The sequence below is a fragment of the Hakea prostrata genome, chromosome 1 (assembly GCF_041222555.1).
Source record: "Hakea prostrata isolate BN-2017 chromosome 1, UWA_Hpros_2, whole genome shotgun sequence".
NCBI lineage: Eukaryota > Viridiplantae > Streptophyta > Magnoliopsida > Proteales > Proteaceae > Hakea > Hakea prostrata.
In genome coordinates, this window is record NC_142600.1 from 79,802,725 (window position 1) to 79,920,749 (window position 118,025).

General features: G+C 37.7%; 10 protein-coding genes and 1 pseudogene across 14 annotated transcripts; 7 read left to right on the top strand and 4 right to left on the bottom strand.

Annotated features, from left to right (window-relative positions):
* The first annotated feature begins 3,682 nt into the window (after positions 1–3,682).
* LOC149030371 (ARM repeat superfamily protein) lies at positions 3,683–8,602 on the top strand. The gene is made up of 3 exons (XM_089142666.1): positions 3,683–3,987; positions 4,989–7,415; positions 7,521–8,602. Exons 2-3 carry the CDS (start codon positions 4,996–4,998, stop codon positions 7,717–7,719), a joined length of 2,619 nt encoding a protein of 872 aa, XP_088998792.1. The 5' UTR covers positions 3,683–3,987; positions 4,989–4,995; the 3' UTR covers positions 7,720–8,602.
* A 4,663-nt stretch (positions 8,603–13,265) lies between these two features.
* LOC149030372 (beta-amylase 3, chloroplastic-like) lies at positions 13,266–18,418 on the top strand. Its single transcript, XM_089145075.1, has 6 exons — positions 13,266–13,786; positions 16,457–16,463; positions 16,679–16,774; positions 17,148–17,393; positions 17,481–17,597; positions 17,702–18,418. The coding sequence occupies exons 1-6, from the start codon at positions 13,266–13,268 to the stop codon at positions 18,416–18,418; spliced, it is 1,704 nt and encodes a 567-aa protein (XP_089001201.1).
* Positions 18,419–36,728: 18,310 nt separating this feature from the next.
* Positions 36,729–45,163, bottom strand: TAP38 (thylakoid-associated phosphatase 38). Its single transcript, XM_089142667.1, has 11 exons — positions 44,744–45,163; positions 44,485–44,613; positions 44,226–44,328; positions 43,965–44,075; positions 42,487–42,566; positions 42,291–42,344; positions 41,350–41,466; positions 40,734–40,788; positions 40,618–40,650; positions 40,274–40,320; positions 36,729–39,623 (listed from the first exon to the last, which is right to left on the bottom strand). The coding sequence occupies exons 1-11, from the start codon at positions 45,034–45,036 to the stop codon at positions 39,500–39,502; spliced, it is 1,146 nt and encodes a 381-aa protein (XP_088998793.1). The 5' UTR covers positions 45,037–45,163; the 3' UTR covers positions 36,729–39,499.
* A 4,157-nt stretch (positions 45,164–49,320) lies between these two features.
* On the top strand, positions 49,321–57,349 carry LOC149030374 (protein KINESIN LIGHT CHAIN-RELATED 1-like). The gene is made up of 3 exons (XM_089142668.1): positions 49,321–50,289; positions 51,790–52,698; positions 56,756–57,349. Exons 1-3 carry the CDS (start codon positions 49,628–49,630, stop codon positions 56,988–56,990), a joined length of 1,806 nt encoding a protein of 601 aa, XP_088998794.1. The 5' UTR covers positions 49,321–49,627; the 3' UTR covers positions 56,991–57,349.
* A 1,868-nt stretch (positions 57,350–59,217) lies between these two features.
* Positions 59,218–74,594, top strand: RCF3 (RNA-binding KH domain-containing protein). The gene is made up of 8 exons (XM_089142669.1): positions 59,218–60,409; positions 70,955–71,443; positions 71,925–72,173; positions 72,555–72,812; positions 72,971–73,050; positions 73,192–73,300; positions 73,392–73,518; positions 73,640–74,594. The coding sequence occupies exons 1-8, from the start codon at positions 59,702–59,704 to the stop codon at positions 73,663–73,665; spliced, it is 2,046 nt and encodes a 681-aa protein (XP_088998795.1). The 5' UTR covers positions 59,218–59,701; the 3' UTR covers positions 73,666–74,594.
* Positions 74,595–76,684: 2,090 nt separating this feature from the next.
* Positions 76,685–77,914, top strand: LOC149030376 (bidirectional sugar transporter SWEET4-like; annotated as a pseudogene).
* A 4,723-nt stretch (positions 77,915–82,637) lies between these two features.
* Positions 82,638–88,584, top strand: LOC149030377 (Tetratricopeptide repeat (TPR)-like superfamily protein). Its single transcript, XM_089142672.1, has 9 exons — positions 82,638–82,844; positions 83,506–83,745; positions 84,193–84,466; positions 85,265–85,415; positions 86,408–86,630; positions 86,710–86,801; positions 86,928–87,063; positions 87,808–88,139; positions 88,233–88,584. Exons 1-9 carry the CDS (start codon positions 82,798–82,800, stop codon positions 88,481–88,483), a joined length of 1,746 nt encoding a protein of 581 aa, XP_088998798.1. The 5' UTR covers positions 82,638–82,797; the 3' UTR covers positions 88,484–88,584.
* A 69-nt stretch (positions 88,585–88,653) lies between these two features.
* Positions 88,654–89,431, bottom strand: LOC149030378 (LOB domain-containing protein 1-like). Its single transcript, XM_089142673.1, has 2 exons — positions 89,225–89,431; positions 88,654–89,001 (listed from the first exon to the last, which is right to left on the bottom strand). The coding sequence occupies exons 1-2, from the start codon at positions 89,408–89,410 to the stop codon at positions 88,657–88,659; spliced, it is 531 nt and encodes a 176-aa protein (XP_088998799.1). The 5' UTR covers positions 89,411–89,431; the 3' UTR covers positions 88,654–88,656.
* Positions 89,432–90,528: 1,097 nt separating this feature from the next.
* Positions 90,529–97,327, bottom strand: LOC149030379 (protein NLP6-like). Of its 2 annotated transcripts, XM_089142670.1 has the most exons (5): positions 96,811–97,327; positions 95,909–96,444; positions 93,980–94,027; positions 92,963–93,890; positions 90,529–91,964 (listed from the first exon to the last, which is right to left on the bottom strand). In XM_089142670.1, exons 1-5 carry the CDS (start codon positions 97,118–97,120, stop codon positions 90,853–90,855), a joined length of 2,934 nt encoding a protein of 977 aa, XP_088998796.1. In that variant the 5' UTR covers positions 97,121–97,327; the 3' UTR covers positions 90,529–90,852. The 2 variants fall into 2 exon arrangements, with proteins under 2 accessions (XP_088998796.1, XP_088998797.1); XM_089142671.1 differs by lacking the exon at positions 93,980–94,027 and having other exon boundaries at positions 90,530–91,964; positions 96,811–97,326.
* Positions 97,328–97,964: 637 nt separating this feature from the next.
* LOC149030380 (uncharacterized) lies at positions 97,965–106,316 on the bottom strand. Of its 2 annotated transcripts, none has more exons than XM_089142675.1 (5): positions 106,152–106,316; positions 105,973–106,053; positions 105,752–105,858; positions 100,872–100,906; positions 97,965–99,375 (listed from the first exon to the last, which is right to left on the bottom strand). In XM_089142675.1, exons 2-5 carry the CDS (start codon positions 105,973–105,975, stop codon positions 99,308–99,310), a joined length of 213 nt encoding a protein of 70 aa, XP_088998801.1. In that variant the 5' UTR covers positions 105,976–106,053; positions 106,152–106,316; the 3' UTR covers positions 97,965–99,307. The 2 variants fall into 2 exon arrangements, with proteins under 2 accessions (XP_088998801.1, XP_088998800.1); XM_089142674.1 differs by having other exon boundaries at positions 105,973–106,060.
* A 2,904-nt stretch (positions 106,317–109,220) lies between these two features.
* Positions 109,221–117,638, top strand: LOC149030381 (uncharacterized). Of its 3 annotated transcripts, none has more exons than XM_089142677.1 (4): positions 109,221–109,489; positions 110,724–110,926; positions 113,729–114,723; positions 116,796–117,638. In XM_089142677.1, exons 3-4 carry the CDS (start codon positions 113,756–113,758, stop codon positions 117,283–117,285), a joined length of 1,458 nt encoding a protein of 485 aa, XP_088998803.1. In that variant the 5' UTR covers positions 109,221–109,489; positions 110,724–110,926; positions 113,729–113,755; the 3' UTR covers positions 117,286–117,638. The 3 variants fall into 3 exon arrangements, with proteins under 3 accessions (XP_088998803.1, XP_088998804.1, XP_088998802.1); XM_089142678.1 differs by lacking the exon at positions 110,724–110,926 and adding an exon at positions 112,285–112,353; XM_089142676.1 differs by lacking the exon at positions 110,724–110,926.
* The last annotated feature ends 387 nt before the right edge of the window (positions 117,639–118,025 follow it).

Genomic DNA, 118,025 nt, shown 5'->3' on the forward strand with positions numbered 1-118,025 from the left:
AAGATCAGTCAGCCCAAATCTTTAAGGTTGCACCCCATAAAGGTTTTCTCAAGGTATAATCAGGTTGTGTTCACTGCTTAACAGAATAACAGGGAGGGAGAGGGAGAGAGAGAGAGAGAGAAAGAGGAGGAGGAATTATGTGTCTCAAGAATGAGCACGAAATGGAGTTTATATAGAGCCCCAAAGGCTGTGGGTGAAAGAATTAATAATGGATACAAGTTTGATCCCGATCCAAGATTTTTATGTCAGTCGTAGGCGATACCACTATAAAATAAAATCCAAGTGGCTATTTTAGATATAAGGTGTTGTTGACGATTGAGGGATCTGCACGCACACCAGAACTGTTGTTGTAGTCACAGTACTCCTTTAGAGCTGAAACGTACACTAAATACTTTCTTTAAGGTATTTAGACACCCCGAATTGTGCAATACGGGTTCTAAAAGTGTCTTCACCCCAAGATCAGTCAGCCCAAACCTTTAAGGTTGCACCCCATAAAGGTTTTCTCAAGGTATAATCAGGTTGTGTTCACCACTAACGGAATAACGGAGGGAGAGAGAGAGAGAGAGAGAGAGAGAGAGAAAGAGGAGGAGGAATTATGTGTCTCAAGAATGAGCACGAAATGGAGTTTATATAGAGCCCCAAAGGCTGTGGGTGAAAGGGTAAGGCTGTGAGGGTACCTTTCAGCTCAACTCTCTTCAAGAAGGTAAGGTACCTTCGGTGACCTCTCCCTACGGAGAGTGCCACTCAAATGGCATCTCCACGTATTCACCCAGTAGTGGGCTTTCCAGAATAGGGCCCATGACAAACTGGGCCTTCCGGATTAAAGCCCAAGTCCCAAGTCCCAAGTCATATATATATATATATATATATATATATATATATATATATATATATATATATATATATATATATATATATATATATATATTTTAATCGATCCTCTCAACCCGATGTGGGACTAAACAAAACCATGTATAAAAGACACAATTAAAATAAATAAAATATTTATATAAAGTTTTAAACATAATTACAACATAAGGTGTATGGTATACAATGAATGTGACGTAGGTGACGATGTTTCACAAGGAAAACTTGGATGGATGCTTTGGAGAAGTATGATTTGAGTGCTATGAGACCTATATGTATATTCTAAGAAAGTTTTAAAAAATTCTGTAATATAGATATCTAACTTAATATGATGCATGTGATAGTTTTACCCCAAAAAAATAAAAGATGCATGTGATAGAATGTGGGATAGTTAAGCAAATGTCATGTATTGTAATTATATGTAACAATGATGTTGATGCAAAGATAGATACATGACAAGGCTTAAAAAAGATAAAAGGAGTCAAGCAATGCTTTGGAATGTTGTTTGGAGGTGATTTGGCTATGTACAATAAAAGTTGAAGCATACACCAATGTGGAGTGTCAACTTGATTCTATAATTTGAGCCAAAAACAGGAAAAGAAAAAAAGAAAACAAGAAAAAAAAATCTATGGCTTCACCATAAATGAGATCTCATTCACATATGATTTTATTTGTGATGGGTTTAACGTCCAAAATTCGTCGTACATGGTTTATTGGGTACAATGTATGTGTATTTTGACTAGGCTTCACTAGATAACTTTATACATAAGGGAGAGATAAATATTTATATATACTGTGATAATCCACCAAGTATTTTTACTTAGTGAAATATATATAGAAAACAATTTTAAGTGTTTCAAGAATCAGAAACATTTTTATAGGCATTTGGTAAACTCGTTTTTGAAAACATAAATAATATCAAGGAGTTTTATCATAGTAAAAGATAGAGAAGATGAAGAACATGAACCCTTTTTTCACAAAGACATGAGTTAGGGTTTCACTGTTAATCGAAAAGATGAAGAGGAATTTGGGTCACCAAAGATAAAGAAGATCAAGAACAAATTATTCCTAATTGATTACCAAAATTTTTTTTATTCTTAATTGAAGGTCAAGGAAACAATGAATGGAGGAATTATATCAAAGTAAATTCCATGGATACCTCTCCCTAAAACTATTTAACTTAAGCATAGGTTGACCAACTTTTATTTCAAAAAACAAACAGAACAAAAATTTGTTGTGTCAAAAGTGCTTCTCGAAGCGGAGATTTTCATAGATTTCAATTTATGTTGCAAGGCACTAGTAACGAAACAATTTTATCGAATGTTTTCAGCCATTTTTTTTAATTTCTCGAAGCTAGAACCACTATAAACTATTTTCAGGTGAGTTATCAAATGGTTTTTAATCTCATTTAGTGAGTGATGGTCTTTGTCAATTGAGTCACCCTCTAGGAGTTATTTTAATTTAATTTCTTCTTTCTATTCTTTTCTTTTCTTTCTTTTTTATTTTCTTTTTGAAACTACATTCAACTAAAAAAGATTAAGCACATCATAATTATATTATAGGGATAATTACTGTTGTCTCCTTGTACTATGATTTTATTACTACTTTATATCCTCTACTTTTTAAAATTTCTAATCCAACCTTTATCTTTGTCTAAAATTACTAATGCCCCTTTCCGTTAACCTCAGTTAGTTTACTGATGATGTCGCATCTATATATTTTTTCAAAAATTCCAAAATAACCATACAATTATTTCTTTACTTATTTACTCTTTTGCAAGTTATAATACTATCCTTAATTAACTATGGAGAAAAATTAACTTTAAATTAAAATTTCTTTTCTAAAAAGAATCTACCGAATAAATAAAAGACTTGATTTTTCTTCTCTAAAAAGAAATCAATAAAGGAAATATGTGATTAAATGAAACTTAAAATAGAAACTAAAATATTAGGAAATATCAAATGTAATTCAAAGTTGAAAATTGAAAATCTCCTAATATATGCTAACCATTATACAAAGTGTGTGGTCCCACTAAAGCCAAAATTTATTGTAAAATATAAGATTTTAAGGATATAATTGACATTCAATATAGTTTCTAAAAATGAGGGTAATGTCATATTTTATAACTTCTTAATTTTAATGAAGGGCAAAATAAATATTACATATTTGATGTTAACAACCACTTAACACCGTTAGAAGTGAATGGGGACAACAGTAATTTCATAAAGAAAGAAGTTTGACTAGTAATAAAACCAAATTACAAGGGGGTAATAGTAATTATCCCTACATTATATCTTCGAGAAGATAACTTTTTACATATAATTTAAATATAAGATAGGACTTTCCTCCGATGACTTTGGATCATCTCCGTCTCCCCCGACGGGAAGCACATAGTGCTCTCTTGACGGCCTCACATCCACAAATTATGTGAGACCTACAAGTAAAAAATAAGCTCCATCACTCTCACCCTATGGGCCCCTTATAATTCGTGGTCAATAACCGTCGGAGAGGGCAGAGTGCTCTCCGTCGGGGAGACGATAGAGACCGATACAGACTACTGATTACTTATTTAGCTTTCTAATAAAAGGTTCTTCATCAAAACAAAAAAATCCCAAGCGGGACCCACCAGGACGGTGGTTCTGAAACTCAAAAATGATTCGACAAGAAAACGCGGCTTTGCGGAAGAAATGTGAGCGGGACGGAGCGTGGGTTTTGACGTGGCTCCTCCACGGTCGTGCTGCGAAATGTTTGGGGGGAAGCTGGAAAACCCTAGGCACGCAACCGGGGCGGTCTAAATACACAAACACTCAAAAGAGTGAAGAAGCTCTGTCTCAGTGTCTATATCGGTCGAAACGAGAAAAGGGCATTATGGGAATAATTTTATTAATTATTAAAAAACAAATAAAAAAACTTTCCAACCAATCAAAATACGATAAATACTATTTTTTTAATAATAACACAAATTAAAAAGATATACATTAATTCCAGCTTTACAATTCCGTCTTATTCTCTATGCCCTTCTTCTTACTTTGTCTCTTAGGTTTTCAGCTTCTGGTGGTCTGATCTCGATTCTTACTGCTATAGCGAATAGAGATCCATTGGGCAGAGGACATAATCCATGTAAGTTATCTTTAATCTCCTACTGATAATTGAAGCTTTTCGTTATTTGATTTGGTTTTTCTTTTCTTTTTTCTGTTGACATTGATGTTGAATTTTTTTTCTTCTTCTTTTTCTGGTGGCGAATCATAGTTTCGACGATTTAAATTTCAGATTTTGATTTGGACTTTCGTTTACTTGTTGTATATCTTATGATTTTCATTATATAGATTCTCGGTTTGTAGGGTTTTTGTTCATATTGTTGTCTCGAAAAGATTCGATCCCGAACGGTTTTAAAGTAGTTCTTTGCTTGTGAACTGTGAAATTATAACCGATCTGTTCTTGCTAAAGGTAAAAGTTTCATGTAAAGATTGGATTTTTTGTGGTTTGATTCCCGTTCCTTGCATTATCATCTGATACTGCGCTCTAAGTCGTTCGTATTGTGCCTCTCGTTTTTTTGGATTTTTATTTCGTTTTATGTTTTGGAGTTTTGGATAGCTCATACTCGTAGCTATTTTATGATTTCAGAAGAAAAATAAACCAAAATTGAGAGGTTGTCAGGTGTCTTTGTTAGGATGATCGATTAGAAATGTCTACGTCTTTGATCTTAGTTTTATTCCCCTCTGGAAGTTCAGATCTATCATCATTTCTGGTAGGTGATGCCTGAGATCCTCTTGTTTTTCACTTGTGTATTCTCTGGAACGGGTTGCTTGATTCTGTTGAACAAGTTTGTTTATTGATTCTGTTGGACAAATTAATTTTCTTAAATTTTATTTTTTAATATAAAAACCCATTGATTTGACAATATGGTTTCTGGGTTATATGTTGAGTAGGTGCTGTTAGGGTCAGTGTTTATGTTATGATGCTTCTCATGAGGACATCATGTTTGGTTTTTTATTTAGTTGATTGATAGGACCTAACCCTTTAAAACTTACTCTGTTGGTTTTACTTCCTTAGTGGATTCTGTCACAGCATGTTTTACTTCCTTTTAAGTTGCTTAAGTAATTATGTTTGTTTACTGTCAGATACAAGATGGCGATGGAAGTAACTGTGATGCTTTTGAATGCCCAAGCCGTTGATGGTAATGTGAGGAAGCATGCGGAAGAAAGCCTGAAACAGTTCCAGGAGCAAAACCTTCCCAGTTTTTTGTTTTCTCTTTCTAGGGAGTTGGCGAATGAGGAGAAGCCTACTGAGAGCCGTAAATTGGCTGGTTTGATTCTCAAAAATGCATTGGATGCAAAAGAACAGCATAGAAAGTTTGAGCTTGTACAGAGATGGTTGACATTAGACTCTACTGTGAAGGCTCAGATCAAAGCATGCTTGTTGCAAACCCTTTCTTCTCCTGTACATGATGCTCGGTCAACTGCATCTCAAGTCATTGCAAAGGTTGCGGGTATTGAGTTGCCACATAACCAGTGGCCTGAGTTGATAGGAGCACTTTTGTCTAACATTCACCAACTTCCACCTCATGTGAAGCAGGCCACTCTGGAAACTCTCGGGTACTTGTGTGAAGAAGTTTCTCCAGATGTTGTGGATCAAGATCATGTAAATAAGATACTTACAGCTGTGGTTCAGGGTATGAACTCATCGGAAGGAAGCAATGATGTCAGGCTTGCTGCTACACGAGCATTGTATAATGCTCTGAGCTTTGCACAAGCTAATTTTTCTAATGACATGGAGCGTGACTATATCATGAGAGTTGTCTGTGAAGCAACTTTATCTCCTGAAGTGAAAATACGGCAGGCAGCTTTTGAGTGCCTGGTCTCTATTTCATCTACTTATTATGAGAAGCTAGCTCCTTACATACAGGACATTTTTAACATCACATCGAAGGCAGTGAAAGAAGACGAAGAGGCTGTTGCTCTTCAGGCAATTGAGTTTTGGAGCTCAATCTGTGATGAGGAGATAGATATCATAGAAGAATACGGAGGTGAATTCAGTGGTGACTCTGATATACCATGCTTTTATTTTATCAAACAGGCACTCCCTGCTCTTGTTCCTTTGTTATTGGAGACATTACTTAAGCAGGAGGAGGATCAGGAACAGGATGAAGGAGCATGGAACCTTGCAATGTCTGGGGGGACATGTTTAGGTTTGGTTGCTCGAACTGTGGGAGATGACATTGTTCCACTGGTTATGCCATTCATTCAAGAGAACATCACAAAACCAGATTGGCGGCAGAGGGAAGCAGCTACCTATGCATTTGGTTCTATCTTGGAAGGTCCATCCCCTGAAAAGCTCACATCTATTGTTAATGTTGCTCTAAACTTTATGCTTAGTGCCTTGATGAAGGACCCAAACAACCATGTGAAAGACACCACTGCATGGACCCTTGGGAGAATATTTGAATTCCTTCATGGTTCAACCATGGAGGCGCCTATTATTACCCATGCAAACTGCCAACAGATAATCACGGTTCTTCTTCAGAGCATGAAGGATTCTCCCAATGTTGCTGAGAAAGCCTGTGGTGCTCTATATTACCTTGCACTAGGTTATGAGGATATTGGCTCATCTTCCTCCCCATTAACGCCCTTTTTCCAAGACATAGTCCAAGCTCTTTTAACAGTGACACACCGAGAAGATGCTGGAGAGTCACGACTCAGAACTGCTGCTTACGAGGCTTTGAATGAAGCTGTGAGGAGTTCAACAGATGAAACAGCTCCAATGGTTATGCAGCTAGTTCCTATCATTATGACAGAACTTCACCAAACTCTAGAGTCACAAAAACTCTCTTCTGATGAGAAGGAAAAGCAGAGTGAATTGCAAGGTCTTCTTTGTGGGTGCTTGCAGGTCATGATACAGAAATTGGGAAGTTCTGAGCCAACAAAATATGTCTTCATGCAGTATGTAGACCAAATGATGGGTCTGTTTTTGAGGGTCTTTGCTTGCAGAAGTGCCACAGTGCATGAGGAGGCTATGCTTGCTATTGGAGCATTGGCTTATGCCACAGGCTCTGAATTTGTAAAATACATGCCAGAGTTATATAAATATTTGGAAATGGGGCTTCAGAATTTTGAGGAGTACCAGGTCTGTGCCATCACAGTTGGTGTGGTTGGAGATATATGCAGGGCAGTGGAAGATAAAATACTGCCTTACTGTGATGGGATTATGACTCAACTCCTCAAGGATTTATCCAGCAACCAGTTGCACCGTTCCGTGAAGCCTCCAATTTTCTCATGCTTTGGTGACATTGCCCTGGCAATTGGAGAGAATTTTGAGAAGTACTTGATGTACTCAATGCCTATGCTCCGGAGTGCAGCTGACTTAGCAGTTCGTGCATCAGGTGCCGATGATGAAACAGCGGAGTACACCAATCTTTTAAGAAATGGGATTCTGGAGGCATACTCGGGAATATTCCAGGGTTTTAAGAACTCTCCTAAGACCCAGTTACTGATGCCGTATGCCCCTCATATCCTTCAGTTCTTGGATAGTTTGTACATGGAGAAAGACATGTGAGTGTACTATTTTCTGTTCTCCCCTACACCACCTCTCCGCCCCTGAATGCTATCTTCTTTTTATTTTGACTGACTTTTTTTCCCACATTATGTTTTCTTCAGGGATGATGTGGTGATGAAGACAGCAATTGGAGTGCTAGGTGATCTAGCAGACACATTGGGCAGTAATGCCGGTCCTTTGATTCAGCAATCTGTGTCAAGCAGAGACCTTTTGGCTGAGTGTTTGTCCTCAGATGACCATTTGATCAAGGAATCTGCTGAATGGGCCAAGTCGGCCATCAGTCGAGCCATTTCTGTTTGATACATGCCACTTGGTATATTCTTTCTTAGAAGTCCCTGCATGCATTTGGGTGTGTCGAGTCGGGGTCTGTAATGTGTCGGGTCATCGCCATTTTCGCGTGACAAGAGTCAGGGTCAGTTGGGGTTGTTACTAGCTCTTGCATCAGCACCATATGGAGTCCAGTTTGTTTTTCTTTTTTTTTCTCATCGAGGAAGTGGGTGGCGATGACCCATAAGCCTCTGCTAACTTTGAGTAAATGGGTGAAGAAGACCTATCTTATGGATGACAAAGGAAGGGAGGAAAAAAATGCTGACTGTATGGGAGGAGTTTGGGGTGAGTGGTGGTGGTGAGCTGTGATCAATGAAGCAATTACAACTCTGGTTGTATTGTTGTTGATGCTTTGTCCTCTCGCTGGTTCCTGCTTGGATAACATTTCATGAGGGACCCCATCTCACCCAGCTAACACTATCTTCCTCCAATGGGCAAGCAATCAAGAGTTTTAGCTGTTTTGAATGCCCATATATTTGATCAGGTCTTGCAGCAGTTGAAGAACAACCCAAGTGGAATTATCCCCTATACATATTGTTTTCAATTTTCTGTCTCATTCTCCCCCTGTTCTTCCTTTTCTTCTTCCGAAATTTTGTCTTTTGAGTCTTGCATTGTTTCAGGTTCAGTTTGTTGCAGTCAGAGTGGGTCATGCCAGATCTCTTCTTTTCTATTCTGTATATTTAGTTCATTATGTGGGGCTTTAAATTTCCCACATGGAATTTATCGCAGTCTTGGGGTATTTATGTTTTGCGTCAATGATATCTCATCATCAATTACTACAAATGCTTTTTGAACAGATGTTTGTATTTCTTGTATTCATCAAAATCATATCCTTCTGGTATTTGGTTTTTATTTATATACGTAGTGTCCATTGTTGATGTTATTGTTTAGGTAATGTATACTTTTATGACAATGAGAATTGCCTCTTTAGGGAACCACAAATGCTTTTTGGATGACAATTACTCTTCGAAGGAAAGAAGAGCGAGATGGATGAGACACTAAAGGGACAGTAAGTGTATGAGTGTATCATGGATAAATAAAAATAAATAAATAAATTTCCTTTTAATCCCCAACAAAATGACATTTTGTATTTTCTCCTATTGGTAGACCAATTATGTGTTCTTGGTTAATGCAAATGTGAAATGTTTTGATGAAAAAATGATTTTGGTCGAACTCAAAGACCCATATGAAAATTATGTTATTTGCCCTAAAAGAATTAAGTTGTAGGCATTCTTTCGTACATTATTTTAGCATGTTATGGGTAATTTCACTTGTATTCCTTTTTAAGGATTTATGATCCAAACCTATAAATCCTTACCCTAGGTGAGAGTAGATGTGTAAATGGATAATTGAAATCTCCCTTTGAAATTTGAATTTTTTCATACCAGAAAATATTTGTATTTGTTTGATAAGCATCTGGATTTGGATTTGGATAATAATTGGATAAAAAATTTTAATTTCTCCAATTAGACTAAAATATTAAGTTTTTTTTTTTTTTTAAATTTTTAAAATTTTTATTAAATGGATTAACAATTGGACCCCGATACCAAAAAATTAGAAATTGGAAATAAAAAAAGAAAAAGATAATAAGCGATTAGTAATCAAATAGTTTTTTGGATTTGATTATCATTAGGTATTTGATAAAGATCTATATTCAAATTTGAATACCTTCTATAAATTTTCGTCGAATATCAAATAGTAGTTTTGCTTATTGGATTTGGATAGTGGTGTATTTGAGCCGAATAAAAAATTTTAGTATTGGGCCCCACCACTATTATGTGGTGGAAAAATGTGAGGTGATCACAAACCTTAGGTAGATAATCTAGCTCAAATTATATATACTCTCTGAGAATCTAGTGGGCGTGTAGGTGGAGTCTGGTTCAGTTTTCCCAGGGGAGAACAATATGCTCCTGTGATGCTTTTTGCACCCTACAATCTGGGGCTGAGTCCCAATGAGATTTTCTTCTTTTATAATTTTTATAAGCGTAAGGAGAGCACAATCTTTCTAGGGGTATTAATAAAATCCGGCTGACCTAGCCCGACCCAATCTCAGCTCGAATGGCAAGTTAGGGTGACAAGATACTTAAGCTTGCCAAGGTCGGGTTGGGCTCGGGATCAACCCTCGGGCCAGCTTGGCCTAGCCCAACCGGACCCGGCCACCCAACGACCTATAACGCTAGTCACTACTCCCATTGGGGCTAGGAAGTAAGGTCCACAAGTTATGTAAGTTTAATTATTAAACCATATGTAAATTGCAAGCACAATCTAATGGTAAAGGTATTCTTTATCAATAAAGTGATCTTGGGTTCGATTTTCTCTATAGTAAAATATTTTTTTAAATTAAGTTTTTTTTTTCTTCTTTCTTTAATGTTGTTGACTTAAGTTGGGCTCAAATTCACTTAGAGCCTGTTTGGTTACATGAATCCAGAAAATCTAGATTCATGAATCTGAGAATTATTCCCATTTGGTTGTAAAAATCTCTACATTCATGAACTCTAGAATTCACTTTTTTACACTAAAAACGTGAATATGTAGATTTATGGGCAAATGGTGAAATCTAAAGATTTCAAAAAAGCTATACATTTGCACATTCACAAAAATCACGTCGATCAATTAGTTTTTTAGGATGAATCCAGTTTTCATTCCGTAACCAAACATTTAATTTTATAAATTATGACTCCATATATTTGAAATCTCCAGACTCATGTAACCAAACAAGCCCTTAAAAAATCCAATGGTAAAGATATTGTTAATCAGTAAAGTGATCTTGGGTTCCATACTCCTCTATAGTAAAATATCTTTTTAAATTGAGTTTTTTTTTTTTTTTATGTTGCCTACTTAAGTTGGACCCAAACTATAGCTTGCCCAGTTAGGGGATTTTTGACAAAGAAATTGATGGTCTATTTCCTTATAAATGTGTGACATGTGTCCTAACCTCATATCAAAGGGTTGAGCACCTAAGGTTCATTTGCAAATCACATTAATTTTTTTTTAAAAAAATTTAATCACAACCCTTTAATTTGACTTGCAAATGAACCTGAACACTTTGATGTGATGTTAGTGTACATGTGACACATCCACAAAGAAATCGATGGTCCATTTCTGAGAAATGGACTAAATAAAATTCCCCCACTTAAGTGGCCAACATCACATATTGCCCAATCTGTTGAACTTGGAATACTACAAGTTAGAAATCTTTAAAAATCAATCCCTCAACCCACAAAAAATCATTAATAGCATCTTTTCTTGGAGTGAAACCCTTTAATTGCCTTTAAGAACCCCTGAATTATCCTTAGATAATGTTGGCACAATATATGAAATGGCCACACTCACTTGTTTTCATCATAATATATTACTTACCCTACAGCTGTGCATCACTAATGAATTTCAATTGCCTTATAACTATATATAGGCGTACTTAACCCACAGTTGAACTCCGTTGGATGAGCGTAAGTATTTTGTGGGAAGGATAACTTACATATGTTAGTACATGAAGTATAGACAGATGTGACATTCTTGAAATTACAATCATTGGTCTTCATGCAGGAGTCGATCGAGCCCACTCTTCATTTGTAAAGCTTGCAAACATTTGGTGCAACTTGCAACTAACAGTGGACCTCTTTCAACAACTTACGAAGTACAAGCAGTAGCTGATTGCTTATGTTCCTATTTTGGCACCTCTAACTTCTTGTACAAACAATATAAATATTAGTACTTTTCAGAACCCCACCTTTGATCTATGATTTACTACTTTTAGCCTAGAGGTCATCTATAGCCTTAAAAAACACTTAGACTACTATAGATGTAACTAAACTATGTAATTGTCCATTTGAATAATTTATTATCTTTATTTCTATAAAAAAAAAAAATTACCTATGTTATTTTTCATTAACTTTAAGATTGAAATGATCATTTTGCCATGGGTAAAAGAAAATATAAGTTTTACCAAAAAAAAAAATGGAAATATAAGTTTTTTTTTTTAGAATATTCAAAACTTTCTTAAATTTTCAAATTTAAAACAAAAATTCCCTATGGGCCTTGTGGAGCAAAACATGACCATATTTTGAAGATCGACTCCTCACCTCGAAACCAAACTTAAATACAAGATCTTTGCATGTTGAAGTTGATCGAAATGGATCTTCTTCTTCTTCAGTGCTTGAGAAGCAAGAGAATTTGATTCAAATTATGGTTATAGATTTGTCATAGAAGTGAGGTATGGATCTTTGATTGCTTCACGGCGTCGCATATAGGCACACTTGGTTTGGGCACTGGCGTTGCAAATTCCACTGTTGAAGCTTCAGAATTGCAGAACACCAATACAATAGAGCAATTGACATCCCTAGCTCTCTAAATCTCGATCAGATCCTCTACGACTTATGGTTCTATCAAATAGGAACACCTTAGAAGCATAATTCAAAATTGCAAAGACGCAAGTGAAACTAATTAAGTTAATCACCTTAAGAGACCTAGCCCTAAAATTTTAGATCCTCCAAGCCTTCTATCTCCTTTCATCTTCTTCTTCTTCTCTTCTTTGCTTGTTCTGATCTTTATTGCTTTTTAGATTTTGATTGAAAAACCCTAATTTTGTTCTATTGACAAAGGAACACAAATAATTGAGCTATTGAGGTACAGTTTGCGTAGAATGCAAATAATCATCTTACTTTCTTACTTAGATGCGTCCATGGAATCTGCCTTTCCATCGATCCTATATCAGTTTAAATTATTAAAATTATACGTAAAATATATTTATTGTAAGCCCGATCTATTTAGTGTAAATGCAATGTTGTGTAGATGGTAAAGTTAGCACAAATTTTCTTTTAATTCCTCAATCAAAATGTAAAACCAAGGCTGGGTTAGTCAGGGCGAACCCAACCCAACTCTCCTATCAGGGTTAATCAGAGTGAGCCGGGTTGGGGCGGGCCCTATCAAGGTGGGGTTAGGGTTAGGGTTAGGAATTTGAAAATCCTAACATGGTTGGATGGGGCTTGGGTTTCAATTTCATTCTCTAGGGTCAGGCGAGGGTTCAAGGGTGGCCTAGCATAACCTGGCCCATTGACACCCTAGTCTTTTGAATCCGGATCATCTTCCTGTCGGGGAAGCACAGACAATGGCTTCCTGACCACAAAAACCAGTGGGTCCCACTGGTGGAAAAAAAGTTTTTTTTTTCTTTTTCCAAATAGTCTTTTTCACCGTGGGCCCCATCGATCTTTGTGGTCAGGAAGCGTCTGGGTCGCTGATCCGGACTCTAGTCGCGTTACGCCACTAATCCCGACTCGCGCAGGTGCAGGAAACGCAACCGCTGCATGATAGACAAGTTAAAGGATGTTAGATTTTAGATTGAACACGTCATAAATGCAAGCAGAGTGGAGAATCCAACTCATCATGTAACTACCAACTAACAGAATTTGAATCGCGCTTCGGTTCCTACTCTCCCTCGCAAATCGCTATATCCTTTCTCACTGTCAGAATCTCTCTTTCTCTGCCATTCTAGCGTTCTCGATCTCTGTCTTGAGTTTGCAATGTTTATTGCCTCTTCTGCATCTCCATCCGGTATATCGTCCTCTGCTTTCTGCTTTTCCAGGTCCGAGCCAGCTCGCTTCGTTCGCTTTCCATCGATTTCCGGATCATCTTCGGCTCTGAAACAAAATCCGTCTCGTGTCAGTTTATCTTCAGCTTTGAATTTCTCGAAACCCGCTGACGCCGCGGGTTCCGATCTCGAGTACGAGCTCCAGCACGAACTTGTAATCCCTCAAAAGCAAAGAGGAGCATCTGTCTATGTTAAGCTTCCAATATACACATTTGCTTGGTTTGAGACACCCAATGGTAGAGAGCTGATAAGGGGTGTGATGAATTCTCTCCATGCGGCTGGCGTGGAAGGTATGGTGATCGAGGTTTGGTGGGGAAAGGTTGAGGGAACTCCAGGGAATTATTATTGGCAAGAGTATTTGGATTTAGTGGCCATGGCTCGAGATTGCAGATTGAAAGTTCGTGCGGTTATGGCGTTTCATCAGTGCTGCACTACGCCCGGTGACTTTCCGTGGTTGGTCCTGTCTTTGCTCTTTTAATCTTTCTTTCCTTCTTTTTTCAGAAAAAAAATGTTGGTAGGGACTTGAATAATCTTTATCAATATCCATTCACCACTCAAATCTTTAACAGAAATTTATGATTGGCTAGGGTTCATGCATTTTAAAGGTTCAATGTATTGGCCTTGGCCTGCGAGGATGATGCTTTTGGTTATGTTATTCTCCAACTTATTGAACTGTTTCAGTTTTAATGATGTTGGTATGGTATTTGATTGGAACAGATGCCTGATTGTAAATGTTTTCTCACCCTTAGTAGGCATGATCAACCTCCCTATGAATGTTCTGATAAACTGCTGTTGGAAGCAACACAGCATCCAAATACACTATGAACCCTGTGAATTGATTTTTTCCACCCAACTATAGTTGTCATTATCTGGTGTGTTGGATATATTGCACAATTTGTTATAAATCCTTTTTCCTACTATCTCTCCCTCTGATCTGCAGCTAGAAACATTCCATTTCATTGCTTCAAGAAAATCAAATTTACAAAATCATGTACAAGAACCTAGAAGCTGAAAAAACAGCTAACACCATTTGTCATTAATGAAATCACAAAGAAAATTCGAAGTACGGATACTAGAACCAGTAAGCTATTCAATGGTATAATCTTCAGTGAAGGTAAGGTTCAAATTATGAATCACAAGCCCTCAACACAGATAATGCTTTTCAAAACTAGTTTTCTTGTGAGTTTTTTCTTTTACTGAAAAATTCATCTATAAATTCAGAGATTGAGAACTTGTATATTCACCTGATAAGATTACCAATACTTAATCCATCAAAATTTCAGAACAGTTGGACTAACACAGGAAGAGTCTTCAGGTCTTACATCTAGATCAAGCTGGTCCTTGGTATGCCTGAATAGTTTTCTCCTTGCTATTTGTTGAACACAGATGAAAACTCAAAGAAAGGCCACTAATCTTTGGGATTTTCCAGCCTACAGAACTAGCAAAATAAATAAATTTTGATGGTTTAGTCGTATTCACCTTGGAATCTTTTGTGTATAAGAAGTATAGACAATAAAAATCAGTATTAGATCTGTGTATTTCCCAGCTTGGCTTCAACTTTCCTACAATCATATCCCAACTGCAAGAAGGATTGCACAGGCAGTAGTTCCAAATGAAAATTCTAAGAGATATATTGGGCTAATCAGGCATTCAACACTAAAAAAGCACCCAAACTAACTTGAGGGGTGGGGAAGGGGATGGTGTTCCATCCTTCCCTGGTACCCTTTTGGGCATGCCGGCAATAACTGCCACATGGTATTTCACTAATGGCCCGATTTGGACATGTATCCACTTCATCATATATATATATATATATATATATTTTATTTTTTTTTTTTTTTTTTTTTTTTTGTGATATATATATGTAACGGTGAAACCATATACTTTTATAGAGGAGTAAAATATTTGATTAAAGTGTGGAAACTAAGGAAGTGAGTTCAACAAAAAACTATTGGAAAATGAAGGTCAAACCAGTTACATGGTGGACAATATGATAGGGTTAGGCTCCGGAATTGACATGTAGCACATCCGAGAGAAACCACTGTTCTGTATGTTTTCAGCACAGGATTTGAAAGCTAACTTCATATAGTGTGTCTGTATTGTCCATTGGACGCTAAGGCATGTATATTTGCTTTGTGCATCTTAGGAACAGTCAGAAGACTTTTAAAATCACTTTGGTTGGAGATATTTTACTGCTTTGAGCTTTAGTTTAGGGTGGGTGGCAAGAGTATTTCAACATCCCTGAAAATTATTCATATTGATCTTGATTTAAACTTTGTAGCCCAATGGTCGGTGGGCCATCAGCTGTAGCCTGAGGTCAAGGCATCAAAACAGATTCTCAGCAAAAGTTGTTGGGTAATGCTGCACATGAAAATCCCCCCCCCCCCCAAAATGCTGCTTGTGTGGAAGCCTCCGGCACTGGCCAACCTGCTTTAAACTTTGTATGCTTCCTTTTATTGTTATTGATTACTCTTTGCTTACAAGGAAACCCTTCAACCTGTCTAGGTTTATGTTTCAGACCCTAGAGAATATCTGGCTACAGCCTACATGAAGGCCAGAGCTGTCCCTCTACTCTGTGTAACAGTTAACTCATGGGGTCTTGAACCTAGACCCACAAAAGCACATCGTCGTATACTGACCAAGCAAATCCACAAAAGGTTTCAGTTCAGTTCTTTTAACAAATGCCAGCTAGATAATATTTAGTTTCTACTGTCTACTCTGCATCCTTTATAATTTTTGTTTCTGCTGCATTTTTTTTTTAATTTTTTTTTTCAAGTTTTTAGATTATAAAATGTTTATGTTCTTCTTGTTCAGTTTTTTGTGGTTGAGTCAGTGGGGATCCTATTGTTTTCTCTTTTCTAAATCTTTTTAATTTAATTCATGTTTGGTCCTTTATTTATTTACTTAAGGTTAATGTTTTTCATAAAGGAGTTCTAGCATCCTTGTATTTGTCAATCATCATCCTTCTGTATGATGACAAATGACAAGAAGGATCATTATTTTGCAAATTTTGTCGTGATTCATTTTTTAAACTTATGTGCCTATAGTCTACATTTTAAAGGCTCAAATCTGTACATTAAATCTTCTATTTTGTATAACTTAATTTTCAATTCCTTTATGCAGTTTACTGGTATGCATAGTTACTCTTTGGGTTTCTATCCTTAATCTATATCCTGATTTGTTCAAGCTTTTCTAAACAATCATACTCTTTCCGCTACATGGTCCTATTTCCTTTTGGGTCTCAGTTAATTTGATAACTTAGGAGTTCCATTAAATATGAGAAATATATGTCTGTGATAAAAAATGTTCATTTCCCCTTTAGTTTGGGTTTTTTCTGATTTGCAGTTCTGTTTGTTACGAGTAAAGGAAGTGGTTCTTTGTCTGGGACCACGGCCTAAATCAAAGCTTCTTGTGTCTTATCTCATCCTTCACCAAACCAGCGTCAGGAATATCTTTTCACTAGGGGGAAGATAGTGTCAAGGCGTCACCTAGGTGTCATCTTGACAAAATTTAAGCGCCCAGGAACTTTGGTGGTGCCCTACGAGTCTAGGTGTTGCCTTGATTTTCATCGCCCTTTGAACGCCTTGTCAACTATATGCTGTGACAACTATGGTAGATAGATACACAGGAGTGCTAGTGAAGGCAATGCTCCTTGACAGAGTTCTTCCCTAGAGGAAAATATTTAAGTGCACTGTTTGGAACGAGATAGAGAGTGGAGTGTCTACAGAGAAACTGGTGTAGACTTTGGTCACTGGATGTCTTGAATACAATTTCGTACTGGATGATATTTAATTGTTTTTTTTTTATTTGATAGGATTTTGACCCCTTTTTTTTTTCTTCATTTCTAAGGATTCCTCTTCCTTTCTGGGTGATATCTGAGATGGTCCAGAATCCAGACTTGGCATATTGTGACAGATTTGGAGAAAGGAACAGAGAATACATTTCCTTGGGATGTGATCTCCTTCCTGTTCTCAGAGGCCGATCACCTATTCAAGTTTACTCAGATTTTTTGAGGAGCTTCAGAGATACATTTAGAGAGTTCCTTGGGGGTATTATAACAGTGAGTTTATACTTTCCTCATATCAGATGAGGTCATGGATTTGTGCTTTTGTTGAGCTTTGATATATTGAACTTGCTTCATTTGCAGGAGATTCAACTTGGGATGGGTCCTGCAGGTGAACTTCGATATCCTTTTAGTCCATATAATAGACTTAAATGGCATTTTCGGTTTTATGAAGTTGGAGAATTTCAGATCTATGATAGGGTAGGTGATCACATCACTTGTGTTATTTATATGCTTTCAATCTCATGCACCTGCAGTTATTTGCTCATTATTATTGATGCATCTTTTGTTCGAAATTCTATCAGTACATCCAAGCATCTTTGAGGGCTAGTGCAGTTGATGGTGGAATAAAACGTTGGAACACTGAAGGCCCTCAGGGTCTTTCCTATGCGACTCAGCATCCTGAAGATACAGAGTTTTTTGCAAGTACTGGAGTTTGGCGTACCTTTGATGGCCATTTTTTTGATGAATGGTACTCAGGAATGTTGCTTATGCATGGAGAGAGGTTATGCATGGCAGCAAAAAACATCTTTAATGGCACAGGGGTGAACATAGCTGCTAAACTGGCAATGATATACTGGTACTATGATACAATATCGCATCCAACTGAATTGACTGCAGGATATTACAATCCATCAGGCAGAGATGGATACCTTCCCATCATCCGGATGTTTGGAAGGCATGGGATTAGCTTGTGCTGTGAAGGCTTTGAAATGGTTGATGAAGCTGCAAAGAAGTTGCACTCTTGTAGCAGTCCAGAAGGGCTTCTTAGGCAACTCCTGTTGCTTGCCAAGGAATGTGATGTACCCTTGGTGGGTGAAACTGCTGTGTCGAAGATTAGAAGTACAGCAATGAAAAATTTACTGGAGATGTACATGTTATACGCAGAGGATCTCACTGATCCATCCATGTCTTTGAATTTTGGGACCATTGACTCAAGTTTGTATGAGTCGGATAACTGGCTTCGCTTGTGTGATCTTGTTGATCAAATGGCTGGAATCAATGATTTTCAATTGAATTGATCTCTGTCTTCTGTATTAGCAGCTGAAGCATTTGTATGCTCTACCCCACCCCAGCTCCCCCCCCACCAAAAAAAAAAAAAAAAAAAACAGAAGAAGAAAAAGAAGGTAGGTTCTCTTGTTTTGTATATTGTATATTCCTAGCTTACGATGTACGAATTTTAGAATTGTGAAAGGAAGATTAAATAGAAAAATACTTCGTACTCCAGTTTCTGCTATCCTGATTTATTTATATATTCAACCACAAGTACTGGCGTGAGTTGGTTCAACACACTCTCTCTCTCTCTCAGTTGGTTCTCTCAAGTGATGAGTTGTTGAAGGTTAAAAAAGTTAGCAAGTTGTTGAGGATTGAATAACTCCTATAAGGGTATTTTAGGAAAAATATGTATGAAGCACCCCAAGCATGGAACAACTTCTCGTCGAAATTCGTTCGGTGAATAGCAAATCTAAACACGCCGCAATATTTGAAAACACGTGGCAATATTCTTGAATACGGATATATTGGCAAATCTCGATTTTTTTGCGATTTCTCTTGCGATTCTATTGTGGAATCTTTAGGGTCAACGGACAATCTTACCATTCTGTCCCAATAATTCAATACTCAAAAAGCAATGTGCCAAATGTGGTTAGGGAGGAGAATCTATATAAAATAATTTCTGAAAATAATTCAAATTAGAAAGACATTTTGTAACAAAATCTTCAAGATTAATGATCAATCTTATCAATTATATCTTAGTGATTTAGGCCTCAAAAGACAACGTGCCAATGGGTTAGGGAAGAGTATATAAATGAAAAAATTTATTGAAATAATTTAAATTATGAAGGTATTCTGTAATGGAATCTTCAAGGTCAACGGGTCATCTTTCCAATTATGTCCGAATGATTTAGGCCTTCCGAAGGTAACATGTTAAATGTGGCTAGGAAGTAGTATTTACACAGAAGAATTTATAAGAAATAATATAAATTTACCAAATATTAGCATCAAATTAGGGTAGACACCAAATTTCGGCCCAAAATGACCAAAAATACTCCTCAAAATGGGGGGGTCAAAATCTACCAAAACCAGGGCAAAATTTTGCCGGTTCGCCACATCTACCAAAATTTCGTACCTTGACCCCAAGGTTAAGGGGAATTCTCTAACCCCTTCGCTCGAACCATGGACGCTCTCCCTGGTTGGTTTCTGGTACCACTTCACAAAAGAGAAGATAAGTGTGGGTTGACTTGAGGGTTGGTCAACCACCTTCAAAACTTGAGTCAAATTCAAGAACAATGCTGCCCGTGGTTGGGGTTTTAATGATTTATAATTAAACCTCATCCTTCTTGTCCAATGTGTCCAAGATCTCTTTTGAAGTTGACAAGTGGCTATTAGGGATATGATCATTCGTACTAGTCTACTCTTGACACTGGCATGAAAGTGTGGGCTAATGTGATAGATCCAAGTCTAGACACTTGACAATTGGGCTGGAATAGTGCCCCATGAAGATGTGGGTAAGGTCAATGAATCTCTTGAAAGGTATGAAATATCAGGCCTCATGACTCATAGTATTTTTCCATATTCTTTGCTCCTGGGGGCGAAGATCGACCCCCTTGTCCCGACATGGGTGTGATCCATCTTTGAGGACCAGTTCCCTTCGCGCCTTGGCATGAATGATTGAGGCTAGGCCCGGGGAGTCCCAACCATCAAGAATGGGGCTTCGGAATGGCTTTTCGACATCCTAAGGTTGAGTCCTTGGTCCGATTCGCTCTAGTTTGGCTAAGGAGCCGATCCATCTTAAGGGGTGAAATGGTGGTAACAAAAATAAGTCTATGATCCCATGAGCTTCAATGAACCAAGTTTTGACAGGAAGAATTATTCAATTTAATCGATATATTAATGTAGGGTTGGTCGAATGGGAAGATCCATACCTTCTACTGGAGAGGTCAAAGGTTTGACCTTTGCTTGCCCAATTATATAAAAGCTCATGTATATCACCAACCCCAACGTATAAAAGCGCCTGTTACCCAGAAAAGAAAAACATTCTCTCTTTCTCTCTCGCACCCTGGGTTTACAATGGCGGTTGCTTCTTTTGCATCTCCATCCACCATATGCGCTTCTTTCCGTTATTCTAGTTACCTGCCTGCTAGCTTCGTTCGTTTTCAATCTATGACGGCTTCAGTGAACGCTCTGAAACAACAGCCATTGCGTTTCAATTTCTTTTCATGTTTGAATTCCTCGAAACCCTCCGGCGCCGGCATTCCCATCTCTTCCGGCGATGGCGATCTTGACTACGAGCTCCTGCACGGATTGACACCCTCAAGACGCAGAGAAGGAGTTCCTGTCTTTGTTAAGCTTCCACTTGAAGCTTCGCGTATGATTTCGGAGACTGAGGGCGTGATAAAGCTATTGTCTTTGATGAAAGCTCTCACGGAAGCTGGCGTGGAAGGTGTGGTAATGGAAGTCTGGTGGGGAAATGTTGAAGACACTCCTGGGCATTATTATTGGCAAGCATATAGAGATCTGATTGACATGGTTGCAAGTCTCAAATTGAAACTTCGTGTGGTTATGGCCTTTCATCAGTGCGGCGTTGCCAGAGACGAAATCTGGAATGAACCTTGGTGGTTGTTCCTCTGTTCTTTGCTATTCTGATGCTTCTTTTCTTCTTTCTTTATCAAGATATCAGGAGAGATTGATTTTTATATATATACACTTCTTTCGTTAATCTTGAAGGGTTCCTCTTCCTTCTTGGGCGTTTGCTGGGATTCTTAGCAATCCAGATTTTCAGTTTTCTGACCGTTTTGTAAGAAGGGGCAAGGATTACATTTCCTTGGGATGCGATGTCCTTCCTGTTCTGGGAGGCCGATCACCGATTCAAATTTACTCAGATTTTATGAGGAACTTCAGAGATACATTCAGAGAGTTTCTTGGAGGAGTTATAACTGTAAGACTAATTAGCACTTTTCCCCGTCTCAACTTCATAGATTATTTCTGCTTTTTTCAAGTTTTCATATATCGAATCCATGAAACTATGATTCAATTGGCAGGATATTCAAGTAGGCATGGGTCCTCAAGGTGAACTTAGATACCCATGCCGAGCTGAATTTCTTAATTGGGATCGGCACATAATTGGAGATTTCATTTGCTACGATAAGGTAGACCATTCACTCATGACACCCAGTTCAGTTTTGTTCAGTTCTCTTCAGTTTTGCATGCTCGCTATTGTTAGAGTCTTACAGATGCACCTTTTTTCTTTTTCTTTTTTTTCTTTCTCTGATACTCCATCAGGGCATGTTTGCATCCTCCATGGCTCTTGCACATAATGCTGGTATTAAAGATTGGGGAACGACAAACCCTTTTGGTACTGGGGCTAGAAATGAGGACCCAGAAGAATCAGAGTTCTTTAAGAGTGGTACAGGAACTTGGCGTACCGTGTATGGTCATATTTTTCTTCAATGGTACTCTGAGATGTTGCTTACCCATGGAGAGAGGCTGTGCATAGCAGCAAATACCATCTTTCATGGAACAGGGGTGACTTTATCAGCAAAACTGGGAGCTGTATTCTGGCACTATAATACAGAATCACATGCATCTGAACTAAATGCAGGTTATTACAATACTTCATTCAGAGATGGATACCTCCCCATAATACAGATGTTTGGCAGGCATGGATTTGCCCTGTGCTGCGAAGGCTTTGATGTGCCTACTAAAAAAGCCAGGAAGTTTAGAGCCACTAGCGATCCAGGAAGCTTTCTTCGGCACCTAGTGTTGGCTGCCAAGGCATGTGATGTAGACCTACTGGGTGAAACTACTGGCTGTTGGTTGGATGATGATTCAATATTCAATCTGAAAATTCTATTCAAGATATACTTTTATCGTTATCCAGATCCATCCATTTCTTTGAATGTCGCGAGATTGAATAATGGGATGCATGAATCGTCTAACTACTGGGTTCACTTTACAAACTTTGTTGACAATATGAAATATCTTTTCAAGGAATTTGATCCGACAAGAGAATAAACTGGATGGGTAGCAATCTGTTTTCCCTGTAAATTTTGCTTTGCATACTCTTAGAAGGCAGGCTAGCTCTCTGTTGTTTGTATATTAATCAACACGAAGATGTGATATATTCATTGATCTGCAAATTTTGGAACATTGAAATGAAGGTTCACTTTTAGAAGAGTCTTCTGTATACCTTCCTATTATCCTGGTTCTTGATCAACATTACTATCAGATTCCTGCTCTTCAGAAAGAAGATCAAGTGATCCCATATTAGATATTTAAAAATTTGGGTTGTATCGACATAAAATCCCATGATATTTTGAAAAATAACAGAACTCAAAAAATATGTCAATTGAAAGAGAAGGAAATTCTTTCAAATCAACACAGTATCAGAGAAAGAAAGAACATGACTGCAACCCTTTTGCTTACTCATATACATTTAGAGAGGCCCTCCATCTAAACATTCTATCTAAAATAGGTCAAAGGTGTCCAGAAATATGAAGGTTGGGAAATGAAAGACGAAAAGATGTAAATTGGATGGAGAAGGGCGAATATTTGAAGGTGACACGACATCCACGATCATTATCTTGGTCTCACTTCTACTATAACAGTTGATTGAGTTCCTAAATGGGTTTAGGCTTTCTTTTATGGAAGTTTTCCCTGTGATGCTTTTAACTTCAGTTTTTTCAAAGCCTTCACAAGAACTGTACATGATGATTTCACGGGAACTAGTGATCAATGGCACACGTCTCTCATGGGCATCTTGTGGTACTATACTATATATTTCCCTGTGGTGCTTATCCACCAACCTATTCTGTTCTTTGATCTTTCTAGGTCTGTAAATTCATTAATCAAAGGTGGTGAAGCCCAAAAAAAGGTAGTGCTGAATTTAGAAAAGATCAAGTCCAAACCAAAACCAAGCTAAGGTAGAAAGACTTAATTTGAGCCATGCAAGGGATTGATTGTTACTCTCATATTCATTTTGGTGGAGAAAATGCAACTAAAGTTTTTTTAGAGAATTGTGTTTTTCAAAGAATTAAAATAGAGTGGATGAAGTGGAGAGGTGCGTCTGGGTCTTGTGTTGATCCACTAAAGCTTAAAGGAAAATTTTATAGGACCGTTGTTCGACTAGCTATGATGTATGGTGTAGAGTGTTAGGTTATTAAAAAAATCATATAAATAAACTCAATATAGCATAAATGAGGATGCTAAAATAGATGAGTGGAAAAACTAGGAATGATAAAATAATGAATGATCAAATTAGAGTTGGTTTGGGAGTTGCTCCCATAAGTAATAAGCATCGAGAAAGTTTTTTGAAGTGGCATGACCATGTTCAATGGAGACCTATAAATGCCCCTATACGGAGAAGTGATATTATCTAGATTGAAGGGACTAGAAGAGATAGGGTTAGACCTAAAATAACCTTAAGAGAAATGGTGATAAAGAATATGCATAGCTTAGGCCTTGTATCTAGCATCGCCTCAAACAAAATTGATTGGAAGACAAGAATCCATGTAGCTGACCCCATATAGTTGGGACAAAGCTTGTTGTTGTTGTTGTACTATTGAAATAAATAGTAGTACCAGTTGACCTTGGAGTGGTGGTTTACTAAAACCTTATTGCATTTCATCATCATTCTACAAAGTTCCTGAGTGGAGTGCACCATAGGAAAACACTTTTCATGGCCCCCCCTCCTTCCTTTCACCTTCCCACTGATCAGTAAGCATAAAAGCACCTTCATCCCTCCCCTTTCCCCTCTCAACATCCTCATTCCAAACGTATCCAAGGAGAAGAAGAAGAGAAAAGAAAAAAAGAACAGAAAAAAAAAAAGAAAAACAACCACCATGACTACTTGGATCAAGATCTTGCTTCTGCTCTTTCTTGTTCTCTCCATTCACTTACCTTCACGTGAGTAAGCAAGTTTTCCCCATGCGTGTATCCATTTCACACTTCATTGAAATATCTTTTCCTCTCTTCTTGCAGGTAGAGTGGAATGTTTCAAGGATGGCATGGAAGCCACACACCCCATTCATGAGGTACATAATTTACTTGGTTTCTCACATGCATGTATTACCATGGTGTGACAGATACATGCACCTCCATGAATAGACCTTCAAAGTCATCTCATAGCAGTGCATGCTCAAATAATAGGAGAATACCTAATCCAACAATGGGAGCTTGCCTAGATAACCAAAAAGCTTTACAGGTTTTTCAATTTTCCATGGCTTAGCCGCTTAGGGTTCACCTTGAGACGCATTTGGCCTGTAATTCACAAGTTGCAGGTTATTAGGTTGATGGTTTTGTCTTTATCAATGCATCTTGCGGGAACATGGTGAATTTGTAGGCTTTGAAGTTGATTTGTTTTTTCACTTCATGTATATATAATCAACAAGTGCTAATACAAACTCATGTATTGTTCAATGCAGGGCAACATTAAACTGATGAAAACAAGGAAGCTCATGGGAGTTAATCTGTTGATGGATTATGACGACGCAGGACCAAACCCAAAGCATGATCCAAGGAAAGGGAAGCCTGGAGGTGGTGGCAAGATCCCATGATATAGATACCATTGCCACCCCTTGTGCCTCCCAACCCCAAAAAAAAAAAGAAAAAATGAAAAAGAAAAAGAAAGACTATGATCCTTGTTCAGTTATCTGCTCTTTGGTTTCAATAAGAATGGAGATCTCTCTCTCTCTCCATCTGTGTGTTATATATTTTGCCCCTATCTTTGGAGTGGCAGCAGGGCATAATAACTGAGTTCCCTTGAGAATATAGATGGTGCGTTGGGTGTGAAGTCCTCCTGTTGTCAAAGTTTTGCAATATATATAAAACTCATCATGAACAGCACTATTAGTATTTTGATTTGGTATAAATCTGGATTTTAAGATTGGTTGTGACTTTTTGCAATCAAAGAGCTAAAAGTGAAAATCTGTGACATTCTTTCTAGATTTCTTTAGTGGTAAAAAAAAGTCCCAAAAATAATTTGAGTTTAACTTACTAATACATCATTCCTCTCGATGTCCTGTATTATATGCTTCACATGATTTTCCCAAAGAAAAATGATTCACATATACACTTCTAGTTCTATGTTGTGTTTGATGAGATGACATACACTCAAAATTAATAAAGCTACGACAATAAATAGATTTTAGACTCCCTCCCCAATAAATGAAATAACTCTCATGGCAAGAAAAATGTGTTATGGTAAAATCACGAAAGCAAAAGGTTAAGGATACGTTATGCAACAGTCTCGATCGGATAAAAAGTAATCAAAAAGCAAAAGAACGGACAGTAGGTGTTTATCAAAATGGTTCATTCTTTCGTCCTTAATGAATGAACTAGAACGGGTTTTGTAAAGCATGTAAGACATGTTATATCAAGAGAACAAAAACTTGATAAATTGGTTTCAATAATAAAGGTCTCCCGAAAACATCCCCGCAACTATCCCTGCTTGCAAACCCCCTCAACCCCTCCACTTTGCTCTCCTGCCATACAATCTTGCACAAAAAGTGGATGTTTCAGAATGTGAGCCCAATTGAAAAATGCTTCCCAAATAGATTTACCAAACATCCCATTTCCAAACAAACAACTGTTTCCCAAGACAAAAACATGTAGAAACAGTTTTACACAAACTAATCTCCTAAAATGGAAATGTTACCAAATGCATACTAAGATTCCTATCTTTTTGCACCAACTTGGGTTCCGATAACCCCCCCCCCCCCCCCAAATTAGAGAACAATAATGTCTAGTAATTAGACTAGAAACTAACATTTACTTAAATTCGTCCTTTACAGCTAAATGATAGGAAAAAACTAAATTTCAGACCAATCTCTCACTTAGTTCAAATCCATACAACCTCCAGGTCTACAATATGTGTATGTGAGAGAAAGGAGAGCATCAAATCTCTCCAAACCATTCCTTAGAAACTCAAAATCAGTTGGCATTTATGCTGTGGTCTACAATAAGACAGTGATATCTCCTAGGGTTAAGCATAAAAGCACACCTTCATTCCTCCCCTCTCAACATCCTGATTCCAGACTTATCCAAGGAGGAGAAGAAGAAGAAAAAAGAAAACAACTGCCATGACTACTCAGTTCAGGATCTTGCTTCTGCTCTTTCTTGTTCTCTCCATTCACTTACCTTCCAGTAAGCAAGCAAGTTTTCCCCATGCATGTACCCATTTCACACTTCATTGAAATATCTTTTCCTCTCTTCTTGCAGGTAGAGTGGAATGTTTCGAGGATGGTATGAAGATCACACACCCCATTCATGAGGTACATATATAACAGTTTACTTGGTTTCTTACATGCATGCATGACCATGGTGTGAAATGCTAGTGTAGGCTATCAAATACATGCACCTCCATGAATAAACCATCAATGTCATCATATATCAGTGCATGCTCGAATAATAGGACAATTCCAACAATCCGAAGCTGCCCAAAAACCCTTTACAGCTTTTTCAATTTTCCATGGCTTTATATGGATCATGACTACCTCTTATAAGGGTTCACCATGGAATACATTTGGCTTGCAATTCACAAGTAGAAGGTTATTAATTAGGCTGGTTTGTTTTTTCACTTTAAATATAATCAACAAGTGCTAACACAAACTCATGTCCTGTTCAATGAAGGGCACCACTAAACTGATGAAAACAAGGAAGCTCATGGGAGTTAATCTGGTGGAGGATTACCAGACCGGACCAAACCCAAGGCATGGTCGAAAGAAAAGGGGGCCTGGAGGTGGTGGCAAGATGCCATGATATACTCATCATCCCCCCATTTATGATCCTCGTTTGGGTAGCTGCGTTTTGGTTTTAATAAGAATGCAGATATAATTCTCTCTTCTCTCTCATATATATTTTGTTTGCCACTATCTTTTTGAGTGCCAGCGGAGCATAATTAATGAGTTCCCTTGATAATATAGATGGTAGATTGGGTGTGAAGTCCTCTTGTACTCAAAGTTGGCAATACAGGTTTCAGTTGTACTTTTTAGATATAATGGATGTATTTCTTGGTTATTTTTTTAATTAAATAAAGTGCATTTTTTAATTATATATTAAGAAAATATTTATGATTAGTCGCACATCAAATACGGAGGAGTCGGATACTATCTTTATTAATAGGCGCACCTGTTAATCTCAGTTTATGATAAGAAGGACACGCTACAGTGTGTGTACAGTGTACGCACAAGAACTAGTTTATCATCTGCTGCATAGGTAGTAGGACTGTTTAGGGGCGCTCTTGGCACGCTTGCATTGCTTTGAGCGAGATCTGATATGGACTGTTTGTTTTGATCATATGGTTGATCAAGGTGATTGAGGCACATATTTGATCGTATATGGATATTATTATACAAACAAATACCTACTTATATAGAGTCATGAACTTACAGAATATGTACCTCTGTAATGTGCCTGAAAGTGTCAACTTCTGATTTTCTATGTTGTTTCATATACCCATCTTTTAACATTTCATCCATCCAGTAGGTCAGTTAGGGCTTGTTGAATTGATGTGTGAACAAGCATCTAACCTATATACACTTCGTATGAATTCGAAATAGTTGTAGTTTGTGTTTGATGATATGACAAAACCCAAATTTGATAAAGCTATGACAGTAAATAGATTTCTTGTCTCTATCTTGACTGACAATCTCCATGTACCATATAATAATCATTCTTTGCGAGAACAATGTGTTATACTAAAATGGCAAAAGCAAAAAGCTAATGATACATTTAGAAAGACTCCCGTACCTAGAATGGTTTTGATGTTCTTTTGATCTCAGAAAACAAAAGAACGAATGGTAAGCTTTTTTCAAAGATGGCTCATTCTTTTGTTCTTAATGGATGAACCAATGAAAAAGGGGGTCTAAAGAATGGGTTTTGCAAAACATGGGAAAACATGCATGCCCTCTCGAGAGAACAGAAACGTGATAAAATGATTTCAATGGTGAATGTCTCTCAAGACCAGCCAGCTACCCCTACTCACAAACACCCCCAACTTGCTCTCTTGTCCCACGCCCTTGCTTGAGAAATAGATGTTTTAGGTTGTGGCCAAATTAAAAAAGTACTTTCATAATAGATTTACCAAACGCCTCATTTCCAAACAAAGAACAATCTCCCAATAGAGAAACATGTATAACAGTTAACAAAGACTCTAATCTCTGAAAACAAAAATGTTACCAAATGCATACTAGATTCCTACATTTTCGCTACAACTTTGGTTACAATAAGTTCTTTCAACAGGGGGGAGGGGGTGATCATCCAACCTCCAGGTGAGAGAGAGAGAGAGAGAGAGAGAGAGAGAGAGAGAGAGAGCATTTTCGCTACAACTTTGGTTACAATAAGTTCTTTCAACAGGGGGGATGGGGGTGATCATCCCACCTCCAGGTGAGAGAGAAAGAGAATGAGAATGGGAGCATCGAATCTCCCCAAACCATTTCTTTAGATATTATATATTTAAAAATTGGGTTGTATCGACATAAAATCCCATGATATTTTGAAGAATAACAGAACTCAAAAAATATTTGTCAATTGAAAGAGAAGGAAATTCTTTCAAATCAGCACAGGACAGAGAAAGAAAGAACAGGACTGCAACCCTTTTGCTTACTCGTATGATACATTTAGAGAGGTCCTCTATCTAAACATTCTATCTAAAGTAGGTCAAAGGTGTCCAGAAATATGAAGGTTGGGAAATGAAAGACAAAAAGATGTAAATAGGATGGAGAAGGGTGGATATGTCGAAGATGATACCAGAGCCACGATCAATATCTTGGTCTCACTTCTACTAAAACAGTTGATCAAGTTCCTGAATGGGTTTAGGCTTTCTTTGCCTTTATGGAAGTTTTCCCTGACTAGAATGGCATATGGACAAAAGTCTCACAGGAAGAAAACCCGTAGATAGCTGGAACCACTTCTTCTGATTAAAGGTGACGGAAAATCGCTTAGAGTTCTTGGATTGAATCAAAACCAGTGGGCTGCAATCATGAATATAGTGATGAGGTTTGAAGTAGGAGAATGTGCTTGGAATGAGTTTGCTCCTCGATTGAAGCAGAAGATCATTTGTTCAGATACCGAGTCCCCAACAGCCTAGTGCATGCTGAAGATTATGTGAAACGATTTCCCTCTCCTGTTGTTTCTGTTATTGCTGAGATTAACTCTTTTGGGGCTAGTGGGTCGCTTCTATCTTAACCAAAATTGCGCTAACAGTAACCACTTTGTCAATGGTCCCTGGCATACCAATAAGGCATGCTTGCCAGGATTACTAATCGAGCTCGTCAAGTGCTGAAGGTGTTCTCAATGCAATGAAAGAACCATCCCTTCCTCTTAGAATTTTGGGTTTGGAGTTTTTAGTTGGACAATGCTACTCTTCTCAACGATTCATCATCAGAGATGGGATTTTTCACATGGATCTTCACATCTTTAAGCATGGACAATATGCTACTGCTCCAAGCATCTCATATTCTCATCTCTACCGAAACCCCTTTTAAGAAGAGGAATACCTTTCCCTCTGAACTCACATGTCACTTGTCACAGGGAACGAAAAAGGAAAAACTGTTTACAACATAAGTCACCCTAGTTGATATTGTGTGGAGAGCTGATGTGTATACTCGAGCTGTTACAAATTCTTTCCGACTCAGTAGCTTTGAAGCCTTTTCCTCCTTAAACCTTGGGCTTGTGAGTGCAGACTGCTGCAAAACAGAAAAACCCTAGTTTTGCTCGTCTGCGATAATCGAGAACGGTACGAAATTCTCTTTCTGTTAACCTTTTTGTTTGGTTTTTTTTTTCCATGGCAGTAATTGGTCTGCTTGTGTATTTGTATTAAATTGTCTTGAAGACTGCCGAAGCCGTGAATCCGAAAGCGTACCCACTGGCCGATGTGCAGCTCAAACTACAAACAGCTGAAAAAGGGTGCAAACGAAGGTCTTTCTATCTTCTTCCTTTCACAGCCTTGAAGGCTACAACCCTAAAGCCATCAGTTTGTTCTCCGTTTTCTACTTATTGTCTAATGGGTCTTATTAATGATTTCAGGGGTTTTTTTTTTTGTTTTTGCCCCCGGCCCTCTTTTTTGTGGAATTTTATTTAATAATTTTGGTAAATTTGATGTCTATCCTAATCTAATGCATATGTGGTTTTGATTTTTCCTGAAATTATTCTATTTTAATTCTCTTACCTACCACATTTAATATGTTCCTTCTGCATCCTTCACACATAATTGGAATGATTATCCATTCACTCTAAGATTCTATTACAAGATTCATTAATAGTTTAAATTGTTTCCATTTATTTCATGTATCATTCTTCCCTAATCACTTTGGCTGTTGACTTTCGATAGTTTTTGCCCACGAGTTTTAGGGGTATTTTTGGTCATTTTGAACCCAAATTTGGTGCCTATCCTATTTGATGCAAATTGTGGTAAATTTAAATTATTTTCTATATAATTCCATTTAAATCTCCGCTCCCTTTCGTGTTCCTTCTAAGGCCTTCATTCGGATATGTTGGATGATTAACCGACGATATATTACAAAATCCCTTCATAATTTATTGTTTCCATAATTATTTCATGTGTTGCTCTTCCCTAACCCATTTGGCATGTTGACTTTTGATGCTAGATTACTTGAATATAGTTGGTAAGATTGCATTAATTTTGAAGATGCTATAAAATGTCTTCCTGATTTATAAATTATCTATGTATATTGTCCTCCTATTTACATTTAGTACATAAATTTTGAGCCTGGCACATTGGGATTGATTGGTACGTTCTCATAGCAATCTTGGCGGAGAAATCGCCTAAAAAGTGCGATACTTCCTTTTTCGTTCGCGGATTCGCTATCGTTTTTTAGAGGATGATGTTTTCCAAAGAATTAAAATAGGCTGGATGAAGTGGAGAAGTACGTCTTCGGTCTTGTGTGATCCATTAAAACTTTCGGTGAGTATCCCCCCCTCCTCTTGCCCGGGGGGGCGCTTGGGTCTTGTCTCATCCATTAAAACTTAAAGGAAAATTTTATAGGACCGTTTGTTCAACTAGCTATAATGTAGCAACCGAGTGTTGATTATTAAAAAGAATCATATAAATAAACCCAATATAACAAAATGAGGATGTTAAGATATATGAGTGGAAAAACTAGGAATAACAAGATAAGAAATGATCAAATTAGAGTTGGTTTCGGAGTTGCTCCCATAAATAATAAACTTTGAGAAAGTTGTTTAGGGTGGCATAATCACGTTCAACGGAAACCTATAAATGCCCTTATATAGAGAAGTGATATAATCTACATTGAATGGACTAGAAGAGCTAGGGGTAGACCTAAGATAACCTTAAGAGAAATGGGTGAGAAAGAATATGCATAGCTTAGTCCTTGTATCTAGCATTGCTTCAAACAGAACTGATTGGAAGACAAAAATCCATGTAGTCAACCCAATTTAGTTGGGACAAGGTTTATTGTTGTTGTACTGAAATAAGTAGTAGTACCAGTTGACCTTGGAGTGGTGGTTTACTAAAAGCTTATTGCATTTCATCATCACTCTACAAAGTTCCTAAGTGGAGTGCACCACAGGAACATAGTTTTCATGGCCCCCCCTCCTTCCTTTCACCTTCCCACTGATCAGTAAGCATAAAAGCACCTTCATCCCTCCCCTTTCTCCTCTCTAACATCCTGATTCCAGACGTATCCAAGGAGGAGAAGAAGAGGGGAAAAAAAAAAACCCACCACCATGACTACTCAAATCAAGATCTTGCTTCTGCTCTTTCTTGTTCTCTCCATTCACTTGCCTTCACGTAAGTAAGCAAGTTTTCCCCATGCGTGTATCCATTTCACGCTTCATTGAAATGTCTTTTCCTCTCTTCTTGCAGGTAGAGTGGAATGTTTCAAGGATGGCATGAAAGCCACACACCCCATTCATGAGGTACATAATTTACTTGGTTTCTCGCATGCATGTATTACCATGGTGTGACATGCTGGTCTAGGCTATCAGATACATGCACCTCCATGAATAGACCTTCAAAGTCATCTCATAGCAGTGAGGAGAATACCTTATCCAACAATGGGAGCCTGCCCAGATAACCAAAAAGCTTTACAGGTTTTTCAATTTTCCATGGCTTAGCCGCTTAGGGTTCACCTTGAGACGCATTTGGCCTGTAATTCACAAGTTGCAGGTTATTAGGCTGATGGTTTTGTCTTTATCAATGCATCTTGCGGGAACATGGTGAATTTGTAGGCTTTAGTTTAAAGTAGTTGATTTGTTTTTCCACTTCATGTATATATAATCAACAAGTGCTAATACAAACTCATGCATTGTTCAATGCAGGGCATCATTAAACTGATGAAAACAAGGAAGCTCATGGGAGTTAATCTGGTGATGGATTATGACGACGCAGGACCAAACCCAAAGCATGATCCAAGGAAAGGGAAGCCCGGAGGTGGTGGCAAGATCCCATGATATAGATATCATCTCCACCTCTCTCTCTCTCTCTCTCTCTCTCTCTCTCTCTCTCTCTCTCTCTCTCTCTCTCTCTCTCTCTCTCTCTCTCTCTCTCTCTCTCTCTCTCTCTCTCTCTCTGTCTCTCTCTCTCTCTCTCTCTCTCTCTCTCTCTCTCTCTCTCTCTCTCTCTCTCTCTCTCTCTCTCTCTCTCTCTCTCTCTCTCTCTCTCTCTCTCTCTCTCTCTCTCTCTCTCTCTCTCTCTCTCTCTCTCTCTCTCTCTCTCTCTCTCTCTCTCTCTCTCTCTCTCTCTCTCTCTCTCTGTGTTATATTTTGCCCCTATCTTTGGAGTGGCAGCAGGAAATAATAATGAGTTCCCTTGATAATATAGATGGTGTGTTGGGTTTGAAGTCCTTGATAAATCTGGATTTTCCCTTGATAAATCTGGATTTTAAGATTGGATGTGCCTTTTTGCAATCATAAGAGCTAAAAGTGAAAATCTGTGACATTCTTACTAGATTTCTTAAATGGTAAAAAAAGTTTCAAAAATAATTTGAATCTAACTTAATAATATATCATTCCTCACGGTGTCCTGTATTATATGCTTCACATGATTTCCCCAAAGAAAAATGCTTCACAAATACACTTCTAGTTCTATGTTGTGTATGGTGAGATGACATGCACTCAAATTTAATAAAGCTATGACAATAAATAGATTTTAGACTCTCTCCCCAATTTACGAAATAACTCTCATTGCAAGAACAATGTGATACTATAAAATCGAGAAAGCAAAAGGCTAAGGATACGTCATGTAACAGTCTCGGATAGAAAGTTATTAAAAAACAGAAGAACGGGTAAGTGTTTATCAAAATGGTCCATTCTTTTGTCCTTAAGGAATGAACAAGAAAGGGTTTTGTGAAGCATGTAAGACATGTTCTATCGAGAGAACAAAAACTTGATAAATTGGTTTCAATAATAAAGGTCTCCCAAGAACATCCCCGCAACTATCCCTGCTCGCAAACTCCTTCAACCCCTCCACTTTGCTCTCTTGCCACACAATCTTGCTCAAAAAGTGGATGTTTTAGAATGTGAGCCCAATTGAAAAATGCTTCTAGAATAGATTTACCAAACATCCCATTTCCAAACAAACAACTGTTTCCCAGCACAAAAACATGTAGAAACACTTTTACAAAAACTAATCTCCTAAAATGGAAATGTTACCAAATGCATACTAATATTCCTATCTTTTTGCACCAACTTGGGTTCAGCTAAATGATAGGAAAAAACTAAATTTCAGACCAATCTCTCACTTAGTTCAAATCCATACAACCTCCAGGTCTACAATATGTGTATGTGAGAGAAAGGAGAGCATCAAATCTCTCCAAACCATTCCTTAGAAACTCAAAATCACTTGGCATTTATGCTGTGGTCTACAATAAGACAGTGATATCTCCTAGGGTTAAGCATAAAAGCACACCTTCATTCCTCCCCTCTCAACATCCTGATTCCAAACTTATCCAAGGAGAAGAAAAAGAAAACAACTGCCATGACCACTCAGTTCAAGATCTTGCTTCTGCTCTTTCTTGTTCTCTCCATTCACTTACCTTCAAGTAAGCAAGCAAGTTTTCCCCATGCATGTATCCATTTCACACTTTATTGAAATATCTTTTCCTCTCTTCTTGCAGGTAGAGTGGAATGTTTCAAGGATGGTTTGAAAGTTACACACCCCATTCATGAGGTACATAATAATTTACTTGGTTCCTCACATGCATGCATGAGCATGTTGTGAAATGCTAGTGTAGGCTATCAAATACATGCACCTCCATGAATAAACCTTCAATATATGCCATCACATATCAGTGCATGCTTGAATATTAATAGGACAATTCCAACAATCCGAAGCTGCCCAAAAAACCTTCACAGCTTTTTCAATTTTCCATGGCTTTATATGGATCATGACTAGCTACCTCTTATAAGGGTTCACCACGGAACACATTTGGCTTGCAATTCACAAGTAGAAGGTTATTAGGCTGTTTTGTTTTTTTCACTTCAAATATAATCAACAAGTGCTAACACAAACTCATGTCCTGTTCAATGAAGGGCACCACTAAACTGATGAAAACAAGGAACTGAAGGAAGCTCATGGGAGTTAATCTGGTGATGGATTATGACGCGCCAGGAGCAAACTTAAGGCATGATCGAACGACTCCCCCTACTTTTTGAATCTGGTTTGGGTAGCTGCGTTTGGTTTGGTTTCAATAAGAATGCAGATATAATTCTTTGTCTCTCTCATATATATTTTGAATGCTCCAAACTTTTTGAGTGTCAGCGGAACATAATTAATGAGTTCCCTTGATAATATAGATGGTGGATTGGGTGTGAAGTCCTCTTGTACTGAAAGTTTGGCAATATATATATATAACATCATTAACGGCACTATAATTATTTTGATATGCACAGATTTCATGTTGTAATTTTTAAATATAATGGATGTATTTCTTGGTTTCTTTTTTAATTAAATAAAGTGTCTTTTTTAATTCTATATGAAGGAAGTATTTATGATTAGTGATTTAGTTCCACATCGAATACGAAGGAGTCGGATACCGTGTTTATTAATAGGAACTACGTACCTATTAATTTCAGTTTATGATAAAAGGACATGCTATAGCATGTGTGTTCAATGTACGAATGAGGACGATAAATCTTCCGAAACGAATGCACACGTGGCATGAGCAGTAGGACTATTTAGGGATGCATCGCTTCGAGCAAAATCTGATATGAATTATTTGTTTTGATCATTAATCCAACCATTAAAAGGTATATTCAAGTTGATACATCCGATCAATATTGACCATCAGATCGTGCGGCCGAATGATTCGATGACACATATTTGATCGTATATAGATATTACCATACAAACAAGTATCTATCTATATAGAGTCATAAACTTATAGAATACGTAAATCTCGATATGTAACTTGCCTAAAAGTGTTAACTTCTAATTTTCTATGTTGTTTCATATACCCATCTTTTAACATTTCTTCCATCCAGTAAGTTAGTAAAGGTAAGTTGAATTGATGTGTAAACAAGCATCCAAACCTATATACACTTCTTATGAATTCAAAATAGTTGTAGTTTGTGTTTGATGAGATGACAACCCAAGTTTGATAAGGGCTGTTTGGTTACATGAGTCTGGAGATTTCAAATATCTAGAGATTTCCATAGATTTCAAATCTATGGAGTCATAATTTATAAAATTAAATGTTTGGTTGTGGAATGAAATATGTGGATTCATCCTAAAAAACTATTTGATCGATGTGATTTTTGTGAATGTGCAAATGTATAGCTTTTTTGAAATCTCTGGATTTCACCCTTACCCATAAATCTACAGATTCACATTTTTAGTGTAAAAAGATGAATCTCTAGATTTCATAAATCTAGAAATTTTTACAACCAAACGGGTATAATTCTCAGATTCATGAATCTAGAGATTCATGAATCTAGAGATTCAAATCTCTGGATTCATGTAACCAAACATGCCCTAAAGCTATGACAATAAATAGATTTTCTGTCTCTATCTTGACTCACTCTCTCTAGTACCATATAATAATCATTCATTGCAAGAACAATGTGTTATACTAAAACGGCACAAGCAAAAAGCTAATGATACGTTTAGTAAGACTCTCGTAGCTAGAATGGTTCTGATGTTCTTTTATTCTCAAGTGGTAAGCTTTTTTCTAAGACGACTCATTCTTTTGTTCTTAATGGACGAAATGAAAAAAGGGGGTCTAAAGAATAGGTTTTGCAAAACATGCCCTCTCGAGAGAACAAAAACTCAATAAAATGATTTCAATGGTGAATGTCTCTCAAGACCACCTACCTACCTCTATACTCACAAACACCCCCCCCCCCCCCCCCAACTTGCTCTCCTGTTCATGCCCTTATTCGAGAACTAGATGTTTCAGGTTGTGGTCAAATTTCAAAATACTTTCAGAACAGATTTACCAAATGCCACATTTCCAAACAAAAAACTGTCTCTCAAAACAAAGAAACATGTAAAACAATTATACAAAAACACTGATTTCCCAAAATGGAAACATTACCAAATGCATACTAGATTTCTACCTTTTCGCACCAAATTTGGTTACAACAAGTTCTTTCAACAGGGGGGGATGGGGTGAGCATCCAACCTCCAGGTGTGTGTGAGAGAGAGAGAGAGAATGGGAGCATCAAATCTCCCCAAACCATTTCTTTAAAAGCAGTTGACATTAATGTTGTGGTCTACACTAAGACAACATTCCATATTTCAATGTGTAGAAGATAGACAACCACATTTCTGGAGATAGAGTATTCATGAGCTTTTTGACTATTTTTCTGAATTCAACGGTCCTGGTTATCCATTTGGTCTTTCTGTATAAGCTACAGCTGATCCCTTGTTATGTTAATTAAGTTGACCTAATTCAAATAACCAATCATAAATCTAAGAGATGGGGGAGGCTTTCCCCATCTATACTCTACAAACATCCTCAATATGTATGTTGGTTATGTGAATAAAGATCATTTAAGGTCTGTATCAAATCAAATCACATGGCATCAGTTACCATAGTCAAACATCTAACCCAATCAACCATTTCATTTCACATTCCTAGCAAAGGTAGGATATACATATAAAAGAAAGGGAAAAAAAAAGAATCACAAAGCAAATAGTAAGGATGACTATGACTGAAAGGCACAAACCAAAAAGTATTATGGTCAAAATCAACCCAACAAACCAATAATGCTAAAAGCTTGATGACACAAATGACACCCTACAGCATCTATTTAGGCTCAGGAAGGTAGGAAAGGGTAATCCAATAGAAGCAACACACTTTTGTCAACACTCATCCAAATAAAATTAGCTTTAAAAATGATAGTTACCACATAAACTCTATCTAGTTCATCAACAGTTAGGTAGATATATCAAGAATAGTATATGCTACTACTACATGTGGATGTCACTAAATTTTATACTGATATGATAGCCTCATATCATAGTCAAATATTTCTTAATTCATTTTCCATGCCACTACTGTTTGGTCTGTTTGTACAGGTTCATCACCTCCAAACAGGTAATCATGCAGAACAGCAGAGCTTCTACTACACTTTTTGTTCTGTCTTTTCTCTAGATTAGCCCACTATGCTGAGGGGAGCAGTCATTAATCAAAAGCAAGAAGGTGAGGAAATATATTAATACGAAAAGCAGGCACTACAGAATCTAGAAAAGTTTAGATTGCACAAATACTTGACAGCAAACTGAGGGCTATCAGGGATATCTTCTCCATAAACAGAACACCTGCTTTATTAGTTTCCACAGATGTTTCACTGCAACTTAGGGCTAGTAGTAATGTGTTCAGGGACATATATTCTCTAATGCTGTATTTCCTGTGAGAAGACAAAAAAAAATCCAATTTTAGGTTCTTCAGAATGGAAAATAAGGTTTTGATGGATGTAATCTTTGGAAGCCCATATCCTCTGTATATACAGGACCATATTGGAAAAGGTTACATTCCTCAACCATAAGCAGCATCCAACCACTTTTCTCCAGATTATTTAGTCTATAGAGACAGCAACATAGGAATAACATTGAAGCTTTCACCATACTATGACAAACAAAAGCTGGCACCTTTATGAATTAAGTAGTTGAATCATCATGGCAAGTAACTGTTATTTACTGTGCTTGAAAAAAAATTAAATGTAAGTGTTTCTCAGATAAGTTCTTTTATTTCCTGTTCCTACGAGGACTGGAAAATAAAGTTAAGTTCAAAGATCCTATAAAGCACCTTTGGCAAAGGTTTCTCTATCAACTCTCTTACTTTCATAAAGAAAACTCTTTCTTTATATAGACTATATATCCAAGAATTTTGTGCCAACCCAACAAGTGGAACTTTGATTTGAGCAAAGCTGATTCATGATCATCATTTTTCAATACAATAGGTGGTGATCTCAACAATGAATTTCTTATGGACAATTTATACTAGAATTGGGCTACCTACATCTAGAAGAAAAAAACTACTTAGATTGAGAGCTGTTAAAGACGACAGCCTCGAAGCATCGTTTTTTATTTTGCCCCACGGGCTCATTCTATTCTGCAGGTGTTAGATTGGGCCATCCTAAACTGGATTGAGTTAATAAGTTCCATCAACTTTCAGAGCTTTCGGCGCATCAGGCAAATCCCCATAATCCTTAGGATGGAGAGATTTGCTTGGTCATCCACTAAGTCATCATTTTCCCTTCTGAATCCCACCTTTCAGAGACAAAAATCCAAGGTGGTTCACTGTAACATGTGTAGAACATAAAATTTGAGAGCAACTGCTCCTCTTGGATGCCTCCCTCCAAACTTGTTTCTTATAGCTCCTCTGCAGATGGGAAGAATGCATCCATGTGCACGCCGCAGGGGCAGTTGTTTGAAAATCATAAGGTAGATAAACAATTATATCTGACATACCATGAAATCAGCTTCCACAGACTAGATCATAACATATAACTGCTGCACACGACTGCAACGTTATACATAGTAAACATAATCTCAGCAGCAGCAATGGTTTTTCATAATTTATTATATTTGGCCTGCAAAACTATTTGATGGGAAACAACATTTACATGATATAGACAAGAAAATGAAAATCTGTCAATATACATTGGGTAGCTTCAATTTATGAGGAAAACAAAGATGACATCCAAATTCCAAGTGATACAATACCAATAGTTGCAAAGGCTTGGCCTAATTCATACACAAAACTTTCTTTCTGAGGAGGCAAACTTCTCCAATCCGTTCTCCTAAATAAGTAAAGGGACAAATATTCACCAAATAAAACAAATTAATGAAAAATAAACCTGAAACACATTTAAAGAAGCATGAAACTGCAAATCCCAAATATGACCCAAAAATAATACATCTGTTGTACAACCAAAAAGGGAAATAAGTAAGCATAAGAAAGTTGCTTTTGATCCTTCTGAAAATAGGCTGGTTGTTTTCATAAAAAAAGCATGAGGCTTTCCGATCAAGAGAACAGTATTTTTCAGCCTAACATGTTTTATCAGTTCAAGAAATGTGTCCTCAAAGATTTTGTAATGGAGTTGAGAAAATTTTAATTAATAACGTACGTCCCAAATCAGAAGACGGCAGAGAGTTATGCAGCACAGCACTGAAGATGCAACCATACTAATGAAGAATATGGTGATATCTTTATTGGCTATTGGAGGATGGATTACTAAATCGTTAATTTCATTTAATAAAAAGAAAAATAAATCCTTAAGATGGTGGAAAGCTTTACTTTTATACTACTTTGTTAATCTTTCACAACATAATGTTTTGTCAAGTCAGACAAAGAATCACCTGAGCACTTATGCTGATTAATTCAGCTCAGTTTTGGTAAAAAGAAAAGTATGTTAAAATTCTATATAGATTTAGAGAAACAAGAAAATACCCCAAATCGGCTATGACGATGCTAACATTATCTTGTGAGCCCCTGTCCTGCAACACACATACAATGACATGCTTATAAATGGCCTAAGTTGTATAATACTAAAACAAAAGAACAAAAAGGAAATCTCAGCCTTATCCCAATGTAATGGGATCAGCTTATATGGAACCAAAAGGTACAAGGTAAGGAAAACTCAGTTCTTAGTTCTAACCAAAAAGAGGGGGGGGGGGGAGAAATCATTGAAAAAGACAGAACCAGGAAAGAGAAGAGAATGAAAAGATAGTAAGAGAAAAGGGAATATGATGATCAATTGATACATATGCTTAGAACCAATAGGAAATCATTACCAGAGCTGCTTGTGCAAGTGCCTCACAAGCTACCTGGGGAAAGGGGACAAAAAGGTCAAGACTGATAGGGATATAATAAATTCTAGAATCAAATGGGCCTATAGGATACATAGTACCTGCACATTGCCATGCTGTCGAAGTTGAGTTCTCACAAATCTTACCGTCTCTGAACTGAAAGAATCAGTGTGTATAAGATACTGTTGAATCTTTATTGTTTTGAACCAACAACGTAAACAAATATTATAGGTACAAAAATGCCTTTACATTGGCCTGTTTGGGAAGGACTTCACCATTTTCAGACACATGGTCAGATGATACGATAATTCTAACCATTGGATAGAGAAAATATGATCTAGATCAGCTATGTTTCAAACTTCAGGGCTCAATTCAATCAAATACCTTACTCGAGTATTGGCATGCATCCCTGTGTAAGATGTTTACAGTACTTCCAACCATTACTGTGAACTTTTTATACCACAGATATTCAATGCTGTAGTTGGCTACTTAAGACAATTTCTGATCTAACACAAACTTTTTACAAGTAAAAGGTACTTTATGAGTCCATCTATCCACAAAATCTGGGCCTCTTCTGATTTGCCAAATATCAGATTTCTAGGCCTGTTTTTAGTAAAGCTTCCTAGGTGGACCAGGTATGAAGTTTGTACCCTTTTCTGTAACAGCTACTATCTGAAACACATCATACACAATTATCAAAGAGCTGTTCCAGCATACCTTTTCATGTAATCCCATAATCCATCAGTTGCTAATAATATAAATTCTGTGTCTGATCCAAGAGCAACTTGATGAATATCAGGGGAAGCAATAACCAAATCTCCAGTGAATCGCACTCTGGGGAGCAAAAAATGATGCAGTTTCAATCAACAATTTTGTGATTTCATCAGGTTTGATTAGTTTAATTTGTTAAATAGATATGGATATAAATGACATGGTTAGAAACTAACTTCATCAAGTGTGTCTACTATTTTATAAGGCAGATAAAATAATTAGAAGAACTAGGGGCAGACCTAAGATAACCCTAAGAAAAGAGGTGAAAAAGGATATGCATAGCTTAGGCATTGTATCAGGTATGGCCTCAAATAGAGCTGATTGGAAGGCAAAGATCCATGTAGCCAACCCCATTTAGTTGGAGAAGGCTATCTTCTTGTTGTTGTATTTCACCTTTCTTAACAAAATTAACCATATGTTAGGTCTATAGAAAATGATTCCACATAATAATTTAAAACATGCATTGAATTGGACTGCAAAAATCACAGACTAAAAGAGAATTTCTTCATCCATTTGTTTTCATAAATCTAACAATTGTTGAAATGGACTGCGAAAATCACAGATGAAAAGAGAGTTCCTTCATCCATTTGTTTTCATAAATCTAATCAACAATAATGCAGTGAGGAGATTACTGACTCCTTCACAAGGAGATGTATAAACTTGCACCTGAGAGTTGGCCTATATACTTTCGAAAACTGCTAATGTGAAATGAAATTGATTTATGTTTTAATACCATGTGAAGGAAGTATGGATTTTTTTTTCATGACTTATATCATTGTATAGCCTCATTCTTAAAATAACACTGAGGCCCAAATTCAAATCCTAACTTAGCCACCAAAAAAAAAAAAGAGTCAACAAGAATATGAAAATAAAGTTTGATACTATACCGAGAAATAAATTTTTGGGACCATCTTCCCTCCTCAACTCCTTTCTCCAGCATTCTTCAAAAGGAATCATAGGGAGAGGCCATTATGAATCATATGTTAATAGATTGAAATGCAGTACAACTTTACAACAGAAAAATGAAAAGTTATTTTGTAGCTTGATTATCTAGAGGAAGAAAGGAGAGTACAAGACACGAACTCATTCTTCTTTGTCTTGAACCGCATATCACCAAATGCACGGGATACAGAAATATCACCACATATCCTTCCATTAACAATCTATACACAATCATTCAATATAAAAATAATTAGAAGAAAATAATACAGAAGATATTGCTGAAATCAAACCCACCTTAGGGATTTGATGGAGAGAGTCCACTCTTTTTTTCTTTTTTCTTTTGTTTTTTTTTTTTGGGTGGGGGGGTGGTTAAAGGGAGAGAGTCTAATCAATGATGGGAAAACAGAAACATGATTAGATTAAAGAACAAGGCTCTACATCATATGACAAAGCAATTGGATTTGAAGTATGGGAGGAAGACTATCTACCAAGCTTCCCCCACTGATCAATAAAACTAACAGAAAATTTCAACAATTTGTATTGCAAAACCACTCTATACAAGCACACACATAGAAAGAAAAAGGGTTGAAATAGAAACAGGATAAAGAGCAAAACAGAAGAATATCAAAGTTTCAAAACCATTCTTTATCCAAGCAAATAACAACCTTACAGGAAACAGATTATTTGACCAAATAGAACCACAGAAACTCTTCTTTACCAACAAGAGAAAAGCAAAAAAGGGACTAATAACCTTTTGGAATAAAATCACTATGTGGATCTGATTTCCTTGGCTAAAATCATAGAATCTGTTGAGTCTTATCTCCTCAGGAGAAGCATTAGAAACACCAGTTGATCCCAAATGGTAGTTAAACTCCAGTTCAATTCTAAAATGAACAAAATCAAAGCAATGACTTTAAAGATGTAACATAAGACATGAAGTGCCTTTCTTTTTCGGGTTTGTGCATGTCGGGGCCAGGGGGGGTTGTAGGGAAAGTCAGGAGGGAACATAATAGTTTAGTTAAAGAACATTGTATGGCTCCAAAAAAAAAGAAAAGAGCATCTTGCTAACCACTAAACCATGAACAATTAATTTTAGATTTAAAACCTCCAAACAAACATAATTCATATAAGACAGAATTAGCCATAAGCAAAAGACTTCTATTTATTGGAAAGAAATCTGGCATAGCTCTCCATCACCCAGGATTGGGACAGAAAATGGAACAGAATCCATAACCAAGCTAATTTATCAGCAGAAGACTTAGATGATGATCACAGTGATGATAATGTTGCAATAGTTGCACTATGACTTAGCTCCACTAAGCCTTTCCCTTGCTAAACAGAGTATAACAGTTGTATCCCTTGCCTATAGAAAGATAAGATAGTTCATATGAATGAGCTGTTTCAGTCTGGATTGGAATCTGATATTCATCGTCAACTTTCTAGCTCATTGCTACTTCAATTTGGTTTGATCATTATCACATATCATTCAAAACTGACAGTCAGCGTATAATAGACCGGAAAAGTTGTAAGCTATACTAAGAAACGCCGACCAAGAAAATGATAAAACTATGTTCATGCCTAAAGTAATGAAGAAGAGAATTAAGAACAGAAAGACACACCCATCCACCTGCTTCTTTGATTCGCTTAATTTCTTGACGAGAAATGTTGCTGTTTCCATAAGGCCGATGAGAGCTGGTTAACAGCTCAGCATTTCCAGAGCGAGAAAGAACCTGATCAACAGTAACAGTAGGAAAGAATTCATTGAACCCCAAAGTTTCATTATTCATTAATAGCGGAAGAAATGAAGTTCAGGAAGATGAACCAGCCTAAACAAAAAGCCAATTATTACAATTAAAAAAAAAAGGACTAGGAATGTATACCACAGATGAATCCCCAACGTGGGAAATGAACAACACATCATTCCCAACAAACATAACCGTAGCAGTTGAACCAGATTCAACTTCCTCTCCAGTCGCTTCAAGCCTGCAGAAAATAAGACGGCCAAAATACACCATGAATGCTCCAAAAAATGGAATAACAACTTCCAATAAAAATTGATACAGAAAGTTATTAAATAATTAGAATCAGTTGACTTTTCTCCAACTATTGGGAATGCTTAAGTAGTTTAACTTTTTTTACCAATTCAACAATTTCGTATCAACATTTGTGAAAGCCTCCTGTAGAGCCTCTCTTATAGCATTGAAATCCTTGCTAGTCAGCAGCAATCCACCTTGTAAAGCCTCAACACACTCTTTGAACAACTCGTCCCTGAACTCCATATATCAGATGAGACTGTTTTAAACGAAATAAATCAAAAAGAAAGTTCTCTGCAAGTTCTGGCACTTGGAGAATCCAAATCGCAGATTTTCTTGACAGGATTTTATCTCTATTCAATCACCTGAGGAATTTGACGGATGAAAAGCCAGCATGACCATCAAAGACGGCAGCAAAAGAAAATTCGTCCTCGGTTCGAACGACGGCATCATCTTCCATTTCTTCACGAGGGCCCTGTAATCGACTGCAACCCCATCTGATGCCTGCAACTCCTGTCAAAGAGGATGGGGCATCAATGGCGATCGCAGAGCAACATCGGCTTCTCTCCCTGATGTTACTCTTCCTAGACGTCGAACCCAAGCTGCAATTAACTCCGTTCAATAAAAATCTCTGCAATTGCTGGCTCAGCAACGCCATGGGAAGAAAGACCCTTCCCTTTTCGGTTCGAGCAAAACTGCAACTGTAAAACACTGGCTGAAGAGTGAAGAGTGCGTCGCTCGAAAGGATAAGAGAGTGACTTAGACTGACCTCTAATCGCTTTAACGGGTTAGATTTCAGATTCCGCGCCATCAACCGACTCCCTATAAGTGCCAAATTCTGAGAAATAAAAAATCTAACCCGAAAGACTCCAAAACAATATTTAAAAGTTATATGACCACGTGTCAGAGTACTAGGGTCCAGAGGTTTTACTCTTATAACGGTTCTCCATCACAAAATAGATTTTGAATTGATAAGGATAAAATAAAATCAAACCGGGTTCGACAACGGTCGGGTCAATAATCCCATCGGATTGATTCGAGGGGTGAACCAATCAGTAGGAACCCGACGGTTATGGGAATAACCGTTTACCGTGAAATTCGGAATACACAATCGTGCAATACAAGAAAACCATAACAAACTCCAAAGGATGAGGAGGAAATCCTACGATCGGACACCCACCAATAAAAAGCATGAATAAATCTAACGGTCGAAACTCGAAAAGAAGAGGTAAACCCTATATAAACTAAAAGTTCGCACACAACAGAGGTATCTGAATTGTTTCCCGAATTAACATTATTTAATTAAGATTTGCAATTACCTAAGGCTCTATGGTGTTCTAATTATACACTTAAACTTCGGAGGTGGCTTCCCGACTGTGCTGTTGGGTGTTCTAACTATACACTTAACCTTCGGAGGTGGCTTCCCGACTGTGCTGTTGGCCCACGTCTAACATCGATTTGCAGGCAAATATTAAGGAATCTGAGGCTAAATAGTTTTTGGACGCATCATGGATCAACCTCTAAATACCGATAAAATGAATTAGAGTTGTGACTCAGTGCGAGTTGTACGTAAACCATATCCTGATTATATGGTACAGACATATCTTCTCCCTTGATAAGAAGGTGATCAAGACTTGCTTGAAACTTAAGATTGGTGTATGTGTTTCAAACATAGTGGTAGCAACCTCCTATGTAAAAATCCAAGGTATTCATAGATTTAAAACCTCTATCCCCACCACACTTCCCCCCCCCCCCCCTCTCCCTTAGGGCCTATGGGTCTCCAATCAATATGACTGGTTGATGATAACCCAAAAGAAAACAAAGAAACTTAGGGCTGGACAACCATGATTAAACATTAGGGATTATAAGTCTGAATCACCTCTTTGTCGAAGGATCATTAGGCCACATATATCATACCATACTATTATACTACTATTATTCTACTTTGCAAATAGGGTTTAAGCAAGAGGTACTTGAGTTTTTAACATATAAGGGTATTTTGGTCTCTTTTTTTTTTTTATAATTCTAAGGCATCTCTATAATTTTTTGACTAAAAGGGGAGTCACAAGTTTCATAGTAGGTAGGGGTGTGTGTATGTAACAAAATTAAATTAAAAAAAGGGCAAATTGGTCATAGAAGTGATAATTTATCCTTAAATTGATTTTTTATATATTATAGGAGAAGCAGATGCAAAGTCAATTTTTTTTTATTAAAAATGACATAGACCAAATCTCAAGGGGTTCAGATGAAAATTACCTTTAAAATAATAAAAATTATAATAATTGAGAATGATAATTGATATCAAAAAGAGCTTTAGCTAATAGTTTAAATTGAGATCTTGTTAGGTTGATATGTCTGACATGGTGGCGCTTGTGGTACCTGTACCTGGTGTTGGATGATCACCACGTGTATTCCATTAATCTTAGTCGAATAAAAGAATGATTCAATTCAGATCAAAGAAAAACAAGTTTATTTCACTAAAGTTGGCAATTTTTTACTATCATGTATCATATAATTTATTACATTAGTGCCTTTATTTATTTATTTTCAATTTGGGTTGAGATAGCATATTCATTTAAGCCAAGCTGTCCACATTGCAAGGTGTGAAATCTGTAAACTGCCAACTCAGCTATGACCCAAGAGATCATAATGTATGGTTCCTCCTCTTGGTTTTTGTTTGACAAGGACAAGGTTTAACCTTAGAGCAAACCAATAGAGGAAGTAATTTTGAGGACACAATGGTCATTATGAAGACATCCCTGGCCTGAAGGCGATGGTCCAACTGTATGACAGCGTGTTAAGACCCTTAGATGTGAGTAAACACCACTGGCCCAACCTGTCTTTGTTGCCTAATGCATAACTAGAAAATCAATTATTTTTCTCCTTTTTTGGGAGAAAACAAATCAATTAGCTAGCTGATACCTATTCTTTAAAGCACATTTGATTAGCTAAGTTTATCTGGCTTATATTAAAAAAATCTATTAATATGTTGGTTAAGAGGCCTACATTATGAACAATTACCCTTAAATTTGTTGTTCTACACTAAATTGAATCATCTTTTAGGAGTTCTAGGGTTTTCTTCAAGACCTTAAACAATAATAAAATCATGCAAGAATTGGAATGTAATATATTAAGAAGTATTAGGCATACCTTACCATAGACGTACATTGAAGAAAATTAATGCAAACCTTGAATGCTAAATCTGCAGAATAACGAAGTCTTCTCCAATTTCCTCGTCTTTTTACTTCTTTTCTTGTGAAGAGAGAAAATAACAAAAGAACTTGAGAGATTGGAGAGACCCCATCATAAATATTTATAATAGCAATCTCAAACCCTAGCCTACTTCCACAATGGACCAGTTTGACCAATTTCAAACCTAATGACAGTGCATCTGTCCGATGTGTTGAGACCCCCATTAATTATTAACTCCAGTAATTAATTTAAACCCATATATTGCATAGTTAAAACCTAACATTCTCTACCCATATGAGAGAAAATTTTCTAATTTACATGATTAGATTTATTATACTCGTTCAATCTCAACAAAATCCTATTTTGAATGACAAAGGGAGGAGATCTTTTCAAAATTTTCTTAAAAAATAAAAAATTTATTTTTAAATTGAACATATGCCATGAATCCAATGATACAAGTTGAGAAATTTCCTCACAATGCAATAGAGGATCCAGACTCATAAGCTTCTACTTAAACATAATAAAGAATAGAGGAATAGCGATACAACCTAGTTTACGATTATCCTGAGCACCACCCATCGACTAGGATTTTCTATATCTTCTCATTTGACGGCATTTTTTTTCTTTGCCGGGTGATTTCTAGTAGGGTGGTTTGTGATGGTGGTTCCTGGAGGATAAAGATAAAAGATGGGTGAATGATCCATTTATATGATTTTAGGGCCGCTTGGTTCATGAACGGCCTCGGCCTGGGCCGCGGGTAGGGCGGGGGCAGCCCTGCGCAATGGAGGTTCCACCCCCATTAATTACTCCGTTGTGTTCTCTTCCGCCCCGCCTAAAGAATAAGAAATGAGGTATTTTAGTAAATTTATGTTTAATGAAATGCTTTTGGGTATTTCGGTCATTTAACATTTGAAATTTGAATTCAGCTAATGATATCTGACAGCTTTAGAGAGCATGGTACCTAAATATGATTTTTATGTAAAGGACCCAACAAGATTTTAAAAGGACTCGCGTATAAAATTTTCTTTATTTATCTACCGGAAGAAAATGAGTGTTGTGGAGGAAGATACATGATTAGGTTTTCTTGTTCAATGGTATTCTTGCTTGTTTGAAAAGTCTAATTTTTTTTTTTTTTTTTTTGTGTCTAAGGTTTATTCGGATAGCTTGCGCGCACCTCGATTACATTCTCAGGGAGATTTGTAGTTCTAAGAGTCGAACCCATGACGTCTCCATTGAAAAACAAGGATCTTACCACTCTACCCCTGAAAAATCTAACTTGCTTACACTAATTCTTAACTGTGGTTTACGTGAGTAAGTTTGAGTGTGATCTAATTTTAAAGGATAAATGTGCAAGCGGCCCAGATGAACCTCAAATACTAAAAAAAAAAATTTAGGGAAAAGTCAAGAGTCCGGTTCACCAGCGCCTTTAAATATATTTTTTGACCACAAATATAAGAGTCTATACGGTATTTACTGTAGATTCCACATTTTTGAAAATCTTATTATAATCTCACTTATTTTTGTGGTTAAAAAATATTCGAAGGAGGACGTTAGGGGAGATGATCCGGATTCGATGCCGCGCTGAAAAACTTACCATTTTAATATGCTTTTTTCACGCTGGAACAGCAGAAGTGGTAATTTTGGAAATTTTGATCGAAACGGCGGGGTTTTTTCTGTGAGATCGGCAAAACAACGGTAGTAAATAGAGAATGGAAAAGAAGAAGCGATAAGCCGATGACGATGGATTCAGGATTTCCCGTTTTATCCCTTAATCACCTAAGATTAAAACGTCCTCAACTTAATGACAAATTCATGTTGGTGAAGACTGAAGAGAAGAGAAGTGTCATGGAAGTAACCATGGAGAATGGTGGTGGGTAGTATTCTGGAGCTCTTGCATTTAGCTCCTTCTTCCGCTTTCGCAGTTGCAGAATTCAATTTCATCAGCGTGTTTCTTTCTGTCTCTGTCGATCTATGTGTACTGCAATTTCTTCTCTTTATTGAGCTATTGAGCTTCGAATACTGAAAGTGCCACTGCAATTATCACTGTTTTTTTCAAGATGCCTGGTCTTGTATCAGTGAAAACACCACCAGAAGCTCCACCGCTGCAAATTATCGTTCCTGATGGAGATCCGCAAATTCAAAATCATGACGAAGTGTCGGAAACTAAAAGCCCTAAGATCAGATCTCCGATGCCGAAAAGAACCCCATCGCCTTCCACTTTACGAGCTAAGCCTTCTCCAGGCGGTAGTTCCGGCAAGAAGAAAACACCGGAGAAGCCGAAAATCGACGAATCCTCTCTCGACAATCCCGATCTTGGGCCTTTCCTTCTTAAACTCGCCCGTGACACGATAGCCAATGGAGAGAGCCCAACCAAAGCGTTGGATTTCGCGATTCGAGCTTCCATGTCGTTTGAACGTTGCACAGTGGAGGGGCAACCCGACTTGGAGCTAGCCATGAGTTTGCACGTTGTTGGGGCGATTTACTGTAGTTTGGGAAGGTTCGAGGAGGCGATTCCAGTGCTTGAGCGGGCAATTGCAGTCCCTGATGTAGCAAAAGGGCCTGACCACGCGCTTGCAGCGTTCTCAGGTTATATGCAGCTGGGAGATACGCATTCGATGCTTGGTCAGCTCAACAAAGCTCTTTCTTGTTATGAAGCTGGGTTAAAGATCCAAATGGAAACTTTGGGAGAGCTTGACCCGAGGGTCGCAGAGACTTGCAGGTATGGTGCCAATCCATTTCCATTACTTCAGCTTGCGTTTTATTCCTCTCGTACCTGTGACGAAATTACCGCCTTAGCTTTGCAAATACATATCTAGATTCTGTTCTCCGTAGATTTTAGATAAATGCTTTCTAAGACTGCTTGGTATGGCATATGATTAGCGTAGTTTGGGTTCTCAGAAGCAACAATTCTCGTTTGTTTTGGACAAAAACGGTGTGTCTTTCCGGCGTGATCCTCTTTGAATTTTCCTTCAACGATGTCAAGAGCTCATGTTAGTGAAGAGTCTGAAGACTGAAGAGCCGTTGTTTTTCTAACGTGCGCTTGTTCCTGAGTATCCTATGTCCCCATGACCCCACATGATTTCAGTCTTGTTTGGCGGGATGCCGCAACTGGCACCTGTTACAGTCAGAAGAATTTATGGCCTCGAGATTCCAAATTTGGTGCCTGCTCTAAGTTATTACCTTTTTTTTCTTGTTTTTTTGGTACTGATGGACTGTGAGAATAAGAAACTTTTTTGAATTTGGCCTGAATCACCTCCCGGGGGTGGGACCCACTGTAGGACCTACATCTGATCCATTTGTGTATTCTGAGGTGAGTCTTACGCTTACGGCTTACCACTATTGTGTGGGTGAGAAACATTAGCAAACACTTGTTCTGCCCGCGGGGAAGTGATCTGGACTCTTTGATGATCCACCGAAAAATATTGTGGTGTTTCTTGCTTGGAGAAATTTAAAAAAAAAATGGCTGAAAACCATTTAATAGAACTGTTTTACTTCATGTAATTTTTAAATATAATTAAATTTCAATTTCTGCTTCAAGAGATAGTTCTGACTTAACAACAAATGTTTATCAAAGCAAAAGTTGGATGTGAGAGAAAACTGTATTAATGGATTTCACATTCTAATCATAAAAACTCTATTAAAAATTTAAAACCAGCTGACAGTATTTTCACTTTTGGAAGCAACTTTTATCAAACACTAAAGAAGTGTTTTTGCTTTAAGAAACAATCAAAACTATTTTTGGTGTTTTTCATAGTTGAAATACTTGGTGGATTATCAAACGGGTTATAATTGTCAAAGTATCTCCATAGTGGTCACAGTAAAACTGTAGTACTGCTGAAAACCGTTGTTGCTCAATAATGCTCATAGATGTCACGTGGTCCATGACCCTCTACTTTCAATTAGTAACCTCAAATTTAGCTTTGTCTGAGGCCTAAACAAATATATATATATATATATATATATATATATATATTTAGCAGAAAAATTGAGGATCTTCTTCATTGGGATGATATTCAACAGTCACTTCAATGTAGCTCTGTCTTTTGATCTGAAGATCCAAGTTTTTTCAGACATGTTTTCTTCCTAATCCAGCAGTTATTTCAATAGGAAGATTATAGGAAGATTGCTGTTTACTGCCAGAAAACATATAGAACAAATTTGGGAGCAAAAATTAGATCCCTGATTCTGTTCATACACAACTGATTTAATATGATGGCAGGTACTTGGCTGAGGCCCATGTCCAAGCCATGCACTTTGATGAAGCTGAAAAGTTATGCATGAAGACACTAGAAATCCATCGTGAACACAGCGCTCCAGCATCACTAGAAGAAGCTGCTGATCGCCGGTTGATGGCCCTCATATGTGAAGCAAAGGGAGATTATGAATCTGCCCTTGAGCACCTTGTTCTTGCTAGTATGGCTATGATTGCCAATGGCCAAGAGACCGAAGTTGCTGCAATCGACGTTAGCATCGGTGACAATTACCTTTCCATCAGCCGCTTCGATGAGGCCATCTTCTCCTATCAGAAGGCCCTAACCATCTTCAAATCCACCAAGGGTGAAAACCATCCTTCAGTTGCATCAGTCTTTGTGCGTCTAGCTGACCTCTACTACAAGACAGGCAAGCTCCGGGAGTCCAAGTCCTATGGTGAAAGTGCTTTGAGGATATATGCAAAACCTGTTCCTGGAACTACAGTAGAGGAGATAGCCAGTGGGCTGACTGAAATCTCAGCTATATATGAAGCTCTAAATGAACCTGAGGAAGCATTGAAGCTTTTGCAGAAGGCAATGAAGTTGTTAGACGAGACACCAGGGCAGCGGAACACAATTGCAGGGATAGAAGCACAAATGGGTGTAATATACTACATGCTTGGTAGGTATGGAGAGGCTCGGTTCTCATTTGAGAGTGCTGTGGAGAAGCTTAGAGCCAGTGGGGAGACGAAATCAACCTTCTTCGGGGTTTTGTTGAACCAAATGGGCTTGGCTTCTGTGCAGCTGTATAAAATAGATGAAGCTGCAGAACTATTTGAAGAAGCAAGAGTGATATTGGAGCCACAGCGTGGTCTGGATCATCAAGATACTCTTTCTGTGTATAGTAATCTTGCAGCAACCTATGATGCCATGGGCAGGTAAAAATATTTCTATTTCATAGTTTTTACTTTCAATGCATTAGTATTACCCTCATTAGACTTTCTCCTTTTATGTGTGTAAGCTCAAATCTCTGTTTCTACATCCTCAGAAATTCCACTTAAAATTCTTGAATAATCTATTATCTCTAAATCCACCACACAACTTAACAGTGTGGCTGCTACTACAATAGATAGTGATCATTTTATTTAGGTAATCCAGATGAAACTCAAAAGGAACTTTATTTTTCTGACTGAATTGAAGGTTCCTTGTTCTTCTGAGAATGTACATTATGACTAACACTTCATTCTTGAAATTGTTGTATTGCCTATCATTTTGACTTGATAACGTAAGATGATTATTTCATTCTACAGTAGAGTAGAAGTTACCCATGTTGGAAAATTTGTAAATTTGATGAATCTAATGTAAACTCCTGATTAAGTCTGTGAAGCTTTGATATTAGTACTCTTCAAATGCTAATTATCCATTAGTTTTATGAGTGAATTGAATGCCAAAAGTTAATGATAACTGAGACCTTTATGTTATGTTGTAACTTGTTTTTCTGGATGTGACAGTCCATCATATAGCTTCATGTTTAATTTTCCCATCATTGTCTTCTTCTTTGACATGTCCAAACAGATTTTTGACTTTTCCATGTGGTGAAATTCCTTTTGGAATGTTATTTTGATACAAGAATGAGGGAGGATGATGGACCCTTTCTCTTAATTTTGGGTGCCCTTTGAACTGCCTCAAACCATATATTGGCTTACCCACCCTGCTAACCACTGGGGACTTTGAAACCCCCATTATCCACTTCCTTACCATATATTCGTACTATTGTCATGTTCAGTGTTTGTTCCAGGTCTATCGTACTGAATACTGATATCTATCGTAATTCCGTTTTGGATTGTGAAGATATTCCACTGCAGTGGGTAATCTAGTATCTTTGTAGATTATTGTTCTTCCAAGGGAGAGTGGTTCCTGTCCAGGAGCATAGCCTATGCCAGCAGGAAACAACCAATGAATGAAACCTCCTGGAAAAGTGATGTAACCCAGGGTTTTGGGTTAGGTTTTCAGGATCTTCTATTGGGTTTGGTTTTCAGGATCTTCTAAATAGGAAGTTGCACTCAATTAGGGTTTCTAGATGCTTTGGCTAAGGGTTTTAAGGTCTATAAAGCTACTGGGTATGATAAATCAGACCTGAAATTTATTGGAATTCAAATCCTAGGTCAACTGAGATTCGGCTAGGGATAGGATTTGGGGAATGGGCTGCTGACCTGCAGTTTAGAACTAGAGATATCATTATTCTGCAGTTCAGGAACTGTTTCAGAGGAGGTAAGGCTGAGGTATGAAGGTTAAGGGTTTTTTTCTGAAATTTCTGAAAATTCTGCAATTCCTCTTGAAGAAGATGAAGTGCAGGAATTTCTCCAACTCCAGAAATAGGGTGGGTAAGGTGTTAGACTGTAACCTTGAGGATTATGCGACTCTAGCAAGGGTAGAATGGAAGGATTGGGTGCCGCAGGGAAGAAGGAACGAAGGGGAAGGGTCACGATGGTCAGGGGGAGGGCTGGACTTGCAGGGATCTTGAGGGGACAGGGTTGAACTTACTTGGATATTGAATAGCCTGCTGGAACAATTGCTTGAGTGCTCAGGGAAGTATGTGAGGAACTTGAAAGTGCAGAAAATAATAGCAAAGCCAGCTGCTAGTCACGCCTAGGGCTCCCACAACTCACAGTCAAAGGTTAAAGCATTGCGTATCAGTAATGTATTGGTCTGGTGATTTTAAGAGATGTTTCGGTTTATATTGTATCGTACCATAAATATGTATTGATTGGTGTAGAATTAAATCCAAATGATCGAGATATATATGGAAAAAATAGTGTAATTTAGACAAAAAAATAATAGACATAGCCAATACATAATTATTTTTCTTCTAATTGATCAAAGGAAGAAGTACATAAACAGGTTCAGACATTTTTCATATACTCCTAACTGTACAAGGGATACAAAGTGTTTAGCATCTGTATTACTAATTCCAGTACAAAAAGAAGAAGGGGGTAGTAGTTGGTGCAAAAGTGACTAAATCATTTTATCCAAAGTATATTTGGAGTAGTTGGTGCACAATTGACTGGTTAAAAACCAACACAGTATTGACCAAGTATCATTGGAAGTTTGGAACCATCAGACCCTGAAGCAGAACATGAAGGAAATCCATAAAGTGAAGAACCTACTACTTAATAGGGTAGCAGAGGAAGTTACCAACAGAAGAGAAAATGAAGAAAAAGAAAAAGGTGTGCGGAGAATAGAGAGATAGAGAGCTTTTCATACTCGAAGCAAGCAACTGAATTGGATGGGGTCTTATGTAGAGCTAGTGGGGTTTATATAGCACTTCAGAAGTCTTGTGTAGACAGACTCCAGAGAAATTAAGAACGTATTTCAAAGACCTAAAACAGAGCCGTAAACAACCTACACCCTTTAACCCTCTCTATTGACCAATCAAACAACTAGATCTCTCTTTCTAAATATGTTAATAAGAAACCCATCTCCCCATCGTTTAACTCCTCAAGTGCCTGACCTCACTGCTGGCTGCTTTTTTGAAAATCAAACACGAAACTGTGAGTTTCATAACAGAAAATGACATCAATAAGAGTCACAAAGTCCATCTCTTACAGAATCGAGAAAACAGCTTCTAATGTCCTTAAGACCCAATGACCAGCAACAATGACACTTCCAAACATCTAAGCATGTTAATGTCCCTGTATTTACTGAAGAAATCTGTGTGCGTGGCAAAGGAGACCTGGGCTTGACTCACTTGACCTTGAAATAGATATGACCAGTAGATGGAAATTGAGGTTTAAAACTTTAAAAGTAAAAAGAGTGGAAAGGATTGAGCAAAAACCAGAAACCCTTTCTTCCTCCTGCAACTCGTCTCAATTTGCAGAAATTACCGAACCCTTTCTTTCTGCCCCTTTCAGAGTAGTTCCAACACCTATCAAATGTATCGTTATGCATCGGTTTGTATTGCCTTGTATCAGTCCAACACTTATCGATACATATCAGTGAATTTATTTTAAGTTATTTTTTAGAAACAGAAACATGTCGACATATCGTATCATCTCTCCATGTATCGGCTGATAGATTGAGAGACGTGGGAAACGATATGAAAAAACAAACTTATAGAGACATATCGGTTTGTATCATATTGCATCGCAGGCCTGCAATACCGATATATATCAGCCAATGCAAACGATACAGGCCGATACTTTAAACCTTGCTCATAGTCAATTCTTCATTCAAGTTTCATTCATAAACTCAAGCTGAAAATTTACATGAAAGAATAAGCTATTTATAGCCTCTACAAACCATCCTAGACTCCACTAATGAATCTCTACCAATTTGGGATCCAATTACTTATTAAATTAGGACTTACCTAAAATAGAACTATTTTAAGATAAGGTTCCTAAAATTAAATAACCCTACCTAACAATTCAATACTAACTTAAATGGACTGTAACTTTTAAATTACTGACTCTAACAGAAAAATAAAGATAGATCCCTGACCCTTGGATCAGACATTGACCAAAATAACCTTGGGGTATTCGGTCAGCTTTGAATGCCTTGTTGGGTCTGGTTTGTGACCCAACTTTAGGGGGGCCAAACCCTGGTTCCATCAGAAAGGAATCATTCCAGGGGGACTACATGATCATGTCAGATGTAGGGAGCAAAGTTATAGTGATGGGGGAGATGCTACCATAGGCTACATACACTCCCATGCAACATATTCCGGTTTTCCAATCACATAATTTTTGAGTCAGTGTAACCAAAATCAGCAACCAGTAATCTCACTCACTGATAGACTAACTGAAAATGAGCTTCACTGCGACTGAATATTTACCATTGTGCAGCGGGTAAAAGAAGAAATCTTGTGAGAACAAAGTTTCCTTTTGAGATGAGGGATTAATTTTTGCATTAGCATTAGCTGATGTTACTGTATTAAAGAATATATCTCCTGCCGTTGGACCTGCTTTGAAGAACATATCATCATGGTTGATTTTACAGGGTGGATGATGCAATAGAGATCCTGGAGAGCATTCTAAAAGTTAGGGAAGAAAAGCTTGGAACAGCGAATCCGGATGTTGATGATGAGAAGAAAAGGCTAGCTGAGCTACTTAAAGAAGCTGGCAGGATTCGGGATAAAAAGGCTAAATCACTTGAAAACCTCCTTGATTCCAGGACTGATAAAGGCAAGAAGGATGGAACAAGGAGGTGGTCAGGCTTGGGCTTCAAAACTTGACAAAGCTTGCTCTCTTTTTACTTTTCAGTCTCTGTAACATAATAGGACAATTGTGTAAAGGGTCAAGTTGCGTTTCATGTTTCTTGAGCTTCATGTCCAGTGTTGGCCAAAAAAAAAGAGCTTCATGTCCAGTAGAGTCAACCTTGATTTGTTGTCTTATTATCTTAAGTTAATTGTGTTGTGCTCTTGAAGCTGGGTTTCACTGCGCTTAAAAAGTTTAGATAACAGAGTGAATGAGTATTTATGGTTTGCTTCTTGCTCAGGCATTGGTGTCTCTGGAAAATGTAACAAGTTTGTTCTTTGTAAATCCTTAAACTCCCAACTCTCTTATCAGTATTCAATTTTATTTTATTTTTAAATTTTTGGTAGGAATATTCAATTTTTTTGGGTAGAATATTAGACTATATATACAAATATAACACAGTAAGATACTAAAATGTTGATTTAGGCATCTAATGACAAACGAATCAATAGCTAGGTCCATACCTGAAGCCATTCCTTGCCCGAGTTTCAAGCAATCAATGTTGTCTTTTTCTTTATTTTTTTCAAGTTTTATATGCATAATTTAAGCAGCCATTGTTTTTTATCGACTCGAATCAGTAGATCAGATCGAACCCAAAAATAAATCGTGACGACCAGATCCCTCAGTTACTGGATCCAGTCATTCTAAATTTCTAATTGACTAGTCTATGATCGACGGTTGAGATCCAGCGTGATTCTAACGCACGCGATGCCGCGTTGTCCTACATTTAAAATTATTATCATATATATTTTTTCTTTTTTACCCCAAACTCGGATTTGAGAAGTGAGTTATCCTCATACTTTTTTCATATCAAAGGGGTCCTCTTGTTTTTTTTTGGTTTGTCCAAACCCGGTTTATAAACCAATGGTTCAACCCGCATTGCACACTTGGCTGTGGTGGTGAGTCTCTCAGCGGGGATTTTTTGCATCCACAAGGATTCGATACCGAAACCTTGCTTAGGCGAACCAAGCTGCTTACCATTTGGACCAACCCCCGTTGGTCAAAGGGGTCCTCTTTAATTCTAATAGTTAGAGTTTAGAGTTGGGTCAGTCTTCTAATGTGTGGTAAAGAATTTTAAGTTGATGGAGAGTCTGATCCTGTTAGCGTAGAAGTTTCAACAATAATAACAATAAGCCTTATTCCAACTAAATAGGGTTGATTACATGGACTATTGTCTTTTAATCAGTTCTATTTGAGGTCATGCTAGGTACAAGACTTAAACTATGCATATCTTTTCTCGTTACTTCTCTTAAGGTTATTTTTGCTTTGCCCTTAACTTTTCTAGTTCTTCTGATTTAAATTATATCACTTCTCCATACAATAACATTTATAGATCTCCATTGAATGTGATCATGAAACCTTAAACGACTTTCTCGTATCTTATCATTTATGAGAACAATTCTCAGACCATTGACATTTATAGATCTCCATTGAATGTGATCATGCAACCTTAAACGACTTTCTCGTATCTTATCATTTATGAGAACAATTCTCAGACCATTGACATTTATAGATCTCCATTGAATGTGATCATGCAACCTTAAACGACTTTCTCGTATCTTATCACTTATGGAAACAATTCTCAGACCAACGCTAATATAATCATTTTTTATTTTTTCCTTTATAGTTTTATCATTCATCCATCTTATCATCATCATTTTTTTACCATACCATAGGCCATAGGGACGAGACTCACCTTTGAATACTAATAAAATAAATGTAAGTTGAGACTCTAATTGGTTCCATATGTGAACTCAACCTCTATTTTGAGATAGAAAATTATAAAGAGAGCGCAACCTTTGTAAAAATTTAGAAGAAATCACTATTTTATACACATGTCTTCCCGTAACATTAGGAAGATTATAATTTTTTTTTGACTGAAAATTTTAATCTCAAGACTATGAGACATTGGCGCAATTCAACTTTAGTGCTATGCATTTAATATTGTTGTCGACGGTGGAGATCAAGATTTCGACAGTTCGTTTCAATTTTCACTACTTGTAAAATAGACGATTGAGATTTGATATCCACCATTCGGCAATATCTGATGTGCATTTAATGCGCAACATTCAAGTTTACTCGATGGACTTGTGATACGTGTGTATTAGCTTTAGTAAAAATTCTATTCTAATTACCAAAACGAAATAGGACTCGTCATGGAACAGAAAAAAGCATCCAAGTATTTATAAAACTAACATAAAATTGGATGATTAGTTTAAAAATCAATAATTAGTAGCTCTTCTTCACTCGTCACTCCTCACGGTAAGCCCACGACAGCCAGTTTGAGAGGGAAGGATGGTGAGATAAGAGAGCTTCTTGGCTCCTCCGATAAACACCCAAATACCGAACCCTTTAAATTACTGACTCAGCTTTGCTTCTTCTTCATGCTCTGCAACTGATCACATTCTCAGCTTCAGATATACTTTTCGAATCCAAGCTCAAATTTTCCATCGAATTTCTGAAGAACTAGATACGAAAACCAAGGCAAACACCATCAGAAACCCTAAGACTCGGCAGGAACATTAGTGACAGACTGAGACACAGATAAACCCCTAAATCATCAGATGACGGAGCTGCATCAGTATTCGGTTCATCAAGAACTAAAGAAGTAAAGCGGAAACTTTATGAATCACTGAAGCAGCAAAACAAACGAATATTGGAAACCCTAGACAAGTTTTTTTTTGTAGGAATGGAGAGATCCAGATCGAAAAGAAACCACTATTACGATCAGAACTACGATTCCCAAACCCTAGCAAGGACAAAACCTCGGTACCGTCATCATAACAACAATCAAAGCCATCATTTTAACAACGGTACCACCATTCACCACCGCCGTGGCGGCGGTAGCGGTGGCCGTTTATCCAAAGGTCCGGGAGCCGGACTCTCTCCTACTGCGACTACCTGTTATCGGATCTTATGTCATGACATGAAAGTCGGTGGTGTGATTGGTAAGTCCGGCAGCATCATCAAGGCAATCCGTCAAGAAACCGGCGCTTGGATCAATGTTCATGCACTCATGCCCGGCGATGAAGAGCGGATTATTGAGATCTCTGACGCCCGTCGACGTGACTCCGATGGACGTGGTCCATCTTTCTCTCCGGCACAGGAGGCGCTGCTTATGATCCACGAAAGGATTATGGCAAGTGATACTGAATTTGGTTTTGGATATGATGCGGGTGTTGATGATGATGAGGACAATTATGGTTCTCGAGGCGGCAGCAGTGCTGGTCGTGTTGCCACCAGACTTGTTGTTTCAAGGATGCATGTCGGATGTTTGTTAGGCAAGGGTGGGAAGATCATCGAGCAAATGAGGATGGAGACAAAGACTCAAATTCGAATCCTCCCAAGGGATCATAATCTGCCCCGGTGTGTTTCAATGTCGGAGGAGATTGTTCAGGTACCGTTGCCTTTTCGTTGTGTTACATGGTCTGGTTTACGTTTGTTTAGCCCCGTAATTCCTTTAAGAAAAGCGTTTTCTGTGGTAGACGTTGCTGGAAGATAATGCAACTTCTATAAAATATACTGGAGTTCTTTCGCTTTAAATTATGAAGTACATAAGTTTTAACACCTGAGAAGAAACGGGAGAACAGCTCAGTAATTTGCAGCGGTGTTGGAAGTCTATAATAAGTCTACAATAAATGGAGTAGTTGTTAATACAAACGCTACTGTTTAGATAAATATGCATTCATATTGTTCGAAAAATATCCTGATTCAGAAGTTAGAATTGAAGAATGACATTTTTTTTAATGCAAGATTGGAATGGAGAGAGCGTGCAATTGAAACCTTGAGACCTCAGACATGCCATACAAATCCTGTTATCAAGAATGATAAAAATGCCTGTATATATTTACGTTCCTATTGCTATTGTGCTTATTTTGATTTGATTATCATAGTGCTTGAGGAACATTTTTAGCGGCAAGTTCAGTTGTTCTTTTTCTCCTTATAATGTTGACCAAAGCACAGCACATGTTGAAGACAGCTTTGGGAGAACCTACATAGGATAATTAAATGTTTGGATTTCTACACCCTGTTCCTAAATCCTAGCTGTTGATCATAAAAAATGGTCTACCTGTTCTGCGTCCAGATAAAACTTGTAACATACGACAATAGAGCTGCATAGGATTCCCAAACTCCTGATATTAATCTTAATGAAATTGAGGTGATCTTCGTGTGGGCCAAATGAAATGTTGACTTCCTTTAGTTTTGTTTGGCATTTCCTCTAAATTTGTCTTAGGATATCATGGCAAAAGTTTGATGAGAAAACCGACTGGAAGAAGGATGATGCATTTGACAAGGTTTGACATCATGTCTCTACCTTGGAATAAGATTGGATCTTTGGAACTTAACTGTTTATATAATAATAACAACAGAGTGAAGGTGTGTACTGGGATATGTCACTGCTTCAATGAGATGGACTGTGTTGTTATATTAAATTCCATTACTGCTTGAGATGGGTTTTCCTTTTATTGCTGAAAGCCCAAACTGATTGAATCAATGATTTGCCTCTGCTGGTTTGACATTCTCTATTTAATTGTTCTTGCAACTGTTGCGGGCTGCCGGTGGTATTGGCTGCAGCCATGTAGACCACACACTATTTGTTTGTTGTTGCTACTGATGCTGCTCCACTGATGTTCCCTTTTTCTTCTTTTTTTGTGAGTTATCATGGTTATCTCCTTCTTGTTCTCTGTTCCTGTCTTGAAGTATAAAAACTGCATTGCGGGCTGTTGTTATTAGGACAGTTGCAGATTTTCATCTCTTTTTTTTTTGTTATAATTTTGATCTCCTAAATCTCTGGCTTTCAACTTTACCCCTGTCATTTTAATTTAAGATTAGTTCAACTAAGAACCACTACAGTAGGATCATAGATGAGATTGAATGGATTAAGGTTTCATCAACAAAATCTCTATCTAATCAGATCTCATGAAGCTGTTGTAGCTCTGCCAACCAGCATTGTAGTGATAGGAATCTTAAGATCTCAACGAAATTGTGATCTCAGCAGCGACTGATTTGATGAAATCCTAGACTGATAAGAGAAAAACTAGTAGCAAATACTAAACAGGCAGTTTGAATGAGTTAAAATTAGGTTTCAACTCAAATCTAGGGTCAGGGGTTGGGTTTAATGGAATTTAGAGTTCATGATGGATAGATGGATGGATGGGGCTAGGATTTGGATCGAATTCTCAATGCTTGGTGTAGGGATGGAAATCGTGTCCAAGTTTGGGATAATTTGGATGGTTGATTTGTGCTGTGGGGTATTTGGATCTTGAGAATGTTTCCCGGTGATGGATGGAAATGCATTGTTGAGTCTGTAAAGAATTTGGGAATTTTCTTAGGTGATGATTAGGATGTTGTTAGTAAGATGTCTGTTGGCTTGTCAAGTAATCCGGGATATGGGTAGAAGTCTTATCTTTTGAGATTGGTTAGGAGAAGATAGGTTATTTCTTGTGAGGTGAAGTCCTTGGACAAGATTAAAGATCTTGATCTTGAACTTGAAGGGGATCTTCAAGAACTTCCAATAAAGCTTCAACTAGAACCTCCCAAGGCTTCACACCCTTCCAGAGTCCCCTAGATCAAGCACTGATACCACCAGCTGATCCACCGAGGCTTCACACTGTGAGGTGTTTATTGGACCCCGAATCTTCTTTACTAATGTCAAAATTTGTGTTGAATATTTTCCCTCTTGCAACTTTATTTTATGAGACCAACAAATAGATTTAGCTTTAAAAAGGAAAAGCCTAATCCAATTCTTAGCTTATTAGGTAAGTTAAACTGATCAGGAACTAGAAATTAGCCTCAAAACAAAAAGTCTTAATCAAGCCTCACTAAGCACTTCCCAAAAACTACTTAAAAATGAATATTTCCTTAGACAAATATTGGAATTTCCTAATTCCTAAGACACCTTAAGTTGAACCACTGGTTCAAAATCAGCTCAATTTAAAAACTTAAGAAATAAATTGAGTATGAGAAATAAAACCACTAATCGCCTATGTTACCTGACTCTTACCTTTTTTTTTTTTTTTTGGATGAATGAATAATTAAATTAAAGCCAAGAAAGAACAGAGATGAAAGGGGGGGGGGGAGCCAGCCTTCAAGAAGGAAACCGGAAGGAGCAAAGACCCTAGGAGACAACAATAGGCCTGTTCCTTGGGGAATCATCATTAGGGGGATGGGGGATAGAAATAAGCCTAGTAGAAATATCAAAACAGAGGCATTCCAAATAGTGTCAATAGAGCAAGATTTGGAAGTCCATCTTCTAAGATTGCGCCCACCATAGATGATGGACAGTGGCACAGAAAACAGGCTTGCCAATCCGGTCACAAATGGAGGAATCTGAAAAAAATTGCAAGACCCAAGACCAATCCCTAGCAAAGCCAAAGGAACGCTGTCAGCTAGGCCATATAGAAGCTAGGGCTTTTCTCCAAAGGGAACTGGAGAAAGGGCAAGAGAAGAAAAGGTGTTCAAGGTCCTTTGAACCATTCCAACAAAGAATGCAATTTGGGTTAACTAGGATATGATGGCTAATTAGGAGGGATTGGGTGGGGAGGGAAAGGTTCAGGGCTCTCCAAAGGGTGAGAGAGTGACGGGGGATATGACCTTTAAACCAAACCAAAGGGGGCCAGGGTGGAGGGGGATCAAAGGAGGTTCCATGCTGAGGAAGTGGAGAAGGTTTTGGTGGGGGACGGGAGCCAAAAAGTGAGGTCATGAGGGGAATCCAAGGGGTTAGGAAGCGAATCCCAGACTTGTGTGAGTCTTGGGTGGGGGGAGGGGACTAGGAGCTAGCGGAGATGGAGGAGGAAAGAGGGGTGGACTTGGGGATGCGGGTATCAAAGACAGTGTGAGAGCTAAGGAGGATGAAAAGGATGCCCATCAGATGCCACGGGTCGAGCCAAAAGGAGGTAGAGGAGCCAATGGAGATCGCAGAAAGAGTGTGCGGTCTCAAAAGAAGGAGCTTTCTCCAAACCCAAGAAGGGTTGGAAAGTATGAGGGTGGACCAAAAGGAGTCGAATCTAAGAAGGTAGGAGTAAACCTAATTGACCCAAATGGAATCCTACTTGGAAGCAGTTTTCCAGATGAGTTTAAGGAGACAAGCTAGATTGACATCCAGGATACGACAAATGCCAAGACCACCTTTAGCTTTTAGACGGCAGATGGCCGACCAACTAACAGGATGGAGAAAGCGTGAAGTTTCTTGACCCTTCCAAAGGAAAGCACAAAAAGAGAGATTCCATAGCATGGATGGTGGATTTGGGGATAGAGAAGATGCTGCACCAATAGAGGTAGGAAGAATGGAGGACAGAATGAATGAGCACAACTCGACCAGCGAAAGAAAGGAGCTTGCCCTTCCAGAGTTGAAGCTTCTTGCGGATGTGGTCGAGCATAAGGGAGCAGTGGTGACGAGTGAGTCTATCGGGGATAAGGGGGAGACCAAGGTAGACAACCGGGAAGGAACTTCGTTTGAAGCCAGTGAGATGGAGTAGGGAGCTACGTATCGGGTCTGAAATATGAGAGAAAAAATGATAGATTTATCAAGATTGATCCGAAGACTGGAGAGGGAGTCAAAGAGAGAGGGCAGAGAGGATGGAGGAGATGGACAAATGATAGGCTTTGGAGAAAATCATTAAACCATCAGCAAAAGCAATGTGAGTGAGATTGAGGGACTTACATTTGGGAATGAGGGAAATGAGAAGATAGTCGTTTCGATTGGAGGATACGGGAGAGAATGTCCATGGCAAGGGAGAAAAAGTAAGGGGAAAGGGGGCAACCTTGGCAGACACCAACACAAGAAGGGAAGTACCCTACAGGAGAACCATTAGTGATGATGGAGAAGTGGAGTGTGGATATGCAGTTCTCAATCCAATGGATAAAGGGGGGCAGGAATCCCATGGAAGAGAGGACATCACTAATGAAGTCCCAACGAATAGAATCAAAGGCTTTATGGAGGTCAACCTTCAGGAGAACAGCAGGGGAGTAGGACCACCTATCAAAATCACAATCAATCTCTGCACAAAGGAGAATGTTATCTGCAATACTACAACCAGAGATAAAAGAGGATTGGTTGGTACTCACGAGTAAGGGCATGACTTTTTTTAGTGTATTCGCTACGACCTTAGCAATGAATTTATAGAGGAGGTTGTAAAGGGAAATGGGGCAGAAACCCGAGAGAGAGGAAGCACTTTTTGGGGATAAGACACAAGAAAGTTTGGTTAATGGAGGAAAGCTGAGAAGGATTGAAGAAGAAACTATGTATGGCTCTCACAAGGTCTCCCTCAATGAGGTCCCAAGAAGAGAGGAAGAAACCCATATTGAAGCCATTAGGCCTAGGAGCACGATTAGCTTTATGGGATCGGATGGCCAAAAGAATTTCCTCAAAAGAAGGGATGGCATAGAGAGATGAAATAGAGGAAGGGTCAAGGAATTTATCGAGGAGACCAAGGGGAAAAGGGGTGCGGGAGGGAGGGAGGGAGGGAGGGAGGGGAGAGGAGATTGTAGAAGGAGACAACTTTAGACTTGGTACTAGGGGGATCGAAGATCCTAAAACTGTTGCTAGCAAGGAGGATGGGAATGGAGTTGTGATTGAGGCGAGCTTTAAGGGAATGATGCAAGTTAGCAGTATTGGAATCCCCGAGCTCAAGCCATTTGATTCTAACTTTTTGGCAAAGGAAGCTTTCTTCTTGGGAGACAAGGGAGGCGAGTTCCCTGGAAAGTGATTTCTTATTGTCTGCCAAGGAAGAATTGAAAGAGTCATCTTGAAGGAGGTACTGGGCTTTAAAGGAGATCCGAGCGACACGAAGTGACCCTAGAGGAGATATTTTCAAAAGTAGAAGAGTTCCAAGTACGAAGGGCTTCTTTGCTATTCCTAAGCTTACGGGCAATGTATTATGATAAAAAGCCTTGGGTTTAAAGGCCCAATGTGTATATAACCCAATCCTAGACTTACTCATTAGCACAGGATAGTTGATGAATCTGCGTTAAGATTACCTTGACGATTATAGGTTGCGACAAAACACCAATCCTAGTTGATGTCAAAATAGAAACTTCTAGAAATAAGAATAACAAACTGAAATTAAAAGCTACCTAAATGAAATAAAAAAATACTTCTTAAATTGAAATTAGAAACTAAACTATGGCAGCATTATGATGGAATCCTTCTTCACCTGATGGGCCCACAAGATCTTCTAAATACCTCCCCACACAAGACAACTATGGGCTGTGATACTGTTTATGTGATTAGTAAATTGAACAGTGGTGAACAGTGTTTTGGTCTTCCCTTCCCTTCATATTTCAATCTATATCACTTTTCCAGCCATTTAAATGAAATCCATCCTTTTATGGTGAAGATGTCTGCAAAGAGCTTCAGTGCTGCGTACAGTGACGATGGAATGAGTGGTTGAGGTCGAAATCTCGACCACCTTTTTTTTATTTTTATTATTTATTTTTATTAACTTTTTTAATCATACCTACCTATAACCCCCCCCCCCCAAAAAAAAATGCAAAACAAGTGGTTGAGATTTCGACCTCAACCACTTGGTTTGATCGTGGCCATACGCAGCTTAGTGCTGCCCATTTAATGCGCAGCACTGAAGTTGAGCCCAGAGATGTCTAATCCAACGTTCATGAAGAATCTTCAGTTGGAATTGGAGTGCAATAACAGCCAATTGTTACTACCACCTCTGCTTAGCTCTAACACCAGATAATATAGGGTAATCATTCATATGAGAACTAATCCACAGTAGGATCAATGAGAAGATTGAATTGGTTAGGGTTTCAGCAATAACATCCCTATCAAATTAAATCTTGTGATGCTGTTGTGGTTCTCCCTATGAACAATGTAGCCATAAGATCTCAGCCGATTAATCACCAGCTGATTGTGCTTTCAGCAGTATCAGATTATGATCAACTATAGGTTGCAGCAGGATACCAAATATACAAATTGATTGGAAATTAAAAGAAGAAAAAGATAGAAGAAAATGGATAGAAGGATAGGGTATGCTATCTCAGATGTTGAAACAATGGTCTCTCTGTGATCTCGAGCTATCTAATTGCAATTTCATTGATTTACTGCTGTCGGAGGGTTATTAGGGCATTGCTTTATATAGACTCAAGGGTTGAGCTCAAAATAGAAGTGTTTGCTACAATGTGACGTACAACCATGATAGAGACTTTCTGTGAATATGGTCTGCCATACATTAAACTAGCAACTCCTACAAACAACAATAGTAAGAAACAGAAATTGGAAGATACCCAAATGAAACAAAATATCATTTCTAATGGCAGCATTAGAATATATTCTTTCTCTTCACTTGATGGGCCTACAAGATCTTCTAACAGGCATCCTCACTATAGACAATTTTGGGCTGGGGCACTATTCAGGTTACATTACTATAAATATGTGTTGGTCTTTTTTTCTTCATATGTAGGTCTACATCACCTTACCTCTAAATCCAATCTTGTCTTTAGTTTACTTCGCTTCTAACTATACATTTTCTGAATAATTAATAAATTACAATTCTTTGCATGTTCCACTGTGAATAATTGAAGACTATCTCATGCGTGGTTGTTGGTTTTTGATTCTTTATTTCCCATACTATCCCTATCTTTCTCCTTATTTCAGTCATATCTATTAATTATCTTTACTTCTAAGTATGTCCCTGCACAATAAATACTAATCCTACCATATCCTCTCTTCTTTACTTATATCTTTGAAAATTATGGTTTATTATCAGATTGCCAACCCTGTTGTCAAAGCAACACCTAGGCATCCTGGCCCTTTTTTGGGTCAAGGTGACCTGGTGTCCCCTTGCTTGGTGTCACCTTGGTTTTCTTTGTCCTCTATTGCCTCACCTCGCCTTGTCACATTGACAGTTATGATTGCCACAACTTCTAAATTGAGTTTTACCTCTCCTGGGCAGACCCATCATTTGTTTTAAACCTGATATTGTATACCTTGATTATAGTGGGTGCATACTCATTTTAGGGTATTGGACCTCAATTGACATCGGTTTGGGGTTTACAAATTTTCAAAGATCTGTACTTGCATGGAAATTATCATTGATTGGATTTCATTTGCAATCATGAGCGGTTACTGCTGATTATTTAGAGATACTCTTGAATACTGGATTTTTTTTGTTCATGATGTTCATCCTTTGAGATGTTGATTATTCGTCATCATTTGTCTGTGTGTCATGCTATACATGAGAGGGAGATTGGAGATTCTCATTTTTCAAGTCATGAACCCAACACTATCTTAAAATGACTTATTATTATTAATAATTTGTTTTATGTCATTGGCAATAATTGTATCTTAGCATTCAACAACGAAGCATAGTTATCTGGTATACCACAGCCTAATGTTGCTTGGTTCATGACACCCCAACGTTGTCTGGCCCCAACAATCTTCTGCTGCTTCTTGGTTCGCAGAAACTATACTGCTTACTTTTCAGCAGTAAGACGTAGTACCTGATGCTGTGTAGTCCCCAGCAACTGATGCTGCTACTTCGTTTACAGATACCTATACTTCCTGGTTTTCAGTGGATCTAGTATTTGCTATACATTTTAATTATGTGATTTTTGTTAGTCAGATATCATTGTTACCATGTTGATTGGAGTGCTTCCTTTAGAAGAGTTTTAAGTATAGCCATTGGGGCTGCACTTTTATTCCAAACAATGCCCCCAGCGCTGGCCAAACATGTAATTCGATCGGTATCTCACTTTATCTTTGTTTCAGCTACTTAGTACTTTCCTTTATCTGGGAAGACATTCTATGTAGCTATTGATTGCAATGCACTTATCTTTCTTTAGGAGATTGCTACCTGCTGACTACCCTACCTCCTATTGTATAGCCATTGGATGCTGCACTTTCGTCTCTCTTTGAGAAGATGACTACTTGTTACAACCTACCTTCTTTGAGAGAAAGGCCTTTAATTGTTGGTTCTGCTATGATATTGTGGATTGCTGTTTGTTTTCATTGCTGCTTATTCATGCTCATTGCTGGTTGAATTTTTATTTGAAAAGAATAGAATTGTCTACTGATGTTGTTGATGATTAATGTGTTTGAATTAATAATGCTACCTGATGAAGTTCTCCCTGTGCTCACTGGTGTCTGCCACTGTTGTTGGTGCTGGAGACTGATGTAGCTTTTAATATTTGTTCTTCTTGTCTCAAGATGGAGCCTTTGATGTGCATACACAAGTTTGATGCGGAATATTAAGATTTGTCATGGTAGGGTGTTCCCCTAATGTGATATTGCTGTTTATATCTTCAGTTATTTTGTTTGACCCTGCCTAGATAGTACTTTCTTCCTATGAGAATTATACTATGATACCAGGATTTTTGTTTCCATGATGATTATGCTTTGTAATAGTATTTATATATACAATGGAGGGAGAGGGAGGCCACCTGGTACAAATGACTGCTTTTTGTAGGCAGTCTCATCTCTTTTCTATACTTGTACTGGTTATAGATTCTGTTTTAGTTGAATTGTTATGCATTAGGTTTTTCAATTCTCATTCTTCCTTGTGCAAGTGCCAGAGTAAAGGACTTCTGTAGCGGCAATAAGTCCACTGCACTTGGTTTAGTTGGAATGTGTCGTTGGTGGCTTCTGCTGTGATTTGTTTCAGAAACGGTTTCATTAGTGATAAGAAAGTTTACATTTACTTAAATCTTGTTAAGCAGTGCTAGTTTGTGACTGTGAGAAGACGGTTTCATTAGTGATAAAAAAGTTTACATTTACTTAAATCTTGTTAAGCAGCGGTAGTTTGTTACTGTGAGAAGTGGGAAGCATATGATGATTCCTAGCGATGAGGTTTTTACACGGATTTGTAAGGTTTTTTCATGCTAAAAGAACATCAAGAGTGCATTTTGTTTCATCCTTGATATGTTTTAATACCATTTTGAGTCCTGTTGTAGTAACTGATACTTGGTTTACATCCAAGAGGTTTTTTGGTTTTCAGGTCATATAATGGTTGTGACTCACACGTTTTGCCATTTCAGTTAACACCTTCTGGCGGTGGTTTCTTTCAACAGTTCTTCTTGTTTTTGTGGTTTCTAGCCAGTGAATTCATGAGTAATTTGTCTTATCTTATCCATTTATATTTCAGACTAGAACCAGCTTTTGCAATTGACCAGCAAGCATATTTGAGACCACCAAGATCCCTTCTTAAAATCAATTCCCCCCCCCCCCCCCCCTGCGTCTTCTAATTACCTTCGGCTGTTTATCAGCACTATCCTCTAGTTGTTCCCACCTGCTTTGTTTTAATTCAAGAAGACATATCTTTCTTCAGGAACTCATGGTAACTGCTGTTAGTCTCACCATAAACCTGAGTGAAAACAAATTTGTCCTATCTGAACTCCATTTTTTTCCCTTCCTAAATTTTTATCTGATAAAGTTAAACCTCTTTTCTTTCTTTTTTTTCACCTTTAAAACTCTAGAGCTTATTAACCAATTGAATTGATCTTCCCCTGACTTGGCATATTGGACAAAGTGGGTTTTGTATGTTCCTGAAGCAACTGATTACACAGGGTTACTCATGCTAAAAAACACACTGGGTTAGTAACCCCAAGTCATTAGTTGTTTTCTAGTTAAATCATTTTCGGATTTCCTGGCAAATTATTTATATTCAGAATGTTTATTATTAGACGTACTAGACAGATTCACAAATAAGGGGGAAATGAAGTTCCTGTTTTCATTTTTTTAGTTTCTTTGAAATGTCTGTCTTCCTTAATAGAAGGTAGTTTATACTTGTATGATATACTTAGACAAAGAGGATTGCTTTTATGGTTTGTAAAGGATCTGTTGGAAGCTTGATATTTTTGAGCTCTGTGACTAATAGCTCCCCTAGCTGGCATGGGATTGGGTAAATAAATTTGGTGTTCTCTGTATTTTTGGTACATAGAGGAGCTGCTTTATGCTTTTAAAACTCTAATAACAATAGTCCTCTTTCAGGTTGTGGGTGATGTTAATGCCGTGAAGAAAGCTATAGCAATTATTTCATCACGCTTGAAAGAGAGCCAGCTCCGTGACCGTAGTCATTTCCAAGGACGGGTACATTCACCGGATCGGTTTTTTCCTTCTGATGATGATTTCAGTCCACACATAAGCCATATGTCTCATAGATTACCCATGGATGAGGCCACATTAGGACCACGGTCTTCTGCAGGTTTGCCCAGTCTGAGAAGCAGCTCATATGGCTCACGTACATCTGGCTATGCATTTGAGTCTGGAGCTGGTTCCATGGAAGACCAACAGTCACAGCTATTCTCGGGAGACGACCTTGTGTTTCGAATTCTTTGCCCTTATGACAGGGTAGAGCGTGTAATGGGAGAGGCCAATGGGATTGTGGAATTGCTCAGGGATGAAATTGGTGTAGATGTTAGAGTTGATGATCCTGTTTCCGGATCAGAGGAGCAGATAATCATTGTTACTTCTGATGAGGTACTCTCTCTCTCTCCATAGTCTCGATGTACACATGCTCACAATCACACTTTTGATATAAGCACGCTGGGAGTGAATTACAATCCTTATTCCTGGCTGTACTTCAGTTCCTTCTTTCTGATTTTGTGAAATCACTGGAGTAATGTCATGTGTTTCAACTATGTATATCACCATAAAGGTTCTGAGTAGACTTTAGGATGTACAGTCATTAAGACAAATGGTTTTAGAAGTTTGAGGAAAATTGGCTCAGGATGCCTACCCAAAATATCATTAGGATGGTACTTACATTGAGGCAACATGGCTGGCTTTAATGTGAGCTGCTTTTATTTGAGGTTTTCTTAATTATTTTGGACGTGTTTGTAAATTTTCAAGGGATGTGTTTAGTCTGGTTAGGGGTGACTTTCCATGTAGTTGCTTATTGCAAATTGGTGGGTGCTTAATTTTGACTTGATCCTGATGTTTCTACTTTATTATATGCTAGGCTCCTGATGATGAACTGTTTCCAGCTCAAGAAGCTTTGTTACATATTCAGAGTCATATGGTAGATCTTGTCCCAGACAAAGATAACATTGTGACAACTAGGTTGATTGTGCCATCTAGTGAAGTTGGATGTTTAGAGGGGCGAGATGGTTCATTATCGGAGCTGAATCGACTAACTGCTGCCAATATAAGCATACTTCCCCGAGATGAACTTCCCATATGTGTTCAAGAGGCTGATGAGCTTGTACAGGTTTGTTTTCACCACCTTAAATGGTTGTACCAGGGCAATGGAAGCTTATGCATCATAGATGCATTTTCCCTTGCAGTGCTATCCAGAACTTCTGGTTGGACCTTATATAGGATGTGTGAGACCACCTAATCCAGATATAGTCCCATCCATCTAACCTATGAGGCTGCAGATTTTCTAAGGCAGACATTAATTGTTCTTGCCATAGTGCAACCATTGGGTAGCAGATGCAAAACATGGAAACAACCTCTCTGCAGAGTGGGAAGGCTCCATGGGGGTTCTCCCTCCCAGACCCAGGAGTGGTGGGAGCTAGGTGCACTAGGATGCTTTTTTCTTTCATGTAGAAAGAATGGATTCAGTATCATGATAGAATGAACATTACAGATAGTGGGAGAGATAAGAGCAGCCCGGGATGCTCTTGTTGAGGTGACGTCAAGGCTTCGGAGTTACTTGTATCGTGATCCGTCTTTTTCAAAGGATTTCTTACCACCTTCCACCTCAGCAACAGTTGCAGCTGGGAGTATGTTTGGATTTGAGGCTGCTTCGCCCAGTAGAATTCCAAGCCGTGAAAATTTCCAGGGAACTGACACTCCTGCAGGGTATCAGACTGTGCAGAGAGGAACAAATTCACGGACATCAAAGGTAATACCAATAAAAGAATTGGAAATTGCATTTTTGGTGCATTTTCCATGTTTCTAGCATCCTGTCTTGCAGCTTCGTCTTACTGATGCAGTTGCAATATTTTTTCTGTATCAGCCATTATTTGTTATTTTCTAGTGACTAGAGCTTCATTGTTATAGGAAGCTGGAGCATCTGGTAGTGGATCATTGGACCGAATTGAAGGTGATATTCGTGAAGATATGCCAAGTGTGCTGAATAGGTAATGATTTCTCAGTTTTCTCATCGCACTACTGGGGGAGTGGCCTTCTATTTAGTTTTTATCTTCCCCCACTCAAAAGTATTGGCCTATCTTTTACTGCTGTATTTACCTGTAATTAGAATTCCTTCTTTTGTTTATCAGAATTGCTGTGCCTCTTGTCACTAGAAGCACACTTGAAGTTGTACTCCCAGAGCATGCCATTCCGAAGCTCATAATGAGATCCGGAAACAAGCTTGCACAGATTAGTGAGGTGCTTACTTCCTTTTTTTACCCTCTTTCCGATCTAATGACTTATAAAGTGATTTAGATACTTTATTCTAATTTGGACTTCATCGATATAGTTGTCTGGAGCAAGTGTTAGTCTTGTAGAAGATAGACCTGAGCTGACTGAAAAAATTATTCAAATATCCGGTACTCCAGAACAGGCTGAGAGAGCCCAGAGCCTACTTCAAGGGTTTATTCTGAGCAGTAAGTTCTCTATTTCACTTCTCTTCCGATACCAAGAATTCAACCTTATTATCCATCATGTATTTTTTCATTTTATGTGCAAGTCACTAGTATAATTCAAGTGGTCCTCATTTTTTTTCAGCACAAGAAGATGGTCCATCAGGCTAAATATGAAAGTGGGGTTGCAGAAAGTGAAGGACGAGAAGTTGGTTACAATTTTGTTTCCATCACGAAATTGGAAGAGATTGTTCCAGTTTCATTTGGTAATCTGATCTACTAATGCGACCCTGAGAGTTATTTAATCTATTTCGTAATTTCTTGTACAGAAAAGGTATGTGTAGCATTCGTGCTGCAGCTTGGAGATTATTTCTCTGAAGCTTAATTAATCGGAACTTTAGGGAGATTAAAGCAGAGGATATTTGGCAGACGAAGGTCTCTCCATATTGGAATGGATATATTTTCTCCTGATGGATAAAAATATGGTGGAAATCTTGGTGCCCTGCTGGAAAATGTGTTTTCTCTCCTCTTTTTTCTTTTCTGATGAAAGTACACTTTGCATGACGCGAAACAAAATTTCTGCTATTTTGCTCCACCCGTCTCTTAACTTGTGAAACAGAACCATCAACGTGAAGCACTCCTATAGAGATTTGAGGCAAAGACACGAGAATTTACCCGTTGTTTTCCTGTTCCTTTCATTTTTAATTTTAGCTCCCGATTTTGTTCATGATGATGAAGATTCAAGAGTTTGTTTTTCGCTTTCCTGGTTAAGCAGCAAGCGATTATTTTCTGTTATGTCACTGGCACTACATTTTCACAACAATCTCGTTATCCTCCTCATCTTGAACTTGAACCACGGAAGGGAAAGAGTCTTTGTACCTGAGTTTTTGAGGGCACAAGGGTCCAGTTCCTGGTTTCAGATTTGGTGTCTACTAGGATTAGGCCGTAAATCAAGATCTGCGGGTTCTTATTTCTACAGAGATGGGATCTTCTGTTGAAAATTTATTCGGTACAATTTTTACTAGGAAATTGACTTCCTCCCTCTGCATAGGAAGAGATCAAAGGGGTTAAGATTAATTAAAATAAAAACAAATTATCATCTAAATCTAACCTAATGGACAAAATGAAAATTCATTTTCTGTCTGGGTAAAGGATTGTGACATTGTGTTTCTTTCAATATACATTTACCTCTCTCTCCTATACTTTTATCACCCGTGTTTAAGAAGGGTTGCAGTTTAATTTATTAATGCTCAAAGTTAGGTCTCCTCGTAAAGATAAGGTGGAGGGATGTGAAGATCTAGATTCATTTTTATACTGGGTTTCTCTCCCTAGGTCTTCTACTGAAAAATAAAAAATAAAAATAAAAAAAAAAGTCGAAAAATTTGGGTATCAAGTTATAAATAATAGGTTTCATTTTAGAGTGTGGATCATCTCCTCTAACTGCATTTCAACAACAAATTATGTGGAGTCCACAAGTAAAAAATTATAAAATATTTTAAAATATATATTTCATCATCTTCACCAAGTGGGCACTCTGTAAATTGTGATCAACAACCGGGTACATGCCGCTCAACCAAAGAAAGATGATGGAGAGCTGCCCGAAATGGGCACTAAATACTTTTCGGGAGATCTCCTCCAAATCACTGGTATGACTATCAAAATCGTGAGCATCAACATGTAGGTTTCAGATCCAAGTGGTAGTCTTAGGGCCCTTCACCATTGTTCTTGAGAAATGACCTGGTCTGGCCCATTCTTCAAAAGAAGTTTTTAAACTTCTAGTTCCGGCGAACGAATAATCATTGAGTCCTCTTTTTGGATAACACATACAAAGAGACCTGCCAACTAGTTAAATAATTAGTGAACCTCTAGGAGATATAGATATTTAGAATAAGTTCCTTTCTTTCCTATCTCCCTTCTATCTATTTTCTTTAGTTATTCACTAGAGCAATTATCCTGTCGGGGGAGATGATCCAGACTCTTCATTTCAACCAATAAAAAGGGGATCATTTCGAGATTTTAAGTTTGACCGAGAGTCATTTTCAAGGTGAATACACCATAAACCCCATCTTTTTCTCTCAAGGCAAAAGCTACAGGTTTGGATCTTCTACACATGTTTCAAAAATTATGGTTAGTTTTCACTTATATCCAACCTTGAAGTAAGATTTTTTAGGTGGAGTTAGCTAAAATGGAATTTAACACCATTAATCACTGTTTTTTGAAATGAGGTTCATCCGGGCCAGCTTGCGCGCACTCACGACTACATCCTCAAGGCACTTTTTTATATAATTAATATTGGCGGGACTTCGAGTAAAGAATCCAATCATACGCGTAAAGAATATTGGAAGTAACCTTTCTTTCCCCATATTTGTAGCTTCAGCTATCGGTTATTAGCTTGAAAAGTCAAAAAATTTTGGAGACGTCTTATATTCACCGCTATACAATGTAGATTCAGTCTCATTTTCCTTGGTATGAGCCGCAAGGTGGAGCACAAGAAATAAAGATTCCAAAGCCCAAGCCAGTTGTGATCATCAGGCATGTTTGGTGAACCATAAATAACAAGTGATTAATATCATTAGCCGGTACATGATGTGTTCACAGGTGGAAGGAGAGAAATTTGGTGTCAGATCGAGTGTATAACAAATCCTTCTGAAGTCCTTTCAAGGAATTCATGGTCAAGTCCTGTTAATTGAATTTAGTTATTATTAATTACTTTACCGTTGTACAACTCCAACTTCATGTGAACTCACAGTGTAGCCATGAACAACCTACTTGGGTTAGTCTGTTGATGTTAATTAACATAACCCACCATAGTTAAAGACCCATTAAGAAAAAATAGCGTTGCTGCCTCATCCTTTTCCATATGGTATCTCTTCTTTGAAACAATCCCAATTCAGCAAGTAAGTATTCTTTTTTCATTCTATTCTTGGCAATTGGTTTATTATCTAAAAAACCATCCAGGAAACAATCACTATCTGAAAATTTAGTAGGGTTTTAACAATTTTGAGTGCAATTTTATGTTCCAATCTTCCATATTAACTGTTTCTCTGTATGTTCAATTTTATGTAGAGAAACCAATGCATGCCCTGCAGGTGACCAACCACAATCTTAACCCAAGAAGCTTTTACGTGCTTGTCCATACTTCTATAACAGCCGTGCTTCCATAACAGCAGCTTTGATCATCCGCATTCTTCTTCTTCTTAAGCTTTTGCTTCCAGCTATGGTTTCTGCAGAAGTTGCTCGAACCGCCATTGGCATCTTAGGTGGGTGAATTGGGTTTCTGAGTAAATTGTTTTTCATTTCATGTAAATAGAAATTCTTAACATGGATTTGCTTTTCGGCAGGCAACATTACTTCCCTGATCTTGTTCTTGTCACCAGTGTAAGCTTGGAATACGTTTTACATACTCTCTCTCTCTCTCCACATCCCCTTTAAGCTAAGTGGTTTGTTCTTTTGATGAATTTCAGGCCAACATTCATTCAAATATGGAAGAAAGGGTCGGTTGAGCAGTTCTCACCAGCACCATACTTGGCCACTCTTCTGAATTGCATGATTTGGTTGCTGTATGGGCTGCCACTAGTGCATCCTAATAGTATGCTATTGATAACCATTAATGGATCTGGGTTTTTGATACAACTCACATTTGTGCTTCTCTTCCTCTTCTACTCTGATGGGAGAAAGAGGTTCAGAGTGCTTGTAGTGTTGCTGGTAGAGTTTGCATTTGTTGCATTGGTCACCATTCTTGTCCTAACTCTGGCACACACGGTTGCTTATCGCTCTCTTGTAGTTGGAAGTGTTTGTGTCTTCTTTGGGACTTTAATGTATGCAGCACCCTTATCAGTCATGGTCAGTATGAGAGTGTGCATGATCAAACAAATCCTTTTTTTTTTTTTCCTCTTTCTTTCTTCGCAAGCTTGGTTATTTTTCTCTTGAAATATTGCATTCTCATGCATGAAGCTTTCTGGGTTTCCAACAATGGATGATGCAGAAATTGGTGATCACCACAAGAAGCATTGAGTACATGCCGTTTTTTCTCTCCCTTGCTTCCTTCGTCAATGCCATTTGCTGGACTGGTTATGCTGTCATTCGATTTGATCTCTTTATAACTGTAATTTACAACTTCAAAATTCATCTGCTTCTCTCTCTCTCTCATTCATATGGATTTAACCAGTTAATGAGCTTGTGGCATTTTTTGGTTGTTCCATGATGCAGATTCCTAATAGCTTGGGAACTCTCTTTGGGTTGGTGCAACTGATATTGTATGCCAAGTTCTATAAATCCACGCAGAAACAAATAGATGACAGGAAGTTGCAGGGCGTAGGTAACATAAGGCTACCGAATGTGGTTCTAAGACTCGAAGAAGATGCTCAACAACCCAACTCTTCGAAATGATAATCTAGTTTCTGAGATACCTGAGCCATGATCTTACATTTCACTCACACTGCCACAACAGAAATACCATTATTTGGTCACTAATCCCAGATAGTGTTTCTTTTGTTCCTTACTATCTCAAATTTCATTTAATAGAAATAAACAATAAAAAAAGGAGTAGTTCTTCATATCCGTTCTTGCAAATATGTGGATTAATTTTCCCAACCAGAAAACTTACTTTGGGGCTTAGATGTTAATTATATGTAACATGTTCCGTTTGCTTCCTCATTCACAGATAATGGAAATCTCACTACTATACCTAACTGTATGTGTGGGATAGGTGATCTCACCTGAAACAAAGCAGTGTTGTCTCCTGAAATATCTCCTCATGCACTCAAAATGCCAATTGATTTGAAATTACACCACTATCTCAATACTGTTTTCGCTTATAAAAGCAAGTTTTATCAAACGCCTATAAAAGTGTATATACTTCCAGAAATACTCAAAAACTACTTTTATTGTATCCATCTAGATTTTTATTTCAAACGAATGAAGACCTTTATGATAACCCACCAAGTATTTATACTTTGAAAAACACCAGAAACAGTTTTGATTGTTTCTGGAAGTAGAAATAATTTTTTAGGTGTTGGATTAAATTTGCTTATGAGAGTGAAAACACTAGCAACATGGTTTTAGCAGCTGAGTTCATATCAAGGTAAAACATATCGCCAAAAATCGGTGAAATTTTGCCGATTTTTGGTAGTTTCGTTGACGAGCGATATAAAAAAGCGATCGAAAATGAATTTTTCTATATGTCGCCAGAGAAAATCGCCGATTTTCCGGTGAATCAGCGAAAATCGTTGAAATCTCATTGGATCTCTGTCTTTTTCTTCAAATCTTTGAGTTGGATCAGATGTTTAGTTGAAGGAGAAGAAGAAAAAAGAAAGAAGGAAAGAAAGAGAAAGAAACATAAGAGAACCAATAGCAACGGTAGTGCTAAAACAGAACCACCAACTGCATTACCACCGCATATACCACCACACGCACCCAAGCAGGCACGTAGAAACACACAGAGAGAAAGAGAGTTGGATGATTCTAAACCAAGATCCCTAAAATTTCTGATGTCTTCTCTAACATACCAGTCGGAAAAGGTGCAAAGGATTTGCCGCAACTTGTTGCCGCAACTTGTTTTGATGACCTCCAGATCGTCAAAACCACAACCTAGTCATCTTCTGCGATGCCCCAACTTGGATCCAGGGTTCGAAACTTTGAATTTTGACATTGATTTCAAGCGAACTTTTGGCGAGATTTCACCTAGTTCGCGTAAACCGGCCCCCTCAAAATCGCGAGATTCCGGTGACCTAGCACCCCTCAAAATTTCACACCTTGGTTCATATGTTTAGAATGTCAAATTCCATGAATACTCTTCTTTGAATTCTTCCCCTTTAACCTAACACACCCCCAAGTTTTGCTTCAAATTCGATTATTAAACACATAGTTCGAATTCGAATCTAGTATCCGTCAAATGTGTAAATTTATGGCCCAATTCGAATTTGCTTAGTTAATCGGATTTTTGGATAATATATGATTGAAATTCAAAGTAATCGGATGGATAAAAATATTTGAGTGAGTTAGAAAATCCAATACTGGATAATAGTAACAAATATCCTAGGCAAAAAGCTTGTCTTAATTGATAAAAGGAATTAGAAAAGATGAAACAAAATAAACAAACCAATAGGAGCACTTGAAGAGAAAAGAAAGAAAAAAAACAACTGCTAAATTGACTAGTAAAATATCCCCACGATATTTCAAATAAGCAACCACTACTTTCAAAAGCTTAATCTATTCATTTTTTTTTTTATTTTTTATTTTGTGTCAAGAGACATTTATTTGAAAGAAAAACCCCTAGGGTAGTTACAACCTTTAAGGTCAAAATATAAAGGCCAATGTATGGGGGGGGGGGGGGGTAGGGGGGAGAAAAAAAGGAAAATAAAGAAGATTGTGAGCAAGCAGCAAAAGAAGCCAATCGATCAACAACACTATTTCCTTCTCTTTTTTTTTTTTTTTTACTATTTCCTTCTCAAGGGTATGCTTAAATGAAATAAAATCAAACTTGTTCTTCAACATCTGAATGTCCTCAATGATATGTATGATGCTCCATGGCTTCGATGTTTATTGGTGGTTAATGATGTTGATAATAGTTTCATTATCACCTTCAAATATTACTCTCTTCAGGTTCTTTGAAAGTGCCACTTGGAGAGCCATCCTTAAGGCTTCGACTTCAGCTTGAAAGGCTTTGAGGTTACCTTTAGGGAATGCAAAGCAGAGAATGAAATGTCCTAGATGATTTCGAACAACTCCTCCAATTCCAGAAATGTATTGATCATCAGTAAGTTTAATGGATGATCCGTCTATATTGAATTTGATGCAATTCTTGGGAGGGGCTGTCCACTGAATGTTTTTTCTTTTCATCTTTTCGATAGCTTTGAAATTGGTGGAGTGAAGGAATTCATCATTTAAAGATTGAGTCAGCCACCATGCGCGTCTTGGACTTTTGAAAGGCTCTCCATGACCTACCTTATTGAAAGAAGACCAGATAATCCACACAGTAGTAATATGTAATGTAAGTGCAGTACCTGTAGGTGAATTTTTGTTTGTAACAGCAATCCATTTGGATAATTGGTCAACAATGTCTAAGGTATGATTCCACCAGCAGATTCTAAATTGATTCCATATATGTCTTGAATATTGACATTTCAAGAAGATATGATTAATGTTAGCTATTTCAGTTGAATATAGAGAACATAAATCTGAAACATTACATCTTCTGTTCTTATGAAGGCTAGGGGTGGGTAGCTTCTGATGCAGTAACTTCCATGTGAAATGAATGATCCTCGAGGTTAAGGGTAGGTGCCAAAGTTTCAACCATGGGATAGAGTACTGCTGGGCAGAACTATTGCTGAAAAATTTATATGCTGAAGCAACAATGAAGTTACCAGTGGTGGTTTGATCCCAGATAATGCAATCTTTCTTCATGGTGAGAGGGAGAGGTATGTTGAATATGTGTTCCGCAATCTCAGGACTCCACCATTCAAGAACAAGATCATGATTCCAAGATTGAGCATCATTGTTTATGAATGAAGATACTTTACCAGGAACATTCTGAGGAAGAGGATGAAGAGCCTGCAACCGGAGAGATGGGTGGATCCATCTATTACTCCAAGGATCAATATCATTACCATTACCAACTTGATGAAAAATGTGATCCTTCATAAAATCTCACTTTAATGAGAGATTTCCGGCTCCAAGAAGAGGATTGCTTGACATTAGCTTGAAGGAAATTGCAATTCTGAAAATACTTCCCTTTCATAACTCTGAACCATAAGGAGTCTTTTTCAAAAATAAGATCCCATACTTTCCTGGCAATAAGTGCAAAGTTGAAAGCCTCCAACTTCTTGATATTTAGTCCTCCGTATCTCTTAGGCTGACAAATGATGTTCCAACTAATGGTGTGAAGATGATTATTATCACCATTAGACCCAAAAAAAAAAAAAAGCTCATGTCGGTCGTCTCAAGAGAAGCAATAATTTTTTTAGGCAAGATGAAACATGAAATGTAGTGGTTAGGCATAGCTTGAGTAACTAATTGAATAAGGATTGCTTTTCTAGCATAGCTCAAAAGGTTTGCCTTCAAACGCTGCAATTTTTTATTGACCCTCTCAATAAGCCCCAAGCAGTGCTGTTGTTTGAGCTTACCACTGAATAGAGGTATACCCAAGTAGAGATCAAGTTCAGAAGTTGGAATCATATTGAACTTTTCTGACCCAAAGCTTCTTTTTTATTTGATTGGGAGTGCTTTTGCTGTAGTGTGCTTTGGTCTTTTGTGCATTCAGACTTTGACCCAAAGCCATGCAATACTTGTTGATAATTTTTTGAAAATGTGAAACTTCCTTATAGTTAACTTGGCCAAACAAGATGAGGTCATCTAAAGGGGGAAAAGCCCCCACCCCCTTATTTTTTGTTTGATCCCTCTGATTTTATTTTTTTTTTAGGCTATCTAGCCTCTTCCAAGTAGCTAGAAAGTACTTCAGCAAACATTACAAATATGTAAGATGAAAGTGGGTCACCTTGCCAAAGACCCCTTTTAGGTTTGAAGAATAAATCATAATTGAATATTCGCATTGATGAGAATCCCGACCTGAAACAAAATAGTAATGCAAAACATTATCCATTTGATCCAAGGAAGTGGAAATCCATAAGCATGAAGAACTTTTTCAATGAAGATCCATTCGAATCTATCATATGCTTTACTCATGTCAAGAACTTTTACCCTTTTGTTGTGTGAATCCCTAGAGTTTATGATATCTAGGGTTCAGGGAATATTACCTAATATAAGTGCCGAATGGATGTAGATCTATGGGCCTCCCCAGGTGAAGTCTGGGGTTTTCATCCTTACTATAAACACTTGAATCATGTCTTATCTTTTCCCTTTCTTCCTTATGGATTGATATATTGTGCATTCCAAAGACTTCATGACCAACTCAATATGTTATCTTGTATGATGTCTTTCACTCCTGATTTTGAAGTCTCCATTACTGATGGGCTAATCAAACATGTTTTCAAAGGTGAGATGGCGCAGCTCGAACAAGCCCAATTACTGATGGGCCTCGGTTAGGGTTAAGTAACGGGCAGCCCATTTATCAGCGTTGTGACGGTTGTGTTACTTTCTGTAAAATCGCATCTATGAGTTACGAATATAAGTGTAATCTTCAATCTTTTCGTATCCCATATTCCCATGAGCAAAACCCAGAAGCTTCAACCTGGCTTCGCAGATAACCACCACCAGATAAAGATTCAATTTTGTCTCTAGGAAGAAGGAATTTAACTTCGAAATTAGATTTGTCGACGACGGAGATTCCTCTCTTGGACGGCTCTAATGGCAACTTCCCTTCATCTCGCTGCGCAGTTTTCTCATACTACTAGGTAGGTAGCAGTGAATTGTATCCCATTTTCTCTGCTATCAGGAAATTCAAATTCCGAAATCCTTTGTTACTTTTTCATTTAATAGTTTCTCTTGTATTATATAAGATTTCGCCGTTGTATATGCTTTGGTGAAGTGTTGCAGCTTGTCTTACTTAATTACTCTCAAACTTGAGAATCATTTTGTTTTGATTTTAGTATTCTGTATTTGAGTTCCAATTGATGTTTATTTGATGAAGGATTATAGCTTTAGTCAATGGAGGTGTCAAAACTCAGCCCAGAATTTACTGAAAAACAAAAACGAAGGTTTAGTTAGCGTTTAGTTGCTATCACGTAAAATGGTTTTCAGACAAAGGTCCAATTCCCTCACCTGCCCGCTTCTGTTCTTATAAAAATGTGTTATTTTAGTTGTCACTTTGCCTACACATGGCAAATCCATGGGCAAATTAACTAATGAAACCATTTCATGGATGTTTTCTTTCTAAAATGTATCTTCGAATTCTTTTTTGATGTGTATTTTCTTTCCAAACCCCTACCCCCAGTAATTTTAAGTGCGGTTTTTTTCTTTGGCTTATCATTGTGAGAAACCTTGATCCATGTCCTTAATCTTTATATGGCATTTTCATTTTCCTAGTCAACTCAATAGTTTTGCCCATCTTTTCAGGGAGGGTCAACAATTTCACCTTTGTACACAGTTGAACCATTGGAAAAAGGGCATTCTGAATTTCTCTGCTCACCTCCAAATTAAACGATTGAGTTTCAAGCTTTATTCAATGCCCTCTAGAACCATTTCTCACCCGACCTCATTGAGATGCTTTACAACAAACGGTTCAGAAGAACTGCGTGGTGGTCATGAGAAAAAATTTGTTTCTTCTAGTGTTTCAGCTCCAAAGTACCTTCAAAGGTTGGTATTTTCATTCAGAAAATGAATATTTACTTTCTTTTAACAATGTGCTGCAGATTATTTTTAGAATAATAAAATTTGGGCATGAGTTCATTTGTGATGCCCATCCAACCTCTCTTTAGTAGATAATGGCAAGAGAAAACTATTAGGTTGGGTATACTTCTTCCAAGTTCTAGTGCTTTTGTGCCATTACAAGCCTGCACATTCCTACATTGTTGAAGTGGGTGTCTTTGCATTTGACACGATTTTTTTATTCTTCCCTTCCTGTTTCATAAAACTGGATTTGACATAGATATCTTTTGAGGCTGTTTGAATAAGTTATACTGCTGGTTATGGCTAGCATATTCTACCATGGAATGTGAATTGTGAAAGATTGGAACAAATTGATGAAGTGTAGAAATTTTGTCCTGAAAAAATTGCAAGTCTTGACAAGCTTATTGTTAACAGGTCTGACACTTTGCTTGATAGCTCAAGTAACCCCATCCATGATATGAGTGATTTTGAGAGAGAGATGCAGGATTTCTTTATTGAGGTCCAAACAATGCTTAAGAAAGGGGATATAAGTGATGCTATTGATCTTCTTCAAGCAAATTATGAAGCAGTTAAAGAGCAGATGGATGCAGGTGTTAAAGGCATGGAGCAAGCCGCTATTCTTGACATCATAGCTTTGGGATACATGGGTATTGGGGACTTCAAGATTGTTGAGTGCCTGTTGAATATGGTAGTTTCTTTGTCTTCACACAAACACACTAATGTTGAAGAATTAAAGCATGATCCAGCTATTAGAAACAGAGTGATTCTCATTTATCTGCAGTAATTTCAGAAAAAAGTGACAACTAGAAGTCATCTCATATAACCATTTATTCTTCCAGCTACTATTCCATTTTGTTACTTTCTGCATATATGTGAAATATATGAAGACTCCAAAGATTAAATTTTGTTGTTGCAACCTGTTCGGTGAGGGTTCAAAACATGTGAACAGCCTTGCCTGCAAAGCAGGGGGTCTGGCTGTGCATATTTGCCCCTACAGAACCCTGCATTAGCAGGAACGTCATGCACTGAAATGCTCTTTTCCATATGAAGGATCCCAAAGGGTGTTTGTGAGACTATTGGCTAGGATTAATTTGGGGAGAAAGGACTCAAAGTAGGCATTGTGCTTGGTAAGGGGTTTCCAGTGGCAAGAGTCCATTAGACCCCTTTTCCTAATAATTTTGAAGAATTAGTTTATAATTTTAGATGCCTTTTATCTGTATGCATGGAAAACATGATTCCTTAGGGTCAGGTCTGGAATTTATTTATTTATTTTTATTTTACTTTTTATTTTATTTTATTTTTGAAGTCCTGAAATTGAGAGGTGTTGTGGCATTCTCTTTTTCTGTTTTTAGGGAACTGGAAATGAATTGAGCATTTTTTTCCCCTTGTCTTTTCTAGCTGAATGTGGTCTTCTTTGAGAAATGTTCATTTCAATTCTTTTTCTGAAGACCTGCTATTGATATTCAGCTTTTGTTACGAACTACAGTTGAATGAAATTGTTAGCAGTATGAAGAATGGTGAACCACTACTGGATTCAGTACTGATGCATATGGGAAGTATTTATGCAGCTTTGGGGAAATTTGAAGATGCACTGCATGTGTATAGAAGAGCTCTTGAAATTCTAGAGGATGTATTTGGTATGTGCCGCTTCTGGTGTCTTACAGATGATGTGTGTATATAGTCTTTTTTCAGTGTCGGTTAACAACCTTGAATACTTGATGTTGCTACCTTCTTGATGTGTTTCTCTGATTTGATTATGCATGTAAGTCCCACCTTTAAGCTAAATTGATAAGTCCCACCTTTAAGCTAAATTGATAAATTATGATACTGAAAGAAAGCATCATGGATTTATCGTGCATTCCATAAACAATGAAGTATATTGCAAATCCCTAAATCTACTTCCAGATTAGCAGTTCTAAGACATTCACACTGTTCTGCTATTAACTTTTGGAACAGTTCATCTGTGGGTGGTTCTTTTGATTGTGATTTTAATGAATTAAAGCCAACAGCTTGATTTTAATAAAGAAACAGCTGTTGCATGTTATCTAACAGTACTTCCTTTAAATCAACTCCCATACTTTGGGATAAGAATTTAACTTGGGTCAAAAGTTTGTGCTCATCTTCCAAGTTAGTTCGCTGGCTTATAACATGGATGAATAGATTTTTTTTATTTCTTTTTTGAGAAAGATCCTGGCTATTGGAGAGCGCATGCTGTCTTTACAAGATTTTATCTTATGCATAAAAACGACGAGAGTCATCTTTCCTATATGGGATGGTATAGAACTCATTATTGTCACCTTTCCTTTCCGAAATTTGATCAGATTTGATCAACATTAACTATGGTTTGCGGATTTACAACAAGTTGACCTACTTCATCTTACATCTCAGTTTGCTTAGACTAGTTTGTCTGTGGAATTGTTGTAGGGTATCAAAATTTGTCTCAAGTCACTAGACTTGCAACAGAAACTCAGCCTCGGCTGGACTTGCATTTGCAATAAATAATTGTTAATCCTTGTCACCCAGTTGTTTTACCATTGTGTACTAGCAACCTTTTCTTAATGTAAAGAAAAATATGATAAAAATTGGTATGTTTTCCTTAAGACAAAAATTGTTATGTTTCATGCTGTAGGAAAGCAGAGTCCTTTTCTTGTTGTACCACTTCTGGGGATGGCAAAAGTGTTTGCTTCTATTGGAAGAGTGAAAAAAGCAGTAGAGTTCTACGAGCGATCATTGAATATTCTGGAAACAAGCAGAGGTACTGAGAGTGAAGACGTTGTTTTCCCTTTATTTGGTCTTGGCAATCTTCTAATGAAGGAAGGAAAGGCTTCAGATGCAGAAAATTCTTTTAAGAGGTCAGTGTGTCTTGCATATTGCTCAAGCTTTGCTTTTCAGGCATTCTAAATGCCCCCTACTTTCCCTTTTTCTTTCTAGAATTATAAGCATATATACCAAGCTATATGGAGAAAATGATGGAAGAGTAGGAATGGCTATGTCTTTCCTAGCTCACGCAAAGTGTGCAAAAGGTATGTAATGTTAGGTCCTTATTTTGCATGTGGGGAGTTCTTCCTTACCTCTATATACTTCTAATATAAGGGATGGATAGCTTGTCTATTTTCATGATATGGAGTTCATGCTACCTTGCTTTTCAGGTGATGTGGATGAAGCTATACTTTTGTACAGAAATGGTTTACATTTAATTAAGCATTCAAAGTACCTGGATTTAGATGATGAAACTATGGAGAATATGCGGATTGATTTTGCTGAGTTGCTTCATGTTGCAGGAAGGTGAGGATTCATTTTATACCTAATGTTATTAACTATTTTATATTGGGCTTTATTAGGCAACAATGGATCTGCATGTTCTCAATTATGCTTCTCCACTCTTCTACTCCAAAAAATTTGTGTATATATATATATGTATTTGGAGAGAAATCTGACTGATTGAGAGTACGTTGATTAACTTGTCTTTGAATAGGAATCATGTCATCAACATGACAGTTTTGCTAGATAATTAGAGAAAATTTCTGTTGTTGATTTAATCATTTCTTGGTTCTCCTTAATCTCATGAATCTTCTCTCATTCAAAGACTTTGTCTTGAGATGAGAATTATGTGGCCCTGGTGCGTTAGGCCTTATGGTTGTTCATCCCAAGGTCATGGATCAATTTTGTTATTCCATGGCCCAATCAGAACTTTGAAAGCAGACTTCTCAATTTCTTTGTAAGGAGGACCCCCAAAAAAAAAAAATTTGAGAAAATCTTGGGTATATTAGTTAAACAGGGAAAAGAAATAGTTCACCTGTAAAATTAATTAAATGCCGCAAACGTTTGGTGGATTGACTTTCATGCTTCAAGCTCATTGAAAAATTAACTCGTGGAAATCTGGTTCATGCCCCAAAGCTCTAGTTTGTACATTCTGTAGATTAATTTTTTCCAGCTGTTAACAGATAACTTCAACAAATTATTTCTTGTCTTCCTTACTTGTGTTTGTCTTAGCATGACATCCTCTCTTTTTTTCAAATATTCCGCAAGGGAACACGAAGGACGAGAGCTTCTGGAGGAATGCTTGCTGATCACTGAGAAGTATAAAGGAAATGAGCATCCCAGTTCGGTGACCCACCTTCTAAATCTTGCAACCTCTTATTCACGCTCTAAGAAATTTGTGGAGGCTGAGCGCTTGCTTAGGACAAGTCTTCGAATCATGATGAAGACTGTGGGTCCAGATGATCAATCTATTGCCGTTCCAATGTTGCACCTTGCTGTTACTTTATACCATTTGAAACAAGATGAAGAAGCAGAGCGTCTTGCTCTAGAGGCTATACGTATACGTGAGGAGGCATTTGGAAAAGAATCTCTCCCAGTGGGTAAGTATTGTATATCTTTTGTATAGAATGAATTGATCTGGCCTTCTGACTGGTGTAGACGGTTTTAATCACTCTGCATGTGTATCTCTGTAGGGGAGGCTCTGGACTGTTTGGTTTCCATCCAGTCCAGATTAAGGAAAGATGATAGTGAAGTACTGGCCCTGCTGAAGAGGGTGTTGAGCATTCAAGAGAGAGAATTGGGCCACGAGAGTGAAGATGTCATGGTTACTCTAAAGAAGGTAGCTTTTTATTTAGATAAACTAGGGAAAAAAGATGAAGTTTTGCCTTTAAAGAGAAGACTGTCCATGCTTAGAACCAAGTATAAGCAGTATGTTCAATTGTAGTTCCCTTGTATCTTTTTATTCAGATGTAATGGCCTTCTTTCTACTGCTTCTAGTAAATTAAAGTAAGGAATTTGCAATCTACAAAGCAACCAGTAAAAAAGGTTGGGACTTTTCTATTTTGTTTTCTTTTTCAATTATGGGTCTCCCTAATTCCTGATATCCTTCTCTTTAGTTCATTGTAGAATCCAATCACAATGAAATGGAAATTCTATTGGATTGTAGCCTAGCATTGTACCATCGTCCAAGGATAAATCACCTTGATCGAACATCACATCATCAATGGGAGAGATGGGAAGTTGAAATTGAACATCCATCAGAACCTTTAAGAGTTGATTCCTCTGTTCTTGCGATTCCAGAAATTTGGTTCTCATTGATTCCAGTTGAAGCTCCAATTCTTGAAGTCGCTTCTGAAGGTGAAAAATGGCTCCACCACTCCCGTAAACTGGGTCCCTCAGCCTTGCACTTGCTTCATAGACCATGCTCTTCACACAATCTTCTCTGTTGTGCTCCTCTACCCTCTGAGACCACCATCACAAGAAGAGAAGAAGAATAAACTTAATCTCGTCAGAAACTCTCCCAACAGGTATTGTTTTTGCATGCTTACCTACACGTAATTTCTTTGAAGTACCCAAACAAAAAAGAAGAGGATGAACATATCATTCACACTTATTTTATGGTCCTAGATGAATTTAAGGCTAAAACAGTGATAATTTATCCTAAAGAAAAGGTATAGCACTTCACCTGGAGCATTTTCATAACATTGCTAGCACCAAACACCTTGTGAACGATGACAAAGTTATCAATTTCTTCAAGAGGGAAGTAGGGAGCCAACAGACAGTGACTCCCACATCTCCGACGAAGCATCCTACAAGCAGCACAGGGGTGGTTACTCTTCACCTGTGCCTTTACTGGTGTTCCCTTGTCCATATATACTTGGAAAGGCTAGTAGAGATTCAAGTTTTGTTTTGATGAGTTGGTATTCAAATGCGGAAACTTTTTTCACTTATATAGTGAGAAGAGAAGTCCTAATTCCAATAGATGTTGACATGGGAACATCTGGGAAGGCTCAAAATTCAAAGTTTTCCAAGTGAAAAGGACTTTAAGCTGGTGGCCGTCACTTGACTGGTTTAATTTCCATTGAAAATTTTGGTTTCCAGTTCCCAACCCTTCTGGACTCTCTACAGTAATCCCAACCAGCGATTATCTCCTTACCACAAAACTACTGCTGCTGGTCAGGTTGACTGAGAACAAAAAAGCTTGATTTTGGAGCTACCTGAGGATTTGGATGAAATAATGTTTAACAGTAGTCATCACAAAAGACTTCTAAATACCTATACATCTATAGATCAAGACTCACATATGATGTAGGATTATTTTCTCTGGTGGTTAATCGGTATAGTTCTCAATGAAACAAATACCAAATGGGTTCTTTTCCCATCTTTCAGGAAGATTGCACTAGTAAGTCTTTCGTCTGTGGTGGACCTCATAGATCAGAATGATTATGCAAACAAATTCAGAGACAAAAGTAGAGGCCGTCCTACATATCCATGTCATACACTTGGCTGAATTCTGGGCTCCACAGACCGCCATGGAAGACTACTTTAGTTGTGGAAAGGAAGGAGAAAGGTGTTAGATGACAAGTGTCAAATTTTGACCCTAAATAGGAAAAATCAGTCCAAGCTTCAAGATCCTCTTCTCATCTTCTACATTTTGGTGAACAAACTGGACACGTTTGCTTATTCTGATGGAGACTCTTAGCTGTATATTAAATGTCTGCTCTATGTTTCTCTGTTGCTGGGCTTCTTGTTGGTAGTTGGTATAGTGAACAGATACAAGAGCAATCTAAGTTGAAAATGCTGATCTCATTCGACCGTAATGCTGCAGTGGGTTCAATATATCAAAAACCATTGGTTCTCTTACTCCAATTTCCTGGGAAAAGTTTTTCTCAATTTGAGTGAGTATTATGTATTTGTAATTTGCTACTCAGGTTCCACAATTTGACATTGGATTCATTCAGATCATCCAAGAAGATCTAATGAAAACATTGATTGCTTTCATCAACTCCAAGTGAAAGGGGGAACAATCTCAGATTTAAAATATAAGTTTCAAGACGTACAGCGGTATGCTTATCGTTAAGATTTGGTTAAAAGTATCACCTTTGGCCATGAGTATACTTATCGGTCTGCATGTCCCCGACCAACATCATGAAACGAGCACTTGAGCAGGCAGCTAGGAGGAGTAATGCTAGTTGATTTTCCTCTTCCAGTGGGGGAATATTCATTACAAAGGGTAACTCTACAATCTCATCAGTCAGGCACCTATTATCTACAAACTGTACTACAAGTTTCCTGCTACATTGTAATTCCTCCTCAATCGCCTGAGCTCTCACAAGAGCTGCCTAAGTTGGGAACCATGTCATGCACAATCAGTCTGATCACACGTCCACCAGACAACCTTGAGACATCCATACATTCATGGAAGTCTGCATCACAGGTCATCAAAATCCACTCCTGATCATCATCCAAATACTTGATATCAAATGTACCCTCTTCTAACTCCAGCCGTTTGACTAATTCCGCCTTCAACTTGAACAGGCCAGAATTCAGAGGAAGACGAAACCTGAAAATATCTACTCCGTAAGTTACCTTGTAGGTAACTGTTCTAACATCTGCGGTAGTTGTAACATGTGGCATCTCATGAGTGAGAGGAGCCACGGTATGCTGCAAGGCTTGATCAGGACATGATTCAGGGACCTGCTCGTCCTGACAAAACTCAGCTGCTGACCCACAAAGGTTCTCCAAATCCTTTGAGCTTCCTGCATCCTCTAGTAGCATTGCACCTAATGATGCTTGATATTGCATGGTGACAGTAGCATCAGGATCAGCACAGGTAGCAGGTGGATTTGAGTCAGTCAATTGAAATGCCAAAGCTGATGATCTACCCACAAAAACACCTTTTTGGAAAGAAGCAAATTGACCATTTAACATAGCAGTTCCATTGACAGGGCTACCTTGGCATGAACCATGAGAAATAAGGGTGTTAGTGCTCTCTTCTGCTGAGCCACTTCTTATTTTAGACTCATTGGGACTCTTACATGACCCATTTTGCTGATGAATGAGTTCCTGGTGAGCCAATAGTCCACTCGCATCAATTATTTGATTCCCTGTCTCACCAACCCCATTGCTTTCTGGTGAGACATTGGTTGGTGAATGGGTCTCCCTTTCCCCATGATCAGAAGGCTTAGAATGTGGTGATTGTTGAATGGGTCCAGTCGCACTGGCAGGCCTAGAAATGGAACCAACAGCAACAGGAATTGGGCTTGTCATGAGGGATGTCAGACTGAATGTTCCTTCGGTTCCTGGGACAGATTTAATGACATGCTTCAGCTTGGTCAAAGAACGATTAACCTTGCCGATCTTACGAGAAGGCCACCGAGAAATTCCATGCTGCCTACAAATTCGTTTCATGGTAGTAGGGCAAACTGTAAAACCAAGAATCAGGACAAGATCATAGCATTTCAATAACTCCCACCAACCAAAACCAATATGTGAGAAATCAAGCAGTTGACATGAGGAAAACATCGAAGCAAGACAGCAAAGCAGCAGCACTTTTAGTGTTTTAACCAATATAAGTTACACAAATAGACTTCATCTTTCTCCCCCATAGATCAGGAGTTGTTCTGAATTTCACCTCTGCCTTTCCACTGCCAATCCCAAGCCCAAATAAAAGCTAGTCAGATGCATCACACTAGCAGTTGGCATTCGAAACATCTGACAAACCTAAGTAAAGAAAAACTTAAATTAAGCTTGTGAGCCTTCCCTCAAAGGGGAACCAACTCCTGATGTTACAGTGAAAAATCAGTTAGTCTGACATTGGGCAAATTTGGTCAATTTCAGATCCTATCCTGAAGATAAATCAGTCATAGTAGACTTGGTATGAGGCTCTCACCTCTTTACATCAGGAAGTTTGAGACAACATAAGATTCACGAAGTCAGCAACATTAGCAGTAATTAAAAAGATGAATCAGGCAAATAAGGGGTCGGCAGTAAGGCAACCAATAGCCTCATAACCAGCCCACCTGAATCCAAACTGACTAATATGTTTGGCTTGTTAGTTCATCATTAAACAAGCAGGGATTGGGATTGATTGTCAGACACAATGAACTTGTGTATCAACTGCAATTCCATCCATAGCCCAACGAACCCAACTAATTTGACGTAGTTTGTGCATGTTCACAGTAAGCATTAAATGCCCACCCTTTTCAACCTAATAAGTAGGTGAGTTCAGACTGGACATAAAGGCTCAGGCACCCAACTTAATGCCACCCCTAGTTGGTAGAGATTTGGTGTCATGTGGCACATATCCACTTACCTAGATAGGATAGGGAAATATTATATCCCCTATCTGATGCAATTGTTACCCTGATCCCCTTCTCTTAATCAAGGATTATTTATCAATGTAAACTGATATATAACTCACCACCAAGACTCTTTGCAGCAGCTTTGAGACTACCAGCAAAATATTGTTGAAGGACCTCTAAACTAACTGACTCGTCTATCTTGCCATGACTCCTCTCCAATGATTTCTTTATAACTTTATTGTCCAATGAAGTGACAGCAGTGTGGCCTTCATCAGCATTGACTAGATTCTCTTCATCCTTCTGAGCACAACCATCTCTGAGACAATGTTCTAATGAATTTGGCTGCACCGCCTCCACCATATTTGGTAAGCTGCCATGCCCTGTAGGGAATTTAGTGCTAGGGAATACTTCAATTTTGGAGTTGAGTTTCTCATCAGCCCGATTTTCAATAAGTTCAACAGATCTGAATTCCTCTTCCAATGCTTTCCCAGAAGCAACCACTAAACTCCTGAACTGTTGCTTCATAGTTTCCAAGATAGCATCTAACAAAGCTTCCTGCTCTCTACAGTCTATGATGCTAGGTGGCAAAAAGAATTCCAGAACATAATTGTCACTGCCTGTATGGGTGCTCCTTAAGCAAACAGCAAAGCAGCTAGTTAAGCCAAACATGCGTGCGTAGTGTACCAGGGGGTACTCTGTTTTGCTGAACTGGGTGATATCCCTGGAGAAACATGACTTATGTGATGCAAATGCCCTACCTGCCACCCCCTGTCCTTTCAGTAAGTGATGCTCAGCACAAGCATCACGGAAACCCCACATGTTCGGATCTACAACATAGAATGCTACATCAGTTGACATGCAGACCTCGCCCATGCAGCTTTCATCAAAGCTTGTACAGGTCTTCTTCACACCACCACCATTGGCTATAACACTGCGATGTGTGCACGGAACCCATGTTTGTGCCAAAGGAAATTTGTGGGTCTCACATACGAGGGTTAATATCTCTAAGATTTCGGCCAGGGCATTTTGGCGACCTTCATTACATATCTGTTTCAAAGACACAGCCTGTGATTAATGATCAGAGGAAAAAAAGGCAAAACAATAAGCCTAATATCGGGGACACATCAGCAAATCACCTGCACATTTGGATGATCCAGTACTTTGGAACTTTTAAGATTTACTGCCTGCCAGGGGAACTGATATTATGTTTCTAACAATAATATAAATGAAAGATATAAAGTCAATAGAAACCAATGAGTACGGCCAAAAAAGGACAGACAACACAAGAAGTATCAGTAATTGTTCTAGTATTTAGCCAACATACTCTTCCCTCATCTTCTTTGTTTTACTTTTATAGGTGAGGGACTGGTACGTGAGTTCTAACACGGTATGCTAGCATCCCATGGTTCTCTCCCCCCTCCTACCCATTGGAAATGAGTCTTTTATCCCTCAAAAGGAGGAAGAGGGAGAGAGAGAGAGACCCATTGGATGCTAGCATACAGTATTCTGTTAGCGTCCTAGCCTTTCCCTTCTTCTATATCTAACCTTTTTTCTCTATGGAAATTGTTATTTATTATTAGGAGGTGAAGAAGAACAAGAAACAGACAAGAGGCCCCAGAATACAAGGCCTGAACCTAAAAAGGCTAGGCTTTTAAAACCAAACCTACAGAGAAGAAAGAAAGTGTTTCACAAGACAATGATAGTTTTCAAACTTCACTTCAATTAAATTTGTGGGCATGAGGTTCAAGTACCATGGCCATATCATGACAAATACACAGATGGATACTATTAAGATATGACATTCCTTTTCATACTTCACAAACATATATGAATGATGCTAATTTACTCATAATCATTAAATATGTAAAAGAGAAGGTACATTCTTTTTCACATTAGGAGCTGTTGTTTAATTTAATTTATATAAAAAAATTAAATCAAAAGAAGTAAAAGTTAAAACAATAAAATGCAAAAATGTATGCAGATAAATGAATCAGCAAAACAGAGGGATCCGGGTACAAAGTGCCATTAATGACATGTTAATCCATTCATTATGTTAGATGAAAAGCCTGAACACTAAAAGTACTTGTTTCATGAAATTCCTGCACCACTAGACAGTAACATTCATCCACAAGACTCAACAAATGATGCAGAGGCATTAACATGGTTTTATTTCTATTATTTTTTTCTTTTCTTTGAGAAGAAAGTTGAACTCATGACTTATTGTAAGGTATTGGCCTTTAGTATTGGCCTTTACCAAGGTATTGAGCTTTACCAAGTTAACCCCTTGGATTATTTTGACAGGAAATTATTAATGTGCTTATGTGAGTATTCTTATATGAGCAACAAAACTACACTTCAGCATAATTAATGAAAGGAAACCTTGTTTAAAATCGGTCAAACCACTCAACCTGGCAAAGGAACAGTTCAAAGTCATGAAACAAGGCAACTCTCCCAACCCCATAATCTATTGCTTAAAACCAGATAATTCCTTGAGGAGCTCTGTTACCACTATAATAAGAGCTTAAATCTTGGGATGCAGAGTTATAGAGCTGCCCTAGCTTTTTAACAATTTCACGTTCCAGCAAAACAAGCTCCCAGCTGAGAAAAAAAAACAGTTGCGATTCTTGCCCAATAAAGTAACAAGAGTGTGCTGACCGATTGATGAATCCTTCTCTACAAAAGTATCAAGACCATTTACTCTCAATGAGTGATCTTGCTATAGGTCTCTTTATTTGACAAATAAACAGTGGATCGGTTACCTAAGAGTCAAGCATTCAGTATTTTGAAGGATCAAACATATTAGAAGTAATACTTTCATCAATCTGTACTAAAAACAGCATTCATGAGGCATAGGATCTCCATTGAAGATTATGTTGCATGCAGTACAACCCCTGACTTTGAGCACCACAAATTCCCGATTACAATTAAGTATTAACAATATGAGTTATCACATCAAGAAAACATAAAATCTTCCAAAATAATATTAGTAACAAAGAATGACAGACTATTTTAATGATCAGAAAATCATAAACAATTACGAAAATATTCAGATGAAGGACACAAACCTCGAGAACTTTGCAGATTTTGTCAACATCAGGAGCATAATTAATCTTCTGGGAAGTCATTATAAGCTCAAGCACACCAACACAGGACTCCAGAGGAGGATCAAAGATAGGCAAAGCCAAGGTTCCTCTCACGTTGTAGTTCAAAGCATGGTTAAGTCGTAGATACTCTTTGCTGCTATAATACTGCACATTTGGAGTCCATTCAGGCAATTTTTGCCCAAAAACACGGCCAGGTAGCCCCAGATACTCACCATTCTCCCCGTCCACAGAAAACATATACGTCAGAGAGACTGTTCTAAATTGAAGAAGACCACCGTTGTGCGGATCGAGAACAAAAGGTTGCCCGGAAGTTGTCAGTACGTAGCGTTCCCCATTCTTTACAGGTGCCCAAACCTGAGCAAGAACATGTCCAGTCGATTCTTTGAGGTACCGAAGCGCTTGCATCATCCTCTCTTTGATCAAGCAACCTTCTGGAAACTCTTGCGGAACCAAACCAAGAGGATTACTTTTTTTTTGGTGAAGACCAAGAGGATTACCTGCTCATGCAAATTAGTAATAAACGTGAAAGCTGAAACTTTCTAGCACCACAAAAATTAAAGTAACAACAGCAACAGGACGGATCATCGCTAACTAAGTAAGATCAGAGTTGGGTGCAAACAAAAAAGAGAGTATCCTCCAAATTCTAAACATCTCTAAGTTGAGGAGGTGAGAACTTTGAAACATTTCTAATGGGGGCTTCGAATTATAGCTGAAAACGAGAGAAAAGTGAGATATATCAAGAGGGTCCTTAATTATACAGAAAGGAAAAATCAGTAGCATAACATCCCTGAAAAAATTTCAAGGAATTCAATCTGGGTAAGGAATGAACAACAAAGACAAAGAGAGAAATTTGACAAACTTACATGGGAGCAGTGTAGAGAATTCATCAAACCGATAATCTCCCGTCAAGGAATTGGCGTTGCGAGCAGATGGGTCTTCATTGGCATCCAAGAAATCTGCTAAATACGAATAAGTCTGTTCAGGTTGCAGGGGAAGAGAGTTGTGAGAGGCTGAAACGAAAAGAAACGGAGAAACAGGGTCAGTGAAGTCAGGGCTCTGGTTCTTGTCAATCAGGTGCGATGAGCCAAAATCGAAGTCAAGATCCATGATGGAATCACTTCCTGTGAACTTTGGAGAGAAAGACTCGACTTTTTCTTCTTCTGGTTCCCACATTTTTCTCTTCTTCTTCTTCTTCTTCCGATTGGAGTAATAAGGAGAGAGCAGAGGCACAATGACCAGAGATGAGCATAAACGGCTTCAACCGAACCCATTGGTTGGAAAGTTGAAATATTTGCTTTTATGCAGTGATAATCATATTAATATAATATATCTGCTCCTCCAGTGGTTCCTTGGAAAGTTGAAATATTTGCTTTTATGGAGTGATAACCATATAAATATAACATATCTGATACAGTGCTTCTTGGTACGTTCACATTGGATATTCGCTCCTTCCATTTTTGGAAAGGTAATCTTCCCTTCCCGAACTAACCTTCTGTTTTTCCTCTTTGAGAAATTTTCTGTCACTTTCCTCAGTTTCTCAATTTATCAATCAAACTCTTATAAGATAAAATTATATCAAAAACATCCTTTATCATAAAAAAAAAATCACAGTTAAATGTTTATGTAAATAAGTCATATATTTTAAAAAGACAAGAATAATCTTTGAATGAAAAACTCATGCTCTTCTTGCTTTTTCGTCCCTCTATTATATTATAGTAGGGACAGGAGGTCATGCTAAATTATTTTTAATTTAATACTATATAATATGAGGTGCCAATGTCATACCGACAGTATATATTGAATCATGCCATTTTTGTACCACTTACATATAAAAAATAATAAAATTCTTATCGAAACTGTACCATTTTCATTCAATTTTCCATATTGTTTTTGTACTTGTACCGTTTTACAAATGTAAGTGTCGAGATTTTGAACCGTACCATTTACGCCTTTAGGGAATTGGGCGATCTCATTGGTGGGAATTGGGGAATGTGCACAATTTCCCACTGATGTGTCACTTAATTTTTCTCACCTCATGGTTAAATAAATACTATCATTTTGGGTAAATTTTTCTGAAAAACTTAAATAAGCATGTAAGAGTAAGACCCACATATTCTATCTATTCTCACTTTTATTTCCTTTCCTTTCTTATTCCCACACTCCACTAGCAGTGTATCCCAAGTTCCTTTTTTTTTTTATAGTAATAAAAGGGTCTCTAACTATGCTAACATGCACATTGCACCACATGAAATCCATGTTCAAATGGGTAGTCACGTTACTCACGTAGTATTTTGTCGTTTCCCAATTGAAAGATTTCGCTTTGTATTTTAAGATGTAAAAACAAGGTCTAAACCTAATTTTGTTGAGTCATAAGCTCTTGACCTTGTCTTTGTTATCTCAAATCTCAAATAGAGGTACACTTTAATTGTTTATTATATAACTGATTTTGGGGCAGTCAGATATTTTTCATTTGCTTATTAATTTTCCGTATAAATAGGAATTCACAATTTAGAACATTAAGTAAGTCCAAGAGAAAAACGCGTCAGGATTTAAAATGAAAATTAAATGGTCACGATCCAAGGATCTTATCATTTCAATTATAATCTTTTTTTAAGATATCGTCTGCAGTGTTGCTGTGAGATTATATACCTTAATTAAGAAATTATATAAACGATCATGATCACTATATCATTTTCATAAAAATGTTTTGATATCCCTGATGAGTCTGTTCCAGCACATAGAAGCTCTATCCTTTCAGCTGTAACAGAAGACTTGTCTAATATCTACCACAGAAAGGGGGAAAAAATTGTATTTTAATCACCTATCATCAAATGACAAAACAATTTAACACGAATTGTGTTTGGGCTTCAACAACAAATATAAGTGAAAACCCAAAACTGCATTTTATGCTTTGTTACATTCTGAATCCCAAGCTTCCAGGCCTATCAGCTATAAGCAAGATTCAACTTGAACCCAGAAATTTGAATAGAACAGAAACAAAGATTTCCTGTCCATATCAGCTTCTTATCAGACCACATGAACTGAAACAAACATTGTTGAAAACTGGTGGATCCAGAAAACTTTTAAGAATAAACGAAGGGGCACGTAGATATTGGTCAAGTAATAGCATGTCTCCTTTATATTTAAAGAAGCAAACAGCAGCCCAACTAAAAGTGCACAAGTAGAAATTTGGACAGTGCATGGTTTTTCTTTTTATCTTCTGGATACTTCTACACTTCATTTCTCAAACCTATACTACAGAACACTGTATAAACCAAAAAGGGTTTGATGAAAGGGGAGATCACTCGCACAAAGATCAAGTGAGCCACTTCTCAAGTATACAATCCACCAGGTTCATGTTCAAGAAATTATTATTGATATACCCATCGCCAAGCATCCAACAGCGACCCAGGGGCTCAATCGTTCACCTGTTTTAATATAAAGAAGGATATGCAATTACTATAAAGCACCCAAACTCAGAAACAGGATCCTTTACCCCCACAAAATAAAAGTAACAGAAGGACCCATAAGGCATATAAAAGAATATAATTATGGGCAATTACTGAAACCTTTAATCATGTCTTAATGTTCTGGTGCTGTATTTAGGTTGGGAAGAAATGGAGAAGGGATAGGTATGTCCATCATAAGAGTCGGTGGGTGCTACCAAAGCTACACAACAAAAGTGTGAAAATGGAAAAAATACACAATGCACAAGACAGGATTTACACCGCTCACCTGAAGGGGATGAAGAAGAAACAGAGTACAGCCCTAAGTTCATTTGTCTACTCCTCTCAAACATATGAGAGATAACTACTAAACAACTGAAAACCCTATTTCAGAAAAATGACCAAAAGATTTAGATCCAGAACCCAAATAGGACCCAGACCTACCCCCAGTGGTCAATGCTGAAAAAAGACAACTAGGGCCTACTTAGGCCCCAAAATGTGCCCCAATACATTCTGGACGATGAAATTTGTCCTAACCAAAACACTAGGTTCATCGAGGATTCATTAAATCAGCCTATACAATGAATTGATCTAAAGCCTAGGGAAGGAAAAAAGCATATGAACCAACACTTCTTCTTTTTTGGTTGGGGGGGGGGGTGTTTAGAAACATGAGCTAATACTTAACCATCTAAGAATTGACGAGGAGGTATAGAAAATGTATCACTGCATCTGAAATAATGAAGGATCTCTTGAGCAACATCATGGTTGGACCCTATAGAACCAACTTCTGGTGAGTTTTAGACTTTGGATTAATCAACCATCAACACCCTACTAAATGAATGCATCATATGGCTCAAATATCATCTAAGTAAATCTGCTTACATATTAATCATCGAGGTCTATATAAAATTATTGACCTTCTGGTTTTTGGCCACTAATAAACTACCAGTCACATCATTTTTTATCATTAAATCAATTTTCAGCAGTTCTGTTAAAACAGCAATACCTAGAAATCGGCTCCATACTGGAACATTATATTGAGGCACCCCTCTGAATGCCTATTTGATTGTTTAGGCAGCTGAAGGCTCCCAATGGGCCCATAATATAACCTAGGAATAAGAGACAGGCAAGCAAAGTCCTGGACCCTGATAGGTGCTCACGAAATGTAGCTCAAATACTATACAGTATAAAAAAAACCATTTTAATGTAAAAACTAAAAATGCCTTAATTAAAACAATATGTATCATTGTCTAGCGGTCTCCTAAATGGGAAACTAAAAGAAATAGCATATTTCCCCCAAAAAAATATATACATATCCATGCAAAAGACGAACAAACCTCAGTGAGGAAATACCAAGATACTGAAATTTTATTTCTTGGAAGAAATAGTATTAATCAAAAGAAGACCAACACTGATTCAAGTAAAACAGAAGGCAGCAATAAAGCAAAGATCTAGGAAATAAGCATCAAGGAGCATACCTATTCTGGCAGCCTTCCAAAAGAAACCTCGAAACCTGCCAAATTCACAAGAATATATAATCCACTTAGTATTTGAAGACATCAACAGCTAGAGTCCATAACTTCTAATATACCTCTACAATGGGTAACTAAAATGGATCAGCAAACCAGACCATTGCTGAACTGCTGAAATGATACTACGGAAGTAACTCAGAAGCAGTTAAAACTACGATTATTTCAGAAAACTGCATTTGCTAAGACAGTACAGCAAAAGGGGCTCCATCATAATTTACACTAAGGAAAGATGTCCAACGTCTATTACCAAGTATAGCCATCATCTGCTCATCAGCTGAAATTGAGTTCTAACAACTTCATATAAAAGCCGTTCTTAGCTTCTTTCATTTTGAGCTGTCAAAGAAGGCCCACATAGTGTAAAATATTTAACCAATCAAGTTGACACTGAAGATCAAGTGCCAGAATCATGGCCTAAATGAGGCCTTCAGTTTACAACGTTGAATGAATATGTGGAATAAATACACCTTTCAAAAAGCTCCACATGAAAAGCAAATTGATCAGAACGTAGAAGTTTTATATAGATCGGTGCAATACTGTATAACTCTGCTTGAAAATACACCATGCAAAGCGGTTTAAGAACCGCTTAAATTGTGAACGCTTAACTAACGGGCTGGTTTCTTGCCGCTTTTTTGCTTAGGCACTACCAGTTTGCCTCCTTCAGCGTCATATTGCCCCGCCTAGATGCTAAAGCATCCGCTTTTTTTACATTTTATAATTTGTGCATATATTTTTTTTAATCATAATTTATTCTACAATGCCGTATATATAAATTTAAATATGTGAACCATTTCGGAATCGAGGCCCAAAGTGTCTGTCGGCATCAGATGTGAAGCATGAGCCCTATTCAACATTGATACTCAATGAATCATTAAATAAACAATGCCTTGGAAATTGGAATAATGAGATCTATTAATTTATTATGTCGGCACTGTTTAGTTAAAAAAAGGGGAAAATGGATACATCAATTATGATTCCAATCCGAATATTATTCATGTATATTTAACAAAAAAAGTCATGTTAAAAATAATTTCACTAAACTATATATGAATAATATTGTTATTCATAATTGTGATTCTTGAATTTTTTTTATTTTTATTTTTATGAATGTGATTGTTGAATGTTTGTTTAGTACTTTAGTTTATTATAAAAAATATTTGTATTAAAAAATAGTTTAAAAGTAGTTATATTCAAAATATTGACTAAACCGCTTTTGTCGCTTAATTGCCTAATCACCAAGATGGAACCCCAATCGCTTTTGTCGCTTTACCAGTTTAATAACCATGGTTGCAAGCTCTAGCAAAGAAATCCTTGATTCCCCTTGCCAAAGGTATGACTTTGAATTCTTGTGACTATTGTTCATTTGGTAAGCAGTATAAAGTTTCATTTCAAAAGCATCATGGTAGAAAATCAAACTTGTTAAAATTAGTACATTCTGATACTTACGGTCCAATTGAAGTTCCATTATTAGGAGGTAAAAGGGATTCTATTACTTTCATAATAATTATTCACGAAATGTGTGGTTGTTTTTGTTGAAATCTAAAGATCAGATATTACATTATTTTCAACGATTCCATGTTATAGCTGAAAGGGAAGTAGGGAAACTTTTGAAATGTCTCCACACTAATAATGGGGGAGAGTACACATCAAAAAAGTTCAAGAGCTATTGTTCCAAATATGACATCGAACATTAGAAAACAGTTCTTGGAACCCCTCAACATAACGGGATAGCACAAAGATACAACCAGACCATTGTTGAGAAAGTGATATGCATGTTGAAGATGGTTATGTTGCCAAAATCATTTTGGGGAGAAGCAGATATTGCTTGTTATTTGATAAACAGTTCTCCATCAGCTCCTTTGGGGTCGAATATTCTAGAAAGGGTGCGAAGAGGGAAGGATGTCTCCTACTCTCATCTAAAGGTGTTTGGTTGTAAGGCGTTTGCACATATACAAAAGGAACAGATATCAAAGCTTGATGATAAGGGGGTAAAACAGATATCACTCCAACTGAAACTCCTTATTTGGGTACACGTTATGGAATCTAGAAAAGAAGCAGCCTTTCAAAAGCAGAGACGTAATATTTCTTGAAGCAGAAAATATTACCCACTTTGAGAAGTATATGAAGCCTACTCATGTTGAGAATGTTATGTTTAATTTCACATCCGTTCCAAGAGGAGAACCCATTCATGAAGAACATGCTCATCATGATGATCCAAAGATAATATATGATTCTGTACCGCATAAGGATATTGAGCAGGGGGAGCAACCCCCATAAATAAAGGTTGCAGAACCTCAAGTGTAGACAAACACAAAGGTATCTCAATTCTGAGTATATTCTTCTTACTGATGAGGGGGAGCTCGAAAGCTTTTAAGAAGTAGTGATTCATAGTGATAAAAACAGTTGGATGAAAGTTATGTAAGAGGAGATGAATTCCTTGCATAAGAACCATACTTATGAGTTGGTAAAACTTCTTGAGGACAAAAAAATATTGAAGAACAAATGGGTATGCAAGATAAAGAGCAATGCATTTGGGAAGCTAATGAAACATAAAGTCCGTTTGGTGGTGAAAGGTTTGGACAGAAGGACATTAACTTTGATGAGATCTTCCCTCCAATTGTAAAACTGACATCTATTCAAGTGATTCTGAGCTTGGCAGCTAGCATGGATCTTGAGCTTAAGCAATTAGATGTGAAAACTGCATTTCTTCATGGTGATTTAAATAAAAAAGATTTATATGATGCAACTAGAAGGGTTTGAAGTCAAAGAGAATGAACACTTGGTATGCAAGTTAAAAAAGAGTCTTTATGGAGTGAAGCAGGCACCAAGGCAGTGGTACAAGAAGTTTGACTCACTTATTATGGTTATTGAGTATAAAAGAACTAAAGCAGATCATTGTATATACTTCAAAAGATGTTAAGTTCATTGTTCTTCTTCTTTACGTGGATGATATGTTGATCATTGGAAAAGATGCAAATATGACCAAGAAGTTGAAAGAGCAGTTGTTCAAGTCTTTTGATACGAAGGACTAAAGGCCAAGCAGGCAAATAAACGACATGCAGATTATTCGTAACAGAAAGGCTAGAAAGCTATGGTTGTCACATGAAAAATATATTAAACGGGTGCTTGAAATGTTCAACATGCAGGGTGCTAAGCCTATAAGCACGCTTGTTGCTAGTCACTTTAAACTAAAAAAGCAGTCATGTCCATCTACTAGTCAAAAAAGAGAAGCAATGTCAATTATTCCCTACTCATATGCAGTTGGTAATCTTATATATGCCATGGTTTGCACTCAACCAGATATTGCATAGGCAATTAGTGTTGTAAACAGGTTTCTTGATAATCCAGGGAGAGATCATTGGGCAGCTATGAAGTGGATCTTCAAATATTTGAGAGAAAGTTCCAAATTGTATTTATGTTTTAAAGGTTCAGATCTAGTCTTGGAAGGGTATATAGATTCTGACATGGCGAGTGACGTTAACTGTAAGAAGTCAACCTCAAGGTACTCTTTTACTTTTGCAAGGGGAGTTGTTTCTTGGCAGTCCGAATTACAAAAATGTGTTGTTTTGTCTACAAATGAGGCTGCATACATCGCCACTACAAAAGATGGGAAAGAATATGGTTGAAAAGATTTATCCAAAAATTGGGTTTGATGCAAAACAAGTGTGTAATCTATTATGACAAACAAAGTGCTATAGACTTGAGCAAGAACTCTACATATCACTCTCGCACAAAGCACATTGATGTGAGGTATCATTAGCTGCATGATTTGGTAGAAAGTGAGTAGTCAAAGATTGTGAAGATTCACACAGATAAGAATGCCTCTGATATATTAACAAAGGTTGTTACTAGAGAGAAGTTTGAGGTGTGAAAAGAGCTTGCACACATGGATTCCAAATAAGGAGTTTCAGTTGTGGTATCCTCCCTCATAGGCATGAAGGAGCAGGTTACGGGTGCCAAACAATATACTAGTGTAAATCAAAGCAACAAAGTCATCAATGGATCAAACAATCACCAATGAAACCACAGAAGCAAAGGCACAAAAAAAATTTAATGTGAAAAGACCCATAAGGAAAAAAACCACGGAACTATTATCAGAGTCCACCCAGACTTCCACCATCACCAAATAGTAACAATAATGGATACACAATTAGTATCTCATCTTTAAATTGCACTAGAGGAATACAAACACGGACATCAAAATAGAAATTTATGAAAAAGTGGGAAAAAAGTCACCAACTCTTTCTGTGAACTGTGGCATAATGAAATTCTGACTGTTGGATGTAAATTGCTAGGTCTCACAAACATTCCTTTTAAATTTCATCTCATTCTAGCGAAATCCCGCTGTTGGATTTGCCAAAGAAATCAAGAACAAAAAACCCCCTATTCTTCTTCTTCACCGTTTCTGCTCACCACTTCTCTCTCTTTTGCAATTTTTTTTTCGGTTTTACTTTTTGTTTCTCCTTGCATGCAGCTGAAGCTGAATAAGAATGAACTGAATTTTTCAAACTCTATTTTGTATTTGCTTCCTCCTTTGTTTGACTTTCTAAAAATTTTTCAAAACTAATTTTGATTTTGCTTCTTTCTTTTGATAACTGTTGGGGCCCACATCACATAGGCAACGGACAAAACAAGAATAAAGGCAACCTGTCTTCAAATAGTTTAAAACACCCCTAGTTAAGTAACCCAGTTCAATAAAATTCAACTCTCCTGAACCCACCGTAGATTACAACAGAATGATCCCCCAAAAAAAACCATGGAATATTGGTGAATTCACCAGAAATAAACCCTAGAAAGCCAAGAGATATCACTAGAGTTAGAGATCATACCCAGTTCTGTGTTCAAGGATGGCGGGGAAGTGCATCTTTATGTAAGTACAGGTACAAATCACCAGAAGCACCACCGTTAAAAACGAACGGAAATTGAAGAGTGCAGACTGCCCAATCGAACAAATAAACAAATAATTAGGGAAAAAATAAACAAAAATCTCCGGTTCTGTCTGCAAGAGTAAACGAATCTACTTTGCGGAATTTCTTCTTTTCTTTTTTACCATTGCACGACTCTCCTCGAACAAATGATCGGCTCCGCTCGATTAGATCTACAGATGAATTCCGACAGTGGAACCAACAGACTGCAAACTGCCAAAAGGAGGGAGGAGAAAAATAAAAAAGACGAGTAGAAGAAGAAGTTGCTGAAGAGTGAATAAAGCTCTCGAGGGATTCATAATACCTAAATCCTATCACCAAATGTATTACAGGCTTTCTTCAGCACCAGGTCACTCTTCCTCCCAAGCCTGTGAACTCGATTCCGATCCCGGAGTCTCCGCAAGGCAGGGTTGCGGCTCCGCAGAAATTTGTGCGAGCCAGGAAACGGTATCGGGTGTATAATGAACCATATCCGTGGGAGGGCGTCGATTCAGTAGTGACCGAAATCAAAAAAGTCAAAATTACATATACATCCTTAGATTTGTAATCAATTGCACCAAGTACTCTTAAAAATAAATCAACTACAAATACCCATTAATATTCTCATTTAGCTTTACTAAGGGTGTATTTGTAATGATTTCTTTTTTAAGAAAGTAGATGTAAATGATTGTAGATCCAGGGGGTCTATATGTAATCTGTTATTTGGGCAAAAGGGAGGCTGTGAGTCACATGGGCTATGGATTTGCCGGTTGGTTGATTCTCAAAATCACCTCTGGAAACAAAAAGTCATAGGGTATAGGTAGCTTTCCCAATGAAAGAGAGCCCTCACGAAAGACGAGTCCTATTCGTCTATCAGTTTCACTAGCCAAGAAGGATTGCTGGTAGACTGAGAGGCGAGTGTAGCTAGTTTTGTTTGAGCTTCTGACCTTTGACTAACCTAATTCCAAAAGAGCTCAATCAAAAAGGTTTCTACTTGAGCAAAACAAAGGAAATGGGGTACATAACTCCACCAACTGGATTTTTATCCACCATCATTTCTCTGTGGATATGTGATATATGTCATTACATCACATCAATAGGTTCCGATTAGATTTACAAGATAAAAAAAATTAAAAATACAAAATAAAATTTTATTTAAATTTAATTATAATCTTTTGATGTGACTTATAAATATGTGTCACACATCTACAAGAATAAAATTCCCACCAAGCACACAGTGGAAATAGGCCAATCGGCCAATAGGTCGTGCTTGAAAATAACTATTCTCTTTAGCTAGGTTGTTTGTTGCCACCTTGACCAACCTAGGAATACAAGAGAAGCCACAATAAATAAGGAGCTAAATGAACAATGTTTGCCACTATGGGGTCTAACCTCTAGCTGGGCTGCAAAGGGGCTTGCTTAACTAGCTTAATCAAAGAATTACAACCGGACTCTGATGACTTTGTCTATTCTTTCAGTTAAGGTATATGGAAGACCTGCCCTTATAGCCTTGGCTTCACCCTCTAAGGGGAAGTTGTATTGGGATGGCTCTAAGGTTGCCTTAATTGAGGCCAAGCATGATTCCTAATCTAAACACTAAAGACTCAGATCGCCTTATGGGCTTTTTTTCTTCACGGCTGCATTTGAATTTATCTTGAAAAAGCCTTGCTAGGGGGGTTGAAATCGAGTCGGGATCAGCTACCCATTGGGAGAGCACAGAGTGCTCCCGACGGCTTCCCAACCACAAAAGCTAAACACATTTTGAAAAAGAAACTTATTTTTTCACCTGTGGGGCCCATTGGTTTTTGTTGCAATGACTAGGGCCTCAGGGTATATTTAATAACCCCACCTCCAATATATTTTAAGAAAATGTTCAGTGCCACCCCTACATTAATTCTTTAATGCTATCCCTTGAATTATATGTCAAATTTATCAATTAGACCTCTTATAAAGGAAAATATAGAGTGACACCCTCTATTATTAAAAAATGAAAGTTAAGTTTTAATGTAAATAAATAAAACTTTTCAAAAGACAATAATATTTTCGAAAACCTTATGTTTGACTCGTCTTCGTCTTCCTCTACCATATGCAACCACTTCTTTTTTTTTCTTCGATTATTGCATTTTCATGATTTCTAGTAAAGCATGAGTATTTTTTTTATGGGTAAATATCACTTACCTCCCCTCTTAGCTAGACAAATAGCACTGACACCCCCTCTTAGTTGGATAATTTCACTTACCTCCCCTCTTACCTAGCAAATATATCAAACACCTCACATTTGTTAACTTTTTCGGTTAAATTTAGCTTTTACCGTTAAATATTTTTCTAAAACACCAAACTACCCTTGGCTAAAAGTATTTTTTTATTTTAAACCCTAAATTATCATAATCACCTAACAGTTAAACTACTAAATTACCCTCAATTAAAATAATTATTAAAAACCAAAACACCATAGTGAAAACCTAAATTATCTTTAATTATTAAAAGCCCAACATACCTTTTAAATTTTTTTTTATCAAACAATTAAAAAAACACATACTACTATCAAGTAAAATAAAAAATGCAATTAAAAAAAAACAAGGGTATGTTGATCAAATTAAACACGTACTACTATTTTGGGTTTTTTTTAATTGTTTGATCAATTTTTAAAAAAAGAGAGGGTATATTGGGCTTTTAATAATTAAAGGTAATTTTGATTTTAACTATGGTGTTTTGGTTTTTAACAATTATTTTAATTGAGAGTGATTTAGTATTTTAACTATTAGGGTGATTAACTGATTACGGTAATTTAGGGTTTAAAATGAAAAAATAAAATAAAATTAGCCAAGGGTAGTTTGGGATTTTAGAAAAATATTTAACGGTAAAAGTTAAATTTAACCGAGAAAATTAATAGAGGGGAGGTGTTTGATATATTTGCTAGGTAAGAGGGGAGGTAAATGATATTATCCAATTAAGAGGGGGTGTAAGTACTATTTGTCAAACTAAGAGGGGAGGTAAGTGATATTTACCCTTTTTTATTTATTGTTTTCTTCTAAACAAATAAAACCCAATTATGCTAATAGTGTTATTTTATTGAAAATTGGATAATTCAAATTGATTTCTCTTTTGGTTTGCCAACCCCGGTTTTTTATAAACCGGTGTTCGACCAGCGTCGCACACCTGGCTGTGTGGGTAAGTCTCCCTCAAATTGATTTCTCTATATCCATAATCGCGATTCCGAGAAATATTTTTTTTTACAATATTAACGTCAAAACTAACGCGACAAAACCTATAATACAATAATGGAAATATCGTAGAGAGGAAGACGGGTGGTTGAGAGATACTTTTTTTTTTATTTTGGAAATGGAAATTGCCACATTTGATGAAAGCATAGCTATTTCGGCTGTTTTCTCTGGCAAGTGGCAACTAATGAAAAATCTTAATAGAATTCAAAAATATTATGATATATGTAATAAGGGTAGTTATCCATGTAGCATAAGATTCTTCGTCCTTTCTCATTTGCCTTCCTGGTGGATTTTTCTTTGGATCTCAGATCACTTAAACTTGCAAGCTGTGGAAATCAAGCTAATATGATTTGCTCGTCTTCTTGGATTCTTAGGAATCTAAGCATTCAATCTTTTTGCATGAATTAATTTCTCAGAAGGGAAGAATGTTTTTGGTCAGGTATTTCCTCCTCAATAGTCATCTTGAATTTGTCTATGTTTCATAGTTCGATTTTGGGATATGTTAAACTCCAACTCTTTATTCTTGCTTCAGTATCTCTTGTCCCCTCTGTTTTTTCAGTTGTATATTTTTCTTGTTGGCTGTGTTGGATTTGCATATGTGATTCACTTTCTTGTTTCGGTGGTTTTGCTTATCTTCAGTGACTCTGGTGGGTAATTTAAAGAGGCATGGGCGGTTTTCTTCTCTAATGCCCTATGGGTAGTGTTCTGGCATTGGAGCTGGTAGACTGCGGTTTTGTGTGTGTTTGCAATTTTTTTCCCCCTCATTTGGGTATTGGGTCTTCTGGGTTCGGGGATTTGATGGTGAAGTTTAGATTTTGATCCATATATGTGTGTGGGTGTGTAAATCTTATTTGGGTTTTATAGCCTTCTCTTTCGAAGCAGATTGATTCCACTGCATGTTGGATCCTCTGAATCTGACCTTCCCTGACCTAGGATTCTAGTTTTCTTTATTTTTTTAATGGATAAAATAAAGTGAACCTCTTAACTGTAATATTAATATTTCCAAGTGGAGTTTGACTTTGTGTTGGTTACACTACTGAATTGGATGCTGGGATTTCATTGGGAGTTCTGATCAGCCACAAGCACTCCGGTCAATTTTTCGACCAATAAAATTGAAAAAGCCTAAAACATGAACTTCTGATGCCCTTACTATTGTTGGGGGCATTCCTGAAGAATGTTTAATAACTTTGTAACAGACATTTAACTCTCACGAAAAAAGAAAAAGAAAAAGACATTTGATCATTTTGAGTGATCACCCTCTGGTTTATGAATCTGCTGCTAAACTTGATTTGTTGCCCCAGCATCTGAACTCCTGCAACAGATCCATCAGAAGAGGTTGTTAATGTAGCTTGCAACCTGTGCTTTCACTTGGTTTTGCAATTTCTTTAAATATGCTATCTAGTGAAGACAAGAATTAGTTCAATGGCAAGCTTGCTCCATTGTGACCATTAGTCAGCGGTTCAATCTTAGAAACAGCCTCTTTCTGAAAACGGGGGAATCACTACATGCATTATGAGTCTATGACCCTCCCCAGATTCTTCGGTGGTGGGTATGTCCTTTCTATGCTATCTAGTGAAGGAGACGTTTCTTCTTAAGTATTTTACTTGTTAATGGAGGCTTTTGAGATTTCCTGCACCCCAGAATTGGAGCTGATCCTGTCTGTACTGCATCAGGTTGTTATATCGAGGCTAGGAATACAAGCACAGAGGTTGATATAGGGAAAAATGCATAGAGAAACATTGAATACCAATACTGAGACAGATCTTGCATTTCCAGCCTGCATCAACTTTTACACCTGAAGGCATATGCCTCGCCCAGCATGCTTAATCTTGATGTAGTTTTGGAATCTTGGTTGCAATTGTTCCAATATCTTGAAGTAAGCATTTGGGTTAATCATGCAGTAAATGTCTGTTGTTTCTTGCTTTGTGGAACTCATGGACATTGTTTTATTGATTTGGTTCCTTGGATCCAAATAGCCTTCTGTGCATTCTGATTAAGTAGTCTTCGTTCTATTAGTCATAGTGCTGATATTTTGCAGGCCAATATCCTGGTACCTCCAAAGAGTTTATGAGCATAACTATTGCTGGTAGCAGAATTGATCCATGAAAGATATAGAAAACCTTGTATTCCTCTTTTAGTTTGTCAGGGAAGAAATTTTCAAGGTTAAAGAGGAGCTCTGAGGAAGTGAAAGATAAATGTGGGACAGGAGAAACAAGATATTAGAGACTAGAGTGTGTAGGTATATTCTTCAATAGGGATAGGGAAGGTAAAACTAGAGAACTCAAACCTAAAAAGCATTCCTAGGTGGTGAAATTAGATGTTAGTACAGTATAAACTACTTTTTCTTTATGGCCAAAGAGGGAGTTGTTCCCTTCTATGTGGGTGTGATTTATGTGCACCCACTTGAAAAACATCTCTTTCTTTTCTTTTTTTGTGGTTAAAAAAATCTCTTTCTTAACAAGATAGGAAAGGGTACATGTGAGGAGCCTATTTTTCAAGGGTGTGCATGTAAATTACTCTTTTTTTATTTAAAACATTGCTGTAGGGCATCCTGTTTTGCAGGGAGATCAGCTTTTGAATAGCAAAGAAAATAAACTTATTCGTCAACAGCTTCTGTATAGTATATTGCAAAATGTTTCTGATGCAGATCCAATGACCTACATCTGAAAGAAGAAGAACATGCAGTACTAGTTTTAATATTCAGATTTATTTTCATTTTTTCTAATTATGTGGCAGTTTAGGTTTTAAATTCTATGGTAGTTTGCATGCTTCATGATTTTGAGTGGGCGTGTCCATGGCCTAGGCAAGTAATTTCCGAGCTGTTTAGAATGTTAGGCTAATGACCATATCGTAAATAGGCCAAACTATGGGGGGGATACCACCAACTCAGACTTTTATAAATTTGTGTGTGGGCTGCTGCTGCTGCTGCCTTCTTCCTCATGAAAGCTTTCAGTTTAGCATGTGATTTAAACTCAGGTTAGATTGGTGTTTTGTGGAAATGCCCTTTTCAGAAAAAATTTCCACCTGCCCCCTTGTCACGAATCACTGCCTCTTTGTCTTTGTCTGCTGGTCCTACATCAGGGTAACACTACTTCTGTTTCTGTCCCTTATGACCTAGATGAGCCTATTGATCTTTGTGAGGGTCTTTGTGGTTGTACCTATCATCCCCTTTTTAACTTTGTGACCTATTCTGGTTTATCATCTGGTTTCTGTTTCCTTATTTGGGAGGTGTAGAGATTCAACGACAGGGATCTAGAGGAAAAATAATTCAGGGGTGCTCTATTGGAAAAGAGCTAAAAAAAGGTAACTGCTTCCTGTTTTTCACAGTACATTGTTTTGCGCATGTTTTATTTGTTTGTCCTTTATGAGTTATGGCACTTCTAATGTGTGCGTTCATAATTTTGGCAAAATATTTCTAGCATGAGACATATTTGCACATACCTCAGATGACTTAGAGTGCCAACTTTTCACTTTACATGAAAATGAATGTTCAAGGATTCTGATTCTGTAAGGTTTTGTAGTCCAAAGATAATTGTTTGATTTGGAATAGATGAAGACACCAAAGAAGCTAGTACTTAATATTTATACAATAACTACTTAGCCATATCCCTACTAAATGGGGTCAGCTATGTGGATTTGTGCCTCCAATCAGTTCTTCTTGAGGTCATGCTTAATACAAGGCCCACAAATGTCTCTCATCGCCACTTCTTTAAGGTCATTTTAGGTCTACCTTTGGTTCTTTTAGTTCTTTTAATCTGGATCAACTACTTCATTGATACTACATTCAAAGGACTCTGTTGTACATGACAATGCCGTCTCAAGCGACTTTCTCATAGCTTATCATGTGTGGGAACCACTTCCTAACCAGCTTTAATACTATTGTTCCTTAATCCTTCCTAGTTTTGCCAATCATCCATCTCAACATCCTACATTGAGTCTTTATCTAGTACTTAATGTGTAATTTTTGTGGTATACAGTACTTAATGTAATGAAAACAATTCATTTGTTGAGGAGAAGAGATGTTAAACTTTAGTTTCAGGTCAAATTAGAGAATCATTCTGGGAACTGTAACTTTTTGGACTCCATACTGTGTTGGCAGTTTTGAATTATTAAACCAATGCGCCATACCCCATTTCTTTTTCATCCAGTGGTGTTAGAGTGGATTATAATTCTTAAGATTCTAAGAGGCTACTCACGATCAATTGAAATATTAATTTTGGTTTCAAATTTCGTCCACAGTCAGGTTTTTGTTATGTTGTGACCTGAATTCTTGTACCCGACTTCAAGGATGGACATGGACCAACATATTTTGGTGGGTGAACCAAATGACTCATTTTTTGGTATATGGAGGGGATGTGAGGGCTATGTCCTCACGGTAAGGTACGACCGACCCAACGGATTGACCTATTTACCTGATTGGTTGTGAGATCCCCATCCTTTTTTTCTTCTACGTAGTGAAAAGTTCTTCCTCTTTGCTGTAGACGTAGCACAGCGTATTAGTCTATGAACCATGTTAAATCTCTGTGTATTTTCGTTTTGCTTCAATTTCGATTCACTATATCTTGGTGTTCATTTTAACAGTTTTTCGTCCAGATATTCAATATATATTTCCAAGTTATGCCTAGTAGTTCATTATCTGATCAACCATATGCATTTAACAGTTCTTCTTTTACCACAGTGAATTGTACCAGGAAGTAAGGAACTGATGGCTGCAGCAGAAGCAAGGGCTGCTTGGCAGCGCATGGCTAACCGCTGTTTTGTCCAAGAAGATGCCAAGAGAGCACCGGTGTTAGCTTGCTGCCCCTCATCGTCTTCAACTCTCAAGCCACAGTCTGATATGGAACCTGGTGATTTTCCAAATGTGCAAGATCATCCCTCAGAGGGGTTCATTCCTCTTAAATGGGACTCCTCAAATTCCAATCTTGACACAAAATGGTGGCTTCAGGGGCAACCCAATGTTGCATACCAGAAGGATTTCACACATGAGCAGTTGATCGCCTCGGAGGCTGAACTAGAAGTTTTGAGAGATGGGGTGGTACAAAAGGCCCCCAAATTTGGTGGGAGCCACCCATCCAGTGAAGAAGAATATGTCCACATTGATAGCAACAAAAATTCTGGATCTTATCTTGACCCACTGGAGCTGGCCCCTGTCACCTGTATGATGCATGATGAGAAGTCCAAAATAAACCAGCTTAAGGCTGTGGGCACTCACAGAAAACAAGTCCCAGAAGAATTTAAGGACATAGGAGATTACTGGTGTGGAAACCAGGAACTTGAGAGCTTGAATCCTGGCCTATTCTCAGAGCCATCCAAGAAGGTTTGCTCTGACTTGGATTCCCCTTGGATGATAGCCAACAACACTGAGCCATGGTGGCGCGTTGTGGATAAAAATGAGTTAGTTTCTTTGGTTGCACAAAAGTCACTGGAGCTTATTGAGAATTGTGATCTTCCACAGCCCCACACAATGCATGTTAGCCGAGGCCCATTTAATTGTTCAGAAAGTTCTGACAATGGAGGCATTTTCTCTTCATCATTAGATCAGAAAATGAATATTGTTCTCCCCAAGACAGGTGACTGCTCCCAAGGTACTTGTACTTCAGGAAGTGCGGATAGCAACCAAACAAAATATTGTGAATCAGGCAACTTAACCTATGACTCAGAAAGACTCTTCAGGTACTGATTTGGCTGTTATTTCCTAGAAGACTATTTTTAAATTTGTTCATTTGGTGTTTTTCCTTTTAGTTCAGATGGCCCAAGTTGATTACGTACAAGTATTATTCTACATGGCTGCTTCCTGATACACACACAAGAGATAATTCATATTAAATTCTTGTAATAACCTGGACCATTTAATGATATTCAGTGGTCCATAGGTGAATTTCACAGCACACTCCAGTGCTTCATGTCTATGCCAATCTTATAAGCCCGTCAGCTGGAATATCCATGCAATGATAAAAAAAAAAAGGGATAATTACTGTTGCCCCCCTTTACTTCGATTTTATTACTAGTTTATCCCTTGTACTTTTTAAAATTACTATTCCAACCTTTAACTTTGTCAGCAATTACTAATGCCCCCCTATTGTTAAGCTTCGTTAGTTTACTGATGATGTGGCATCTATATATTTTTTCAAAATCCCAAAAATAACCTTGCAATTTTTTGCTTATTTTCTCTTTTTTCAAGTTATAATACCACCATTAATACGAAAAAATTAACTTTAATTCACTTTTATTTTTTAAAAAGAAACCACCAAATAAAGGAAAGATGTGATTTTTTTTCTCTAAAATAAATCACCAAATAAAGGAAAGATGTAATTAAATAGAAACTAAAATATTAAGAAATATAAAATTTAATTCAAAGCTGAAAATTGAAAATCACATAATATATGCTGACCATTATGTATGTTACCAAATTTTCTATCAATTAGATCTTATATGTTAATTTGTTTGTAAAACTTCCATCATGGTGATTATGAAAAATTTAAGTGGAATGTGAAAGTTTCAACAATCATAAGTATGTGGTCCCACCAAATCCAAAACTAATTCTAAAATATAAGATTTTAAGGATATAATTGACATGCAATATAGTTTCTATAAATGAGGGTAATGCTATATTTTTTACTTCTTAATTTTAAGGGCAAAATAGACATTTCATATTTGATGTTAACAGCCACTTAACACCTTTAGAATTGAGGGGGGCAATAGTAATTTCACAAAGAAGGGGGTTTGATTAGTAATAAAACCAAAGTATAAGGGGGCAATAGTAATTATCCCTAAAAAAAAGTATTTTAAGATAAATTGTGTACAGAGAAAGAGTGTTATGTTTCATCATCTTGTTAGAATTATGTTCATGCTTTTCTATAAGCTCACATTTTAGTTCTTCTAAATCATATTTATGGATATATCTCATTTAAACTTTTGCTCTTGATTTCATCCCCCGCACCCCCTCTTCCCAACCAAATTTGTTGACTTGCTGGTTTTTATTCTCTGAAAAATAATCAACTTGAAAAACCCCTCTTGAAATTCATGAAAAACCTGGGCAAGATCCTGTTTGGCAATTAGTCCAATTTTATATATTTCTTTGGATTTCAACGGCTGATATTTTTGTCTAATTTTACATGCTGTAGATCCCTAAACAAGGCATGTTTTATACCTCAATGCATGTGGCATTTGTTGGCTAACTCCCAACCTTACTTTTGGACCTATTTGTCAGCCTAAATTGTGGCTGCATGCTAAAAATGTTATTGATTTATCTTGTATTATCTTGGAGATAAGAGAAACTAGGTAAATGCTGAGGCCTTGTGCACCAAATGAGTATTACCACAAATGGCCGGGATCCTGTTTTACTCTGTGGTGCAGTCATGAAGGAAAGTGACTTGTGAAGGTGGGAACCCTAGCTGTGAGTGATGAGCATCAGCCTAGCTCTGAAGAAATACTTGTCCACTATCCGAAGAGTATTACAGACTGTTGGGCCTCAGGTGATTAACTAGCCAACTAGATTCATTAGAAGCTTAACCATTTAGGAAACTAAAGCATACCCTAGTGCTTGGGATCAGCTGTATGAATCCCAGGTTCTTCCATTATACTGTTAAAGCCCTAGTCCAGCATAAAGTGTGGATTTTAGTTATAACTCATGAGAAGGTCAAGTCCAGCATGAGGTTTATTGTTTACTCATATTCCACAAGCATGAAGCATGGGTGATGTTGCTATTCAGAATATCTTTTGACATCTCTGATGACTTCCCGCAGCAACAATGGCTATGCTGGAGCCAACAAGGAACCAACAGATCCCTGCCACCTCTCTAAGAGTGAACCAAGCAAGGCTCAACTGTTGGAAGCACTTTGCCATTCCCAAACTCGGGCAAGGGAAGCTGAGAAGGCAGCCCAGAAGGCATACACAGAGAACGAACACACGATCAAGCTCTTGTTCATACAAGCATCGCACTTATTTGCTTACAAACAGTGGTTCAAACTGCTGCAACTGGAGGCCCTCTGCCACCAGCTTAAGAACAAGGACCAATCAATCTCCACTCTTTTTCCATTGGTCCTACCTTGGATGCCATACAAAGGCAGACAACTGAGGAAGCATCAGCGCAAAGCTGCGGAGCAGAAGCAAGGTGCACTGAAATGCGACATCAGTAAGTATGCTGTTGCTTTTGCACTTGGTCTGGGTCTGGGTCTTGCTGGTGCTGGGTTGTTCCTTGGATGGACCATGGGGTTTGTGCTACCTTCGTTCTAGTGAAAATGACATGCAACACATAGTTAAATGGAACCAGCAAGATAAAATTTAGTCTATGAAAATTGAACTACAGGAGAGTGGGAATTGGGTAGTGTTTGTTGTCTTGTATATATATGTACTTTCTAGATTCCTTCTTGTAATTAAGAAGTGTGTTTTTTTTGGGTTGTCATGGTCCTCATGGATGATGTATGGTGTGGATGTGGTGATTTGTATATTTGTATATATCCTGAATATATTTGGATGAAGGAAGATCTCATTGATGTCAATGGAGTCTCAGATTGGATTAACAGAACTCGGGTTCAAAAAGAGTAGTCTTCTGCTAGCTATCAATCTAGTTCTGGTATATTTTCTTATGGGAGGAATTCAGGAACTACATGTACACATGGTTGAGTGTATCATCTTCACAAATGAGTGCAGAAGGCAAAAGAGCTTACGATTTGGCTACAGAAGCCTTGGCACCCTCTTTGGTGTAGATCAATACAATTCTAGATATGATTTTAAAAACATTAGAGTTGGGAGGGGAAGTGTTGGACTTAGAGATGAACTCAATAACATTTTTACAATCAGATTCTAAAACCACACTTCTAAGATCCTTCGCCAAACACATATAACATCCTTGTCCTTATAGATAAGGCTTGCCCCATTGTAACCGAATGGAACTTGCTTTACTTTAGGTAGACACTGCAAATAGAACATGACCATGATCATTTCTTACCAAGAAACCTAAGCCCACCTTGTTC

Bases quoted from the DNA above. Each gene is read 5' to 3' on its own strand.
- LOC149030371 (XM_089142666.1), top strand. From the start codon at position 4,996: ATGGCGATGGAAGTAACTGTGATGCTTTTGAATGCCCAAGCCGTTGAT. The intron at 7,416-7,520 runs GTGAGTGTACTA...TGTTTTCTTCAG, and splicing joins TTGTACATGGAGAAAGACAT to GGATGATGTGGTGATGAAGA.
- LOC149030372 (XM_089145075.1), top strand. From the start codon at position 13,266: ATGTTTATTGCCTCTTCTGCATCTCCATCCGGTATATCGTCCTCTGCT. The intron at 16,775-17,147 runs GTCAGGAATATC...TTTATTTGATAG, and splicing joins TCATCCTTCACCAAACCAGC to GATTTTGACCCCTTTTTTTT. The intron at 17,394-17,480 runs GTGAGTTTATAC...CTTCATTTGCAG, and splicing joins TCCTTGGGGGTATTATAACA to GAGATTCAACTTGGGATGGG.
- TAP38 (XM_089142667.1), bottom strand. From the start codon at position 45,036: ATGGCGTTGCTGAGCCAGCAATTGCAGAGATTTTTATTGAACGGAGTT. The intron at 44,614-44,743 runs GTGATTGAATAG...TATGGAGTTCAG, and splicing joins TCATCCGTCAAATTCCTCAG to GGACGAGTTGTTCAAAGAGT. The intron at 40,321-40,617 runs GTAATGATTTCC...TGTGTGTTGCAG, and splicing joins CACTTGCACAAGCAGCTCTG to GACAGGGGCTCACAAGATAA.
- LOC149030374 (XM_089142668.1), top strand. From the start codon at position 49,628: ATGCCTGGTCTTGTATCAGTGAAAACACCACCAGAAGCTCCACCGCTG. The intron at 50,290-51,789 runs GTATGGTGCCAA...ATATGATGGCAG, and splicing joins AGGGTCGCAGAGACTTGCAG to GTACTTGGCTGAGGCCCATG. The intron at 52,699-56,755 runs GTAAAAATATTT...TTGATTTTACAG, and splicing joins ACCTATGATGCCATGGGCAG to GGTGGATGATGCAATAGAGA.
- RCF3 (XM_089142669.1), top strand. From the start codon at position 59,702: ATGGAGAGATCCAGATCGAAAAGAAACCACTATTACGATCAGAACTAC. The intron at 60,410-70,954 runs GTACCGTTGCCT...GTCCTCTTTCAG, and splicing joins TGTCGGAGGAGATTGTTCAG to GTTGTGGGTGATGTTAATGC. The intron at 72,174-72,554 runs GTTTGTTTTCAC...TGAACATTACAG, and splicing joins AGGCTGATGAGCTTGTACAG to ATAGTGGGAGAGATAAGAGC.
- LOC149030377 (XM_089142672.1), top strand. From the start codon at position 82,798: ATGGCAACTTCCCTTCATCTCGCTGCGCAGTTTTCTCATACTACTAG. The intron at 85,416-86,407 runs GTATGTGCCGCT...TTCATGCTGTAG, and splicing joins AATTCTAGAGGATGTATTTG to GAAAGCAGAGTCCTTTTCTT. The intron at 88,140-88,232 runs GTAAGTATTGTA...GTATCTCTGTAG, and splicing joins AAAAGAATCTCTCCCAGTGG to GGGAGGCTCTGGACTGTTTG.
- LOC149030378 (XM_089142673.1), bottom strand. From the start codon at position 89,410: ATGGACAAGGGAACACCAGTAAAGGCACAGGTGAAGAGTAACCACCCC. The intron at 89,002-89,224 runs GTGAAGTGCTAT...TGGTGGTCTCAG, and splicing joins ATGTTATGAAAATGCTCCAG to AGGGTAGAGGAGCACAACAG.
- LOC149030379 (XM_089142670.1), bottom strand. From the start codon at position 97,120: ATGTGGGAACCAGAAGAAGAAAAAGTCGAGTCTTTCTCTCCAAAGTTC. The intron at 96,445-96,810 runs GTAAGTTTGTCA...TTGCATGAGCAG, and splicing joins ATTCTCTACACTGCTCCCAT to GTAATCCTCTTGGTCTTCAC. The intron at 94,028-95,908 runs GTTTGTGTCCTT...TTCCCCTGGCAG, and splicing joins AAATCTGCAAAGTTCTCGAG to GCAGTAAATCTTAAAAGTTC.
- LOC149030380 (XM_089142675.1), bottom strand. The intron at 100,907-105,751 runs GTATGATCTCTA...TGAATTTGGCAG, and splicing joins ATCCTTGAACACAGAACTGG to GTTTCGAGGTTTCTTTTGGA. The intron at 99,376-100,871 runs GTATGCTCCTTG...ATATTAAAACAG, and splicing joins TTGGAAGGCTGCCAGAATAG to GTGAACGATTGAGCCCCTGG.
- LOC149030381 (XM_089142677.1), top strand. From the start codon at position 113,756: ATGGCTGCAGCAGAAGCAAGGGCTGCTTGGCAGCGCATGGCTAACCGC. The intron at 114,724-116,795 runs GTACTGATTTGG...GACTTCCCGCAG, and splicing joins GACTCAGAAAGACTCTTCAG to CAACAATGGCTATGCTGGAG.